Here is a 103091-nt window from a genome sequence, read left to right as displayed (position 1 = left end):
GGCCCAAGTGATGAATGGTTTTGTAAAAATGATTATGAGTTGTTAAATGATAAAAAGAATATGATTTTAATAAGGATTCTACATGAGTTGTAGTTGTGTATTGTTCGGTATCATTTTAGTAATGACCCTCTCACGGATCCTCTTGGTGCACGGGGGCTCCAGGAGGCGGGCCGTTACAGACCTTCACACGTAAAATATTTTTGTGGCAGCAGAATATTTTTCAGAGAAAAAAGAAAAAAGAAGAGAAAGTAGAAACGTTTGAGGAAGGGAGAGAGAGTAAGAAAAGAGAGGAAAGGGTAAATGTCCTGCCTCTTTTTTTATTATTTTTTCTTCCTCCTCTTCTTTTTCTCCCAACTTCATTCTTTCTCATGTCTGCTACCTTTGGTTACTATGCAATGAATAATTGATTTTACTATATAATTAATAATTGATTTCACTATGCATTTGTTAAGCTCAAGGATAAGTAAATACGATTTTGATGATAACAAAAATATTTTTATAATATAAATATATTTATTTCTCATACAAAAAAATAAATTTATTTTGAATTAAAAGTGGGTACAAAGAGTAAATTTATTTTTAATTAAAGGTGGATTATCTTTAAACATGTTTCCTTGTTTTGATTATTTATATCTTATGCTTGAATTTTTATTTCTTGATAAATGCATTTCTTATGCAAAAAATATATTTATTTTGAATTAAAGTAGAATTGCTTTCAGACATATTTTCTCTTTCTCATACAAAAAGTAAATTTATTTTGAATTAAAGAGAATTAGTTTTAGACATATTTTTTTCTTACTCATGCAAAAAAATAAATTTATTTTAAATTAAAGGAGAATTGCTTTTAGACATGTTTTATTCTTTTAATCATTTATGTCTCAAAAGCTTATATTTGAATTTTTAAATCTTAAATTAAAAAATAATTATTTTTAGACATGTTTTATTTTACTTATACAAAAAGTAAATTTATTTTGAATTAAAGGAGAATTACTTTTAGATATGTTTTCTTGTTTTAATCATTTATGTCTCAAAAGCTTATATTTGAATTTTCAAATCTTGATTTCTCATGTAAAAAGTAAATTTATTTTGAATTAAATATGAGGCATGTTTTCTTATTGTTTGAGAAAATCTAAACATTTTTTGAATTTCAAACTTTATATTAACTCTTTCTTTAATGGTTAATATATTTGGAAAATGTATATATATATGGTAAGTATGAAGGCTCAAGCTAGAACAAACTTGATAGAGCATTCAAACAAGAGTGAGAAGGTTCGAAGTGCTGAAAGTGTGTTGTCTGGTGGAATTCTTAACCGTTGGTGACTTGTTTATAATTGTCTTTGGTTGTAAATTTGTTATATTTACTTACATGTTGTGTGAGAGAATTGTATTTGCTAATAGTGTGCTAGTGGTTCTTACTTAGACAAGGGATTGTATATTGGTTCAAGCTCCAATTAAAAATTAGTGTTGATTTTCTTTGGTGGAACCTCAAGCTAAATTTTGAGAAAGAGGATTATGTTCTTTAAAGTCGAATCTCTATAAGTTTCTCTTGTTTTGTGTGATTATGTGATTTTATTGATTTCAATCACTACATATTAAGATCACAAATATAAGAGTTTTCAAAAGAGCTAAAATTATTAATTTTTAAAAAACCCAATTCACCTCCCTCTTGGGTATTTTTTTTGGATAACAACACTATACATTATACATTATACATTATGCATTGTGCATTATTTATAATTCGAGTCTTATTGTGTAATCAATAATTGATTTCATATTATGTATTATTACTATGTACTATGCACTATTGGCAATAAGGGCTAAAAGTCAATTTTTGACCAACTATTTTCAGAGATATTTTGGGCATGCAATGTTGATACCAAACACAATACTATATAACATGTGACTTTCTAGGTTCACTACTCACTACTAATCAGATAACATCGAAACATTTTTTGGTATCAGTCAACCCCTTGACCCATCACTGGAACTTCCCAAAATTTTGACAACGTTTCGATAGTTTCTAAATAGTATCTAGTAGCAGTTCAGGACAATATAGGTGATAGTAAAGTCTCACTTCAAGTGAACATATTACAGTTAAAAATTACTGTATGTTATAATTCTTCCATAATCTAATGTCTCGATTGAGTGAGAGTCATGGAGTAACAAATTCATAAACTCAGTAACTGTGTGTTAGACATCATTAATGTGACTAGATGACACCTCATGAAATTTTTTCCTAACTTTCAATCTGCCCTAGTCAGGGAGTGTCTCGCCACATCAATAGTAGATCACATAGGATGTTCACCTCATCAAATACCTACGAGGGCGATTGATCTTATTCCCAATACCTGTCTTCATATACCAGTAATACAGAAGTACATAGATGAATGTTCCCACCTCCTAATTGGATAGTTTGGCTCATTAGCAAATTTCACACACTAATACACAAAACAATCGTATCGGTTTAAGTTTAAGTATCAACACACCATCGCAATCTAATGACTTGACTATTATCCACTAGACTATGTGGTCGGTCATCAGTATCACATTTGATTGATTGTCCACCAATAACCACTTACAAGTTTACCAGCGACAATTTATGTCATATAGCAAGTGACACACTATCCTCCAATCGATATTGTTGAGCCAACTTACTCATATTAATTAAGTTTTAATGATTAATAAAAATATTTTTATGATATAAATGTATTTCTTTCTTATATAAAAAAATAAATTTATTTTGAATTAAAAGTGGATACAAAGAGTAAATTTATTTTGAATTAAAAGTGGATTGTCTTTAAACATGTTTTCTTCTTTTGATCATTTATGTCTTAAAAGTTTATCTTTGAATTTTCATTTATTGATAAATACTTTTATTACTTATGCAAAAAGTATATTTATTTTGAATTGAAGGAGAATTACTTTTAGACATGTTTTATCTTTTTCATACAAAAAGTAAATTTATTTGAATTAAAGAAAATTGATTTTAAACATATTTTATCTTACTTATGCAAAAAATAAATTTATTTTGAATTAAAAGAGATTGCTTTTAGATATGTTTTTTTGTTTTAATCATTTTTGTCTCAAAAGTTTATATTTGAATTTTCAAATCTTGATTTCTCATGTAAAAAATAAATTTATTTTGAATTAAATGTGAGACATATTTTCTTATTATTTGAAAAAGTTTAAACATTTTTTGAATTTCAAACTTCATATTAATCATTTCTTTAGTGGCTAAAAAGTTTATAAATACCCCCAAACTCATTTTTTGAGTATCCATTGCACATATTGTACATCCAAAGCTCCCAAAAGTTCTCAAGCATTCCAAGACTCTCAAAAATTCATTGTTCATTTATCGGAGAGCAAGAGGAGAAAGAGAGATCGCAAAGCCGAATCCGATCTTCTCCATTCAAATTGAGGTCACCGCTTATTTATTTATTTAAATATTATTATCTTGTATAATTTGTTATTAATTGCTTATTTGTGTCCAAGTGTGGACAAATTATTTGTAAAATTTAAATTACTATTGTGGATTTTATAGGTTTTCTAGAACAGTTAAAATCTAGGTGAATCTAGTTTTCGAAATAAGTTAGGGAGAAAACCATAATTTTAGTGATTTTTCTAAAACCCATTGTAATCTAGGAGTATATCTAATTTTCAAGGTGAGCTAGTGTGAAAACCTTGGTGAGATTAGTGGAACCCTAAGGGTGGTTGAGACTTTGGGAGAGTGGAGTAGGTGTGTGTGGAGCCACTGAACCACTATAAATTGTCTTGTGCCTCATTCATTTATTTTTACTATATCTTGTGGTTTGCAATTTATTAATCTCAAACTTACATATACGTAGTTATAAAATCTTAATTTGTTTAAAATTAAATAACAAGAATTTAATTAAAATAAAATAATTTATATATATTCTTAGAGAATAATTAATCAATAATATTTATTAAAAGGGAGAAAAATTTTAAACACTCAATTCACCCCCCTCTTGAGTGGCCATATCTTAAGGGACCAATAGATATCCCCGTATTGAACGAGATAGTAACTCATGTTCTAGTCTATATTTGATTAATCGGAGTCCCCATCCAAAGAATATAAGGACTAGGAATAGTTTAAGAAGTTTTGTTATCAGAGAATTCTGTCATACAATTTCAACATCTTGAGAATAAAATTCTCACACAAAATATTTAAGGAGTAATTCATATAATTAATTGGAGAAAATATGAATGAAGAAAACTTTGTCTTTTATAGATTTATACAAAAATACAATTACTGCATTGCAAACAAGCCCGCTAGATGTCATCCAAATATAGCATAAAGGCACACAACACTAACAGTTCGTCGTCGCCCTAGCTTATAATCTTCTCCCAAATTTGCAACCCTTTGTCTTCTCAATCGGTTGACTCCTTTGGTTTTCCAAGAAATATGTCCATTTGGTTTGACGTTTATTTGGCTTGGCCATCGACATCATCAAGCCATCATTATCGTTTCATGTGGCCGCTGAAGATGAAGGATGTAGGAAAATAGGGGATGGTCAGTAGTGGAGAAAAAAAGGCAACGACGGTGTAGAGGCAAGGATGAGTTTTTACCCAAATAGGTTAATCTCAGTTAAATGTTTTAATTTTAATTTTATTTTTTATTATTTTTTTCAACAATAATCAATGTGGGACCCACTCAAATTTCTAGGTGGCACGTCAATGGGTTTTGACCCAAATAGGTTAACCCTAGTTAAATGTTTTAATTTGATTTTTATTTTTTATTTTTTTCAATAACAATCAATATGGGGCCACTCAAATTCTTAGGTGCCATGCTACCTGGGTAAAGCCACATGTCTTTTTAATCAACTTCGGTCATAGAATAAAATTGCTTCCAATTTCTCAAATTGAGTTCTTATTGTCAAAATTGAAAATTTTCGATAAAATCATAAAAATGTCAAAATTTTAAATTTTTTATGCTAAAAACTCTTTTTTTTTTTAATGTTACAATGCACTTGACAAATTCTAGGTAATAAATATCATGTTTTGTTTTTACTTAGTCTAGTCGTCCATCGAATAATTATTTTTCTAAGACTTGGTTAGTCCTTAATTTAGATGATCATTAAGGTAACATTTATTAAAATGAGTAAGTTAAGATTGTATTAAAATAAGATTAGAATATTTTTCAAATCAAGATATTGAATGATCAAGATAAGACTAAGAAGGATTCTAAATTTTTATCAAACTATTTGTTAAATTTTTTAAAATGCATTGGAGGACACATGCGTTATTTTTTTTTTATCTATAGGGATCACGATAAATTTATCTGAATGAAGAAGAAAAATAAATTTATTTGAAAAAATTCAAATAAGAAGTCATTTGACTTCTTTTTCAAAGGTTGTCAGATAAATTTAACAAACATAATAAAAAACACTTTTTGTGTAAAATACTTTTCATAACTTATTTTTTTTAATTTATATCTTAATTAACAAATATTATCTAAACATATGTAATTGACTAAACGATTCCATCATCAAAAACACCCATTTTCCCTATGTGTCTAGATGATCAAGGTTAGTTAATAAGTAATAAAATATATACTTCAAGGCTTGGCTGAGACTGAATTTAGTTGATTAGTTGCAAGTGTTGGTCAATCAAAAATCTCCAGCACACCTTGTAACTTTTTTGATATTGTTAGTTTGACTTTTTTGACATTGTTAGTTTGATTGACCAAAAGGTACACTTTAGTCGACCAGATTACTTCAGAATGGTTTCCATCATTTTTGAAGAACAGTTTTAGTCGACCAAACTCTGATTTGGCTATTAACTTCAAAGTTTTCCTTTAAAATTTTGGCAATATTCTTTTTACTTTTAATCTTTAAAACTCTATTTTTTCTAAAGTAAAATTCTCTTCGATATGAGTCAGGGGAATATTCACTTGACCTTGTATTTTCATATAAAGAATATGACAAGCATAAAATACTTTCTTTAACTTCGATTTTGAAGAACTAAATATCTTTTATATGAAATTGGAGGAAGCGAAGGAAGAGAAGACCATTTTTTTTTCAAGATTCAACGTCTTAATTTAGAAGACTTCCAAATTCAATTTGAGCAAGAGTTTCGATAGTTGAAGTATATAAGAGCCTCGACTACTAATATCTAAGATTTACTTATTCAACTTCAGTCTTTTCGAAACTAAAGGCATTCAAAGCCTCCAAGTGCGAGGTTTAATTGTTGCAAAGTGTTTCTTTTTTTTATTTGAGTTAAAGCCTTGTAAGTAAAGTGTTTTCCATTTGAATGAAAGAATTGGCGGTTGATATTTGTAATTAACTCACTTATGTAAATGTTAATTTATTACAAGTGTGTTGTTATTAGTAAAATTATTCATAGTTGAGATTCAACCTTACACGTACAATAATTAATTATATTTCTATTAATTTTAATAAAATCTTTAATTCATCGACTAAAAGACAAAGGATGCAGGCTCTTAAAATCAAACTTTTGTAAAATTTTTATGTATTTTTGTGTTTAATTGTTGATTTTATTGCAAATGTTTATTGTAAATCACACATTAAACTCAATCTTAAAAACTAAAGCACATATATATATATATAAGTTGTCTATATATAATTTGTCTCTCTACTTTGATTAAGATCTTAAACGAACAATGACAACATAATAATGCTACTAAATAAGGTCAAAGTTTGACCTTATCCACATCTTTGGGCATGTTTTTTAAAGATTTTTTCTTTAAAAAATGTGAAGAATAGTTGGGCCTGCTAACGGGCCTTGGGGCTCGAACCCCCAATCATCCATCAACACATTAGATGAGAAATTCAAGCTCAAAGAATATTCAATCGATTGAATTGTTTAAATTAAATAAAATATATATATGTAAAAAAATTAATTAAATTGACTAAATAGATTTTCAAAGCGAACAAATTAAAAAATTAAAAAAATTAAAAGAACCGAACTAACCAAAAAAATTGAAACAAACTGAAAAAACGCCTTAAATATACATTTAAATTGTAATAGTATTGTAAAATTGATACAAGATTGAAAATTAAAATGTGAAATGGGTAAGTTTGTAGCTTCTTGTAGAAATTAAGACATTGTCTAAATTTTGGTAATTTTTTTGGTAATTAACCCTTAAATTTAAATGAAAGATACATTTAAAATATCAAATATTTTTAAATCTCAATGCAACTATATTCAACTAAAATATATTATATTTATTAATTTTACATATAAGATATGTATAAATGTAAAATATTTTAAAATCTCAATGGGATAAGTTCCCTACTTTAATTACTCTATTCATGTTTACAGAACATAGGAATACATGACTGAGTGCATAGTGAGAGATTCTCTCGGACTTAACTCTCTCAACTTCCATTATTAATATCTATAACTTGATAGATGCACCAAATGTAACATAGGGAAACAACTGCTTGACACTGTAGGGTACATATCCTTATCAGTTGGGCAATTGCATGGTCCTAATTGATCTGAGCTTTCTTCATGCTCCATGCAGTCAACCTTGACACTGTCACACTCTGAGTCCCATTGTTGAAGGCATAGAGATGAGCCCCCCCATCGATGGCCAAACTAGGATACACCTTTGCACTGATGCAAGCGTTCCCCCCGCCCCCGAACCTCTCCACTATGGAACGATCTATCTGCAAGTAGTAGTGCCAACATTCAGACTCTGTTTGTTTTGAAGGAAAATAGATGTTTTGAAGGATTGGCAATATGGGTGACTTACCAAACTTCTTAGTTGTAACTTTTCACGAGTTGGGTCAATGTCAACAAAAGCACCGAACGTGGTCTTATCATAATCTAGATGCAATAATGACCTAATGATTAAAAAAGATGTTAATCGTTATTATAAAAGTATAGGTATTAAAATAGGTGATTATACAGTTATAAGAATATCACTGTCACCTGTTTTGGTCACTACACATGAGCACGATAAATTTGTTTTTCTCTTGGTGTCGGAAGACTCTAAAAGAAGACTGATGTGTGCTCTTGCAAGTCCTTGGAAGCCAAAATCAGCAGCCCAAATGGTCCAAGCCCACCTCTCGCCGGTGCACCCTGTTGGCTACAAAGAGCCTGTGGGTGGTCACTCCAGTTTGGATCCAACAACTCTGCCTTCTCAAGCTTTGGTATCTCAAATTCAATTTCTACATCTGCCTGTGACAATTTAACCTAAATAATTCAGTCTTAATTCATGGTTAAGGATTCATCCAAAGAAAAAGAAGTTTATGGATTATGGTCGTCGATCCATGAAATGCCGGACCTGGGTGGCCGTGACCCCGGAAACTTCAACCACTGAACCTCCCTCGAGCAGCCTGGCAGGCAAGTCAACTTGATTCATCCTTTGCTTCTCAATCTCTTCCACCGGCCATTGCAGCAGCTGTTTTCCAGATCTGTCCAGCCAAATTCGCCTTGGAATCCCCTGCCAAACAAGTCAAACTCATCTCAGTGCAGAGCAAGAAACAATGGAACGCGTAATTAAACAACATGAATTGGACGGCTGGATTATCTTACCTGAATGCCAGACCATCCTTTCTCGACATTAATGGCTTCTTGAGTCACCTCATTGATCCACCCCCACAGAACCCTCCTCTTCTTGGCACTGTGGAAAAACGTCTTCGACGCGTAGTACTTCCCATAATCATATTTCAACCCGCAGTCATTCTCCTCGGATCCCACATCCGGGATAAAGATATCCTTGACAAGATCATATGTTCCAATGGTGTAGTGATCCTCGCCATGGAAGCTGACCTTGAGGACATGTTTAACCCCGTGGCCGATCGCAGATGTGTCGGCACCCTCTGCCCCATTAGCCAAAACCGGGTAGAAATCTGGACACTCCCACATTCCAGTGCCCTCAGTCGAATGCAGAGGGTGCTTAGCTTCAGTCCACCGGACGAAATCCTTGCTCCGGTACAGAATTGCCATTCCCCTGTTCCTTCTCTTGCTTCCAATGATCACTCTCCATCTCCTGTCAGGGCCTAGCCAGGCTGTGGTAGGGTCCCTGAATGAGTCTGCTTCAATTTTGTTCATATCATCAGGTGCCATTAATGGATTCATTGGTGACTTGACCCATTCTATGAGGTACGGATCAGAGAGGTTTTTGGGCATGGCCAGATTCTGGACCTGCTGGTTGTTTTGGTTGATTCCGGTGTAGAGGATCACCTGCTGCCTCTGTCAATCGTTGCCCATTCTGCCTCTGTCCGCCATTGAAGCAGCCAAGCTTCTTAGTTTTAACTCCCCCATATCTCAACCTAGATATGATATTTTGGATTGTTTTCAATTGAGATTTTGTTTATGGATTGCTTAACATTATTTAAGGTTATTCGATCTTCGTATTAACCACTTTGAAGTATAATATTTTATTATTGGTTCAAAATATCTTGATTTTCACTCAGACAAGTTAAGATGCGTGCAATTTTGGACGGATGGGTTTAGAAGAATGTGGAGTTATCAAGGGAAATTTATATTGATGAATGTGGAGTCATTAAGATCAGTAAAGATATGTTAAGCCTGATTTTGTTAGCTATGCTTTAAGTGCGGCTAAAAATATCCACTATAATAAACTTTGCGTAGTATTTCTCATGGTGCGGTTTTGGTTGGTATTTATTAGGAGATTAATTCTCTGTGATTTTGTTGAAAGAAAGAATTTTGAATAATTTTATATTTAAATTTCGTGTTAAGGTGGAACTTGTTATAATTGTAACTCAAAATTCAAATTTGACTGAAATTGAGACTCTTATTTTGACTGTGATTATGATATTGTCAAATTCGATTTTAAGTGAGATTTATATCGTTTGAAGAAATATTTTCATAAATCATCTTTTGATCAGGATATGATTTATTGTGTATATCTATAGATGATTTGAGGTTTATAAATAAATGTCAAATGCTCTGAAATTAGTTACAATTATATCACTTTTGTTATAGCAATATTTACTTAGTGATATTTTAGATGTGACAATGTCATTTTTTTTTACCAGTATTATTTGTTTAGTGATATTTTTATTCTTTCTCCTCTTAATTTTTCTGAATTTAAGTTTTTCATGTAAAAATTTACGTTTATGTGTAATAAATTCATTTGATTGTGATTTATTGTCGATTCAATTTGGTAACACTATCATGATTTCCAATATTATCAACTCTCTAAGTGTCGCATCAAAGCTGCCTAATCCATCACGCTAGAAAAATATCAAGGAAATATGTGACCACGGTTGGAGATGATCACCGCTAGTTTAATATAAAGTTAATGTGTCAATATATCCAAAACTTGCTTGACTTTCCACGTGAGACTTTTTTTCTTGATATATTTTCTGATAATTAAATTAATTTTAGTACCCAAAATAAGGTAAAGTAATTATAAGTAATAAACAACATTCCTACATCTTGAAATTTGTATTTTTATATATCTATGTTATGAGAAAAGAAAATATTATGATTGTGCCACATGGCCAGTCAAATCTTAACTTACGAACTTGTCTAGACAAGTAGAGGCATAGTTTTGGATAAGACGAATCTAATTATTTGGACCAAATATTTTGCTCAAATGGTGTTAGACTCGAAGCCTAATCTAAATATTCTAGATCACATGAAGTTCGAGAAAAGATATTTTTGTAATTTTTCATCCACATCAATATGATTTCCCCTTTTTTTGATAGAAATCAAAATTACAACTTGTGATTTTTTCCCAAATCTCACGAAACATCAAATTGTGGTTTTTGCCTTTCGGAAGTGTAGTTTATCCCAAAAACAGTGGAGAGAGTGTTATTTTGAAATATAACTTCCAAACATAGTGTCGATATAATATCAAATTATCCTTCCAGTATTATCTTCTAATAACATTGATCTCTTTAAAAATTGATAACAATGTGGGGCATATTAAACATAACCCCCAATTCTTCAAATTTCCACCAAATACATCAGATGAAATATAGGGCAATAGGTTCTCGACACTGTAGGGTACATGTCCTTAGCATTTGGGCTCTTGCGTAGGCTTAATTGATCCGGGCTTTCTTCATGCTCCATGTAGTCAACCTTGACACAGTCACACTCTGAGTCCCATTGTTGAAGGCATAGAGATGAGCCTCCCCATCGATGGCCAAACTAGGATACACCCTCGCACTGATGCAAGCCTTCCCTCCGCCCCCGAAGCTCTCCACTATGGAACGATCTATCTACGCTTAGTAACGCCAACATTCAGACTGTTTGTTTTGAAGGAAGATAAATGTTTCGAAGGATTGGTAATGTAGGTGACTTACCAAACTTCTTAGTGATAACTTTTCACGAGTTGGGTCAACGTCCACAAAAACACCGAATGTGGTCTTGTCATAATCCAGATGCAATGATGACCTGATCGATAAAAAAAATGTTAATTTATTATTTTAAAAATATAGACATTAGAATAAATGATTGTATAATTATAAAAATATCACTGTCACCTGCTTTGATCACTACACATAAGCACGATAAATTTGTTTTCCTTTTGGTGTCGGAAGACTCTAAAGAAGACTGATGTGTACTCTTGCAAGCCCTTGGAAGCCAAAACCAGCAGCCCAAATGGTCCAAGCCCACCTCTCACTTGTGCACCCTGTTGGCTACAAAGGGCTTGTGGGTCACTCGACTTAGGATCCAATAACTCTGCCTTCTGAAGCTTTGGTATATCAAATTCAAATTCAATTTCTACATCTGCCTGTGACAGTTTGACCCAAGTAATTCAGTCTTAATTTATGGTTACCGATGCATAAAAAAAAAAAAAAAAACAATTATGGTTATCGATCTATGACCAATAAAATTTATACAGAATTTTTGTACTTAATAATATGACCAAACCTGTGTAGCCGTGACCCCGGAAACTTCAACCACTGAACCTCCCTTGAGCAGCCTGGCAGGCAAGTCAACTTGATTCATCCTCTGCTTCTCAATCTCTTCTACCGGCCACTGCAGCAGCTGTTTTCCAGATCTGTCCAGCCAAATTCGCCTTGGAATGGCCTGCCAAACAAAGTCAACTCATCTCAGATTCTCAATAAGTAACAAGAAATGATGGCTTAAACAATAAGGATTGGATGGCTGGATTATCCTACCTGAATGCCAGACCATCCTTTCTTGACATCAGTGGCTGCATTAGTCGACTCGTTGATCCATCCCCACAAAATCCTCCTCTTCTTGGCACTGTCGAAAAACGTCTTCGACGCATAGTACTTCCCATGATCATATCTCAATGCGTATTCATTCTCCTCAGATCCCTTATCTGGTGTAAAGATATCCTTGACAGGATCATATGTTCCTATGGTGTAGTGATCATGTTTGGTGTTATCTAAGCTGACCTTGAGGACATGTTTAGCCCCATGCCCAATTGCCGATGTGTCAAGACCCTCTACCCCATTAGCCAAAACCGGGTAGAAATCTGGACACTCCCACATTCCGGAATCCTTAGCCGAATGCAGAGGGTGCTGAGCTTTAGTCCACCGGACGAAATCCTTGCTCCGGTACAGAATTGCCATTCCCCTGCTCTTTCTTTTGTTTCCAACGATCACTCTCCATTTCCCATCAGGTCCTCGCCAGGCTGTGGTAGGGTCCCTGAACGAGCTTGCATTGATTTTGTTTAAGTTATCAGGTGCCATTAATGGATTCACTGGTGATTTGATCCATTCTATGAGGTATGGATCAGATAGGTTTTTGGGCATGGCCAGATTCTGGACCTGCTGGTTGTCTTGGTTGATTCCGGTGTAGAGGATAACCGGTTTCCCACCCGGCAGCATCGTGGCAGAGCCTGACCAGCACCCGTTTACATCGGATGGCTGGCTCGGGTAGATGGCATGGCTGTGAGGGGTCCAGTTGATGAGATCAGTGGAAGTCGAATGTGCCCACACTATGTGCCCCCAAACTGCACCATAAGGGTTGTACTGGTAGAACAAATGGTAAATTCCCTTGTAAATCATAGGCCCTGCAAACAACAAAGCAAAAAACACTATAAAAACATAGACCCAAGAGGGTGCACTAAGGATGTTCTTTTATCCATAACTTCACTCACCATTAGGATCTGAGGATACCCATTAGTAGATCCAACAAGCGCGCAGCACAACACGAAACATCAAAAGTTCAAACAGTTAGATGCATTGACAAGAGGAAACCGATTAGAAACAGAAATTAAGCAGATTGGAAAGTAACATACCGTTCATCCAGTTTTTGGGAGGCTGGAAGTGATAAGAAGTTCTGTAAGGCTGGTTTGAAGGAGAAGATTGCAGAGACTGAAGGTGCCTGTAGACAGGGTGAGAAGCTTGAGCTTGGAAAAGGCCATGGCCAAGGAGGAGGAAGCCAAGAAGCAGGCAAATCAGCCAAGCAGAAGGGTAATGGTGGTTCTTGGCCATGAAAATCTGCATTCTGGGAATGAGCAGGGCATGGATTTTGTGGTCCTTTTCCAGCCTTATATAAAGTGGGAATCACCAAGGAAGATGCCTGGTTGAATTTTATAAAAGTTGGATGGATTAGTCAACAGTCAATGCTTGCTTGCCCCTTGGCTAGCTGTTGTATTGTCTCATTATCCAAGTACTAGTCTATTGTTTGAAAAATCTTACAACCCATGGGTGAATAAACCCTAGGAATCATGCCAAATTTTCTGATATCAGTCGACAACCATTTCATATTTATCTACAGAAGTTTTTTTAATTGTAACCGTCCATTGCTCACCCATGTTTGTAAGTTTATTATCTTGTTTCTTAGACTAATGATAAGTTGTTTTAGACCAATTCTTCTATGATGACTCATTTTTTGGCTGTACACAAGACCATCTATATTCTTGCTTATTTAATTTAATATTATATATATAAGTGGTATTATCTTTCTTTTCTTTTTTTATTTATTTTCATTACGAGATGAGATTTAGCTTGGCCCACTAATAGCCCATAAGCAATGGGAATGGACTGTTCCACGTGGCCATTATTTTAGGTCAAAGGAAGAGGTGGGGGGTGCAATTTTGTCCACCCCTTTAACGGTCCCCCCCCCCCCCCGGTCAATTTGGGGGTGACCCTCTTGACTGTTCCTTGTGCGTCGATTGCTACAACATCTTCTTTCATTGCTCGCATATTGACCACCATTACATTCTCCTTTTTTTATTATAAGGGAGAATATAATGATAGTCGGCACGCAGGTGGTGAGATAAGGTGGTAACAAAAATGCCACAAAAAAGCCTACTGGAGAAGAAAAAGAAAGGAGAGAGAGAATAAGGTCCCCACAAAATTGATAGAGAGTGACGTTCACCCCGTTAAAAAGTTAAAAGGAGTGCCCAAAATCGCACTAAGAGGTGGGGCAACTAACACAAAAATTCTTTTTTATTAAAAAATATTTAATTTAAGCAATATTTACTGCTTATAAAAATGAGCCATTCCCATTACCTTAATTTCACCATATCGTATCCTTTATGCTCATCTTATATAGTCAAATTTATGATATTCATTGTTGCATGTAGTGTGAATTCTCTCTTGCCACTAGCGTCCCTATCTGATGTGTATTCATTATCCCATCAAATCCATTAACCCAAAAAAGAAAAGAAGAAAAAATCAATGAATCTTTTGAAAATAGTAAAAATCTAAAAAATGCTTAATGACATTTAAATTTGACATTTTTGATAAAATGTTACATTAATGTCTTGTACGTTGTATTGTATCAATGTCGATATATATAAGTTTGATACATATGGCGCTTTTTTAATAATTAAAAAAATATGACATTTAGTTTTTAATGTATAAAATGTCAAAATTTTATATCTCAAATATTAAAAATTATTATTTTTACGTTTTTACCGTGATAGAATCTTGATTTTTTACACATCAATGATCGAATGTCATATTTTTTAATTCATGAGGGAGCGCAAAAAATTAACTAGTCAATTCAAATATTGCCAACTTGTTATTTATGTGGCGTGTCACTTGTAAAAATGAGAGCGTTTATGCATGCACTAATATTACATTATGATAAAAATTAAAAAAAAATTTAATAAACGAAATACAAAATCATCATATTTTGCATATAAAGAACTAAATATTATATTTTTAATTCTTAAAGGAGCACTATATACATTAAGTCATATATAAAATATAAATATAAAATATTAAATTTAAACGTTTAAGTAACATTTTTTATTACTGGAATCTTACTATTTATTTAATAAACTAGTTTTAATAATTATTATTTTCTTGTCATTCCATACATGACATTGGTCTGGTGATTGCACATTGGCACAGCTCTTCTCGCAGCTGTTTTCACAAGATCTTTTGTTAACATTAATTATGCATTAACCTCCCTAAACTTGTGTTTAGACATGCACTATAATATATATATATATTTGAAAATGACACATGAACTAACTTTGAGTAATTCAATGAGTTCTTAAATTCATATTTTATACTTTAAATTTAATATTTATTAAATCAATTAATATCTTACCCTTCACCTAGATTTAGAAACTCACTAAATTATCATCGCATTGACCTTATGTTATTTTACGTCGTCTTTTGAATTTTTTTTATTTTAATCATAACGTGTTTGAATTAGTTACGTTACCCTCTTAAACTTTAACATTTTAAGTGGCGTTGTGGTTAAATTCAAAAGATTTAAAGATTAATTGAATAAATTTTATTAAGATATAAAGTGTGTACGATTAATTTATCAAAATTAAAACCCCAAAGCATAAAGTGCTTGGAATTAGGCACGTTGGGGGAGGGGGAGAGATTGAGATGAGAAGGATGACGGAGCAGAGGTACAGCTCTTTTGTTAACATTAATTATGCATTGACCTCCCTAAAGTAGTGTTTAGACATTGCACTATAATATATATATATATATATATATTTGAAAGTCACACATGCATGTACTAAGTTTGAGTAATTCAATGAGTTCTCAAATTCATATATTATATTTGTTAAATCAATTAATATCTTACACTTCACCTAGATTTAGAACCCACTCAACTACCATCACTTGCTCGCTTCTCCAATCAAACCAACTTGGGAATTCTCAACAATTAATAGTGTTGACCCTGCATTATTTTACAACAGTTTTTGAATTTATTAACTTAATCATAGTAACTTTTAGATTGTACCGATCTATTCTCAACCTTTGTCTACGGCTCAATCTTAGCTCTCGACCTAATCTTAACTTAATGTCAACTTGATCTTGGTCCCGCATCAATTTACAACAGCATTATTACCATGCCATCATCGAAAAACCTTGTTAGCGCCGAATATTCAATCCCATCACCCTGCAATGTTCGTTACATGCATGCAGGATGACCTATTCTCCTTCTATATGAACTAATTTTACCAAGAGTCTAGATATATTCTTTTCTAATGTATTAATACTTTACCAATTTATGCTTTTATTTATTTGAGTGTCGGAGTGCTTGCAGATGCCAATCATTTCCCAAAATTCATTTTTGACCGCTATAAATGCACATTCGACCTTTACCTTTGGCCAAAAAGGAACAATTTTAAGGGACAATCATGCTTAAATTTAAAAGGTTAATTGAGTAACTTTCATTGAGATACAAAGAGTGTATCGATTAATTTATTTATCGAAATTAAAACCCGGAAGACAAAGTGCTTGGAATTAGTCACGTTGGAACGAGGGAGAGATTGAGATGAGAAGGATGAGGCAGCAGAGGCATGGTGAGGGCAACCACCAGATCGCAATCGTTGAAAAGGATGCGAATGTTGGAGTCATGGTCACGGCCACGGGAGTGGGGTTGCCGCCTGCTTGCGTCTGGTCCAACGTTCGTTCCATTTTGGTGGCCGCCCCAAATTCAGGCCACTGTGGCCGTGGAGACAGACTTTGCAAATTGAGTTGTCGGAGGGGGCTGGGGTCGCTTTTCCCGGCGGGCGTAATCATGGTTTGACACTTCTCTTCTTTGTTTGTGGACAACATGACATTGGAATCCCCTTTTAATAATATTAAATATTAAATAATAATAAAGTAACCTAACGATGTAGTAATGACTAAGTAGTAACAAATGGATATATTTTTAAATTATATTAATTGTATTTTATTTTTAATAATTAAATAATTTTATTAACTAATTAAATTGATCAAAACACGATATATTTGTCATCAACTAATAAAATTATTTTATTATAAAAAATAAGAAATAATAAATACATATTATTTAAAAATAAGATATATTTATTACTATTTAACTATTAGCTATTATCCTATGTTTAACATAAATTTTTTGGGTATGCAGACGGGGAGGGTGGGGCTCACACCATCTTTATATTTTACTTGTGTCGGACGAACGTTATCCTATTCAATACAAATAACATAACACTTTAAATGTTTAACATACTCTTTTAGTCTCTATTTTTCTCTTATGTGTTTTTTTTTTCTCTTCTTTTTTTTTTTTTTTTTGCCTATTCTATCCATTTTTATAATTCAAAGAGAGAAATCAATGAAAAGTTATTTTGACACTATTGACTATGTTTTCTCTCCTCAAGATCCCAAAAGCATTTATAGGCCATCATCATTGTCGATGGTGGTGGTGCCTAGCTGTGATGTTGGTCTCAACTAGTAGTATCTTTATTTTATAAAAAAAAGTAAGAGATATTTTTAAATTTTATAAAAGAATTAACGAATTGCTACTTCATGTCAAAGGAGAAAATGTTGACATGGGCAATCAGTGCTTTTTCTACAAACCTCATGGGTCTTGCAAGAAATTTACCCATATTCTTATGCAAGACCCATTAGATTCATTAAGAACAAAAAGGCTTAGATTATGAACTGTTTTTTAATGAACTTAAAAGGGTGCTTGTATGGAAAAACAATATTGTGCCATAAAAGTTTTGAGTGTCTATTTAGGGTATTTCAATCATTGAATGTCTAAGAGTATTTTGGTCAATAAATTTTGGCGGACTAATCCCAAAAGTGGTCCCTAGTTGAGACAAAACATTGGAGGGTATATGCAGATAAAGAATACTTGCGTGCCTTCTAACTTGTTTTTGTGAGTGCAGTTATGCTCCAAATACACAGGAGACTACTCCTAGGTGCTATCGAGGATGCCCTCGAGAGCCTATCCAGGACCCCAGCCAGTACATTGAAGATCGAAACCACCCAACACACATCTCTACCAGCAAACTCCCATCGACTGTCCACCTTGCTCTTTCTTTGCCCCAGCTCTCATTCATTATAAATTTTAATTATTATATTTTGACAACAACACAGAATAATGACTATCCTAAGATTTGTTGGAACAATCTCAATTTGTTGCTCGATGCGGGCTAACAGGAAAGGTGTGGTCTCACATTCATGGGTCTCATGCTCCCCTTCTTGGTTGCCGACGTATTTAGTGGTTGATGTGGGCAACAAATTAATTTGCTTTATTGAGATTGACACTTTGATATTTAAATAAGTGAAAGGATAAAGGTAGGTTTAAAAGTTACATTTGATCTTTCATGCAAGGTATTTTTATACCTTTAACGTGAATATAACAATAGGTTTGAATTATTCAATAAATTGTTTTCTATTTATCATATGAGATTTAGATCTTTTGTGTAATTGTTAATGTAAAATTGATAACTATTACCTTATCACTGTATCATGAAAAAGAAAACAAGTAATACTAAAGTTTTGTGTGAAAAATCCAAATTGGAAAAAACTAAGAACAAAGAGAAAAATATTATTATTATTATAATATTAATTTAAAAGTATTAGGTATTTATTTATACACTTAATACTCATATATAAATATATATATAAAAAAAATTTAGATTATAATTAAAAGATGACTCACAAAGATAAATCTAAATCTATATTTTAATTAAAAAATAAATTTTTAATTATAAATATGTTTCAATTATAATAAAATTTAAATTTCGTGTGGCAATTATCATTTTATGGTCAATTAGTGGATCAAATTTGATGGATACAAAGCTTAATTTGATTGGGATGTGGCAGTTTGACTATTTTAAGGAAAAGTGGGAGGTTAAGGAAACCTACTAATCGGGATGTGACTAAATAAGTATCCAGAGTTCTCAAAGGGACTTTTTATAATAATTAACGAAGATTAGCCATTTTCTCCTCCCCCCCCCCCCAAATCATTTAGGGTTTGCCATGCTTATGCACATTCTCAACCACCTTCTTCTTCCACTGCTCGTTGTTCCCTTCTCTTATGTTTCTTATCGTCATGGTTGTGATCTTGTGTCTTTTTCGTGGCCGATAATTGATTGATTTCGCCATGGTCGTGACCTTGCATCTTTCCCATGGCCGACGATTGATCGATCCAAGCACACAATGATCATCGATGATGGTGGTCAACTCCTCGTGGGTCGTGACTCGTTGTCGCGAATGCTCCATGGCTGTGACTGTGGTGATGGGTTGTTGTGACCGCCTTCACCTCAACAATTCATTGCGGCTGTGCCCATAGTCGATGTTTGCCATGGCCGACGATCTGCATCTTGCCTTGGGCGCTGGCTAGCCATGCTTGTCTTCTCGTTGCCGATGGTGTTCGTGAAGGAAATCACTAGTACGGTGGTACAAGTAAAAATAATTTTTTTTATCGTGTATCAGATACATGCAGCATAGTATAATATACATATCATACATAACTTGAGTATTTAATCAACACTCATATTCAACAATGGAATGCATAAATAAATGCATACCTGTTGTCCGATGTAAGGTTGGGATACAAAAACAGTTTCTATACCAAGACTGTATCCACCTCACATTGTGGTGGTCCTACTCTACTCACATTTAGTATATAGTAGGGTACCATACCGATCACTTATTCTCATGCTAGACATAGAGGATCTAAGTATCACTGGTGCCTGTGTCTCAAAATTTTATGTGTGATCTTCACACGTAAAATATTTTTGTGGCAGTAGAATATTTTTCAGAGAAAAAAGAAAAAAACAGAGAAAGCAGAAACGTGTGAGGGAGGGAGAGAGAGTAAGAGAAGAGAGGAAGGGGCAAAGATCCTGCCTCTTTTTTTTTTTCTTCCCCTCTTTCTTCTTCTCCCAATTTCATTATTTCTCAGGTCTGCTACCTTTGGCTACTATGCAATCAATAATTGATTTTACTATGTAATTAATAATTGATTTCACTATGCATTTGTTAAGCTCAAGGATAAGTAAATACGATTTTGATGATAACAAAAATATTTTTATGATATAAATGTATTTATTTCTCACAAAAAAAAAATTATTTTGAATTAAAAGTTGGTACAAAGAGTAAATTTATTTTTAATTAAATGTGGATTATGTTTAGACATGTTTCCTTGTTTTGATTATTTATATCTTATGTTTGAATTTTTATTTCTTGATAAATGCATTTCTTACTTATGCAAAAAATATATTTATTTATATCTTATGTTTCCTTGTTTTTAGACATATTTTCTCTTTCTCATATAAAAATTAAATTTATTTTGAATTAAAGAGAATTAGTTTTAGATATGTTTTCTCTTACTTATGCAAAAAATAAATTTATTTTGAATTAAAGGAGAATTACTTTTAGACATATTTTTTTGTTTTAATCATTTATATCTTAAAAGTTTATATTTGAATTTTTAAATCTTGAATTAAAAAAGAATTATTTTTAAACATGTTTTCTCTTACTTATACAAAAAGTAAGTTTATTTTGAATTAAAGGAGAATTATTTTTATATATGTTTGTTTGTTTTAATCATTTATGTCTCAAAAGCTTATATTTGAATTTTTAAATCTTGATTTCTCATGCAAAAAGTAAATTTATTTTGAATTAAATGTGAGACATGTTTTCTTATTGTTTGATAAAGTTTAAACATTTTTTGAATTTCAAACATTATATTAACCATTTTTTTAATGGCTAGTATGTTTGGAAGATGTATATAAATAGGGTAAGTATGAAGGCTCAAGCTAGAACAAACTTGATAGAGTATTCAAACAAAAGTGAGAAGGTTCGAAGTGCTGAAAGTGTACTGTCTGGTGGAATTCTCAACCGTTGGTGACTTGTTTATAATTTTCTTTGGTTGTAAGTTTGTTATTTTTACTCAGTTGTTATGTGAGAGGATTGTATTTGCTAGTGGTTCTTATTTAGACAAGGGATTGTATATTGGTTCAAGCTCCAGTTAAAGGTTAGTGTTGATTCTCTCTAGTGGAATCTCAAGCTAAGTCTTGAGATAGATGATTAGGTTCTTTAGAGCCGAATCTCTATAAATTTCTCTTGTTCTGTGTGGTTGTGTAATTTTATTAATTTCAATCACCACATATTAAGACAATAAATTTAAGAGTTTTCAAAAGAGCTAAAATTATTAATTTTTGAAAAACCTAATTCACCTCTCTCTTGGGTATTTTTTTGGACAACAACACTATACATTATACATTATGCATTGTGCATTATTTGCAATTCGCGTCTTATTGTGTAATCAATAATTGATTTCATATTATGCATTATTACTATGTACTGTGCACTATTGACAAGAAGGGCTAAAAGTCAATTTTTGACCAATTATTTTCTGAGATATTTTGGACATGTAATGTCGATACCAAATGTAACACTATATAACATGTAACTTTCTAGGTTCACTACTCGCTAGTAATCAGATAACATCGAAACCCTCTTCTCCAAATTTTGACAATGTTTCGATAGTTCCTGAATAGTATCTAGTAACGGTTCAGGACAATATAAGTGGTAGTAAAATCTCACCTCAAGTGAACATATTACAGTTAACGATTACTGTATGCTATAATCCTTCCATCATCTAATGTCTCGATTGAGTGAGAGTCATGGAGTTACAAATTCATAAACTCAGTAACTATGTGTTAGACATCATTATGTGATTAGATTACACCTTATGAAACATTTTTCCTAACTTTCAATCCGCCCTGGTCAGGGAGTGTCTCGCCATATCAATAGTAGATCACATAGGAAACTACATAAATGAATGTTCACACCTCCCAATTGGATAGTTTGGCTCATTAGCAAATTTCACACACCAATATACAAAACAATCATGTCAGTTCAACTCTAAGTATCAACACACCATCGCAACCTAATGACTCGACCATTATCCATCAGGCTATGTGGTTAATTATCAGTATCACATTCGATTGATTGTCTACTAACAACCACCTACAAGTTTACTAGCGACAATTTATGTCATATAGCAAGTGACACACCATCCTCCAATCGATATTGTTGAGCCAACTTGGTCATATTAATTAAATTTTGATGATTAACAAAAATATTTTTATGATATAAATGTATTTCTTTTTTATATAAAAAAATAAATTTATTTTGAATTAAAAGTGGATACAAAGAGTAAATTTATTTTGAATTAAAGGTGGATTGTCTTTAAACATATTTCCTTCTTTTAATCATTTATGTCTCAAAAATTTATGTTTGAATTTTTATTTATTGATAAATGCTTTTATTACTTATGTAAAAAGTATATTTATTTTGAATTAAAGGAGAATTACTTTTAAACATGTTTTATCTTTCTCATACAAAAAGTAAATTTGTTTTGAATTAAAGAGAATTTGTTTTAAATATGTTTTCTCTTACTCGTGTAAAAAGTAAATTTATTTTAAATTAAATGAGATTACTTTTAGACATGTTTTATTATTTTAATCATTTTTGTCTCAAAATCTTATATTTGAAATTTCAAATCTTGATTTCTCATGCAAAAAGTAAATTTATTTTGAATTAAAAGTGAGACATGTTTTCTTATTATTTGAAAAAGTTTAAACATTTTTTGAATTTTAAACTTCATATTAACCATTTCTTTAGTGGATAAAATGCTTATAAATATCCCAAAACTCATTTTTTGAGTATCCATTACACATATTATACATTCAAATCTCCCCAAAGCTCTCAAGCTAATTTTCAAACATTCCAAAGCTCTCAAAGATTCATTGTTCATCTACCGAAGAGCCATAAGGTAAGAAGAGAAAAAGAGGTCGCAAAGCCGAATCCGATCTTCTCCATTCAAACTGAGGTCACCGTTTATTTATTTATTTAAATATTATTGTCTTGTATAATTTGTTCTTAATTGCTTATTTGTGTCCAAGTGTGGACAAATTATTTGTAACATTTAAATTAGTATTGTAAATTATATAGGTTTTCTAGAACCGTTAAAATCTAGGTGAATCTAGTTTCCAATGTAAGCTGTAACACCCCAAATTTCTCCAGCGTGTTATACTTAGGATTTCGGGAATATAAAAATTTTTCATATCACAATAGCTATCATACATCACATAATATCCCAAAAATCCTAATTTTCACCTTATCAGCTTAACAAACTCAATAATCGAATAGCTAAAACATGCGTTAAAATCTCGAATGCGGAAGCTAGATCGAACCTGATATGGTTCACAACCATAATACTTTATTTATCATAAAATTGTTCAAGACGTCTACAAAATATATTACATGGACATCATCAAGTGATAACTGAACATCTTAAACATATCCAAAATTACATAGGTTCGCAGATAAACAAAAATATGCTAATCATGCTACAGACAGTAATTTAAGTTAATTCTTTAGCTACCTCATTTCCTTTAGAACCGCTCGTCAAACTTGGAACGTCTGAATATTCTAGAGACATAGTCCAATTAGAAGATGAATTTTCTAGTGAGAAACTCCAAAAACAGTTTATATCGATGCATGATCAGGTATGGAATGTATGAGAAGACAATGAGAACTACTCCGAAGTGCCTCGTGAACATGTCAGCCTCCTCCAACGAGAGCTATCTCAATGGCACACGCATAACTCCTCTCGGGAGGTCCCTAACCATATCACTTCGGCCCGACCTCATAGAACTCATGCAAGCACCACATTCGTTGTTCCTTAGGCTCATGGTCTTCCCCACGAGAGCTTTCTCGATGGCGCATGCATATCGCCTCTCGAGAGATATCCGACTTTTGCCCTCGACCAATAACAAATAGGTACAACAGTATGGCCACACAAATTTTATAAATTCAACAGTTAAAAAGTCAATAACATATATTTTTCAGAAAAATACATTTCATATATGCAACATAATTTCACGTAAGAGAATAACAAGAGTTTACGTATAGGAACTTCATGAAACGCATCTCATGCAATAGAAGTCTCTCATAAGAGAATAAAAAATAGGATTTGGAGTATAAGAGTCTCACCTTGTTGGTTTATCTTTTGGACAGTATAATTTCACAGCAAACGACCTAGGTTTCTGTATAAAACACACGTTTTGGTAAACCTAATCTCAAATATTTTTACATAGGGTTGAAGGGTATTAAAGTAGGGGCATAACTGGAAAATTTGAAGAAAAATGGGCCTCTCACGCGCTCTAGAAAAGTGGGCCATGCGCCCTCACGCGTAACTATTTTCTGGCGCGTGTATCTCACGCACCGCACAGCAGTTTCGGATTACTTCGCCTCAAGTTTGGTATTTCGGCCATAACTTCCTCATTTTAACTCCGATTTGACCTCCGTTTGAACTTACGCGACCCTCTTTTCCCCCTCTATAGGATTATAAAAAAAAGGACTTACCTCTCTTTTTTTCTGACTAATTTTGGCAAATTCCGATGAAGGCTTGTAACTCCGATGATGCTCGTTCCCCCCAGCTTCTCCTTCGATTTCTTCTCGCATTCTTGCCGAACTTCTTCCTCTCTCTCTAGAGCAAGCTTCTCTTCTTAGAGTGCCTTAACTCTCAAACTTGCTTGGAATGATTTGAGAACAACTCATGGTGCCTATTTATAGATTTCTTCAACCAATCACATTATGCCACTTATCACAATCTAAGCCACGGACTTCAAAGACTCAAAGATGTAATTGAATGGCTTTTGAAATCCAAAACTAGAATGAATTTAACTTTTGAAATCCAAGCTAATTCCCCTAATTTCTCCCAAATAACATTTTGGCACTTATTTCAAGTTCTCAACTTTAATATTTTACCACATAGGCTCTTAATTTTATCCTTATTTCGTTTGGATAATTCTCTAATTACAATTACATCCTCAAATATCAAATTTATCGAGATACTTAAAATCTCAAAATTAATAACTCAAAATTACTCGATATGTACGATTTTTCGAAGTCCCATACCATTATTCGGCTATTTTAGGCTACAACTTAGCTTAACCGAAAAATCGTCCCTGATTTAATTTCTTTCAATGTCATAAATCTTGCCTCGAGACGCTCGTCAAAAATATACCTTTGTTCTCAGGTATCTAAGCTCTAGGGCACTCCCTACGACTAATTTTGTCACTTGTTGCCATTTCAAACATATTTTTCGATATTTTAAACTCACTTAAAATACGTGGTATCTTCACGAAAATATGGGGTATTATATAAGCTAGGGAGAAAACCTTGATTTTAGTGATTTTTCTAGAACCCATTGTAATCTAGGAGTGTATCTAGTTTCCAAGACGAGATAGTGTGAAAACCTTGGTGAGATTAGTGGAACCCCAAGGGTGGTTGAGACCTTGAGAAAGTGGAGTAGGTATATGTGGAGACACTGAACCACTATAAATTGTCTTATGCCTCATTTATTTATTTTTGCTATATTTTGTAACTTGCAATTTATTAATCTCAAACTTACATATACATAGTTACAAAATCTTAATTTGTTTAAATTTAAATAACAAGAATTTAATTAAAAGAAAATAATTTATATATATTCTTAGAGAATAATTAATCAATAATATTTATTAAAAGGGAGAAAAATTTTAAACACTCAATTCACCCCCCTTCTTGAGTGGTCATACCTTAAACGACCAACAAATATCCCCATATTGAACGAGGTAGTAACCCATGTTCTAGTCCATATTTGATTAATCTCGAAATCCCCATCCAAAGAATATAAGGACTAGGAATAGTTTAAGAAGTTTTGTTATCAGAAAATCCTGTTGCACAGCCTTAACACCTTGAGAATAAAATTCTCATACAAAAGATTTAAGAAGTAATTCATATAATTGATTGGAGAAAATATGAATGAAGAAAACTTTGTTTTTTATAGATTTATACAAAAATACAGTTACTGTATTGCAAACAAGCCCGCTAGATGTTATCTAAATATAGCATAAGGGCACACAACACTAACAGTTCGTCGTCGCCATGGCTTATAATCTTCTCCCAAATTTGCAACCCTTTGTCTTCTGAATCGGTTGACTCCTTTGGTTTTTCAGGAAATATGTCCATTTGGTTCAACATTTATTTGGCTTGGCCATCGGCATCATCAAGCCATCATTGTCGTTTCATGTGGCCGTCAACGATGAAGGATGTAGGAGAATAGGGGATGGTCGGTAGTGGAGAAAAAAGGCAGCGACGGTGTAGAGGCAAGGATGAGTTTTTACCCAAATAGATTAACCCCAGTTAAATGTTTTAATTTAATTTTTAATTTTTATTATTTTTTCAACAACAATCAATGTGGGACCCACTCAAATTTCCAGGTGGCACGTCGATGGGTTTTAACCCAAATAGGTTAACCCTAGTTAAATGTTTTAATTTGATTTTTATTTTTTATTTTTTTCAACAACAATCAATGTGGGGCCACCCAAATTGTTAGGTGCCACGCCACCCGGGTAAAGCCACGTGTCTCTTTAATCAATTTTGGCCACAGAATAAAATTGCATCCAACTTCTCAAATTGAGTTCTTATTGCCAAAATTGAAAATTTTTGATAAAATCATAAAAATGTCAAAAATTTTAATTTTTTATGCTAAAAACTCTTTTTTTTAATGTTACAATGCACTTGACAAATTCTAGGTAATAAATATCATGTTTTGTTTTTACTTAGTGTAGTTGACCATTGAATAATTATTTTTCTAAGACTTGGTTAGTTCCTAATTTAGATGATTATTAAGATAACGTTTGTTAAAATGAATAAGATAAGGTTGTATTAAGATAAGATTAGAATATTTTTCAGACCAAAATATTGAATAATCAACATAAGGCTGAGAAACATTTTAAATTTTTATCAAACTATTTGTTAAATTTTTTAAAATGCACTGGATGATACATACGTTATTTTTTCTTATCTATAGGGATCACGATAAATTTGTCCGAATAGAAAAAAAATAAATTTATTTGAAAAAATTCAGATAAGAAGTCATTTGACTTCTTTTTTAAAGGTTGTTAGATAAATTTAACAAATACAATAAAAAACACTTTTTGTTTAAAATACTTTTCATAACTTATTTTTTTTAATTTATATCTTAATTAACAAATATTATCTAAACATATGTAATTGACTAAACGATTCCATCATCAAAAACACCCATTTTCCCTATGTGTCTAGATGATCAAGGTTAGTTAATCAAAGTAATAAAATATATACTTCAAGGCTTAGCTGAGACTGAATTTAGTTGATTAGTTGCAAGTGTTGGTCAATCAAAAATCTCCAGCACACCTTATAACTTTTTTGACATTGTTAGTTTGACTTTTTTGATATTGTTAGTTTGATTGACCAAAAGGTACACTTTAGTCGACCAGATCACTTCAGAATGGTTTCCATCATTTTTGAAGAACAGTTTTAGTCGACCAAACTCTGATTTGGCTATTAACTTCAAAGTTTTCCTTTAAAATTTTGGCAATATTCTTTTTTCTTTTAATCTTTAAAACTCTATTTTTTCTAAAGTAAAATTCTCTTCGATACGAGTCGGGGAATATTCACCTGACCTTGTATTTTCATGTAAAAAATATGATGAGCATAAAATATTCTTTTTAACTTCGATTTTAAAAAACTAAATATCTTTTATATGAAATTGGAGAAGGCGAAGGAAGAGAAGACCATTTTTTTTTTCAAGATTCAACGTCTTAGTCTAGAAGACTTTCAAATTCAATTTGAGCAAGAGTTTCGCTAATTGAAGTATATAAGAGCCTCGACTACTAACATCTAAGATTTACTTATTCTACTTCAATCTTTTCGAAACTAAAGGCATTCAAAGCCTCCAAGTGCTAGGTTTAATTGTTGCAAAGTGTTTCTTTTTTTTTATTTGAGTTAAAGAGTTATAAGTAAAGTGTTTTTCATTCGAATGAAAGAGTTGTCAGTTAATATTTATAATTAACTCATTTATGTAAGTTTTAATTTATTAAAGTGTGTTGTTATTAGTAAAATTATTCATAATTGAGATTCAACCTTACACATACAATAATTAATGATATTTCTATTGATTTTAATAAAATCTTTAATTCCTGGACTAAAAGACAAAGGATGCAGGCTCTTGAAATCAAACTTTTGTAAAAAATTTATGTATTTTTGTGTTTAATTGTTGATTCTATTGCAAATGTTTATTGTAAATCACACATTAAACTCAATCTTAAAAACTAAAGCATATATATATATATATAAGTTGTCTATATATAATTTGTCTCTCCACTTTGATTAAGATCTTAAACGAACAATGATAACATAATAATGCTACTAAATAAGGTCAAAGTTTGACCTTATCCACATCTTTGGGCATGTTTTCTAAAGATTTTTTCTTTAAAAAATGTGAAGAAGTTGGGCCTGCTAACGGGCCTTGGGGCTCGAATCCCCAATCATCCATCAACACATTAGATGAGAAATTCAACCTCAAACAATATTGAATTGATTGAATTGTTTAAATTAAATAAAATATATATATGTGAAAAAATTAATTAAATTGACTAAATAGATTTTCAAAGCGAACAAATTAAAAAATTAAAAGAACCAAACTAACCAAAAAAAATTGAAACAAACTGAAAAAACGCCTTAAATATACATTTAAATTGTAATAGTATTGTAAAATTGATACAAGATTGAAAATTAAAATGTGAAATGGGTAAGTTTGTAGCTTCTTGTAGAAATTAAGACATTGTCTAAAATTTAGTATTTTTTTTTGGTAATTAACCCTTAAATTTAAATGAAAGATGCATTTAAAATATCAAATATATTTAAATCTCAATGCAACTATATTCAACTAAAATATATTATATTTATTAATTTTAAATATAAGATATGTATAAATGTAAAATATTTTAAAATCTCAATGGGATAAGTTCCCTACTTTTATTATTCTATTCATGTCTACAGAACACAGGAATACATGACTGTGTGCATAGTGAGAGACTCTCTCAGACTTAACTCTCTCAACTTCCATTATTAATATCTGTAACTTGATAGATGCACCAAATGTAATATAGGGCAACAACTGCTTGACACTGTAGGGTACATGTCCTTATCAATTGGGCAATTGCATGGTACTAATTGATCTGAGCTTTCTTCATGCTCCATGCAGTCAACCTTGACACTGTCACACTCTGAGTCCCATTGTTGAAGGCATAGAGATGAGCCCCCCCATCGATGGCCAAACTAGGATACACCCTCGCACTGATGCAAGCCTTCCCCCCGCCCCCGAAGCTCTCCACTATGGAACGATCTATCTGCAAGTAGTAGTGCCAACATTCAGACTCTATTTGTTTTGAAAGAAAATAGATGTTTTGAAGGATTGGCAATACGGGTGACTTACCAAACTTCTTAGTTGTAACTTTTCACGAGTTGGGTCAATGTCAACAAAAGCACCGAACGTGGTCTTATCATAATCTAGATGCAATGATGACCTAATGATTAAAGAAGATGTTAATCGTTATTATAAAAAGTATAGGTATTAAAATAGGTGATTATATAATCATAAGAATATCACTGTCACCTGTTTTGGTCACTACACATGAGCACAATAAATTTGTTTTTCTCTTGGTGTTGAAAGACTCTAAAGAAGACTGATGTGTGCTCTTGCAAGTCCTTGGAAGCCAAAATCAGCAGCCCAAATGGTCCAAGCCCACCTCTCGCCGGTGCACCCTGTTGGCTACAAAGAGCCTGTGGGTGGTCACTCCAGTTTGGATCCAACAACTCTGCCTTCTCAAGCTTTGGTATCTCAAATTCAATTTCTACATCTGCCTGTGACAATTTAACCTAAATAATTCAGTCTTAATTCATGGTTAAGGATTCATCCAAAGAAAAAGAAGTTTATGGATTATGGTCGTCGATCCATGAAATGCCGGACCTGGGTGGCCGTGACCCCGGAAACTTCAACCACTGAACCTCCCTCGAGCAGCCTGGCAGGCAAGTCAACTTGATTCATCCTTTGCTTCTCAATCTCTTCCACCGGCCATTGCAGCAGCTGTTTTCCAGATCTGTCCAGCCAAATTCGCCTTGGAATCCCCTGCCAAACAAGTCAAACTCATCTCAGTGCAGAGCAAGAAACAATGGAACGCGTAATTAAACAACATGAATTGGACGGCTGGATTATCTTACCTGAATGCCAGACCATCCTTTCTCGACATTAATGGCTTCTTGAGTCACCTCATTGATCCACCCCCACAGAACCCTCCTCTTCTTGGCACTGTCGAAAAACGTCTTCGACGCGTAGTACTTCCCATAATCATATTTCAACCCGGAGTCATTCTCCTCGGATCCCACATCCGGGATAAAGATATCCTTGACAAGATCATATGTTCCAACGGTGTAGTGATCCTCGCCATGGAAGCTGACCTTGAGGACATGTTTAACCCCGTGGCCGATCGCAGATGTGTCGGCACCCTCTGCCCCATTAGCCAAAACCGGGTAGAAATCTGGACACTCCCACATTCCAGTGCCCTCAGTCGAATGCAGAGGGTGCTTAGCTTCAGTCCACCGGACGAAATCCTTGCTCCGGTACAGAATTGCCATTCCCCTGTTCCTTCTCTTGCTTCCAATGATCACTCTCCATCTCCTGTCAGGGCCTAGCCAGGCTGTGGTAGGGTCCCTGAATGAGTCTGCTTCAATTTTGTTCATATCATCAGGTGCCATTAATGGATTCATGGGTGACTTGACCCATTCAATGAGGTACGGATCAGAGAGGTTTTTGGGCATGGCCAGATTCTGGACCTGCTGGTTGTTTTGGTTGATTCCGGTGTAGAGGATCACCGGTTTCCCACCCGGCAGCATCGTGGCAGAGCCTGACCAGCACCCGTTTACATCGGATGGCTGGCTCGGGTAGATGGCATGGCTGTGGTTGGTCCAGTTGATGAGATCAGTGGAAGTCGAATGTGCCCACACTATGTGCCCCCAAACTGCACCATAAGGGTTGTACTGGTAGAACAAATGGTAAATTCCCTTGTAAATCATAGGCCCTGCAAACAACAAAGCAAAAAACACCATAAAAACACAGACCCAAGACCCTCGTGCACTGGGTTTGTTCTTTTATCCACAACTTCACTCACCATTAGGATCTGAGGATACCCATTAGCAGACCCAACCAGCGAACAGCACAACACGAAACATCAAAAGTTCAAACAGTTAGATGCATGGACAAGAGGAACCCACTGGAGACAGAAATTAAGCAGATTGGAAAGGAACATACCGTTCATCCAGTTTTTGGGAGGCTGGAAGTGATAGGAAGTTCTGTAAGGCTGGTCTGAAGGAGAAGATTGCAGAGACTGGAGCTGCCTGTGGGTTGGGTGAGAAGCTTGAGCTTGGAGAATGCCATGGCCATGGAGCAAACCAAGAAGCAGGCAAATCACCAGCCAAGCAGAAAAGCAATGGCGGAGCTTGGCCATGAAAATCTGCATTCTGGGAATGAGCAGAGCGTGTATTTTGGGGCCCTTTTCCAGCCAGCCCTTATATGAGGTGGTTGGACTCTCAATCAATCATCTACCCAAGATTCAGTCTTTTGTTTGAAAAATATAATGCATGGGTGAGTAAACCCTAGAAGTCATTGATAGAAACAAATCATTTCATATATAAACATGTTTTAGTCATCAGAAGTCGAAATCATTGCTCACTTGTAAGTTATTCTCCGAAGCCTTGATTGACTGTTTCATAGGCTAATGGTCAGTTGTTTGTTAGTCAATATTTGATTTTTCGCTGGTTGGACAAAGTAATATGTGGACTAGAAGGATGACCATGAAGTAATATTTAGAGGCTGTTTGGCTGAGCAGTTTGACCGCTTATAAGTTATACAGACAGTGTATAAGCTATACAATTTCTAATGGTTACATGTTTGGATTGAAAAATTGCTTAAACACTATATGGCTGAAATGCTGTTATAACAGTGTTTTGGAAAAGCTGGTACCCTCAGCTTTGACAAAAAAAGCTGCTAAGTTGATCGAGAAAACTATTATTCTATCCTTAGAAACTCTCTTCTCCCATCATCTTCTTCAAGTTCCCTCTCTTCTGCTGAGATCCGCCCTGCTGCCGTCGCCTAGCTAATCCGTTACCCGTCGTTGCTTGCCGTCACCCAGCTGATCCGTCGCCTGCAGTCGTCCAGCGCTGTCGACCCTCTATCGCTGCAACTGTTGAGTGTATATATATTATATATACATATATATTGTATATATATTCATAAATTTATATGAATAATTTATCTAACGGTTAGAAATTAATTTAGAAATATAGGAAATTTTATATATTATATATACATATATACTGCGTGAGTGAGTGTATATATATTATATATATATAATTTATCTAACAGTTAGAAATTAATTTATAATTTTTTTTATAAAAAATCAAATTTTTATAAATTTTATTTATATTATTTAGCATCATGTCTATTTTAGTTTTTTTTGTCAAATTTTAACAATTTATCAGCTTTTACAAACCAAACACATAACTATTAACTAACAACTTAAAAACATATTTTTTCAAACACATTATCAACTTAAACACTACACAACTTTTATATTAACAACTACCCTGCTTAAAAGCTCTACTAAAAAACGGTAAGCCAAATAGCCTCTTAATATGATGTGTAGAAGAAGTTTTTATATAGACTCTTACCTATGATTAATAAATTAAATAATAATAAGAGTCATGATTGATGATAGTATCATAAGTTATGTGATGTCTCTTTATTGGATGAGATTAAAAAGATTATGTGTCATTATCTCATTTTCCTAACACTTCATTCAATAAAGATGTAACATATGACTAATGACACAGTATTATCACTCATGACTCCTAACATCACTTTAATAAATTTACTCTATACATATTAAAATATAATAAATAATTACACATTTACTCAACAAGAAGAAAAAGGAATATAATAGATATAATTTACAACTTTATTTATTCCGTTTGTTGCTGTGAACTTTAATTGAGTTATTTGGTAAAAAAAATTTATGGGTTTAATCTTAAAAGAGAGATTTGTTAATTATACTAAAAAATGTTTAAATTTCGATGATTTAGTTCAATCGTCTGTCCTTTTCACACTTACAAGTTTTAACACTTGAAAGTTTCAATCAAGTTGTAGTCTCCAAAACTAGTTGAAGATCGAAAATATAATATATAATATTATAAAATTAAAATTTAAAATATACATATTATTGTCGTTCATACATAATAATAAAATTTTCAATTAAAAACATCATTGTTAAGTCGTTTGAACTTTATGAACGATCAAAAAACACAGAACAATTCTCAATAAATACTTTTATGGTTAAGTTAACACTAAAGACTTGAATATTGTATTAAAATTAATATTAGAGATTACCTATTTTGAATAATGGATCAAGATATGGAATTTTTTTAGATCTATTTAGAATTATGATTCTTACGGATTATTTTAGTATTCTGAAATCTATTAAATTAAAATTTTTATAAATAATATCTATAGCTAATTTTTATAGATAATATCTAAATTTTTTGCAAGAATTTTTTTAATGCTGGCGTATGCTAAAACATGAGAAATCAGGTTTTAGAACACTTGTTTAATTAAATAAAAGTAATTAATAGCAAATTACAAAAAAAAAAATAATAATAATAACTGGCTTAATCTGGTTGGTCCATCTGTTGGACCAATTGGTCTGACAAATTCAGTTGATGGGGACGTGGCAGATTGACCATTTTAAGGAAAAGTGTGCCAGGTTAAGATAGTCTACAAATCTGGGATGTCTCCCAAAGTTCCAACAGTTGTCATTTAGGGTAATTTGTATATAGATAATGTTAATAATTATTTTAAAAATCATAATTAAGTAATAATAATTTTATTTTATTTCTAATATTTAAATAAATTTAACTATATTATATTTTAAATTACTTAATAAAAAAGACAAAAGGTAAGGATTTAACTTTGATGTTTATAATTTAAATACAAATCTAAAAAAAATTAACAAATAAGTATTTTTTTATTTATTATTATTGAGATATAACAATAAGTTTATAAATGTGGGAGAGTCTCCAGTTTTCGGTCTCTAGGAGACATAAAATAAAAAACAGTCAAGGGCGTGAGATATTTTTCGTGCGAACTCTATGATACTTAAGTTAGTTTAAATAGAAAAATAATAAAGTATTTATCTAGTTTGTGTATGAATTATTGTCTATTTTGGTTGGATTGATCACTTTTTATTTATAGAGATTGAATGCTGACAGATGAAAGAATATTCACATCTTTTAAGATCGCTTATTTTGAATTTTCAAACGAATACTTCAGATAAAAAATAATTTATTAGAAATTCAACACAAGTTGATTTTATACATCTTTCGAGATCTATATCTCGTGAGAGAAATTTTCTCCATTCTTGATAAGTTTGAGTCGATTTTATAGATTTCGTAAAATAGGGGTTGTGAATTGGTTGAGTCAATGCAAATGTATTTTCTTGTTTTGGTTTAGGTTTTAGAAAATGTGAAGAAGTTGGGCTGAATAAGCGGGCTATGGGCCTGCCTTGATTAGCAGGCCTTGGACTATTGGGCCGGGAATGCCCAACCGGCCATAAAAGGCAAACCATTTCGCGTCAAACGAAGGGTCAGGCCCAAAGAAAAAGAAAACACAGAATATTCGAAGCAGTTATAATCTCTCTCCTCTCTTTCTCTCTCTCTCTCTCTGTTCTCGTCGCAATGTTCGAACGGTGAAGAAGACAGCGCTACGGCCCCCAAATCAATTCTCTCTCTTTCTCCTTCTCTCTGAGCGTTTCCCAGTAATTTAGAGCTTTCTTTCTTCCTGAAATGGCAATGTTTTTGGGAGCATTTCGTCCAGCTTCCTCTTCCTTGTCCCCAATCAATTTCTACCATTTAAGCCGGCACTCACCCCTTTCCAAGTATGCATTTTCAGTTCCAGGACGCGTCTCTCATCCATTCAAGCGAATTTTCCAAGCTTATCTTCAATCAAGTAAGCCTCTTCCTTACTCTATTCGTATAAATTTTCCATCCCAACTTGGGTTTTTTCCTTGATTGTATTTTGGTTTATTTGTTAATCTTATGCCTTAATAACAATTCAAAACTCCAATATATGAAGTGGGTCTCTCTCTCTCTCTCTCTATATATATATATATATTACCTGTTTGATTCGTGTTTCTTAATAACATTCAATTTTAGGTATCATTTTAGTACACGAGTTGTGTGGTGACTAGCACTTATCTACAGAATCTGCAGATGCACAACCCGGGCTACAAACACCTACAGAACAGCCTGAAATCATTTTTTTGGGGACTGGAACTAGTGAAGGAATTCCACGTGTGAGCTGCCTCACAAATCCTGAAAAGACATGCCCGGTATGCGGACATAACTTTTATGCTTAATATTGTATTCGCTATTGTGTTAGTTTATTCAAAAGGATCTATTGATGGGTCTTTTAAAGGTGTGTTCCAAAGCTGTGGAACCTGGCAATAAGAATAGGAGACTCAACACAAGCATCCTTATCCGTTATCCTAGGCCTTCTGGAACATGTAACATCCTTATAGATGCTGGCAAGTAAGTAAAATATCTTCCATTTAATGCTGAACTTTATTTGTTTCGTTTAGATCGCATCCTGTTGTCTTATTTCTAATAAGTTTTACTGCAGACATGTTACTGCTGCTGTAACTAAATCTTCCTTACGAAAAATATGGTGCAGGTTCTTTTACCATAGTGCTCTACGGTGGTTTCCTACTTATGAGTAAGAGTCTTCATGCATATTACTTTACCTTTTACATTTAGGGCATAAAAAATCCATTTGAGTTTCTAGCTTGTTTATTTGCTTATGTTGATTCATAAACGCTAAGAAGCACATGTGCTTCTAGAAGGTGATTTTGTCCTCTTTAGATATACCCACATGGACCTAACAATGCTCGTACACATCTTAACAGGTGTGCAACACATGCCCAAGTATGATCTTTTCAAATTCTTTCTTGTTTCGAAATTGGATGCTTGGGTCAATGCATGCATTTATTGTTTGGATACAAACCCAAATACATTGCAAGCTAGAAGAAAATAAGATGAGATGTAATAATAAGATAAGAAAAGCGTGAATTTGCATCTCCATATCCTTGCTTCTTATGTTTTTAATCTCAAGGTTTTGAGACACACTATCCATTTTGTTGGTGGATGAAACAAAAGGTGTGAATATTGAGCTCGAGATATGGAGGAACATTTTAGAATCTAAAAGTTTTAAATTAAGTAGATTGAAAACCAAGTATATGCAATGTAAGTTTGGTAAAAATATAAGCGTGGCTAATGTTATGGTAAAATTGGAAGATTAACTCCTACCAAGAAAAGACCAATTTAGATATCTTGGATCAATCATCATCCAAAAAGATGGGGATATCAATGAGGATGTTACCCATAGAATTAAGGTAGGATGGTTAAAATGGAAAAGTGCATTTGGCATTTTATGTGATAACAAGAAAGATTTTATAAGATAGCTATAAAACTAGCTTTGTTCTATCACATAATTTTATAAGGTTAGAGTGGCTCCCATTCAAGATAAGATGTGAGATACTCGATTAAGACGGTTTAGTCATGTGAAAAGAAGACTAATAAAGGCCTCTGTGAGGAGAGTGGATGGAATGGAATAGGTATTTAGCAACAGAGGTAGAGGAAGATCAACAAAAACTTGTTGGGAGACTCTTCAGTGAGAAATTAATTGTATGGGCCTTATAGAAGATAAGGTATAGATAAAAATGAATGGAAAGCAAGAATTCATGTAGCTGATCCCATAATGCTAGTAGGAAAATGTAGATATTCTGTTTATGTTATATATATTCTAGCCATCTAAAAAAAGAAAAGAAAAGGGAAGAAAAAAGATATGTTTGTCCCACCTCAGATGTTGAATAAAGTTAATTATGAGGTTGATTTGAGAACATCCTGTTTGTTGGCACCTGGCAAAATATACCTAAGTGCAATCTTCTTAGTTTTACCAATTACCATAATGCATCTGAATAACAGCTTATCTTAGGGATTCTGATGATTCCTTTTGCTCCTTTGCTTATATGTGTGAATGATGATTCAATTGCTATGTGAATCATAGTATAAACGCCCTTCCTATTGCTATTTGGTAACATGTGTACAAAGATTATACACTCTGAACATCTCAATCAGATTTCATGGATTGTGCTTTGGACATAATGCATGTTTAATGCACTATGAATTAGAATCATACTAACAAGCAGTGTGATATTCCAGTGAAAAATTAAAAAAATTTCATCGATTAACTTTTTAGAAAAAACCACTTTACCATTCATTCACGGAGGCCTAGAATTCATGTAGCTGACCCTGCCTAGTAGGATTAGAGCTAATGTTGTAAAAATGTCCGTATCATTGATATTAGCAATTGAAATCTCAAAACAAAGATGCATTTTAATGCAAAACAAACAAGTTGTACATCCAAGTGCAAGCTCTGACAAGTGATTTTGGATCTTGGCGAACCATTGTTGTTGGTGTTTTGTTGATGGCTTTCTAGGCTTTTAGCTGTTTATATGCTATGTAAAACTACTACTGTTAGTATTAAGGCCTATGTTTCCCTGAGGGAATGTGAGGTAACTTTGTGCGTAATGCATGGGAAGTTCATAAAATATTTCAGAAGTTTGTGGTTGGTAGATAATTTTGTGGTCAGGTGTGGTCTATATTTTGCCACAAATATGAAATAGGGGATTGTAATCCAAATGAAGCCCATCTAAATTAGTCAATTAAGTTTTTGTCAGATTGACCATTGATTCCCTACAAACTTAACTTGACTATAAATGCAATCTCCTTTTGCACTTGCAGTGGCAGTAACAATGTTACTCAAATATAATTGTCATTTTGGATTACAATCCCCTATTTGTCAATTTGCCGGGCTGGATAACCATTCTCCCCATGAATTCAGACAACCTATCATTGTCCTTTGCATAAATATGACATTAACTGTGGACGATATATTTGAACTGTCATGCATTCATGCACCTATTGCACATACCACAATCTTGACATCTCATAGATGTCATATTTCTCTTTCTTTTGCTAGAAACTGAAGACTTATTCAAACAGTTCCTCACTATACTAGAAAACTGATATTGTTGACTGTATAGTGCTAGATATTGCTGCAAATTTGTCTTCACTTAATTCATCCTCTATTCAATTAGGAGCCTTATCTTTTGCCTGCACTGGAACTACCTGAGTAATGGTTCTAGCATTATACTGGAGATCTCCGATACTCCAACCTCAAATTCCCTCTATTCATGGGTTTTGCAGGAATAGTTGTGCGCAGGAATTATCTTGCCTAAAATGAAGGTGGGAATTTCCCATTTTACCATACAAAACAAAAACAACATAGTTTCTTTACAGCAGCTGATTGCCCTCAAGATCTACTGTTAAAATGCAGTGGCAAAGTTGTGAAGTTGTGAATTTGTTGATTACAACCCCAAGCCTTAATCCCACTGGTGGGGTTGGCTACAACAATCCCAAGTCGTTGCTCTCTTGCATATATATATATTTTTTTTCAATTTATATTGTCACTTGTTTATCTTCATGTAACTACTTGTATTTCTGTCAGGATAAGAACAATTGATGCGGTTATTATTACTCATTCTCATGCTGATGCAATTGGAGGTCTGTGGTGTCAACTCCTTTTATTTTGTTCTTTGTAATTAAGAAGGCATGAAAGTGCATTACTTTGCTTAGTGATTCAAATTTTATGCCTTAAAAATTTGCTTTTTGTGTAGGTTTGGATGATCTTCGTGATTGGACAAACAATATTCAGCCTTACATTCCAATTTATGTAGCACAACGTGATTATGAGGTCCTATTCTACCACTCTCTTTCTTGCATTTTATTATAATATTCTTGTGTCATCATCTTTATTTTTTGTCAATGACTTGGTGAGCATTCAAACTCCACGACTTTTACTATCCCCCTTGCATGCACGTTAAAAAATTTGTTTGTCAACACCCTTTTTTAGGTGGGCAATTTCTGACAAGGAAATTGTAGATCTAATATTTTTTTTACTGGAAGCTTCATGCGTCAACTTTAGCATGATTTTATTATAAGGTTGCAGATTTGGTGCTTACTTCTGAATATGACTCTCTTTGTTTGCTGAAAGTCATTTGTGTAGAGTTTTGAGAAATTGGTCAGAAAATTATAAATTAAATTTGTGCAAATCTCTATAAACAATGTAATAACTTATAATATGGGGCAATGACCCAAAAGAGAAGGCATGATCTTTTGTTACAAGTATTAGCTGTGTAATAGGGTATGCATTTTGTTCCTTTTTTCCCCCCCTCTTTCCTTCTTGGATTTGTAAATTGAGCTTTGTCCAGTCTTATGATAAATGCTTATTTTACATCTTATGTTTGTGCTAATAAATCTCTCAGTTGTCTTTATTGCAGTTTTTCTTGCACTTTTTTTGGGGGGTTGGGTTTGGAGGGGGGGGGGCGTCGGTTAAAATGATGGTAATGCTGCTTTGCTATGAGAATTTGTCCTCAACTGATGTCCCTGTCAGAAATTGGTTAATTATGTTCAGAAAAAAATGTACACTATGTAGGCACCTTAGGCGAATCCCACATCGGCCATGCAAAGGGGGGGAACTGGGTATATAAGTGCGGAGGGTGTTCTACATAGTGACGCGCGTTTTGGGATTAAATCCTAGAGCGATAAAATCGGGGATTGGTTGCGACCTGAACCGGACAATACGTTGCTATGTAGACCTCGGCCGTTACAGTAATGGTATCAGAGTCGACCCCCGAGCCTCTGAGCGCGGTGGTGGGGCAAACCTCAGCGAGGACGCTGAGTCCCTAGGGGGGGTGCATGTAGGCACCTTAGGCGAATCTTACATCGGCCATGCAAAGGGGGGGAACTGGGTATATAAGTGCGGAGGGTGTTCTATATAGTGACGCGCATTTTGGGATTAAATCCCAGAGCGATAAAACCGGGGATTGGTTGCGACCTGAACTGGACAATACGTTGCTATGTGGACCCCGGCCGTTACAGCTAATTTACAAATAATAGATCTTTCATAGAGTGAAGTATGCAATTCTACCAGGCTATTAAATTTTCTTGTTTGCTATGCCTGTCATGTATGTGACTGATAACCATTGTATTTTAAACTGTATGTATTTCACCTGCAGATTCTATTAGGCAGATTAACATGCATCCTTAGTCAATAGCAAAAGCTGTTTATTTGGCACTTTTTTCATGTCTTTCTTTGCCTTTTAATCTGTTTTCTCAGTCTCGCTCTATCCCAGCATCACTATGTGTGTGGTTAAAGAATCTTGATCTAAAGTCCTGCTGGCCCCCATATCTGTTTACTTTTAAGTTTTTGCTCAGCTCACGATGAAATGACATCACAATAGTTGGGAGTGGAATATGCTGTTTTATTGGATATAACTGTAGAACAGTTACTGATTTCAGGTGATGAAGAAAACTCATTATTATTTAGTGGATACAAGTGTTATAATACCAGGTGCTGCTGTCTCAGACTTGGAATTTAACATCATTCATGAAGAGCCATTCCTTGTCCATGATTTAAAGGTCAGAGAAATCATATTTTTAGCACTTTCTGCATATACTTGAAATGGGATTTTGCTCCAAAACTTTGCTTCCGTGCATGTTTGAAGCATCCAATAACAATGGGCCAAACACATTATTTTGTGCTGTAGCTGAATAAGAACAATTTTACTGACTAGTCAAATAAGCTGCAAACTGGAAGTAATTAATACTTCATCTGGATGGTTGATTTCTTGGTTTTGTATTTTTATTCTAACCATTTCTTCTTTTGGCGGGATTTGGTGGGAGGGATGAAGAAAGTTAGACTCCCCAGTATATAACATGCATACCTTATGAGATTCAAATTTTATGGACTTTTAAACAAATTTCTGTTGTCTAGGTATTTCTTGTTCAAGCTCTGGGTTTTTCATCCACAATTATTTAAAACTTGTAATCTTGTCACTAAAACATGTCCTACTCAACAATTTTTTGAACAGTAGAATGAGGAAACATTGTAGTGAGAGAGAAAATCAGCTGGGCTTGCTCTTGAGGATTGTGTGATTTGATTAGGTGTAGATTGGCCCTGGCATGGCGTGGTGTGCCCTCCCCTGACCAAGTGCTTTGGGTCTTTCTATCTTTGCTAAAAGTTGTTCTCTCTCTCTCTCTCGCCCTCTCCAAGGCAGTGTAGTCAAAGACGAGAGAGGCGCTTGGGCAACGCAAGGTCCCTTGCATACTGCCAGGCGCTCCTTTCCTCAGGTGCTGCCTAGGCGAGTGCCTCATCAGAAGCATTAAGGCCTAAGCGCCTTGCAAACTGCCAGGTGAGGCTCCTTTACTCAAGTGCTGCCTAGGCAAGTGCCTTATCAGAGGCATTGAGTCCCTCAGGCACTTGCTTGGGCTGTAACAAAGGGAAAAAATAGAAAAAAGAATGAAAATAAAAGATTGTTGTCTCTGAAAATCAGAGAAGGCATGCAAATGTCCTGGACAATCTAATAGGAAGAGGAAAAATGAGATATCGAGTAGAGAAAAGCAAACTCAACCTCGTCTATCTGTTGCTACATTTTATGTCTTTGCCTGAAAAATATTAGAAGAATCTGTATCAAGGAATGTTTTGTTTTATAATATATGCATTATTTGATTATCTTTTTTATATTAATATTTTTAGTATTAATTTTTTATTAATTTAGTGCCTCGCTTTGCTTGGGTGAGCGCTTTTTTGGCGCCTAGCACTTCAGGCGATATGAACATCATAGCACCTTAGGGGCGTCTTTCACCCTTGATGACCTTGCTCAAGGGGGGTGGGAGCAGACTCAACAGGCTCTGTTCTCTTTCACTGTTGAAATTTGGAAATATTAGAGTTTTATTCATGTATTTTGGGTCCTCAATCAATGTATGAAAAATGAAATCCTTGGAAAATATGTTAAATTCTCATTTGTAGTCACTAAAGCCTTGGGAACAGCAGTAAAGTTGCTCCTTGGGTTCAGGTTCTAGAAGCAGCGTTCTTGCAAAAAATCAAGGGACAGGCTGAGTACAAACCCCCTGTCACTACCCTAGGGTTAGAAAGGAATTTGGTAAAAATGCGGGAAAGAAAGAGCAGAAAGGGAGAGAGAGATGGGACAAAAACAGAGAGAATTAAGGGAGAAGAGAGGAAAACTGAGGGAGAGTTAGGAGAATTAAGAGAGAGACAAAATTTCAATTCATTCATAAGACCCGTTCTCTACTTCCAGAGCCTATTTATAGGCTGCTACATCCCTTCAGTTAGTAACTATTGTAGGTATAACACCCTAACAGCCTAAGGTACAACAAAAATAAATACATGTAACAGAAAAAAATACTCATATGCCTTTGGGGTTGTGACAATCCCCATTCCTTGAAAGCTTTTTTGTCCCTAAGAAATTTATTACAGCTGAGCCATTGTTTCTTCATCCAATACCCATCTTTACCATCTGTTTTTTTTTTTTCCGTCTTTTCTTGTTCTTATCTCTTATTTTTCTTTTCTTTTGCTTTCCCTTTTCTTTTTCCTTAATAGTAGTAGTACTATGACTTGTTGCAACACCAAGTCCAACCATCCATCTCTTCCCTCTTGCCATTGAAAATGGTTCCAATTGATCTGTCATTCCTGCAACCATACCATTTTCAATCATAGAAAGGAATTCAAACTTCTTTGCAAGCCAAAATTTGATTTGACGTTGCAGCTCTCCAACTGAAATAGGAATAAACAAAACAACAAAAGTGTCATTTCCCTCGACAAAAATTTCTTCCACCATCTTGCTTTCATCTTGTTTCGCTTTGTCCTTTTGCATCCTCCTCTGCTCCAAATTAAGAATATATTGCTGGAAGGTTTCATTGTGATCAATTTCTTCCAAGCGCCAGCATCCTCTGTCAATCTCTAACCAACCTTGAACTATACTCTATTGGTCATTCACTTTGATTAAAACACCGATTCCCTCACCATTGTTTGATTTTTTAGTCGGTGTTACCTGATCCAATGAAGGTGATTTAACAGCTTCTTCCAGTCCTGGTGATTGAGGGTCTATGCCTTCACGAAAAATCATCTTACAATCTTTAAACTCCGAGGTTGGTGTAATCGTATCCTCTCCCATCTTCACAACCGCTTCTCCTTCCTCATCTTCAAGAGAGACCTTCAAGATCTCCATGTCAACGCTCCCTTCTCCAATGTCTAAACTCCTGAACCGTATGGCAACAGCCTCTTTTCCATCATCTTCTGAACCATATGGTTGTTCTCCTGTTTAGTCAATTTTAATTGTTCCTTTTCTACTAGAGCCAACACTTGTAATTGGTTTACACCATTTGAAGTAACAACAAGACCGACGCTCAAAGTAACAATAGGATTGTGTAAGTCTCCCGCTTCTTTCTTTGGTCCAAGTCCTCATTGCATGGCTGTCTTTCATCAGTGGCATGGAACCTATCTGCAATGTCATTCTCATCTTCCAATGCTACTTCATCAACTTTTGACAAATATAAACTGTGATTCCCACTGATTTCCTTGTTCGATCTTTCTTCCTTGTCGGAGTCTTTTAGTTACAACTGATCGGTCAAACTCCAATTTTTTCTCAGATTCCTACTCAACATGATTTCCAGCCTTAGCAACTCCTTCAATCAGTTGGCTGCTCTTAGTAGAACCGTTACGCTACAGCCCATGCTTTCTAAAAATGGCTTCCAAGGTGAGTTCTTGAAACCTTGCTTTCTCAGTTGTCTGTTTCACAGTTGCAAATATCATCATCTTGACCATTGACCTCAATTCATCCTTTAAACCACTAATAAAACTTGATACAAAATAATGCTCCGTCAAGGTTGGCTGAGTGTTCCACATGAAGGACCTTAGTTGTAACGACCCTCCCTTCCAAGGCGTGTCATTATTCCGAGATCTTTTTTTTTTTTGACAACACCATCTCTAAATTCCCAAAATATCATATTTAAAAGTCCTTAAACATATATATTTAGCATTCCAAATGATAAGCTAATGAATGGTAAATTAAATATTTGTGGAAGCAAAATCGAAACCTGATGGGATATTATAATTGCAAATGAATTTAAATCGTACGATATTGTTCTCAATAACCATAAAAATTACAATATTCGGCAGACAAATCAAGACATAATAACATGCCTAATATCATCAGAAATCTCATGATTCGTCCTGTTATGGGTGTAGGACCAAAGTATAATTGAATCATGTCTCGGCAACCTCCTTTCCCTTTCTATTGTTCGTCCCACCTAGAACGTTTGAATATTCTAAGGACAAAGTCTAAATTAGAAAATGAATCGTCTAAGTGAGAGTTTAAAATAATTTTCATGTATATATAATGCATGGACATGAATGAATCGACACCCTAGAATAGCTTTCGTTAGCATTCTAGCCCTGGCACGAAACTCTTGACAGTCACCCCGGCAATCACGCATGGCACGAGATACTTTCATGGCCATTCCGACAAAACTCACTTGGGGAAATGCAAGTCAGGTTACTAGGGCAAACTCCCATCCCTCCATGATTAACATGGACAACACGATTATTAATATGTTGATGATTTCATGCCCAAAGGTAGTATCACAATTACTGAGACAATACAAAATGAATATGCATATGTATAACAAGATGCACATAAATTACATAGACTTAGCAAATCCCTTGTGAATTTCATGCTCATTTAAGCAAAACATATCACGTATAAGTTTTGGAAAAATCACTCACCTTGATCTAGTTGTTTAAGCTTCCTAAAAATTCATGCTCTGTCTTGAGACTCGTGCCTTGGTATTTTTCCTGACCAAATTCCAGAAAAAATTAATAAAATTAAATTCCCTAATTTTTTGGAATTTTCCCATAATTTCTCATTTTTTTCCATTTTTATCTCTATTTTTTCCTTTTTCTATTTTTTTCTCTATTTTCTTACCTTTACGCCCCCACACGCACTCACACCCACGTGCTAGAAACCGGTCATCTTCTCTGGCCTTCTTCTCGCCACTGACCACTGGTTTTGCTCCGATTTCTTGGTTTTTCTTCTTTTCTCTTGCTTTATTCTTCCTTCTGAACACGATGGGTTCACTAGTGGCTTGAAAATTCAGCCAAAACACCCTCAAATCGACCGATTACAGTGTGTCTTCGGTGGTTCTTTCGATTTTCGTTTATGCTCAAAATACCCTCAAACCAATACCAAAATACCCTCAAACTCTTCAGAAATTCTCCCTTACTTGGAGAACAAAAGCCCTCTATCCATTTCCCTCAATTTCTCCCAAAATGCTTGGATTTTTCGAATGAAGATCGATGAAACCCTCGGCCAAAAACCCTCCTAATTATAGCCATTTCTGGCTTATTTTTTGGCCAATTTGGTCGCTTCCTTGCATCAGTCACCTTCCTCTAGGTTTTGATAGCCTAGCTCCTTCTTGAACATCGATTAAATGTGTTGTAAGCGACCACAGTGCGGTCGTCGGTTGGTTGCAGTGTTCACACTGCATTTTGCATTTTGGCCCCTCAACTTTTGCCCTCTTTCACTTTGGACCCTTGCCCTCAAGTCCTTAGGTTTCCAAAAATTATACTTTTGCCCCATAATTTTAAAAAATTACACTTTTTCCATAATAAAAATTACACTTAAATACACAAAAATTTTCGGGTATTACATTAGCTCCTCAAATCTAATCTGATAATCTGTCATCGATCCCTTCTGCCTTAATTTGTTGAACCCATCAATCACATCAATCATGTTCTTCTCCCCAAATCGGTCACATAAATCTTTAGCAAAATCAGTTCTCATGACCTCCCCTTCCCTAGGAATTGGGGTATGATTGGGAGTGTGGGAAAATGGTTCCAAGACCAGTAGTTCCTTTATCTCTTGCAGACCAGAGGTCCTAGGGAGGATGCCATGGTTGGGCAAAATTAAATCAGCTACTGCCCAAGAAGGAAAATCCAGTGATAATCGGAATAGAGGTAGCGAAGACAACATGTTGAACATGTTGTGGATTCGTTGGCCATGCTGCTCCATCGTCTCTCGATGCCTCTCCAAGCCTCTCTGCACTCCTTCTTGAGAGACAGCTAGATCCTTCCGCATGTTTTCTTTGTTGGCCGCACTATCCTTCTGTCTGTGGGTCATGATGGCCTTACGCCTTTGTGTTAACTTGAACTCCCACGCCTCCATCTTTGATTCGATCTGTTTCACCTTGATCCCCTTAATCGTTATTCAGTTCCCGATTCCGAATGCGTCTTACTTCTTCAGATAATTCCCGATTTGGACCTAGCGGCGTGTAATGAATGGCCAGAGCTGCTCTTTTGCCCAATCGCCAATTTTGATCGGAATTGCTGTAAATCAACAATCGCTTGATCTCTGTAACTGCTTCCGATGACCACAAACTGCTTTATGAAAAAAATTGATTCTTTTCTGCACCTTCCTTCTCGCCTCAACCTCAATGCAACAACGAAGGACCTCTAGATCTGTCACAATTTGAGAATTCGCTGAGTCAACCAGTCTCAAGATCTGATTTACCATGAACAATCCCCTGAGAATCGCACAACTGTTGTTATCCTCCGGAATGAGAATTGATCGCTGCACTAGCCACCAACCTGCCTACAATTTTCGATCGAAATGAATTGTTAGGTGATAGATCTGCCTTTGCCTTCAATTCGGGACCTCATACGATTGGGCAAAAGAGGTTTAAGGCCATGAAATTGCTCTGTTGTAGTCCCTTGAGGAATCGACTTGAATAACTCCTCTCGAATTACTTGCTGCAATTGTCCCTTGTACTCTCTGTCAAATTCCAAGCCTCAATTATTAGTCGAGAGTCAACCGGACACCGCCTCCAATAGTCACCTAATCTAGCTGCTTGGAATTCACCTAGATCTAATTCGCCTTCCTCAAATCTAAATTCAGTAGTCCTGAGTTTGCCTCAACCAACTGTACATGCAATGACTAGATCTGGAATCACAATTGAAATCACCAATTTGTTTCACCTTCAAAATCAAGACAACCAAAGATTGATCGTGTGAGAAGTTAGAGATAGAACTCCAACTTGAAAAGCTAGCTTAACAGATGGAGGGATCTTCCTCCTTATATATAGCCCAGGTCTCCCTTGTGGAGGCAATGTGGGATTCTGAACACTCTCCCCCCGCGCTGAAGCTTCTCCAGTAACTGATACATGCCCAGGTGATCGGGCAGGGTACTGATCCATGATTACGACAGCCAAGGGTTAGCTCTAATACCATGTGAGAAGTTAGAGGTAGAACTCTAATTTGAAAAGCTAGCTTAACAGGTGGAGGGATCCTCCTCCTTATATATAGCCCAGGTCTCTCTTGTGGAGGCGATGTGAGATTCTCAACAAATCGGCTTTACTTCAATTGCAACTTCGTTTCCTACTGGAATCGATGTCTTCGTCTTTCACCCAATCACCGTCCAAGGATTGTCTAAATTCACCTGAATTTCGTGCCTCTAATTTGCAACTAAATTACCGATCAAAGCCAACAATCGTGATGGATAAACAACCTCCGGGCTTGCACGCGATTTGCTTGCAATTGCTATAGATTCAAGATCGCTTGGACCTACGTTCACCTCAAGCTTGGATAGTCAGAAATCGCTGCTTCAAATCCTAACCTAACTGCCAAGGATTGTTGGAATCACTGGAACTAAATTCTCCTGAATTCAGTTTGCTTCCCCTGAAGCTCACACCCTTTGTAATTGATCAACTCAATTGTTCAATCAATTCTACCGTCACTTCTGGAAATGCCTACTGCACTCGATTAGTTCAGCAATCTTTCACCGGAGTTGAGGGATTGGCTTATATCGCCTGAACTCGCCTACTAGTATCGGATTCTGTAGTCGCATTCAAATACCGAGAATCAACCTCTGTCAGACAACAACCATCGATCCGTTAAGAATTAATCGACAAAGAAAGCTGCCGGGTGCAATCTTCAAATACCAAATGTCATTACCCTAGGGTTTGGCTAGGGTTTAGAAAGGAATTTGGTAAGAATACGGGAAAGAAAGAGCAGAAAGGAAGAGAGAGAGAGACAAGACAAAAACAGAGAGAATTGAGGGTGAAGAGAGGAAAACCGAGGGAGAGTTAGGAGAATTAGAATTAACAGAATTCTAATTCATTCATAAGCCCCATTCTCTACTTCCACAGCCTATTTATTGGCTGTTACATCCCTTTAGTTAGTAACTATTGTAGGTATAACACCCTAACAGCCTAAGGTACAACAAAGACAAATACATATAACAAAAAAAATTACTCCTATGCCCTTGGGGTCATGACACCCCCCCCCCCCCCCACCCAACCCTCGCAAAGCATGGAGTCTCGTGCACTTGGGGATGCTCTTTTTAATTTGTAGTTGGTGAACGGAGGATTTTTAAAGCTGTGATATCCTATAATTCCTCTATAGTAGTTCATATCACTGGGCTTTATAAATGTCACATTGCACCTGTATGAAAATATCTATAAAAGAAAATAATTAGAGAAATAAGGAAGACTGGGGCTTTGGGATTTGAGCTGTTGAGATAATATTTATCATAGCTTATTTATCAATGATCGGGTCAAACTTAGGTCAGTAGACATTTACTTCTTCAAGTAAGCAGGTGAAAAATGGAGGGATGGCAGCAGAATACCAGGTGTTATAATCTCTTTTGTTGTGTTAGGTACTAAAAAATCGGAACTAAATTTCCAGTTTCTCAGTGATTTGGAAGTCTGACAGACCAATAAGGTTGTGTGATTCAGATCCTGTAAAACATCTGTCAAATGAGGAGCACATGCTTACTTGAAAGGGTTAAACCAGGGTTTTTCTTAAAAATTAAATAAAAAAATCCTTGAAAGAGCGATGATGTTTTTTCCTTTTACCTTTGAATACATTTCTACTGCACAATCTGTCTGAATATGACTTTGGACCAGCTCTGCTTGTATTGAGCTTTGCATACCTGCTTCTAAACTCAACCATTGATAGTGAGAAAGGAGGCAAGTCGGGCCACTTCTTTTCTGCTTGTCTCTAAATTGCAGTTCTGTGAGCTTTAAATAGATCTGCAAAGGATTAAACAATTTTTGTGTCTTATTCTTGGGGGTTAATGGCCAAAGTGTGCAAGCCTCAGCTTTGATGAGTTTGACTTGCTTACAAAAGAGAACCCCCTTCCACAAGGCTTCCCACTTTGCTGGGGTTGACAAAATTTGTTTTTGTATGCAACCTTACCCCTACTTTGCAAAGAGGCTATTTCCAAAATTCAACCTGCAATCTTCTAATGATAAATAAAGAAGCAACAGTAGAGGCCCGACGCCTGTCCTCAATTGTGACTTGGTTATATGGAATAGAATGACTTGCTTAACCTTTTAATGGATCAATTGTTTGAGCAAGGTGCTTTTTGATTGGTAATATTGTAGGAAGTGTAATTAACTTAAGAGTTGAATTAGAAAGAGACACTTCATACAACACAACTTTACCATCCGTTATTTTGCTTTATTCTGCCTTTTCAGTTTACTCCTTTACCCGTCTGGCATGGCAGCGGTTATCGTTCACTTGGTTTTCGCTTTGGTAATATTTGTTACATTAGGTAATGGTTCTAAATATATGCTTGTACGTAGTTTGTTCACTTGGTAGTCACTAGAATGCTTGAAGATTAATCCCCTTTCATTTGGTTTTGCAGTGATGTCAGTGAAATACCCGAAGAAACTTATCCACTTCTGCAGGACTGTGAAATCCTTGTCCTGGTGGTTCTCTCCTTCCCTTTAAAGTTAACGAACTACACATTACTTTCTTGTTCACTGATAGGGATAGAATTTGGGGGAGGGATAAACTGCTGAATTGCAGAAAAGAAAGAAAGGAGAAGAGTAGTAGAAGATCTGCAAAGGTTAGAGAGAAGACAAGTTGGATACTTTTTATTAATTCTCGGTACCTTATTCATTAAAATGAGTATATTTATAGACTTAGTGCCATGAAAAGATAATCATCAAAGCATAAAAATAGGGAAACAACTACCACTATCTACCAGTATTCCTAAAATGCAGCAAGCATTAAGCTTATTCAACTAACCCAATACAAATAATCTAAACATATTTGACCAAGTCTTGCTGCTAGTTCATGTGTTGCATGGCATTTGCACGTATCATTCACTTACACATTCGATTTCATCAGGATGCCTTGAGGCCAGATCGATCCTCTTCCACTCATTTTGGACTTCCAAGGGTATGATGATCATTCTTGATCGTTTAGTTATCTGTCCCTTCTTTCTCGCAACATTGTTTTCACTTTTGTGCAGGCCCTGGAAGAAGTTCGAAAAATCCAACCAAAGAGAACTCTTTTCACCGGTATGTAGACTGTTTTCTTGCCCTTTCCCCACCTCGTTGATTGATGAATGATGAGCATTTGGCATTCAGATTTTGAAGAATTCGGAACTGTTTTCGGTTGAGATCACTTGTGATTGTTTACATCTCTACTACTACTACTACTAGTCTTGCATTTTTTATGATGAAGGTATGATGCATCTGATGGATCACGAAACAGTTAACGGCGAGCTCATACGATTGATGGATAGGGAGGGCCTGGACGTGCAACTGAGCTACGATGGGCTTCGCCTGCCGATAAGCCTCTAACCCTTCCTTTACCCTTTTGGCATTCCCCCCTTCTCCCTCAATCAATCAATAAAAGCTTCAATCTTTCACTAGTTTTGTTGCTCTTGAAGCTTCTTCTATACTACTGGGCTTCTGCCCTCTGAAATTCTTGAGCTATGCTCAGCATTCAATTGCCAACATATCATTCGACATTATCGCCATTTCATTCGCAAACTCAACTCAAAATTAACATTACAATCTCACATTGTAATGACTTTTATAAGTCAGACTTGTGGGTGAGTGCCATCTGCCATTCCATCTCTTTTCAAAATGCTTAGGATGTATTCTAATAATAATTAATATTAGGGATAAGAATTAAGAGAGTTTTTCTTTTCATTTGAAAGAGACAAGGTATGATGCATGGAAGCACTTCGGGGGTGTCATTTTGGTATTTTTGAAATGTTTTCTGTGTTGAAACATTAAAAAAACGTTTTTAGTCTTTTTATAATATTAGAAATGTTTTGGGATCATTTTTTAATATTATAAAAATATTAAAAACGTGTTTTCTGTCCATAAAGAAGTTAGATGGAAAAAATTGTCTCAAACTAAGTTTATTTTTAGATTGAATAATTATTTTTTATAATTTTTAAGGCTAAAAGTATATTTATGCTATTGAATTTTTGTTTTTTTTTTTTATTGTGGAATTCTAAACTTTTTGTGGTTTCAAATGTATCTCTAAACCTGAGTTAAAAGAATATTCATACCGTTGAACTTTTTGTGGTTTCAAATATGCCACTGAATTGTGAAAAATTATTCATTTAAATACTTAACTAAAAAATGTTACACACGTACATTGACACGAAAGTTTTCCAGCATCTCCTTAACTCCCTATTTCTCTTCGACTGTATTTCTTCCAATTATGTTTCATCTTTTTCTAGCATCTCCTATATCTCATCCATTTGGGGCTACATAGGCTGGTTGGTTAGACGGGTTACTGACATGTCTGAGTTGATGATCACCTTGTTGTATGAGGGGATAAGAGATGAGACTAGTGTAGGGGTAAAGTTTTTTATAAGAGACGTATCCTAGGGAGAAGCAACTAGAGGAAATGCATGAGACATAAAAAGTTTGGGGACATAAATATGTTTTTTAATCTAAGGGCGCATTTGATAAGGGTAAAAAATAGGGGTGAAATTCATTTATCATTCAAATTTTAGAAAATTTTATCAAATATTTTTTTTTTATGGAATTCGAATTTCATTTTAGTTTGAAAAGTAAAAATTTTCTTGAAATCAAGAAATTGAAATTTTTAGTAGATGGGGTGAGAATTGAAATTTTAGAAAATTAGAATTTCATCACAATTTTCATTCTCCAATCAAACACACCCTAAGTTCAAGGGCATGTTTTGAACCACGAAAAATTTAGGATTTCACAAAAAAATAATGTAAAAGTTTAGGAGCATAAATATATTTTTGATTTAATTTTTTATATTAAAAATTATATTTATAAAATATCTCTATATTTTTTATTTACACATTTTTTTATATTTTCATTTTTATTTAAAAAAATATCATTTTTCTATTTTTATTTTGTATCATATTCATTTTTCAATTTTGTTTTTGCGTTCATTAACTCAGTAAACAGTGTTCGTGTTATTTTTTCAATTGGTTTGACAAATATTATAAATTATATGTTAAAATTAATTATTAAATGCTAAAATTTAATTTAATAAAATCAAAGTTAAAATTTACTAAATTCTGGGTTTCTTTTTTTTTTTATCCTCGTGGGTCCATCGCTTGGCCGACACCACACGTGGTGAGCAGTGATTGGAACTGGGAGTCGGGTAACTGAGGGTGACAGACACATGGCTGGCGAACGGTGACTGGTGACTGGTGACTGGTGACTGGTGAGGCTGCGGGTGAGCGATGGCAGAGTTCGTTTTCAGGTGGCCGGCAAAAATATTCCTTTCTTCAAACTTCTCTCTCTCTCACCGAGTCAGTCCGAGTGGGACCATTTTATTTTTTTATGCAATACCTTTCAAACTTGACACTTCTTAATACTACTCAATGTCTGTGTCTTGTTTGTCATATTAATATATAATATATTAATATAAAATATTAATAAAAGGTCAAATTTAATGAAAATGTTAATTAAACATTCAAATTTAATACTTGTGGTAATATTTTATATTAGTGTTCTATACTATGTCGTCAAATTAATATAAATGTAAAAAACACTAATATAATGTTACTAAAAATGTCACAAATTTAAGGGTTCAAATGGTATTTTTGAAAAAAATGGCTTTCTCTTGTAAAATTTGTCCTTATATTTTTATATTTTTTTGTACGTTCATTCAAATTTTTTGTTGTTTCAATTACACGTTTAAATTTATATTTTTAAATTAATTTAATTTTTATATTTTTATATGTAAAAAAAAAGTGAGGTGACAAAATATAAATTACATTATTTACATCAAAGTATAAGAAACATATATTTTGTTGCTCTCAGTGCATAGGTCGAGTGGTTAAATGAGCAATATGTTGATGTCAATTCAGTGGGTTGTGAGTTCGATTCTCGTCTTATGTAAAAATTAAAGGCTCAATCTGCGATTTATCTCCTTTAACGTAATTGAGCGTACGAATATTGGGGGTCGTCACAAGGGTGATTATTTCAAGAAATATATATTTTGTCATTTCATTTTAATTTTTATATTTTGATATAAATAATATAATGTATATTTTGTTATTTTACTTTTATTATTTATTTAGGTTACACTGTTTAGACTGAAAGTATTTAATACAAGAGAAAGGGGAGCTTGACCTTGTCAAATCCTTTGGACAGTTAGATCCTGCACACACTAGCACAATTGAACTGTTTGGAAGAAAAGAAAAGAAAAGAAAAGAAAATGATTGATCATGAGGAGAGATTGATGATGATGGTGATCATGGGAGGTGGGGCCCGCAGGCTGATGTCTTTCAATCATAAAAGGTAGGGGCCATGCATGGCTTGTGTATTTTGAGCTGCTGCCATCCCATCCCATCCCATCCCATCCCAATGCCAATGCCATCCCGTGAACACACACTCTCTCTCTCTCTCTCTCTCTCTCTCTCTCTCTCTCTCTCTCCTCACAAATCATTCTCCTTTACACTTGATGCTTTTTGTCAACAAATATGTCTATATATATATAATATTATTTAGATTTTTAAATTTATTATTTATAAATTATAATAATATTTTAGATTAATATCTTATATTATATTAATGTGAATATATAAGAGATTAATACAGAATGTAAATAAAAGTATCAAACTTAAGTGTTTGAGTAGTGTATATATATATTTTTTATTAAATAAATTATTAAAATAATTAAACTCATAAAATTTAAAATTATCATTATAATAATAATAACTTGAAATCTTTATTTTTTTAAAGTATAGAATGAGTGATCTTTTAAAATTAAAAATAAAAAATTATTTTATTATTCTAATAGAATAATAATGATTAAAAATCAAAAAATTCATTTTTTTTGTAACATGAAAAATTTGAGAAGTCCCTTGTACATAGATAATTTTCGATCGAGACATCTCACATTTTATAAAATTCACGATTCGCTTGAACTCGATCTAAGTGTACAGACATGTTCGTTTTAAATTGAAACAGAGGATTTGACCCCTTAATTAGATAAACACATGTGATTGTATAATTTTATACAGAAATAAAATTAAATCCATAACTTTATTATATTTCAATTTTTTAAATGCGTGCGACGAACTGTCTATACACTGCCACGAGGGATAAAGAGGTAATCCATTTCAAAGCCAGAAGTTTTAAATTTTTGTTTACAAGAAATGTAATTAAAAATCATTTCAATATGAGACTACAACTAATAATGTGTATTATAATAATGTGATTAATTAACTGTGTGCTTGTCATTTTCATGTAATAATTTATCAGAAGATGCCCTGTTTAAGTATTATAATAATGTATTATCTTAATATTATTAATCTTAGGTACACCAAATTATCTTATATTAATCACATTGGTTATATATTTTTATTAATTTATTTCCTTATCAATAGAGAAAAATATATTAAATTTTTTTTCAATCCAACCAATCAAGTCGACTTAGTTCAAATTATAGGTTGGATCAAAAAATTGGTTTAAATTGATAGGTCTAGACTTGAAACAATTCATTTCCCAGTTCCTTCTATTAATGTTTTTTTTTTTAAAAAAAATTGGTTTAAATTTATAAGTTGGATCAAAAAATTTAAAAAATTGGTTTAAATTGGTTTTTTTTAATTTTATATTAAAAAATAAAAAAAAATATATCGATTTAGTTTTGACCTTAACTGGTGTGGTCTTCAATTTAAGATTTTTCAGAATCTTGGTTCCTCTATTAACGAAAACAAAAAAAAATAAAAAGAAAAAAGAAAATTGAACTTCATGAACTATCAATTGTTACCTAATAATGAATTTTTATTTAAAATATTTTATTTTTTAATTACTCATAATACGAGGCAAACTTCTAATATATATATATATATATATATATATGCACATATTTCACTTTTCAACTGTTCATACACTACCGTAACACCCCATTTTTTGTGTTTGGAATTTGACATTTTTTCTTATAACACTTTAACCTTAAAGTTTTCAAAAATTTCTCTTTTATCCCTTAACATAGTAATCTCAATGAAAACAAGGTTAAGACAGGTAATTAGAGTTTAGTAAGAATGTAGTCTAAATTGAATTTAAAATAAAATATACACTTCTAATGAACAATATTTGTATGTACATCCAAGTTAATTGATTTAAAAAAAAGTAATATAAATTTGTTCAAGACATAACAAGTGATGTACAATTTCAAAACATTGAATATAAATTTGTTTAACCCCTCGGGGTAGCGAAAGTGGTCGATTGCTAAGGTTGTGTGTTTGAATTCTAGGCATGTTAAGGTTGTCTGTTTGAATTCTAGGCAGCGTGATAGATATCGCCTTTGCTACATAGAGGGCCACGAGCATGGGTCTTTGACACAAACTTACTTGGCTCGATCGATTGCTCGATTCATTCCATTGCCATAGATTATAGGAAGAAATTAAGTGATGGCCCCTGTCTAAATGGCAATCTAGTATACTGGGTTTCCTTGATTCTTACGATAAAAAAAAAAAAAAAATGTTTTGGCTGTTATGCCTATTACATATCTTACTCATTGGATTGGTTTTTTCGACAACTTCTTAATTCATTCAAAACTTCTACTAAAACACTCCCCAATACACCCAATCTCTTCATTTATTCCTTCTATATCTCTCTCTTTACTTGAACCATCAATTTCTAGAGAAGAATCTTAGAAGCTGATCGATTTCATTGAATAAGGCTTGGTTTGATTTTTTGACAAACTAGTAAACCATACACAAAACATGACCAACATCAAAACACACTTTTTTTTGTCCCAATTCAATCCTCTTGAACCTACAAAGAAAAGCCCTCAATCAAATATTGTCAAAAACTATCAAAAGAATGTTGATTTTTGGCCAAACCCCTTATTCTTATATATATATATATAGTTGAGTTGAAAACCGTCGCATTTGTTTAAATTCTCAAATCTTTTTTGTTCTTTCTTCCTTCCTTCATCTCTAGGTTGGATTTTAGGGATTCAGACACCACTAGTGACAATGCAAGTTGCTCGGGAAGTTGCAAGGTTTTGAAAATTTACACTTTTGCCCCTCAAGTTTGGTTAATTTGAGTTCAACCCCTTATTTCTGTCCCTTTACTTTTGAGATAATACACTTATGAATTTTATAAATTATATCTAAACCCACTACTGTAATTTAAGCTTTAGCTTAAGCTTTGCAAAATTTCTAGGGATTGCGTAAACTCCCCCCCCCCCCAACCTTTGAAAAATTACACTAAGACCCCCACTTTGAAAATTACATCAAACGAAATCTCTTATCAAATTACCAAATTACCCTCAAGTGATACAGATATGGCTTCAAACCCATTTTTATTTGTTTGGAATAATAAATCTTAATTTTCCCAATTTTTCCTAAAAATCTGAAATATTACACTACTGTACATATGACACACACTAAGATCTTCCTCAGTACTTGCAGTAAGTTTGCAATTTTTTATAGTATATATATGTATATAACTATATATATAACAGAGAGGTGGTGAGCTGGGGTCCTGGGGAAAGTATGTTTCGGACATGGGTCGAGCATGATCCCATTTCAAGATCTAAATCATTGGGGAATAAACAAGAAACTGACAAAAGAAAAATATTTTCTTTTTCATCACCTGTTAATGCATTCTTATCTTTACAGGTACACAAACCCAAACTCAAATTAAGTATTCATTACCCAAATGATTTATTAATAAGTACAAGCTTTGAACCTTTAATTGAATATATTATTATTTGTGTACGTCTATGCACACACACACACACACTAATTGATTTTATTAATTTATTGAGTGGTTGGTAGAGCTCTGAGCTCATGTTTTCGTTGAAATGATATGATGGTGAGATTTTGATATTTATAAACTGTTTACTTAATGGATATATCTGAAGTTTTTATATGTTCATGTATTTATTCAGTGTCTTGGTTTGGTAATTCATAATTTGTCTCAAGCTTGACGAGCATGGAAATTAAATGTCAGAAATTGCGGATCTTTTTGCTGCTAATTATCAGAAATTGCAACTCTTTTTGCTGCTAATAATTGAACTTTAGGGACACAGAGATGGTGAAAAAAATGTGAAAAAACGATAAAGAAGAAGATAATCAACTTTTTTAGGGGATGATGATCATGTTTGTTAGGGTTCAATCAATGTATCAATCATGTCTGATCTGTGTGTATGTGTATATATATATATATAGATATGTATATATGTGGAAAGCAAGGAAGGGTCTACGACTTGCTGGGTAGACATAGCCATAGGTAGCTATATGATGTAAAACCCATTGAAATTGACGTCTTAGTCTCCCTCTCTCTCTCTCTCTGATCAGTTTCTGGATCGATCGGCCGTATACAATTCAAATTCTCTTTTTTTAACAGTAGCGATATTGCTTTTCTGGCTTACTTTAGGAGGGGGGAAAGGTGGTGGCATTAAAGAAAAGGTTTTTTTTTTTTCTCTTCTTTTTGGGGGAGAGAAAAATTTGAAACTTTGTTAAAGGGAGAGAGGGAAAACAATAAAGAAAGAGAAGATTTTTATGGGGCTGCAGGGAAGACGACAGAGAAAAAGACAGAAAGCGCACGTCAGATTTCTCCGTAGGGTTATGGTTTTGGACCGCCACAGATCGAGCGACCTACTGGATGGATTAATTAAGTCTCTCTGTCTCTCTCTCTCTGAGCTGGGTCTGATCTGATATTCAGTAGTTTATTTGTTCATATTTGCATGCTTGGTCTTGGATTTTCTTGTTGGTTTTGGAAGCTTTGGTCATTAATCAAGGCATGAAGGAGAATAGTACGTAGCTGGAGGGTCGTCTGCTTCAGTTTCAGTTCTCTCTCTCTCTCTCTGGTTACTTTTTTTGTATTTGGTAACAAAAATTGTCTCTTGGGTTGATGCCAAAGAAAAAAAGAACCCATTAGAGGCATCTCAGGATTCTGGGTTCAAAGAAAAGCCAATCTCCTGAGAGCTAGCTCAAATTCTGTTACTCTCGTTACTATATTGACGAATCTCTCTCTCTCTCTAGGCTTGAATTTGTCGTTAATTGGATCTCACAGATCCTTATCATGTTTGTTAGATCCAGGGACTGATGCTGCCAAACTAATAATCATGCATCTAGAAGCAAAATGATGAAAGATTTGCTTATCCAACAAAACCACCAAATTCCCGAAGTGAACATGTCCAATTTGACTTCTGCCTCTGCCGAAGCCACTCTTTCTTCTTCCTCCAACAAACCTGAAACAGCCGCCACCATTCTCTCTCACCACTACTTCGCTCCGCCAGCGGCCGATCAAGCTAAGCCACCACTCAAGAAGAAGCGAAACCTTCCCGGCAACCCAGGTCTCAAATTTTCCTTTCTTCTTACCATAAGATTGTTGTGTTTGAAAAGAAAAGGTAAGGTTGGTTAATTTGGGTTGTGGATTTAATTTGTTGGATTCATCTGAATCAGACCCGGAAGCAGAAGTGATAGCCTTGTCGCCCAGGTCGCTGTTGGCGACGAACCGGTTCGTGTGCGAGGTCTGCAACAAGGGTTTCCAGAGGGACCAGAATCTGCAGCTGCACAGGAGAGGGCATAATCTGCCATGGAAGCTGAAGCAGAGAGCGAGCAAAGAGGTGAGGAAGAAGGTGTACGTGTGCCCGGAGCAGAACTGCGTGCACCATCATCCGGCGAGGGCTCTCGGTGACCTCACCGGAATCAAGAAGCACTTTTGCCGGAAGCACGGCGAGAAGAAGTGGAAATGCGACAAGTGCTCCAAGCGATATGCAGTTCAATCGGATTGGAAAGCCCACTCCAAGACCTGTGGCACCAGAGAGTACAGATGTGACTGTGGAACCCTTTTCTCAAGGTAACCCACTGCGTGCCCTATCTATCTATTCGTATATATATATATATATATATCCTTCACCATTAAAGCAAGCAAGCTCATGAGAGAGAGAGAGAGAGAGAGAGAGTCATATTTCACTATTTACAACAATATACAAAGCCTAGAATTTATGTTTGTATGTGAACTGAGTGTACGAGATTAACTCCTATATTGCAAAGTACTTCTGGGGAATACACAATCTTACTCTTGTTTAGCAACGAGATTGTTTTCAAATCATTATAGAGCAACCTTAATCTTGTGTCGAAGCTCGTTTTTGGTTACTTAAACATATAACTCTCTTCCTTTGTCTGAGATTTTCGACAATCAGTAGACAAGAAAGATAAAGGAGAAGGTTTATGTGGTTGATATCTTTGTGCATCTTATCTATGATTTGCATTAATTTATTTACTTGTGGGGTGAGATCTTTTGTCTTTTTCGTTGGTGTTTTCTATTTTTTTTTTCTTCTGCAGGAGGGATAGCTTCATCACTCACAGGGCATTCTGTGATGCTTTAGCAGAGGAGGGTTCAAGACCAGTGACTGTTGGCACCACTTCATCAACACCAACTTTACATACTCAAGTTGCTCAAGACTTTGATCCAAGGCCCCCGGAGCAGCTGCCGCCATGGCTGGCTTGTCCACCGCCAGCGGCTGCGCCGGCAGTGGATCTCAGCTCATCATCACCATCATCAATCTTTTCACCCAGCACAAGGTTAAGTCAAGATCATCACTTGATCCCGCAGCTCCATGAAAGTCCAAGCCCTAACCCTAGCCCCAGCCCTAGGCTTGGACCCACCCTTCAACACTACCAACCAGCTGCCATGTCTGCAACTGCATTGCTGCAAAAAGCAGCCCAGATGGGGGCTACACTCAGCACCAAAACTTGTTCATCTGTGACGCCCCACCACCCCCATGTTCTAGGCCTGGATTTCGCCTCACATGAGGAGAATATGGCAAGTGGGGGTTTTGGCCATGGCTTATTGCCTGACCCTTTCAAGAGTAGCGCCAAAGCTGCAGCCCCTTCTGCAACACCCGAAGGTACAACCACTGTTTCAGCTGATCAAGACATCATGATGAATTCTCTCTCTTCTGCAAGTACTGTTTTTGTTGGGTCTTCCTTCCACGGTGGATTTGGCAATGGAGATCATCAAGGAATGACAAGGGATTTCTTGGGGCTCAGACCTCTCTCCCACAGTGACATTCTCACCATAGCTGGTCTCAATGCTCATGAACAGAGCCAGAACCAGCCCCATAAATCATGGCAAGGTTAGTTCTTTAAGCGCTTAATATTACCCCTTTTTTTTTCTTTTCTTTTTCCATATATGGTCTTCATCAGTTTAATTTGCAGTTCTCCATCTTTATTCTTCCAAAGGGAAGCGAGTCTTATAAACCCTAAATACATTACTACTGTCTGTAGTTAATATAGATCATAAAGTCTGAGTTTTTAGTTTCCTTCATATGCCCTTTGGTTTTCTTATGGTAAAAGTTTGTAATTTTTTTGTTTATCTTTGGTTACACTTCCCAATGAGAGAACCCGGAGACTAAACCCTAATGCATGGAAACACTTCAATTTTTTGGAAGAATAATGATTTGTTATATGATATTTGCTTACTCTTGATCTTTAGAGTACGCAACATGTATAATTTAATTTGATTCATTTTTTCTTCTTTTTCTTTATAATTTTTTATTTATTATTACTCTAGATCGTATATAATGTATTTATATTCTCTAAATAACTTAATTATCTCGATATAGGTATTCATTACCTTGGGCTAAGTTAAAAAAAAGGCTAGAAGACTATTTCAAAAACTAGTTAAATGGTGCCCCTCCATGGATTCCCCTATATAACCTGTCATTAAAGTTGCAAAAATAAAAGTTTGAATACCACTTGTAATTAATAATTCAATAAACATAACGGATACAAAAATTACTAAAAATCCTAAAGAAACATGAACAACAAGTACTAATTTATTATACATGTGTAAATTGTATCTTTCAAGTGAATATATATGATATATAATATTAACAAGACAATGAAGAAAAGAGAGATGCTGTTTGACCCCTCTTGTGGGTACAAATGGGATTCAATCCCGAGGAAGGATCAGTTTTGTTCCCTGTTATAAAGCTGCCAAACCATATTAGAAAAATAATAAAAAAATATTATTGATATCTCATCAACTATATAATGCATATAAAATGATAATAAGGCGATGACTGAATTATCTCTCACCCAAAACGATAAAACGGTGTAAGATGGTAAGGTATAAGAGTAATTTTGTTATTTTATATGTATTGTGTAACTCAAGGTGTAGTCCTTAATGTACTAATAGTATAGTTCAAAATAATAATACAAGTTATATATAAAATTTATATAAATTAAATAATTAATTTGTAGAGAAGATATATTTCATTACAAGTTCATAGACTTGGTATCATAAAAATATCAATTCGGCAACATTAATTTTGGATGATTTTCTCTCAAATAAGAGTTTTGTATTGTATATATATCATTGAAACAACTCAAAGAGAAGGAAAAATATAATTAAATTAATTAACAAGAGATAAATAAATCTTTTTGTATATAAGCCAATCTGATTCAATGGATACAAAATTGTTGATTTTATGACATGATAATCATATTATTAGTTTTTTTTTATCATAAAAAATATGAGGAGTCTTCACAACACAATTAACATTCAATCTGGCACGTTCTACCCTTTTTTAAATCTGTAGTCTATCTCACCTCAATTTAAAGTGTACAGGCAAGTAAGTAGTAGATTGGAATCCATGGGGCCTAGTAGTCCCTCGAATAGATGCAAATTATCGTAACGTGCACAGAGACAAATTTGAAGCCACGATCTTACAGTAATTAAGCTCTCGAATATATACGATGGATTATTTGTGCTATCCCAAAAGATTGATAATCATATTATTATAAGTATAAACTCAAAGTTTTTGCCTCATGGTGGATGTGAAGGACTCACATATAATAATAATAAGCAAAATAATGGTGTTAATTAAAAACATTTCAATCATTATTATTGTTATTATTATGTTAATTAAGTCATTCTGTATGATCTTGTGAATGAGATTATTGTAAAACAAAATTAATTTTCCTAAATTTAGTGAGCTGTCATATATACTTGTGGAGTGCTTTTGGAGAGAGAGCTCCAATTAGCCATAACAAATCAAACACACACACACACAGAGACACATATATATATAATTTAATTATACTGGATTGTGTATTATAGTACAAAAGTGTTCCTATCATGATATAAAAGTACAATCCGTGTCATGCAAGACATAACATATAGAAATAGACAGTTTGTGTACTAGGTCTAGGTCAGTGTGTACATGTGTATGGGCCTGCTTTGGAAAGTAGTGTGACCCTCAGTCCTTAATAGATCTCCTCTGTAAGAAAATTATAAAAAAAATAATAGTAATAAAACTATTTTTACTTCCAAACCCTAAATCAAAAACCAAACCAAATCAAATCATTTTTGAAAAATTCAGTGAACTTAGGGTATAGGGTTTAATAAAATTTAATAAATCAATTAAAATATAACACCTAAATTATATTGTGACATGAATTCGTACAGAATTCATCACTTTTCTTCAGTTATATACACACACACACGCATGTATGTGCACAATGGTTGGGGAGTGGAGAAAAGATGAATAAATGAAGAATTAGGTGGTGGGCACTGGCAAAACCCAACTGGCCATGGCTGCTCATCAGCTGCTGCTGCATGGTACATTTATTTCTTTATTTATTCTTTTAGTTGGGTGCTTTCTGTCTGGTGGATTGGTAATTGGTTAAGTAACAAAGTAATATAAAAACAATTGATTAATATGTGGGGTGGGGTGGCATCTTACAGAAAGCAGATCACTCAGAGTTGAATCTTCAGAATAGTGGATGCATGGTTTGTTTATCACAGTGTCAACAGAGCCAGTGGCATCACAAAATGTGGTCTTCAAACTAGTTTTTTATTTTTATAAAATAAATTGTAAGACATTTTTATAAGAATTATCTTTCTAACCCTTATAAAGCGAGAATAGAAGAGAGTTGATATTATATTTTATGGAATTAATAATACAATTTCTCTATCTATACTAGAAGATGGAAAAATGAATTAGAAAAGGATAATTTTTTTTATATATAAAAAAAAAAGATAAGCATGTCCCTTAGAATGGGGGATGACAATTAGCTATTAAGAAATTTTTATGTAAATTTCATCTACTTAATAAAGATACTTAAACCAATTAAAAATGTCCATAAAATATCTCAGTTTAGTTAACAACTCCACAACCCCCCCCCCCCCCCCAAAAAAAAAAAAAAAAAAATTGGGGTACCGTTGGAGAACATATATATAGAATAATAATTTTTCATAGACGACTAACAACAGCATTAGGGGCCGTATAATATAATATATATTGCATAATATAACATAACGTATATATATTGTCACATTATTATATTTTTGTCCTTTTACCATTTAAACAATAATATAATATATATATATATATATATACACATATGTGTGTGTGTGTGCACACTAAATATAACAAAACAGAATTAAGGGCCAGGCCTTAGGGCTGGTCTCACTTAAAAAAGAAAATGCGGGCTAGCTATGTTTCCAAATATGGCCTCCTAAGCTTCTTAACCTCTAATGTGCTAATAATAATACATAGGTGGAAATATATGGGAAATTAAATAATGCGCTAGTTCAACATTTTTTCTTGTCCTCTCCATTTCAACTAGCCATGAAAGATCAATGAGTTGTTTAGGACAGTCAAGCCCTCAAGCATTGGAAAATTCATGACTATGACCCTTTACAGAGCTCAAGCAAAAATCCTTTTGGCTTCAATACATTAGGACCTTCAAGCTCGAAATTTCCAAGTGTTTACACATGCTATGGTAAGGGGGAATTCGTTTCAACATGGCTAAGTTATCCTCAACGCTTCAATATTGGGAAAAAAACTTCACCCCAGAAGAGGTTGTATTATTGACTAGCTACATCTGCGAAAAACACAAAACTCAAGATTGCTCAGAAGAGTCCTTGGATTCAGGTTTTGATCCTGACATAGCTGCCGTTGCTGCAGCTGTCATGGCAGCTGCGGCAGCTCCCATCTTTACACCCCCTGCAGCCTTTACCGCACTTGCGATCTTGGCAAATGCAGCTACACCTCCTACAAGCATAGCCCTGAAGGCAACTGTGGGTTTTATGGTCATATTTTACGGTACCTGTAATCAGGATGATGCATGTAAGTACAAAAGAAAATATACACTCCGAGATACAAAGTGGAGAAAAATACAGTCATGTTTCAAGTGTGGTTACAATAGTTTCAAATTTGGTGGGAAAAAGAAAAGGCCTTCAATCCAGAGGCTTGACTCATCGGTCAGCAAAGAATCAACTACTACATTAACATCTCAGCATAATAGAGGTTTCCTCTTCCCCTTGAAGGCTTCCGGTTAATGCAAAACACATAAATTTGAGGGGCTCATGGGGGCAAGAAAGATTCCCTGTAGTATTAACTGTCACGGCACGTCCATGAATTTAGAACACTCCCAGCCCGGAATGGATTAGGAGAGGGCTTCTACCGAAAAAGAACATAACAGAGCAAGGGAGGGAGGGAGGGAACGAGAGTGAGAGAAGAAAGAGAAAGATTAGAGCAGTAGGAGGAAGAAAACGATTCTGATATTCCATTCCGTGATACTCTTCCCAGCGAGCCTAGAAATATTTATATACTGTTAGGTGGAGGGTGACCATAGCAGATCCCTTCTCCATGCGGTTATAACTGCCCTTTTGTCCTATTCTATTCCCCCTCCACCTGGGGAATCTTCCAGCTTAACTAACTAATATTAAGAGTGGAGTTACAGCAGTAAAAAGAACAAAATTACAGCAATAGAGAAATTACATTAGCAAGCAAAAAAATAACTAAGACTTCTAGCTACTCGAATAATTGGTTCTCAAGAGCCTTCCATGACAATTCCCCCTCCCTTGCACCTTTCTTGTCCTCAAGAAATGCTAAGGCTTCTGGCAGCTCTTGGGAATCGTTTGAGTAGACTAGGCAAGTACTCCCAAGTGTCACTCCCTGCTGCCCCACCCTACCACTTTACCAGCACTTGGATGAGTGGGAACCCCTTGGTTGTGAACTACCCTTCTATCCAAAATAACTTCCGGTTCTTCCATTCTACCCTTCTCCTCGGGAATGGTGGGCATTGTTGGGTTCACTTGCTTAGACCCTGTCGTTTCCTTTAGTAGGGATACATGGAAAACCGGGTGAACTTGAGTCCCCTCCGGAAGCTATAGACGGTAAGCCACCTTTCCCACCCTCACCAGCCAATTCTTGTTTTAGTTGTTGCAATACCATTCTTCTCTGCTGCAAGTATTCTTCCACTGAGGCTGCAGTGGGACCAATAGTCGGTAATAGAGGAGGCTTGTATCCAAAGAGAGCCTCAAAAGGAGACATTTTTAGGGAAGAGTGGTGGTTGGAGTTGTACCACCACTGGGCTAAGGATAGCCATCTATGCCAGCTCTTGGGCTGCAAGATGCAGATGCATCTCAAATAATTTTCCAAGCCTTGGTTTACCCACTCAGTATTCCCATATGTTTGGGGATGATAGGCTGAAGAGATATTCAACTTAGTGCCCAACGCCTTCATAAGCTCCTTCCATAGAGTGCTTGTAAAAACCTTGTCACGATCGGAGATAATTGTCTTAGGAACCCCCTGCAGAGTTGCCACCTGATCCATGAAGATTCTAGCCACTTCTTGGGCCATATAAGGATGGGTCAATGCTATAAAATGAGCAAACTTTGTGAATCAGTCTACCACAACCATTATACTGTCCTTTCCTTCCGACTTAGGCAGCCCTTCGATAAAATCCATAAAAACACTAGACCAGGCTTGCTCGGGCACTAGCAGGGGTTGTAAAAGTCTAGGGTAGGCCACATTCTCAACTTTGCATCTCCTGCAAATATCACAGCCCAACACAAAATTTCTTACCTTTGCTCTCAACCCTGGCCAGTGAAAGAGCTGCTTCACCCATAGGTAAGTGTTTTGGATGTCGGAGTGTCCCCCTAATGGAGATTCGTGCAGTGACTGCAAGATCCTTCTTTTGAGGTCTTCATTATCCCCAATATCCTTGATGCCTCAACATCCCATCCACCAATGTGTACCCTTCAACCCCTTCAGATCCCACAGCCACCCTTTCCACTAATTCCCTCGCTTTAACATCTTCTTCATAGCTTTCTATCACCTGCTGGCACTATTCGGGAATGACAGTAGTTATGGCTGCCATACTCTCCTCCTCATGACACCTTGAAAGTGCATCGACAACCACATTTTCTTTTCCCTTCTTGTATTGTATCGAATAATCTAAACCCATCAACTTGGTCATGCCTTTTCTTTGCAACTGTGTTTGTAGTTTCTGCTATAATAGAAATTTCAAGCTTTTGTAGTCCGTTTTAATTATAAACCTCTCCACTTCCAAGTAATGTCTCCATTTATCTACAGCCATCAACACCGCGAGAAACTCCTTCTCATATATGTTAAGCCCCAAATGTTTTGGGCCCAAGCCTTGGCTTAAGAATGCCAAAGGCCTCCCTTCTTGAGCTAGGGTTACCTCTACACCACTCCCACATGCGTCTGTCTCTAGGACAAAGGGCCTGCTAAAGTCAAGTAGCCCCAATACTAGCACTCCACTCATTGCTTCCTTTAACTTCTCAAAGGCCCTTTCAGCTTCAGGGCCCCAACTGAAATTCCCCTTCTTCAATAATTATGTTAATGGTTTGCTCAGGATTCCGTAGTTTCTTACGAATCGATGGTAGTACCCGATCAGTCCCAGGAACCCCCTCAAAGATCTCACTAAATTAGGCCTTAGCTAGGACACCATAGCCTCCACTTTCTTTGGATCAGTGCTAACCCCTCCCTTGGATATAATGTGCCCCAAATATTCCACTTACCCTTGACTAAATGCACACTTAGATTTCTTAATGAAAAACTGGTTAGATTTGAGGATATCCAAGGTGGTCTTAAGGTGAATTAGGTGTTGGCTAAGGGAAAGGCTGTAGACTAGTATGTCATCAAAGAACACAAAGATATATTTTCGAAGGTAGGGTTTGAATATTCGGTTCATTAGGGATTGGAAGATGGCTGGGGCATTGGTAAGCCCAAATGGCATTACCAAGAATTCAAAGTGCTAGTGGTGGGTTCTAAAGGTTGTTTTATGTATGTCTTCTGGCCTTATCTTAATTTGATGGTACCCCGAACGCAAATCAAGCTTTGAAAAGATTTGGGCTTGGTGAAGTTCATCTAAGAGATCTTCCACCAAAAGTATAGAGAATTTGTCCTTGATAATCATGGCATTATGTTGGCAGTAATCCACACAAAATCGACATGAACCATCTTTCTTTTTGACTAATAGGATAAGAGAAGCAAAGAGGCTTTGGTTGGGCCTAATAATGGATCGTTGAAGCATTTCCCTAACCATTTTCTCTATTTCACTCTTTTGAAGTGGAGGGTATTGATAGGATCTCACATTAATGGGTTCGGTATTTGGCTTTAGGAAAATGGTGTGGTCAAATGATCTGGTGGGAGGTAGGGAATTGGGTTCCATGCAAAAGTCCTCATATTCTGCCAACAATTCATTAATACAATCTAAGTTATTTACGTGGTCATGGAGTTCCCCAGTTGAGCTGATAGTTAGGTAGGCCCCTCCGTGCCCTCCTGGGAGCTCCTTAGCTACTACGATGGAGAAGAGATTGGCTAGCTGACTCCATTTTCCCTTAAGTACCTTCTGCAACCTCCTTCCTGTTATCATTTTGCACGTTCCAACCTCCTTACCTCTTGTCAATATCATCCTTCTTCCTTCATTTTCATAAAGTTGAAGCTAATTGGGCTTACTCCTTTCATCCAATCCAGCCCCAATACAACATCACATCCCCCCAATTGTAACAATCTTAGGTCTGCTTCAAATTTTTCTCCCTACAACTCCCAACAGAACCCGTTGCAAGTCGAAATACTCATCACCCGTTGGCCATTGGCCACAGTCACACTCAAGGGTGGTGTACCCGTGAGTTGACACCTTAGCCTCTTGGTCATGCCTTTATCTAGAAAACTGTGGGTACTCCCACTGTCAATTAAGACCATCAGGCCTTTTCCCTTAATCTACCCCTCTACCTTTATTATTTTGTTGTTGGTTACCCCTTTCAGGGCATGGATTGATATGTCTCCATTGTCCCCTTGGCCCCTTTCTCATCTTCTTCTTCTATTACCTCTTGATCAAACTCCTAATCCCCTTCTAGCAGAAGAATCTGCCTCTTGCACTAATGTCTCACATGGTACTTCTCTCCACACAGGAAGCACAATCCCACTAGTCTTCTATGTTCTCTCAGTTGCTCTCTAAAAGGAACTGGGTTAGGGCCTACCACCCCTTTTACCCGCTACTTCCTTTTATCAGATCCTGGTTGGGGTATCTTCTAGCAACATTAGATGACCCTACTACTGCTCCCTTCGTTTGCTGCTTCTGCTTCCTCATTAAGGCTTCTACCATCAACTCTTGCAGCCTAGCATTCTTTGAGGCTTGCTCCACCAACTGAGGCCTCAACACCTTTACCATTGGCCTGAGCTCGTCATTAAGGCCACTTAGATAACTAGACACAAAGTAGGTCTCTGATAGGTGAGGATTATGTTGGATCATGAGAGATCTCAACTCCTCAAAGTGTTTTTGGTAGCTCTCCACGCTACCGGTTTGCCTCAAATTTGTTAAATTCCTCTATAATGTCCACCATACTTCTTTCCCCAAACCTTTCAGAGAACTCCTCCCAAGTGTAAATCCTTCCATGTCTAATGCCTCCTTGGTACTGGGCGTCAACCACCTCATTGAAATAAGCTGCAGTCAGAGGTACTCTCTGCCTCTTAGGAACACCATACCACTCAAACATCCTCTCACATTTCCTCAGCCACCATCGAGGATTGACTCCCTCGACGGTGGGGATCTCCATCAAGGAAATCGGAAACCCCGGGTGCAGATGATTTATAGGGCCTTCTCGACCCCTGTCCATCAACTCGGCCAACTCATCCTTCGGATCCACCCCAATCTCCGAAGTTCCTCGTTCTTTGTTAGTCCTAGTCCTCTATAGGATTGGTTCTGTATGCTCTCCGGGTGGAAAATCAGGAGACAACCTTACCGGGTTCTGGCGAGCAAGCATGACCAAGAACTGTTGCATTTGAGCACTCGGTTCATCTCACACCCTTGCGATGGACCCTTCCAGCCTCTGCTCCAATCCGTCCATGGTGCTCTCCACTTGGCAATCCAACGCCATGATTGCCTCATGGCTCTAGGCAGCTCCTAACTCTAGCTAGTCGATCCGATTTTAACAATCGGTCATAGCCGAGCTGGCCTGTTGCAGTTGGGATTCCAAATTCTTCATGCAGGTCCCTTCTGCCAACACCGTCTTCTTCCTTAACCAACCGAGGAAAAGTGGCTCTGATACCAAAATGTCACGGTGTGTCTTGTGAATTTAGAACACTCCTAGCCCAGGATGGATTAGGAGAGGGCTTCTATCGAAATAGATCATAATAGAGCAAGGGAGGGAGAGAACGAGAGTGAAGAGAGTGAGAGAAGAAAGAGAAAGATTAGAGCATTAGGAGGAAGAAAACGATTTTGAAATTCAATTCCGTGATACTCTTCCCAACAAGCCTAGGAATATTTATACACTGTTAGGTGGAGGGTGACCACAACAGATCCCTTCTCCACACGGTTATAACTTCCCTTTTGTCCTATTCTATTCCCCCTCCACATGGGGAATCTTCCAACTTAACTAACTAATATTAATAGTGGAGTTACAGCACTAAAGAGAACAAAATTACAGCAATAGAGAAATTACATTAGCAAGCAAAAAAAATGACTAAGACTTCTAGCTACTCGAATCATTGGTTCTCAAGAGCCTTCCGTGACATTAACCTTGTTAAAGAAGTCACTGGATTGATTTATCATGGTCTTCTTATACAATTTCCTTACTTCCAAGTTCATGAACAAATCATCTGTAGAAGCCATACAAGAGAGAAGGGCTCAAAAACAGGACCACATTCATAGAAAAGAAAAAGGAACTCAATCTTGTGCTACCTTTCCTAACAGGATGCCACATGGATAGTGTCACATCACATAAATAAACTCCACTACAAGAAGTTCATTGTGTTACCTTTTAGTTCTTTGAATATGTATTGTGTTTTTCTTCTCTTCTTGAACACTTGTTCCAAAACCCAGGCCTGTACACTTCTCCAATCCACAAGTCCTATTCTTTTCTTTGTGCTATGACTTCAATTTGCTACCTGAAAAGGCATTATTTGTTTTATTTCTAGTAGATAAGTATAATTTTCTTTTCTTTTTTTTTTTTGGGGGGGGGGGGGAGAGAAGGCGCAGGGCAGCCCACTATTAAAATTAATTTTCAGTGTAAAAAAATAATCAAAATTAATTTCAGTGTAAAAAAATATTTTTTAATAATAATTCAGCCAAAAAAAAAAAAATTATAGCCCACCCCAAAATTTGTGATGTGCAACTCTACACCTTAAAAAAAAAAATGTCAGCCTCCCCCTACATAGATTTCAGAATCTGCCCTTGGGCAGGCAGGATTCAAATTAGAGGATGCTGCAACAAGCAAGAGTCCAAGACCAAAGCTGTCTATAGAAGAATCATTGTTGATGCCTCAAGTCACCTATTTCTCTACCCTTCCTTTTCATCATGCCACCAAAATCTCAACACACACGCCATGTTCATTCCATTTTACATTAATGCTAACCAACTATTGCAAAAACCTCCGCTGCACGGCATTCCCTTGTTCTTTCTCCACAACATTTAGAGTTCTCATGTCCACCACAAAGCATTAGAAAGATTAAACTTGACCAATTGCTATAGAATATGATTACGAGCAACAATAACTACAACATATCAAGCCTTAATCCCACTACATCTATGTGGGGTTGGCTAATAAACATTTTTTCTTGACTGCCCCAAAAATGTTTTATATGAGCACAAGCATGAAAATAAGCAATGTTTTTACACCTGAAAGCATAAAAAGCATTGCTGCATTTTCATGACTGTCCACCTAACAGTCAATGGATAAGTCTCTCGGTCCAATTGGAAGTATTACCCAACAAAGAAAGTCAAGGTATATGTCATCCACTTAAAAGGCAGGGACACTTCATCATATTAGGTATCAATACTTGTGTTCGACATGTACTTAAAAAGGAAACTACTCAAGACATTTCAATATACGTGTTGACCATGCCAAATAGCATGTCTTAATTTTTTATTGTGATTTTCAGTTTTGGACATCTGATGGATGTGTATCAATGGATTGGACACAATGGATGTGTGACAATTGACCAATGCCATGCATAAAGAAATAACTATTATATTTTCTACATTAATAGAATGGTCAATCCTTGAATCCAACAATGATGCTATCACATCTAACTAATCAATCGTCATCAATTATAAATTCAATGGACAAAATGATCAAGTTTATCAATTATCAATTAAAACGAATTCTTATTTCCCCAATTTTGTGAATTTTTAATGATGAGATGCCAATATAGTTTTATAAATTGAATCTGCAAGAATATTTAAATATAATATTTATAGTAAACAATGAATGCAACAATATTATCATTATACAGTCTACCGGCTCAGAATGCTAATGGAATAATATTGATCAACCAGGTCCCACGTGGGATGGCCTGTATCACCAAAAATAATCAAAAATAGGTATATGTCATTCGAACCTAAAATTAAAATATTACTAACCACTAAATTAACTCAAAATTTCTACATCAACCCCTAGCTTTTCAATTTGTAACTATAATCCTAATCTATGTAACTTAAAATATCAGATTAGATGATATTCATGCTAATTTAATAATTAGCCAGTTTATACTTAATGTAGGTTTCAAAATAATCGTGGTTGATTACCAACCAAAAGTTCAGCGAAATAAGGCTTAAAATTGAAATGGGTCTTTTAATTGGATTGAGTTATGAATGAGGTATGTAAGATACAGAATAAATCTCTTCTTTTTTTTTGGGGGGGGGGGGGGGGGGGGGGGCGCTAATCAATACGCTTTAATTCTCATAAATAATGTTTCAACTGAACTGAAAATTGCCCAAGCTCCAATTGGGGCCTGGCTTATGCAGTTGCGTTCAATTCACAATCAAGTGGAAAAATGCTAATTTGGTTTCTGCATTCCAGCACAATCAATTAATGCAAAAATTGGGGTTTTAAGGTCCAAAGTAATTCATTTGGGGGGTTTGGCTCAATGGTTTGAGAAGTTTTTTTTTTTTTCAATTCTATGGGACAGGTTGATTATTGTATTCTTTCAGGTTCATCGACAAAGTGAGGTTGGGTTTCGTTGAAAAGAAAACAAATTTTTCAATCACTAAATTGGAAATTAGTTAGCAAAGCCAGAAATGGACGAAGACGTGTTTGAATTAGACTCTCTATCCTTGGTTCAACCTATCAAATCTACTTCCACAGATCGACAACACCCAATGATATAGAAGGAACTGAGAAGAGGATAGAAGAAGAGATTGGAAAATACAACTCCCACATAAAACCCCCAATCGAATACACCAAGAAGACAACAAAACAGGGAGATGATAAACCCCATAACCAAAAATGAATTCAAGATCAAAGAACATTCAAAACACAAATTGAGCCCTGAACTTACCTGATTAACTAGCAATGCACTGCCTCAATGGCATACAATGATAGCAACACAAACATGTCAAACACGCACACACAGAGGCTAGTAAGGGTGGTAACAAAATTGTGGAGAGAGAGAAGAGATTTTGTTGTCCAGGGGGATTGTTCTTTTGGCTGAATGAGGGCAAAGAAAACCCTAATGAGTTTTAGGGGAGAATGCCTGCCTACTCGGGCCAACTTTTTCTTCTAAAGCAAAAATTAAGGCCCAATACTGTGGGTTTTACATTCTTACCCCTCAATGAAAATTCATTCTCAAATTTTACTTAAAATTACTACCAAAGTGGTGAATAACTAAAATGAACAGACCCTTTCCTTAAAGAAAATTAGAAGGCCCTAAATTGTGGGCCTTACATCTATCCCCTATTTTCTATCCCATCCTTTAAAGTCCTATTCACGGTAATCCTCACTCCATTTCTTGTTCTATCATATCCTTAGTACTAAAGTTCATATCCAGATTCTGCCAACAGTTTAGTCTCCTCACTAACCCTTTTGTGAACAATTTTGTCATATTCTTGCCCTTTACACATCTTTATTTATTTATTTTTTAAAATCGTTATATCCTGTTTCTGTTTCCATGCACATTTCAGCACCTGTGTCCATATCAGCTCTTTATAGCTATTAACACCACCTCAACAATCACTTAAAACAAAATACAGGAAATCAAATGAAATTCAACTGACTGCTCTAGCAAAATTCGTTACAGAAAATACAGAAATTCTCATGGTATAACATATGACCATATCACTTATCTGCGTCTTCTTACATGCATCCAACAACATATCACTTATCTGCATGTAGGGCCCTGAATGCAGGCTACCTTACTAGCATTGCACCATGGGATTCTAGGAAAACCATTGCAAAGTGCAGAGTATCTTTGGAACATTGGTGTTCTCTCATCATTTCTTGTCATGAATTAGTCAGGCTGGAGAAGTCCAGATTGGGATTTAGTAAGGGGCTGTCTATTATCAAGATGTGCCAAAATAAATCCAAATCCGCAGAGTGCCTCGTCGTTTATTGCGACACCTATGGTTTAACAGTACCTGTACACTAATGGCTTCTCTAGGTTGCTAAAATACCACACATCACCTTTTTCTCTATAGAAAAATCAATGGGATTTTCTTTCACACATATTTCTTAAAAAGAAAAAAAAAAACAAAAAAACCTTAACTATTCAGTCTTTTGGTGTTCGAATGGGTATTGTAGGTTTTGCTAGTTTCTACTATTTTCATCAATTACACACACAAGTGCCATTGTGTTTGTATCACATAGAAACACAAAGATAATGTTTTATAGCTCCTTGATTTGATTTGGCATTCATGTGCACAGGCTACCTACATTTGTCTATATACATCATAAACAATTTATCATTTGAGTGTCAGATCCTGAATCTGACAATGAGAATTCTCTCTAATTAAGAGAGAAACTCGCAAGAATTAAGAAGGAAGGTAGAGTCGAGAATTGGGAGGGAAAAGTGTCGTGAACCTAGGGTTCATAACGAGGCTGGATTGGCAATCGGAAGAATCCGATTGAGTAGAACTAAGAACAGAAAGTTTAGAGGGATATTTGGACAGAAATGGGGGAAGGATGTAGAGAGAAATGAGGGAGAGAGGTAGAGAGAAAATGAGAGAGAATTAGATATTCAATTCAATAATTTTCAACATACCATCCCCTCCATTTACATCAGCCTTATATAGGCATATTTGTCCCCTAACAGCCTAGCACATGCAGCCATGTGCACCTAACTAATTGCTAGAATATCCCTAACAAACTATTATACCCTATTACAATAATACCCTTTTATTACTCATAGGGTTATGACAAAAAGTTAGAGAGAGAGAGAGAATGAAAGAGAGTTTGAGAGGGAAATAGTATTGATTCAAATATCTAAAAGTGATTACAATTGAGCAAAAGCAGGGTAGTTATACTGCTCAGCTGGGGAACATGCGCCAAAACGGTTGCCCAAGTCCCTTCTAGAATCAGTAACTTGCCTACCCATTTGTAGACAGTTAGCTTTGCCGCACATGCTGCCAGCAAGCTCAATCCTCTCCTAATCAACGAAATAGCTACAACTATAGCTACTAATTATTATAATGTATTCAATGTAGCAGCTAGGTACGTGACATCTTCTCCCCTCCCCCCCCCTTCAAACATTTCTTGTCCTTAAGAAATGTGCAATAGGCTGGCTGTGTTTGGAAATTGCTTTAGTAAATCTGGGAGGTACTCTCAAGTGTTGTTGTCCGAATGTAGGGAGGACCATTTTACCAACACTTGGATGATAGAAGCCCTTTGCTTGTAGATGACACGCCTATCCAAGATTAGCCATAGGAACCGTTGGCTTTGCTTCTTCACAGAGATTGGACGGAAGGGAAGGATTGGTGACTTGTGGCCCCACGCCTTTCTTGAGAAGAGAGACATGGAAGATCGGATGCATTTGGACCCTCTCCAGTAGTTGTAGGCGGTAGGCCACTGGCCCTACTTTTGCCAGTACTGGAAATGGACCATAGAATTTGGGGCTCAATTTGGATACCAGTTGGTGGGAGAGAGCTTTGAGGTGTTGATGGCTAAGTTTCAAGTACACCTCCTCCGCTTCTGAGAATTCCCTCTCACTTTTTCTTCTATCCGCCATTTGTTTCATCTTGTTCTAGGCCTTGGTCAATTCTGTCTTCAGTAGCCTCAGGATTTTGATAGACCACCGGTGTACCAGACCTACCAAAGACCAGCATGCATGAAGGTTAGAATAGGGAATTAACATATGCAGGTTGTTACAACCAGCATGTGTGTATGGGGGGGGTAGTTTTGTAATCCATATGCGGAGGGAATAATCTTGCATGTGCAAGGGAATTCAGTTAGAGAGGGGTAGAGGAGAGGTATAAATAGCTGAGAAGAAGAGGGAGAGAGTAGCTGGTTTTTTGATAAAAGGTTTGGGAGAGTAAGGGCCTCAAGAATGCCCTGGATTGTTCTTGTCTTCTTGCTGAAAAGTATTAATAGCTATTGATATTTGATTGTTGTTTGGATTTTTATCGGGTTCTTATCAATTTGGTATCAGAGCACTGCGATCCTAATGGTGAACTTAACGGACCGAGTTGGAGATTTAGAGACGAGATTGGATAGCATACAATTGAGCTTGGACGCCATGAGAAGTAAGGTTTAGTCAGTGGAGAAGAATGTTACTTCCCTACTAGAACGATTTGCTTGGATGAGAACGAGGTGGGAAGAGCAGGAATGGGAGAAGAAGAACGAGGAGAGACGGGAAGACCGGGAGAAAGGGAGGAAAGGGAAGCGAGATGAGAAAGACCAACCTGCGGGTTCCCCCTTGTCACGAGAGGGAACGTCGGTAACTAGAGGAAGAAGTGGCGAATGGGGCGACTGGGTCGATGGTGTCGGAAGGCAGCAGTACTGTGGGAGACGTCTAGAAATACCCATCTTCGAGGGAGATGATCCAGATGGTTGGGTCTTTAGGGCTGAGCGCTACTTCATTGTGAACCAGTTGTCCAATGCGGAGAAGTTAGAGTCAGCGGCCTTATGCTTTGAAGGAGCGGCTCTGTCGTGGTTCCAGTGGGAGTAAAGACAAAGACGAGTGAGGAGCTGGAAGGAGCTCAAGGCGATGTTGAGGAATAGGTTCAAGCCCGCGCAGGAAGGCACAGTGGAAGAGGGGTTCCTTGCGCTTCGACAGTGGGGGTCCGTCAAGGGCCACTTTATCAGCGGATTAAAGCCGGTCATCCGAGCCGAGATGAGGGTGTAGAGGTCGATCGGGCTGGAGCAGATGACCACGGAGAAGATGGAGGGGATGCAGAAGGGAGTCGATGCCAGAAGAGGGGAGGTGCAATCGATGGAAAGGAAGGTAGGAATCATGCTGGACCAGTTTGCATACTTGAGGACGAAGTGGGAGGATCCAGAACGGGAGAGGAAGAGCAAAGCGGAGGAGGGAGATAGACCTTCGGAATTTACCCAGAATTCCGAGGGATCACCTGGAATCGAAATGGGTAGGAAGTTCGAGGGTGGAATTGGAGGGAATGGGCGGCCGGAAGTGCGGGGAAGATGGCTGGAGATGTTGAATTTTGAAGGGAAAAATATGGATGAATAGATTTTCCGAGCCAAAAGATATTTCTCTATCAATCAGCTGTCCGAGGAGGAGAAAATCGAGTCGGTCATCAAGTCAGTTGCTCTGTGTTTCCAAGTAGGGGCTGTGGCGTGGTTTCAATGGGATACTCAGCAAAAGGGAGTTCGAAATTGGGAGGATCTGAAGATCCACCTAAGTAAACAATTTCGATCTTCACAGGAGGGATCAATGGAGGAGAGGCTGTTAGCCCCCAGGCAGGATGACTCCATGCGGGAATACCGCCTCCTCTTTGAGACTTTGGTGGCCCGGGTGGGAGAAGTTTCAGTGGCCATACTGGAGGGCACCTTTGTTAACCGGTTGAAGACAAAAATCAGGGCAGAAGTTAGGGTGTTATGGCCATCGAGTCTATCGCAAATCATAAAGACCGCCCAACGAATTGAAGACAAGATTCACATACTCCAAGCCCAAGTGGGTCCTGGACCACCTGGGAGCCCTACGATTCAGCAACAATTTCCTACTTTTCACCTTGACGACAAGGTGAAAGTGCGAGAGGGGAGTAATGATAGGCCACCGATGTACCAGACCTACCAAAGACCAGCATGCATGAAGGTTAGAATAGGGAATTAACATATGCAGGTTGTTACAACCAGCATGTGTATGAGAGGGTAGTTTTGTACTCCATATGTGGAGAGAATAATCTTGCATGTGCAAGGGAATTCGGCTAGAGAGGGGCAGAGGAGAGGTATAAATAGCTGAGAAGAAGAGGGAGAGGGTAGCTGATTTTTTGATAGAAGGATTAGGAGAGTAAGGGCCTCTCGAATGCCCTGGATTGTTCTTGTTTTCTTGCTGAAAAGTATTAATAGCTATTGATATTTGATTGTTGTTTGGATTTCTATCGGAGTTCTTATCAGATTTCTTGTCTTTGTTGCATGTAGGCTTCCACTGCCGCCATTGTTGTTGGTTCTTCCACCGCTGGCAATAATGCTGGCTTATAGCCATATAAGGCCTCAAAAGGAGTCATGTTAATAGAGTTGTGGTTACATGAATTGTACCACCATTGGGCCACAGCTAACCATTTATGTCACCCTTTTTTCCTTAGGAAACAGAGGCACCTTAGATAGGACTCGCACTGGTTTACTTGTTCAAACTGTCCATCCATTTGAGGATGGTAAGCAATTGACATATGTAACTTAGTGCCCAAAGATTTCATTAACTCCTTCCAAAATAAGCTGGTGAATATCCTATCCATGTCGGATATAATGGACTGTGGCACTCCATGTAGCTTCACCACGTTATCCAAAAACGTTCCTGCAACCTCTTGGGCTGTGAAAGGGTAGGATAAACCAAGGAAATGACTGAACTTGGTAAATATGTCGACCACCACTAAGATGTAGTCCTTTCCTTCTGATTTTGGTAACCCTTCAATGAAATCCATGGTAACATTGGTCCAAGCTTTTTCGAGAATGGCCAAAGGGTGGAGTAACCCTGGTTAGGGCACCGTTTCGTGTTTGCATCTTCTGCAAATATCACAGTTCATCACATACTCCATCACAAACTTCTTAAGCTGCGGCCAATAGAAAATTTGCTTAACTCTTCTATAGGTATTTTGAATTCTGAAATGGCCTCCAAGTGGGGAGCTATGTAGGGATTGCAATATCTGGTTCTTTAATGCTTCATTCTCTCCAATCACCAATCTACCCTTGTATCTCATTAACCAATTGGACAACGTATAATCAGGCCTGCAGTTCCCATTTATACTTAGCTGCTCTAGAAGCTCTTTTGCCCATGTGCCTTGGTTATAACTATTAGTTACTTCCTATAACCAATCAGGCACCACCGAGGTTATAGCAGCTAGCACCCCTCATTCTTGGCAGCAAGATAAAGCATATGCTGCCACATTCTCCTTTCCTCTTCTAAATTGAATGACATAGTCCAACCCCATTAACTTTGCCATTCTTTTCTTCTATAAGTGGGAGTGCAACTTCTATTGTAGGAGAAACTTGAGACTTTCATGGTCCGTTTTGATAATGAACCTGCCCCCTTTCAAGTAATGTCGCCACTTATCCACTGCCATAAATATTGCTAGCAATTCCTTGTCGTATATGCTGAGCCCTTGGTGTCTGGGGCTCAAAGCTTAGCCAAGGAAGGCTATAGGTCTGCCTTCTTGAGATAGGACTGCTCCTATTCCCACCCCACTTGCATCCGTTTTCAATGTAAAAGGCTTGTTGAAGTCAAACATTCCAAGCACTGGTACCTCACTCATGGCCTTCTTGAGTAGTTCAAATCTTCATCTGCCCTCTGATCCCACCTAAACCCTTCCTCCTTCAACTATTCTGTTAATGGCTTGTTGATTTGACCACAATTCCTTACAAACTTTCTGTAATATCCTGTAAGCTCCAAGAATCCCCGCAATGATCTGACATTATTGGGCTTCAGCCAAGCTGTGATGGCCTCAATTTTGCTAGGATCAATACCTACACCCTCTTAGATATAACGTGCCCTAGGTATTCAATCTGAGTTTATGAAAAAGCACACTTGGACCTTTTGAGGTACAACCGGTTGAATCGCAAGACCTTAAATGTAGTCTTAAGGTGCTGTATGTGAAGGTTAAATATAGGATTGTATATTAGAATATCATCAAAGAATACCAGCACAAATTTTCAGAGATAGGGTTCAAATATTTGGTTCATCAAGACTTGAAAAGTGGTTGGGGCATTAGTAAGGCCAAATGGCATAACAGTGAACTCGTAGTGGCCATGATGGGTTCTAAAAGCGGTTTTGGCAATGTCTACTGGGTCCATTCTTATTTGATGGTACCCGGATCTTAAGTCTAATTTGGAGAAAATAGAGGCATCTTTGAGATCATCGAGTAGGTCTTCAATAATGGGTATGGGAAATTTATCTTTGATGGTAATGGCGTTTAGTTGTCTATAATCAATACAAAAACGTCATGTTCCATCTTTCTTTTTTACCAAGAGGATAGGAGATGCAAATGGGTTGTGGTTGGGTCTTATGATAGATTGGGATAACATGTTTTTCACCAATCTTTCAATTTTTGTTTTCAGCTTTGGGGGATATCTGTAAGACCTGATATATTAACAGGTTCAGCTTGAGGTACAAGTGGTATAGAATGGTCTAGGGATCTTTGAGGAGGTAAGGACTTAGGCTTTACAAATAGGTCTTGATATTCAGTCAGTAATAACTCAAGTAAGGCCAACTCAGTTACCTGTCATTGGTTGTGAGACTGCTGGTGGTTGAATTTTAAGCTATCTTCCTCCGATTCCTCATAGGTCACTCCTATCTCCCTAGCCTCAATGGCAAAGAGGTGAGCCACTTGAGACATTTTCTTTCAGAACAGTTGGTGTAGCTTCTTACCTCTTATCAATTTGCATGATCCCGTCTCCAAATTGCCTTAGAGAATTACCCTCCTTCCTTCGTTCCCTAGGGATACCTCCATCTTATTAAAATCAAAACTGATTGGACTTACTCCCTTCATCTAATCTACCCCAAGCACTATATGGCGGCCACCCAATTTCAATAATCTCATATCAGCTTCAAATAATTCACCTTGCATTTCCCAGCAAAATCCTAAGCAAGCGGATTTGCTTACCACTTTTTCTCCATTGGCCACCGTAATTGACAATGGTTGTGTGTTGGCCAGAGGATACTTCATTGTCACGACCTTGGGTATTATAGGGGTAAAGCTGTAATTGAGTTACAATTACAGTTAGGGGGTATTTTTGTAATTCGGTTACAACACATGGGTGTTGTTATTATGTTATTTTCTCTTTTTGTCGTGTAGCTTAGTTAGTTAGAGAATTTTATTTGGTAGCTAAGTGAGGCTATATATATATTGACTCAGCTGTAGGAAGGGGATATGCTTGAATTGATAATTGAAAACTCTCATTCTCTGTCTAAGAATTCTCTCAAATCTCCCTCTCGTTTCTCTCTTCTGCTCTCCCTCAATTCTCTCTAATTTCTCCCCCATTCTTCTTCAGTTTTCCCTCTATACATTCTGTTCTTGACCTTAATTCAATCAGATCCTTCTGATTGCCAATTTCAGCCCGTTATGAACCCTAGGTTCATGACAATTAGTATCAGAGCAATCATTCGTTGGCTATGATTTTGGAAAATCAATAGTGTCCGATCAGATTTGAAGTAAGCAAGCCAGATTTGAAGCGAAGCAAGACAGTCATTAAAAGCACAAGCGACTCTTAGCGGAAGCAGATGAGTTGCAGAATTCGGCGATTTCGACAAATACGAGCAAGCAAGTAATTCTCGATCGAGTCTTAAAGGCTAAGCCGGCAGTAACTCTCAGTTGTGAATTCAGTGAGCATTGGTTAGAAATTGCAAAAGACTAGGCCGAACGATTCAGAATTGGCAGGCGACTTGGCCAGACGGATCCGATTGTGATTCTGACAAATTTTTAACGGTTGGGCTCGTATTTTGGAGGCGCAATTGGGCAGCTAGAGTAGGCGCGATACGGCGACTCCTAGGGGCAGTTGATTGGAATTCCTAGACGAGCAAGGCCTTCCCATCCTCAGAGTTGTTTGCAAGAGAATTTTTGAAGAAACTACAACCATCAATTCTCGATTTTGTAGAATTTCGTTGGTTGCAGCACAATCGCTCAAGGAAGGCATTGTCGGACTCGAAATTGGTAGGTGATAGAGATTGGGTCAGACGTGGAAATAGGAGTCGTGGCCAGTAGGGGATGGTGATTGGGTTGGCGACTTCCCTGGGCTGCTGAGGTGAGGCAATTGTCGCCTTTGAATCTAGGCCCTCCTGTTCGAATATTGAGAGGGAAGTAGGTGGTAGCTTCGAAGCTAGAATTTCGACTGTCGAAATAGATAACAGCAATACCTAGAGGTTGTTTCTCTGCTGATAGCTGAGACGACGAGTTTTTGGTTGCAATTGAATTCCAACACTCTTGGGTGTTAGTTGCGTTAAACATCCAAACAAATTTTCGACGATTTTGGGTCGGAATTGAGGACGAAGTTGGTCAAAAGTGACAGGTGTGAAGTGGACTAAGTCCGAGGCGATGCAGGCAAACCCAAAGCAATCGCAATTGTCCAAGATTAAGCAATCTTAGTTGAAGATTTAGAGCTGGTGATTCTCAGCGGCTCCTAGGAGCGATTCAGCGATAGAGAACCCACAGTGGCACTAGCCGATTGGCTTGGAGGGTGATCAAAGCTGGTTCGACGGAAGTTTGGCAATTCTTTTTTGTCATTGGGAGGTGAAGTAGGTTAGGCAAGTCCTCCGATCAGTTCTTGATGGCTCTAAAGGTGGCGGAATAGGTCTTAGATCTCGACTAAGAAGCCCAACAATTTCGGTATCTGATTCCAACAAAGTTTGGAGCAGCTGGGAGTGGATTGTGGAAGGCGAATTCAGATGGGTGATTCTTGGCTGTGAATTCCAGCGCTCTTTTGCAGTAATTATGATCCGACTTCATTAACGAAGCAGTAATTTCAGGTGGTAATTCCAATCAAATCCTAAGCTGCTAGTAAGGTAAACAAAGGTTAATTTTGGCTTTGAATTTTGGGATAACTTGTTTGAAGAAAAGCAGTACGTATATAGCTCCTTGGTCTTCAAAGTATGCTGATTGTGAAAAATCAGCTAAGGGGCGCAGTGCATGTAGGAGACCCTAGGAGCCTCAATTGCAACAGAAAAATTCTTCATTTTCAGTTGAAATTGAGCCTCCATGGCAGCCAAAGAAGGCTGCATTTTCAGTGGGGTGTCCTACTGCCCACCTCAGACAATCAAATCCTCAATGGCAGCAGAAAAATGCTGCATTTTCAGTTGACCAGAAACATCAAACATGGGGAAAGGATTTTGAGAAGGAGATCAGCCAAGGGGACAAGGAAAAAAGAAGTGGGATCCATGAAACGTGCGAGGGATTTGGTCGTATGTTTTGCGAGAAGCTACAGGAGTTTGCGATGATACTGACTAAAAAGTATCATTACAACTTCCCCGCAGAATACTTCAATGATTATCAAGGAAGTTTTAACAAGGAGGAATTCCTTAAAGTGGAGTAGTCGAAGAAGGACAACCTTGCTGAAAGTAAATCCTTGGTGTACTCCAGCTACCAACAAGTAAAAGTATTTCCACTTGAGGAGGCCCCTACTAAAAATATGGAAGGATTTAAATATACTGCTCCCTTGGTCTTGGCTGTGGAGAGGGCTAAGGAGTACATGGAAGAAGAGATTGGGGAGGAGGAAGTGGAGGATGGCACTCAATCAGTTGGCAACTTCTCAAGCACTGCCACTAGAACTGAGACTCCTGATGCCATTGATCTCTTGAAACAGTAGAATAAGGAGCCTAAATAGAAGGAACAAAGGATTGCACCGGACACATTGCTTGGAACATCTCACATGTATGTCATTGGCACGAGCACATAAGACAAAGCAAAGGTAACATTGTAACAAGAAGAATTGGAGGATAGGGTTGTACGGCTGACGGTACATTTGGAATCATTTTTAACGGCACTAAGGAAGAGGCGAATAGCTGAAATTGGTGTGGCAGCAAGACATAATGTTGTTGCTCCTGAGGAGAAAGAAAAGAGAAGGCAAAAGACAAGGGAAAAACAAGATAAGAAAAAGGAAAAGCGAAGAAGAAATTGCTGAGTGAAGATGGGCATTGGATAAAGAAGCAACGGCTAGATGGTAATAAGTTTCTTGGGGATAAGAAACATTTCAAGGGGGGGAAATTGTCACGACCTTGGATATTATAGGGGCAAAGCTGTAATTGAGTTACAATTACAGTTAGGGGGTGTTTTTGTAATTCGGTTACAGCACATGGGTGTTGTTTTTCTATTATTTTCCCTTTTTGTCTTGTAACTTAGTTGGTTAAAGAGTTTTGTTTGGTAGCTAAGTGAGGCTATATATATATTGCCTCAGCTGTAGGAAGCGAATATGCTTGAATTGATAATTGAAAACTCTCATTCTCTGTCTATGAATTCTCTCAAATCTCCCTCTCATTTCTCTCTGCTCTCCCTCAATTCTCTCTAATTTATCCCCCATTCTTCTTCAATTTTTCCTCCATACATTTTGCTCTTGACCTTAATTCAATCAGATCCTTCCAATTACCAATTTTAGCTTATGAACCCTAGGTTCATGACATTCATCTTCTTAGATATACCCTCATCAATGAAGTTATAGGTACTCCCACTATCGATCAGCACCATCAAGGTCCCCTCCTGTGTTTGACCCTCTACCTTGATTATCTTGTTGCTAGCCACTCCTTTGATGGCATGCAGCGAGATTGCCCCATTGTCCTCCTCTTGCACGTTAGTTATGATTGCCATATCCTCTTCCTCTTCTCCTCCTTCCAGCAACAATAGTTGCTTCTTACATTGATGTCCCAATGTATACTTGTCTCCACGTTTGAAACACAACCCTGCCAATCTCCTATGTTCCAACAATTTATCTCTATTTGAAAATTTTGGGAAACTAGGGGTAACGCGAGATACCTTGCTCCTGGATCAATCCTCATGAGTTCTTTGCCCATAGACCTTCCCCCATATGGCATTGCTCCTGCCATTACTCCTCTGTTTTGTCCTCTCTGTTTCTTCAGCAATGCTTCAAATGTCATCTCTTGTAAGAAGGCCCCTTTTGTTGCCTCTTGCATTGTCCTTGGTCAAAGTGCTTGCACTGCCATCCTCAATTCATTGTTTAGTCCCCCTATGAAGTTTAACACGGAATATTCTTCAGTTAAGAAGGGGTTCTTGTTCAGCATTAGGAATTTAAGCTACTCAAACTTCGCCTGGTATTCCAACACCATTCCCTCCTGCCTCAGACGGTTGAATTCTTGCACCACATTCCATCTACATCGCTCACCAAATCTTTCGCATAGCCCTTGTGCGAAATCCTCCCAGTTATAAGTTTCCCTTACCCTGGACCACCCTTGGAACCACACATCCCCTGCATCATGGAGGTAGGCCGAGGCTAGTGACACCCTCTGCCTCTTAGCCACTTGATGAATTTCAAATAGCTTCTCGCGCCTCCGCATCCACCACCTAGGTTTGGTTCCCTCAAACACCGGTAATTCTAGCTTGGGAACTAGAAATCTAGACTGATGTGAGTGATTTGGTACCTCTTGCCTTCTTTTCGGCATGAAGTCTCCTTCCATGGCTGGATCTCCTTCCAATCCCGACGAATCAGCAAGACGGTTGCTAGCACCAATTTCTAGAAGAATTGGCTCTGATCTTTCTCTCGGTGGAAAATCAGGCGAAATTCACACTTGAGTTTGGCCCGAAAACATCAACATAAACTGTTGCAGTTGATTGCGCAACATATTTCCTTGCTTCCTCACCTCCTACATCTCCTCCCTGATTTGCAGGCGCATATCTCCCCTGAGCCGTTCTGCCAACGCATCCAACTTTCGATCTACTGCCACCCCAACCTTCTCCTCTATCGTATCCACCTGACCTTGGACCTTCGCCATAAACGCAAAGACTTGTTGCAATTGCATCTCCATTTGCCTCATCCTCATTCCATCTGCCATTGCTCTGTTACTCCGGCCCGAGACTTGCTCTGATACTAAGATGTCAGATCCTGAATTTGACAGTGAGAATTCTCTCTAATTAAGAGGGAAACTCACAGGAATTAAGAAGGAAGGTAGAGTCGAGAATTGGGAGGGAAAAGTTAGAGAGAGAGAGAGGGAACAAAAGAGAGTTTGAGAGGGAAATAGTACTGATTCAAATATCCAAAAGTGATTACAATTGAGCTGAAGCAGGGTAGTTATACTACTCAACTGGGGAACATGTGCCAAAACGGTTGCCCAAGTCCCTTCTAGAATCAGCAACTTGCCTACCCACTTGTAGACAGTTAGCTTTGCCGCACATGCTGCCAGCAAGCTCAATCCTCTCCTAATCAACGAAATAGCTACAACTATAGCTACTAATTATTACAATGTATTCAATGTAGCAGCTAGGTATGTGACATTGAGGTAGGGGCCAAATAGATACACATACAGGGAGATAAATTTTAATGATAAATTTTAATGCATGTTGTGACTCTTTTTCAATGCCCTTTTCAACATCTTTAATCATCAATCAATGAATGATTGAATCTGGCAGATATAAAGGGGTGAGAAATGCAGTAAGTGTGGACTTTGTCTCTAGTAACATGAAATACATTTGAACTCCTTCCATCTCTTCCTACATGAAGCTGAAAAGAAAATACTCCTACACATTGCAGAGGCCATAAGGCTACAAGTTGCTAGACAAAAGTGAAGTACGCAATACACATGCCAAGTAATCGGAGGTGCAAAGCACACTGAAGTGCAAAGAGTGCTTAAAGCTGAGGTGCAAGACACAGGCACGTGCCTCATGGATGCGAGGTGCACATTTAAACAAATTGTGTATAAATACTTATAAACCATTATTTTCAACATAACTATATAGAGGTAAATGCAAACTCATAAAATCACGGCTAACAAACAACTAACACTATAATATCAACTAATAATACTTTCAACAAAGTACTAGAAGTCTAAAACATGAACAAGAAGCATTGTTGAAATTTCTACACAATTAGACAAATTCATAAAATGAAAAGCAAGTAAAATGAAATATAATCTGCCAACATAAAAAATCACAATCACCTAAATGTAATAAAAATAAATAAAAAATTAGTTTCATAGAGCTGTATTTAAAAGAAAAACAAAACAGCACAACCCAAAAAAAATAAAAAAACACTCTAAGTGAGAAAAAGGAGGAGAAGAATAAGTAGGAGAAAATATGATGGGGAGGAAGAAGAATAACAGCAAAAGCTGTGAACAGTGAAGGTTAATCACATAACACTATAAAGAATAGAAAACAGGGGATTAAGGTGCATGAGGCGCACGCCTTGTGCCTGCGCATGAGGCACATGCCTCATGAACCTACATCAGTGCCTCTGTATGGTGCCTCACCGCAGGTGGCCTTTGACAACTATGCATACATGACTTATATTTTAATCTGTTGAAACTGAAAATCAGTCAAGTCAATAAATGAAGGTTTAGTCCAGTTCAATTCTTAGTTTAGCCAGTCGTCCAATTCTCTTGAACCTGCTACTTTGAGGTCCTTAACAGATTAATAATCCCTACAATGCATAGAAGCACCTAAAAACTGCACGGATTGTATAACCCTGGATAGCCAACCTTAAGACATGATAACTGAGCCACTCTATAGGCTAATTTGGCTATCTAGGACAAGTTGGCTAAGGTGAAAAATAAAAGTAGAGAGTAATTCTGTAGATAATGGGGCAGAGTTAAAATAGAGCTTTCCACAGAAGAGATATTGCACATTAACTACACAAGAAGACCCACAGAGAACTTAAGATTGCAACTAAATAGTGGTGCCTCTGCTTTACAAGTGCTTAATTGACATAAACATTTCTATTTTAAACTTCATCTAGATGACTTTTTCTTCAACACTGCTTCTGACACAGCTGTTAATTAGGGCCAAATTTATAATGGAATCAGATGCAGGAATGTCAATGGAGAGGACTTGGGCAGTGACTCCTCCTTTTGTGACGTGGAATATCTAGAAGGTGAGAAATCATAGAATCTTTACAGAAGTTTTTTGATGTCAAAGTCACCTCATTATTGTGTCTCTTCTTTTCTTGAGTTTTTATTTTTTATTTTTTATTTTTGATCATTTGTGCATGCTCGTAGATAGATGAGGAAAGGGATGTCTTTCCTCTCTAAAGAATATACATGGTTTGAGAGGCAGTTTCTTCATCATGAGTGTTAATCACTTAATACAAGAAAAGGGGAATGGGAATAGGAACAGAACCAAAAGATTAAAGGAATTTTGGAATCAAAAACGAGGTTGGCTACAAGTTATTCAAAAGCAATACAACAGAGCAGCAGAGCTTGTTTATTAAAATCAAAATATCCATACCATCAACAACTAGAAAGCAAAAAAGAACGCTTATGCACTACTATTAGTGGACAAGAAAGACTTTCATGAAATGCTTCCCCTGAGTTTTATCGGTACACCTCCCGTCAAAATGCGCTTTCAGAAACATATTTCCCATCCCAACAAAAAGTTCCATTGCATTTTTATCATAACCAGACAAAAGTAGGATAACCGAAACCATCAAAATCTTCAACGGGCTAAGTCCTTTCTGGGTAGAATCAAGAACTCGCCATTATAAGAGAGAGAGCCAGAAAAGCAATTCAAAGTTCATTGCACTTCTCTTCCAAAACCACCCTAGAACACATAATTCAACACTCCCTATCAAACCCCCATACAGATTGGACAACAAAAGACATTAAACCACTATTCTATAAAGATCCAAAATATCATGCTTTAGGGGGGAAAAACAAAAAGGGGACATCTTAAGTAAACCGCAATTTTGCAATTTCAACAGATTGTCTTCAACAATTATCAAATAGATCAGTGGAAATCGAGACCAAACCTCGCGATAAGCTCGATCTGTCAACCGAAAGTCACTCCTAATCCTTCCGAATCAACAATTCTTCTCTCTGCCTATATATATATATATATATATAAATTTGGGGAAAGAGAGAGAGAGAGGCGGAACGCTTGTCCTTCTGTCACGGAACTACAAATAGGAGCCGTAAATGTGTGCGATCGGACAGTGACGACCGCAACGACGCCGTTTCGTATTTACACCGTTCAGCTATGAAACGACGTAGTATTGAGAACATGAATAGACGGCTGTGTTCTGTGAAGTTGGGATCGTCTCTGCCTCTCTCGATCGCCGCCGCTCTCTGCCTCTCTCTCTGCATGAAGCTTTTGGGTAATCAGAAATCGCATTATCGTGTGAGAGTTTAATCCAATTCGGAAAGAAAAGGCAATTGGCAATGGATCACTCATTCGGAGGAGGAAGCTGGACGATGATCCCGAACATTCCGGTCCACAGTAACCCTCCGACGCCCTCCAATCAGGACCATCTGTACCTCCAACAACAGCAGCAGCAGCAGCAGCAGCAATATCATCAGCAACAACAACAGTTCCATCAACAGCAGCAGCAGCAACAACAACAACAGCAACAATTTCTTCATCAGCAGCAACAGTTTAATCAGCCTCAGTCGCAGCAACAGTTTCAACCTCAGCAGCAGCAGCGTTATCAGCAGCAGCAGCAGCAGCAGCATCACCAATCCCTCGCTTCTCACTTTCATCTCCTCCATGTACGGTGGCATCGAAACCCTAATTCTCCTTTTTTGGTTTGTTTAAGCGTTCTTTATTATTTTTTGTTTTTCTGTTTCAGTTGTTTTGAATCTCTTATTATGTTGCAGTTGGTGGAGAATTTGGCAGACGCCATTGAAAACGGAGCTCGGGATCAACATTCTGATGCTCTGGTTTGTACTTTGAATTATTTTGCTTCAAAATTTCTGCTAGTAAACCAATTAAATATGTTCAATTTGTCTTTTTTGGTCTCAAATACTTGCTTCTTTGTTTTTTTGTTGTTCTTTTCAAAGGTTACTGAACTGAGCAACCAGTTTGAGAAATGCCAGCACCTGCTACACACAATATCTTCATCGATCAATGCAAAAGCAATGGTAATTGCCTCTACATTGCCCACTGTCTTGTTCTGATATCTGTAATGTAGAATTGCAATGTCTCGGATGAAATCACGATAACTGTTTGATGATGATAAGATGTTAGTGCTTTATTTCTTGTTGGCAATAAATTGGGGAAATGGGAAACTGAAAAACGAGTCATCCTACTATATATGATTTAGAATGGAATTATTGTTATTACATTGCATGATAATTGTGATTAGCTATTGTTGCATTTTTGTATTTGTGACACTTTTTGGAATGCCCCATGGGATGAGCATTTATAGTTTGCATACATCCTGAAAGTTGTTGTTTACAGACAGTTGAGGGGCAGAAGCGCAAGGTTGAGGAGAGTGAGCAATTGCTGAACCAAAGGAAGTATGTGGCATGTAACTCATGGTTTTATCTCTCATGTATATGGTCTTCTCATTCTGAAATTTGTCTTCTGTACTGTCTGATTCCAGGGATCTCATTGCCAAGTATAGAAACTCGGTTGAAGATCTAATCAACTCCGAGCCATAATCACATGCCAATATTCTAAATAGGGTAAGAACACCTCCTCCTATTTCCATTTCTTTCCAATAGAAAGGACTGTAGATATCAATCTTTTTTGTTGGCTGTAAATTTAATGGTATGTCACGGATTAGGAATGAGAAGATTTTGTGAATGAAGTTGTGAAGCATAGATCATTTGATAGCCATTAATTATTGGTTCTTAGTAGTTCCATCCTTTCCTGAATTTTAAAATCCCACCTTTCTAGCCAAAGTTCAAAATCCAGGTTTCTTGTTTTTTCTTTTCTAGTGTTAATCTGGGTGTAACCTTGGTTCTTCAATAATTTCTGATTGTTTAATTTATTGTATTCTCTCAGAAGTTCCATAATTTTGTCTCCTAGTTGAAGTTCCTTTGGCAGTTCAAAATTGTATTAGTAATTGCAGCTATTAGCATGTTTAAGTGTGGTTTCTCTTGATTTGTTGTCCAAATTTTTACAACTCATATTGACTTTTTTTGTCAATGTAAATGCTGATTGCACTATGATTTTCTTTCTTAAGTACATCTCATCACCCTTTGCGTCCTGGCAATCAATTGCAGGGTGTTTAGCTGTTCGTTCTTTGTTTCAGCTCTTTATTTCAGAAACAGTAACTGCCAATCTCGTAACCAAACCAGAAACAGCCACCTGAGGATCTGTTCCCTGTTTTTCTCTTTAAGTTCTAATAGATCTTGACATGTCAGGGGAACTCTGGTTCTGATAACATTAAATTTTGTATTGCCTTGTAAAGTTTTATTGGCTTCAAATATCTGTTCTAAGATATACTGGCACTTGCTCTTCAAAGCATGTTAATTTTTCTTATTTTCGATGAGAAATGGTGCTATACTTTGTTATATATTCCTGTCTTAACCTGACTGACTTATGCATGACAATCTGGTTTTATGAAATGCCTGATGCTGTAGTGGATATTTTCTTCAACTGGGGTATGTATTATTGGAATGACTATCAGAAACGTAGTTCCCAACACTGATATCATGTTACATGTTGGAAAGTTTTAATTAGACTCTGTTATTCAGCTTCTATTTTTCAAATTTCTATATGTTTCAGCCAATATTTTAACAGTATCTATATCTACACAAGCATGATGACTTTTTGATTTGATCGCACTGCTTACATTGGTGTATTGATATTAGGGTCACCAAACATATCAACTTTAGTGAGAAATAATGTGCTCTCTTAGTCCCTTCACCCAATCAGTCGTCAGTAAATAATCATTTGACTGTCCAGTTTCAATGTATTTCTGTTCTTCTTGTTTGTGCTTCATTGGGAGGGCACAGTGATTAGGTTGTTCGATTTCAATCTGTTGCATCACAGATGTGAAACGTGAAAACAATGTGTCACGCTCGATCCTTGTAGAAGAGGTTTCTTCCGGAATTCTGGAAGAGACAATTAGGCGGGAAGAATTTGAGAGGGAAAGAGAGGAGCAGAATTTAGAGAGAACGAGAGATGTGTGAATGAGAATGAGAGGGAAAGGAAGTCAGTGGCATAATCCTCACATGAGTTCCCCATCCTCAGCTTATCTCTATTTATAGGACTTACAAGTGGGGGCGCGGCAGTTAGGCAACTGCCCAAGCGTGCGCCAATTGAATTGGCAACCAGAAAGTATTACAATTCTGCCACTATACTATCCCTTACAATTATGCCCAACTACCCTTATACCGGCCATTACAATTATACCCATTACAATTATACCCTTGGGCTATGACAATTCCCGCCCCGTAAAATATTTCTTGACCCCAAAAAATTACAATAGGCTGGTGGTTCGCAGGAAACGTTGCAGGAGATCAGGGAGGTATTCTCATGAGGTATGATCCGGATGTAGGTGGGACCACTGCACTAAAACCTGCGTCAGGGGAGCTTGGTTCTGGTAGATCACCCGTTTATCCAAGACTGCTACTGGCTTAGCGGTGGGTTCAACATGTTCCAGTGGGGTCGGCAGTGTGGTGCTGGAGCTGTCAGACGGGCTTATGGATTTTTTTAATAAGGAAACATGAAAGACAGGGTGGAGGCCTACTCCTTCCGATAACTGAAGACGATAGGCAACCGGCCCTACCCTTGCCACAATTTTGAAAGGTCCATAGAATTTAGGACTGAGTTTAGAGATGGGTCCTTTGTGGAAAAGGTGCTGTTGGAATCGCTTCACCTTTAAGTATACCTCGGTGCCTTCCTCAAACTGTCTCTCGGTGCGGTGTTTGTCTGCTAGCTGCTTCATCCGTTGACTGGCTAGGACCAACTCCTGCTTAATAGTGAGCAAAGCGTCCTGTCTGTCCTTTAGGTACTGGTCTACAGATGTCTCTTGAGGAGAATAATGCATTACCGCTGGGATGATGGGTGGCAAGTACCCAAACAAGGCTTCGAAAGGGGTTCGCTTGTGAGCCGTGTGGTAGTTGGTGTTATACCACCATTGGGCTAAGGCTACCCAACGACTCCAGCTCCTGGGTTTGGACACGCATAAGCATCGAAGATAGGTCTCTAGGCACTGATTGACTCTTTCAGTCTGCCCATCGGTTTCTGGATGGTAGGCAGACGAGAGATGAAGTTTAGTACCTAATCCCTGAAATAGGGACTTCCAGAACTGACTTGTAAAAACTTTATCTCGATCAGAAATTATTACCTTAGGCAACCCATGGACTTTGAACACTGAATCCATTAGTTTCCGTGCAACTTCCGTGGCTGTGAATGGATGGGCCAAGGTGAGGAAGTAGCTGAATTTCGTTAACTTGTCCACCACCACCAAAAGAGTGTCCGCCCCTTCCGATTTTGGTAATCCCTCAATGAAGTCCATGGAGATGAGTTCCCAGGCCTGTGAGGGAATTTTCAAGGGTTGAAGGAGGCCAAGATAAGGAACTTGCTCATGTTTGCACCTTTGGCAAATAGTACATTCTGTAACAAATTTGGTGACATCCTTCTTTAGGCCCTTCCAATAAAAGAGTTGCCTCACCCGCTGGTAGGTTACATTGAGCCCAGAATGTCCCCCTATAGGAGAGTCATGCAGGCTTTGTAATATTTTGGTCTTCAACAATTCATCGTCCCCAATCACCACTCTATTCTGGAACCTCAATAGTCCCCCCTTAAATTGGTAGGGTGAATCATCAGTGGCTTGTGCGGAGAGCCGGATAAGTAATTCTTTAATCCAGGGGGTCTGGTCATAACTATGGGCAATGTCTTGCACCCAATCTGCCACTACAGCCGAAATGACCTGACAAGCAGCTGGAGCATCTCTTCTGGACAAAGCATCGGCTGCCTTGTTCTCTTTTCCCTTGCGATATAAGATGGTAAAATCAAAACCCATCAGTTTGGTTATGCCCTTCCTCTGTAACTGGTTGTGTACCCGTTGCTGTGCTAAAAATTTGAGGCTCTCGTGATCCGTCTTGATGGTGAATTTCCTGCCCTCCAAGTAGTATCTCCACCTTTCGACTGCCATGAGGACTACCAACAACTCCTTGTCATATATACTGAGGCCTTGATGTCGAGGAGCTAATGCCTGACTTAGGTAGGCCACTGGACGCCCGCCTTGGCTCAGCACGGCCCCTATGCCGGAGTCACATGCATCTGTTTCTAAAATAAATTCCTTGGAGAAGTCAGGCAGAGCCAGTGTGGGAGCTTGCGACATGGCTGTTTTCAGGGATTCAAAAGCATTCTCAGCTTCCGGTCCCCACCCAAAGTTATTCTTCTTAAGTAGATTGGTCAGGGGTTTACTGATTATTCCATAGCCTTGTATGAAGCGCCGGTAATAACCAGTTAGGCCTAGGAATCCCCTTAGTTCCTTCAGGGTTTTTGGTCGGGGCCAGGTCTTCATAGCGTCAATTTTGTGAGGATCAGTACTAACCCCTCGGCCAGAAATAATGTGACCCAAATATTCAACCTGTCCTTCTGCAAAAGAGTATTTAGACCTCTTCACATATAGCTGATGGAATCGGAGGATCTGAAATGCTAGTTTAAGGTGGGTTAAATGCTGGTCCAAGGTGGTGCTGTAAATGAGGATGTCATCAAAAAAGACCAGTATGAATTTGCGTAAATAGGGAGCGAAAATTTGGTTCATCAACGCTTGGAAGGTTACGGGCGCGTTGGTGAGGCCGAAGGGCATTACCAAGAATTCGTAATGCCCTTGGTGGGTTCTAAAGGCTGTCTTAGGACAATCGGCTGATCTCATACAGATTTGGTGGTAGCCGGAGGTTAAATCAAGCTTAGAAAAGATGGAAGCGCCTATTAACTCATCAAGCAGATCTTCGATAATGGGTATAGGAAATTGGTTCTTGATGGTTAGTGAATTGAGTTGCCTATAATCTACACAGAATCTCCAAGTTCCATTTTTCTTTTTCACTAGGAGGACGGGTGATGCATATGGACTTTGGCTTGGTTGGATCAAGTTTCGGGACAACATCTCTCTTATGAGTTTTTCGATTTCAGCTTTTTGTATGGGAGAATACCGGTAAGCCTTTAGATTGATTGGTTCACTGTTGGGTTTTAGGTGAATGGAATGGTCAAGGATTCTATGGGGTGGTAAGGTTTGGGGAGTAGCAAACAGATCCCCAAATTCCATCAGCAGATTATGGATAGGTAAAGGAAGGTGTACCTTACTGTCCATCAATGCTGAAGTGGTGTTACTGGGTACAGCAAGCTCCTGCTCTTCCTCTGATGATGTCTCCACGTCCATTGTATAAATGGAGTGCAACTGCCCCACGGTAGTACTCCCCTGTTCTAGCAATTTTTGGATCCGTTTCCCTGAAGCCACCTTACAATCCCCTGTTTCTTGACTCCTATGTAAGGTAACCTGATGGCCCTCCAAATTAAAGGTTACTTCCAGCGTGTTGAAATCAAATATCAAGGGGCTCACCGTCTTCATCCAATCTACCCCCAATACCACATGGCATCCTCCCAACTTGAGGATTCTCATATCAGCTGAGAATTCCCTTCCACTCATCAACCATTTGAAGCCCTTACATCGGAATTGGCTAACCATTCTGGTTCCATCAGCTATTAATACTGACAGTGGTGGAGTCTCCTGGAGATTACACTATAAGTTATGGGCTGTGGTCTCATCTAGGAAGCTATGTGTGCTGCCACTGTCTATCAATACGACTATCTTTCTCTTCCGGGCCATCCCAGTCACCTTCACCACTCTACCAGCTGCTTGGCCCTGCAAAGCGTGCATTGATATCTCACCTCCCTCTTTTTCCATCGACATTCCTTCATTTTCATCCATATCCACTTCCTCCTCCTCGTTTTCCTCCTGACCTTCCATGGTAAGCAGTAGCTTCTTACACTGGTGGCCTTGCCCATACTTTTTGCCGCAACGGAAGCGTAGGCCTAGTTGCCTCTTTTGGTCCAGTGTGAGACTTCTCGGTTGAGTCGCTGGTTGGAGAACCCTACTGATAGGTCCTCCCCGCGGACTCTGTAAGATACTACTCTTGTGATATCCCCCATAGATGTGATCTTCCCTGCTGTTTTTGGTCGACAGCTTATGTCTCTTCGCAAACGTTTCCATTGCAAGCTCTTGCAGTCTAGCTTGCTCAGCTGCTTGTGCCACAGTTGTGGGATATAGCATCTTAACAGTTGGTCTAATTAACTCATCCAAACCACTTATAAAGCTCGAAACGAAATATTCCTCGTCTAAGTAAGGTTGTGATAGGGATAGCAGGGATCTTAGTTCTTCAAACCTAGTTTGGTACTCCTCCACTGTTCCATTCTGTTTTAATTTGTTAAACTCCTCAATTACATCCGATCTGGTCTTCTCTCCGAACCTTCTGCACAGTTGGTTAACAAACTCTGGCCAACTCAAGTCCAGCCTGCCTCGACTCCAATTTTGGAACCAGGCATTCGCTACATCATCAAGATAGGAGGCAGCCATACATACCTTATCACCTTCTGAAATTCGATGTTGATAGAACACTCGTTCGCATCTGCGTATCCACCACCTCGATCTATCACGATCAAAGGTCGGAATCTCCATCCTCAGCCCCGTCTGAACGGAATTGTTACCCACTAGACCCCTATGTTGTGCCCTCTCCCCTGCCTCCGTGGGTTCCTGTGGTCGCTGCCTACTCAGCGGTGCAGTAAGTATTGGTGCCGTTGTCGTCCTTGGGGGAAAATCCGTTGGTAAACTGACATTCGGCTGCCTAGCAAACATGCTCAACGCTGCTGACAGTTGTTGGCTGAGACCTGAGAATTCCTCCCGTAATCTAGTCATGGCTCGATCCAAAGTAGCCGTGTATTCCGATCGACTCTTGTGGATCTCCTCTTGTGTATTCCGGATCCCTAACTCCAGCGTCTCCAACCGATCATCCACCAGTTCCTGGTGTTGTCGCAATCCTAATTCGATCGCATCCAGTCTTACCTCCATCTGCTTCGCTCGCGTTCCATCGGCCATCCTCTCTGCCAGGTCGCGGGCTCTGATACCAAATGTCACGCTCGATCCTTGTAGAAGAGGTTTCTTCCGGAATTCTGGAAGGGACAATTAGGCGGGAAGAATTTGAGAGGGAAAGAGAGGAGCAGAATTTAGAGAGAACGAGAGATGTGTGAATGAGAATGAGAGAGAAAGGAAGTCAGTGGCATAATCCTCACATGAGTTCCCCATCCTCAGCTTATCTCTATTTATAGGACTTACAAGTGGGGGCGCGGCAGTTAGGCAACTGCCCAAGTGCGCGCCAATTGAATTGGCAACCAGAAAGTATTACAATTCTGCCACTATACTATCCCTTACAATTATGCCCAACTACCCTTATACCGGCCATTACAATTATACCCATTACAATTATACCCTTGGGCTATGACACAATGTTACTGCATGCTGGGTAAAGCTGCTATGCTTGATGTAAGAACCCTTCATGACGATGGGACCTTGTCCAGAGGGCTGGCCTAGGAAAGGTTTATTCAACCTCATTTCTAGTGTTTGAACAAAAAGAATAAAATAAATATATAGAGAATGAGCATAGTGGATGGTGATTCTCATTCTGATAGCTGGTAATCTTACTATTATTGTTCAAGATATTTTTCAACAGCTTTCCCATAGGTCATATTGTCACAGCAAGCCACTTGTTTCATAATCGTGGATAATTGGGAAGCTGCTACTCCTGGAGCTTGTATTTCGAATTTCAAAACGCATTATTTGCTTCGAAAACAGCATGTTGCTAATATCATTTAGCAGCCCAACTTTGATTGACAAAACTTTATGCTAATGATATTTCTTCTCAGTAATTCATCTGTCTTCGTCTCAATGTTAAATAATTTCATGTGGATGCCCAGATTAACAAATTCAAATCAGCTGATGGACCTGGTTACCTTTGGGGAAGACTATGCGATTTGGGAAGGTTCAGTGGATTCTGTATATGAAGCTGCTTCAAATCCAAGATGTAGATCAAAATTCAGATAATCCCAACATGTAATCTCATTGCGTAGTCATTATGATTACCAAGTAAACGGATACCATATGAATAACCCTACTCTTTTTTTTCTTTGATGAGAAAATAAACCCTAGTTTTGATGATATTGCCCTTAAAAACTGTGAGCTTGCTGGCTAAATATCTACTAGCCTTTCTCCTCTACTTGTTGAGTTTATTATGTGAAGGGAGATGATGATTGTTACATATGAATTGAAGAAGAAAGTGAATGGGAAGGAAAATGGAATATGTGAGTTCGTCTCTTAACTAAGTATAAGATGGTAGGTTTAGGTTTTGCTTGACAAATGCCTGGCAGTGGTAATAGTATGATAGGTCTACCAAGTGTTTGCTAAAATGCCTAAATGAATTGTTCCCATGTCTTGTAACTATGGTTGCAAATGAGCCGACTCGATTTTTGGCTCAAAAAAAACTCATTCGAGTTCGTTCATTAAGGTAAACGAATCAAGTTTGAGTCTAACTTTGAAATTCGATTTATAAACAAGTTGAGTTTGAGCTTAGTAAAGCTCGGCTCGTTAGCTCGCGAGCTAGTTCGATTAAAGATTCGTGACATGTCTTATTAGAAATTTGTGATTAAATATAATAATATATATAATATATTATATATATATTTTTTATAAATATATTATTTAACATACATATATATATTATTACATATATATTATATAATCACTTTTTCTCTCTTTTGCACCCCAAAAAACCCATCTTCTGCTCATCTCTTTCCCCAAAAACCCTTTTCCTCTCCCTTTCTCTCCTCTCTTTTTCCCTTGCCTTCTATTCTTGTTGCCTTTCTTCTTCGGCAATCCATCTTGTTGTCGTTGCATCAGTCTCTCACCACCTCTCAAAGAAGAAGAAAGTCGTTGCCTCTCTGAAGCCTCTCGTCATCACTCTCTCCACCACTTCTCACTGCCATCCTCTTTACCACCTCTCGTCGCTGCCTTTTATGAAGCTTGTCGCTGCAGGGCCTTCGCCTACCATCATCACCAACAACTGCACCTTCTCTCTTTACCATTTCTCACCGTCACCACACATGTCTTCCCTCTTTGCCGCCTCTTCTTTTAGCAACCTCGGCTCGTCAATTCAAGCTCAAGTTGGACTCGGACAATATTATTCAAGCTCGAGCTCGAGTCGAGTTTCCAAGCTTGACTCAAGCTCAAGCCTAGTCTCAAATTTGTCGAGCCGAGCTGCTGAGCTTAGCGAAGCTCAACTCGAGTTGACTCAATTGCAACCCTACTTGTAACAGGATTGCTATGCAACAAGTAAAAGATATAATCTCATTTTAATAATCTATTGAAAATATAACAAATGAGCATTCTTCTGAGAGTTATATTTACGTAACATTTTTAGGTAAAGATTTATTGTATTATAGTATTATGCATGGCATGATATGTGCATAGTTGTATAACATTAATTTTTGGCCCATTGACTTGTATTATTCTTTTTTTTTAATAATTTAAACTTTTTACTGTTTTAATTACATTGTTTCAATTATATCCATAGACTTGTATTTTTTAATCAATTTAACCCTTATACTTTGACGTGAGAAGAGAGTGACGTGTATTCTATTATCTCACTTTATCTTTTTTTTTCTTATATACGAAAGTATAGAACTTAAATTGACTCGAAAATGTAGGTTTAATAATGTAATTAAAATAATAAAAAGTTTGGGTTACTACAAGAAAAAAAAAGTCAAAGTACATGTGTTAAATTGACTTGAAAATCAGATTCAGAAATATAATCACACAAAAAAACGTAAAAGTAAAGGAGAAAAAATATATATTTGATCTTAATTTTTTTATATTTTGCCATAAAACAATAATTCAATAGTATATATTTGTATGAAAGCATGGAAAAAAATCTAATATTGATGTGTTAATTAAGGAATTCTTCACAATTCTTCATAATTCATTTCAACGAAATTATTAAGTTATTCACATCGGACAACATAATGTTTGCCCAACACAGGCAAAATCAGAGGGGGGCATGGGCCCTATCCTTATCCCTCTTCCACTCTTACACACCTCTCTTGCATTCTCGCGTTGGGCCAACCCAACACAAATAGGAGGACATTTCTCCTCATTACAATACCTCATAATTTTACCAAAAAAATAAAATAAAGCAATGCTTTTCATAGCATGTTAGTGGATATATATAATTTACATTTTTGTTGTCCAATTTGTTGATATAAGATTAGTATAATTTTTTAAAATATATATGTAATTATTGTAATTTAGTTAAACCTAGTGGATGGGGGTAATTTACTCTATTTATTTATATACAAATTAATATTGTACCCATTTTTATTTTGTTCTTACTATTTATAACCCAAATTAAAAAAACTCTAAATTAAGTCTCTCTTTCTCTCTCTAGCCCAAAATAAAGAAGCTAAATTTAGTTCAACCAACCCAACTTAACCCGATTCCGCTTCTCTTGAATTTGTCTCTAGGTAGAGTTGTCTTGCTTTGATTTGTGAATGACAATGTTCGAATATATATGTATATATATATGTATGTGCATGGTCATAATGGACTCCGACAATCTCTCTCTACCTCTCATTCCTGGGAGAAAAGCAAGGGGGGATCGAGAGAAGAAACAGCAACCAGAAAACAAAGCTTCATCTCTCATATCTCAGCCCCTCCGCAGGAAACTCAGCCGAGATATCTCACCCCAAAAACTTAACCATAATAACAATGAGGTCCACCACCTCTTCCTCCTCCACCACCACCAGGGCCAATGGCACCCAGGCATGCGCCGCTTGTAAATACCAACGCCGCAAGTGCTATCCTGACTGCATCCTCGCCCCCTACTTCCCCCATGACCGCCAATCCCAGTTCCTCAACGCCCACAAGCTCTTCGGTGTCAGCAACATCACCAAGATCATCCGCAACCTTACCCCGCCGGAGAAGGACGAGGCCATGAGGACCATCATCTTCCAGTCCGACGTTCGTGCAGCCGACCCCGTCGGCGGCTGCTGTCGCATCATCCGCGACCTCCAACGCCAGATCAAGCTCGGCCACCTTGAGCTCGACCTCATCCTCCACCAGCTCGCCCTTTGTCGCGCCGCTGCCGCCCAGCAAGCCTCTTTGCCCAATTCTGAGGTGGAAAACTTGAGCGGGTATGACGGAGCGATCAGTTATGAAAACATGGCTCTGCCACTGACAATTGAGAGGGAGGAGGAGGACAACGAGGAATTTTTCTTGCAGGAGAATAACAGTTTCCAGGAGATAGCTGCATGGGCTATGCAGGACACGGCGTCGTCTTGCATACAGGAGAAGCAACAAGGGTTTCTGAAGGTAGACTGTGGGGATGACGAAGATTTCGAGCCCAACCTTCTCGACATAGCCGATGAGAAGGTCAAAGTACAAGCGTTTAAATTGACATGAAAATCAGGTTCAGAAATATAATCAAAACAACAAAAAATTCAAATAAATACAACAAAAAAAAAAAAAAAACGTAGAAGTAAAGGAGCAAAAATATATATTTGACTTTAATTTTTTATATTCGTCCATAAGACAATAATCCAATAGTATATATTTGCATGAAAGCATGGAATAAAATCCAATGATGATGTGTCAATTAAGGAATTCTTCACTATTCTTCATAATTTATTACAACGAAATTATTATGTTACTCGCGGGCAACATAACGTTTGCCTGACACAAGCAAAATCAGAGGGGGGCGTAGGCCCCATCCCCTTCTACACATCTCCCATGCATTCTCACGTTGGGCAAACCCGATGCGAATAGGAGAACATTTCTCTTCATTACAATACCTCGTAATTTTACACAAAAAAAAAAAAAGCAATGCTTGTGTAGATATAAGATTAGTGTAATAAATTACAATATACATCTTAGTCGTCTAATTTGTAGATATAAGATTAGTGTAATTTTTTAAAATATACATGTAAACATTGTAATTTAGTTAAACCTAGTGGATGAAGGTAATTTACTCTGTTTCTTTAAATACAAATTAACATTGTACCCATTTTATTTGTTATTACTATTTTTAACCCAAATTAAGAAACTCTAAATTAAAACTCTCTCTCTCTCGTGCCCAAAATAAAGAAGCTAAATTTAGTTCAGCCAACCCAACTCAACTCGATTCCCTTTCTCTTGAATTTGTCTTTGGCTAGAGTTGTTTCGCTTTGATTTGTGAATGGCGATGTTTGATTATATATTTATATGAATGGACATGATAGACTCTGATAATCTCTCTCCACCTCCCATTCCTGGGAGAAAAACAAGAGAAGAAACAGCAACCAGAAAACAAAGCTTCATCTCTCATATCTGTTGGAAACTCAATCGAGATATCTCACCCCAAAAACTTAACCATAATAACAATAAGGTCCACCACCTCCTCCTCCACCACCACCACCACCAAGGCTAATGGCACCCAGGCATGCACCACCTGTAAACACCAGCGCCGCAAGTGCTATCCCGACTGCATCATTACCCCTTACTTTCCCCACGACCACTAGTCCCAGTTCCTCAACGCCCACAAGCTTTTCGGTGTCAGCAACATGTCCAAGATCATTCGCAACCTCACCCCACCGAAAAAGGATAAAGCCATGAGGACTATCATCTTTTAATCTAACATTCGCACAGCCAATCCCGTCAGCGGCTTCTACTGCATCATCCGTGACCTCCAACGCCAGATCGAGCTCAACCACCTTGAGCTTGACCCTGTCCTCTACCAGCTCGCCCTCTGTCGCGTCGCCGTTGCCCAACAAACCTCTTTGCCTAATTCTGGGGTAGAGAACTTGAGCGAGCATGACGGGGCGATCAACTATGAAACATGGCTTTGTCGCCGAGGGCCAAGGGGGAGGAAGAGGATGAGGAATTTTTCTTCCAGGAGAATAACGGTTTCCAATATATAGTTGCATGAGCCATGCAAGACACAGCATCATCTTCCATGCAAGAGAAGTAGCAAGGGCTTTTGAAGGTGGACTGTGGGGATGACGAAAATTTCAAGCCCAACCTTCTTGACAAAGGCGGTGAGAAAGTCAAAATATAAGCGTTAAATTAACTTAAAAATTAGATTTAGAAATATAATCCAAACAACAAAAAATTCAAATAATCACAAAAATAAAACGTAAAAGTAAAGGAGCAAAAATATATATTTGACCTTAATTTTTTTATATTCTACCATAAAACAATAATCTAATAGTATATATTTGCATGAAAGAACATAATAAAAACCAATGATGATGTGTCAATTAAGTAATTCTTCGTAATTCTTCATGATTTATTATAACGAAATTGTTATGTTATTCGTGTCGAGCAACATAACGTTTGCCCAACACGGGCAAAATTAGAGGGGGGTTTGGGCCCCATCCCTCTCCCCCTTCCCCTTTTACACGCCTCTCATGCATTCTCGCATTGGGCAAACCTAACATGGATAGGAGAACATTTCTCTTCATTACAATACCTTGTAATTTTACCCCCAAAAAAATAAATAAATGCAATGTTTATCATGGCTTGTTAGTGGATATATACAATTTATATCTTTGTCGTTCATTTTGTAGATATAAGATTAGAGTAATTTTTAAAAATATACGTGTAAACATTGTAATTTAGTTAAACCTAGTAGATGAGGGTAATTTACTATGTTTCTTTAAATATAAATTAATATTGTACCCATTT

General features: G+C 36.9%; 5 protein-coding genes, 1 long non-coding RNA gene and 1 pseudogene across 10 annotated transcripts; 4 read left to right on the top strand and 3 right to left on the bottom strand.

Moving 5' to 3' along the window:
- Positions 1 to 7472: 7472 nt before the first annotated feature.
- On the bottom strand, positions 7473 to 13580 carry LOC127794332 (beta-fructofuranosidase, insoluble isoenzyme CWINV1-like; annotated as a pseudogene).
- Positions 13581 to 28972: 15392 nt separating this feature from the next.
- Positions 28973 to 31650, bottom strand: LOC127794329 (beta-fructofuranosidase, insoluble isoenzyme CWINV1-like). Its single transcript, XM_052325340.1, has 6 exons — positions 31318 to 31650; positions 30231 to 31087; positions 29980 to 30138; positions 29626 to 29873; positions 29446 to 29536; positions 28973 to 29359 (listed from the first exon to the last, which is right to left on the bottom strand). Exons 1-6 carry the CDS (start codon positions 31523 to 31525, stop codon positions 29180 to 29182), a joined length of 1743 nt encoding a protein of 580 aa, XP_052181300.1. The 5' UTR covers positions 31526 to 31650; the 3' UTR covers positions 28973 to 29179.
- A 3090-nt stretch (positions 31651 to 34740) lies between these two features.
- On the top strand, positions 34741 to 50905 carry LOC127794333 (putative hydrolase C777.06c). 3 transcript variants are annotated; one of them, XM_052325344.1, is made up of 12 exons: positions 34741 to 35064; positions 35328 to 35446; positions 35533 to 35645; positions 35788 to 35829; positions 38683 to 38738; positions 38852 to 38928; positions 40536 to 40655; positions 49569 to 49645; positions 49739 to 49802; positions 50227 to 50277; positions 50351 to 50399; positions 50566 to 50905. In XM_052325344.1, exons 1-12 carry the CDS (start codon positions 34902 to 34904, stop codon positions 50682 to 50684), a joined length of 1050 nt encoding a protein of 349 aa, XP_052181304.1. In that variant the 5' UTR covers positions 34741 to 34901; the 3' UTR covers positions 50685 to 50905. The 3 variants fall into 3 exon arrangements, 2 of the variants coding, with proteins under 2 accessions (XP_052181304.1, XP_052181302.1); XR_008021640.1 differs by having other exon boundaries at positions 34742 to 35064; positions 35319 to 35446; positions 49739 to 49942; positions 50566 to 50614; XM_052325342.1 differs by having other exon boundaries at positions 34746 to 35064; positions 35319 to 35446.
- Positions 50906 to 57761: 6856 nt separating this feature from the next.
- Positions 57762 to 60755, top strand: LOC127795820 (protein indeterminate-domain 7-like). 2 transcript variants are annotated; one of them, XM_052327731.1, is made up of 4 exons: positions 57762 to 58138; positions 58385 to 58647; positions 58757 to 59153; positions 59642 to 60755. In XM_052327731.1, exons 2-4 carry the CDS (start codon positions 58434 to 58436, stop codon positions 60438 to 60440), a joined length of 1410 nt encoding a protein of 469 aa, XP_052183691.1. In that variant the 5' UTR covers positions 57762 to 58138; positions 58385 to 58433; the 3' UTR covers positions 60441 to 60755. The 2 variants fall into 2 exon arrangements, with proteins under 2 accessions (XP_052183691.1, XP_052183689.1); XM_052327729.1 differs by having other exon boundaries at positions 57763 to 58647.
- A 3127-nt stretch (positions 60756 to 63882) lies between these two features.
- Positions 63883 to 88552, bottom strand: LOC127794417 (uncharacterized). Its single transcript, XR_008021655.1, has 2 exons — positions 88398 to 88552; positions 63883 to 64417 (listed from the first exon to the last, which is right to left on the bottom strand). It is a non-coding gene; the product is annotated as an uncharacterized LOC127794417 (long non-coding RNA).
- A 113-nt stretch (positions 88553 to 88665) lies between these two features.
- LOC127794416 (mediator of RNA polymerase II transcription subunit 9) lies at positions 88666 to 97674 on the top strand. Of its 2 annotated transcripts, none has more exons than XM_052325473.1 (6): positions 88666 to 89133; positions 89242 to 89304; positions 89425 to 89505; positions 89825 to 89883; positions 89970 to 90051; positions 97298 to 97674. In XM_052325473.1, the coding sequence occupies exons 1-5, from the start codon at positions 88807 to 88809 to the stop codon at positions 90025 to 90027; spliced, it is 588 nt and encodes a 195-aa protein (XP_052181433.1). In that variant the 5' UTR covers positions 88666 to 88806; the 3' UTR covers positions 90028 to 90051; positions 97298 to 97674. The 2 variants fall into 2 exon arrangements, with proteins under 2 accessions (XP_052181433.1, XP_052181434.1); XM_052325474.1 differs by lacking the exon at positions 97298 to 97674 and adding an exon at positions 90595 to 90887.
- Positions 97675 to 99662: 1988 nt separating this feature from the next.
- On the top strand, positions 99663 to 100832 carry LOC127794846 (LOB domain-containing protein 22). Its single transcript, XM_052326101.1, has one exon. It carries the CDS (start codon positions 100140 to 100142, stop codon positions 100830 to 100832), a length of 693 nt encoding a protein of 230 aa, XP_052182061.1. The 5' UTR covers positions 99663 to 100139.
- Positions 100833 to 103091: the final 2259 nt, after the last annotated feature.

This window comes from Diospyros lotus, chromosome 2 (genome assembly GCF_014633365.1).
Source record: "Diospyros lotus cultivar Yz01 chromosome 2, ASM1463336v1, whole genome shotgun sequence".
Lineage (NCBI taxonomy): Eukaryota > Viridiplantae > Streptophyta > Magnoliopsida > Ericales > Ebenaceae > Diospyros > Diospyros lotus.
The sequence above is the reverse complement of the archived record's forward strand: the minus strand, read 5'-3'. Positions and strand labels throughout refer to the sequence as shown.

Coding starts and splice junctions, on each gene's coding strand:
- LOC127794329 (XM_052325340.1), bottom strand. CDS start 31,525: ATGCAGATTTTCATGGCCAAGCTCCGCCATTGCTTTTCTGCTTGGCTG. Junction 31,088..31,317: donor TCCCAAAAACTGGATGAACG/GTATGTTCCTTT, acceptor TGTTGTTTGCAG/GGCCTATGATTTACAAGGGA. Junction 29,874..29,979: donor CCGGGGTCACGGCCACCCAG/GTCCGGCATTTC, acceptor AAATTGTCACAG/GCAGATGTAGAAATTGAATT.
- LOC127794333 (XM_052325342.1), top strand. CDS start 34,902: ATGGCAATGTTTTTGGGAGCATTTCGTCCAGCTTCCTCTTCCTTGTCC. Junction 35,065..35,318: donor CCAAGCTTATCTTCAATCAA/GTAAGCCTCTTC, acceptor ACTTATCTACAG/AATCTGCAGATGCACAACCC. Junction 38,739..38,851: donor TCATGCTGATGCAATTGGAG/GTCTGTGGTGTC, acceptor CTTTTTGTGTAG/GTTTGGATGATCTTCGTGAT.
- LOC127795820 (XM_052327731.1), top strand. CDS start 58,434: ATGATGAAAGATTTGCTTATCCAACAAAACCACCAAATTCCCGAAGTG. Junction 58,648..58,756: donor AAACCTTCCCGGCAACCCAG/GTCTCAAATTTT, acceptor CATCTGAATCAG/ACCCGGAAGCAGAAGTGATA. Junction 59,154..59,641: donor TGTGGAACCCTTTTCTCAAG/GTAACCCACTGC, acceptor TTTCTTCTGCAG/GAGGGATAGCTTCATCACTC.
- LOC127794416 (XM_052325473.1), top strand. CDS start 88,807: ATGGATCACTCATTCGGAGGAGGAAGCTGGACGATGATCCCGAACATT. Junction 89,305..89,424: donor ATCAACATTCTGATGCTCTG/GTTTGTACTTTG, acceptor TTCTTTTCAAAG/GTTACTGAACTGAGCAACCA. Junction 89,884..89,969: donor CAATTGCTGAACCAAAGGAA/GTATGTGGCATG, acceptor GTCTGATTCCAG/GGATCTCATTGCCAAGTATA.
- LOC127794846 (XM_052326101.1), top strand. CDS start 100,140: ATGAGGTCCACCACCTCTTCCTCCTCCACCACCACCAGGGCCAATGGC.